We start from the raw sequence: 126,225 nt of genomic DNA, 5'->3' as shown, positions 1-126,225 counted from the left end.
AAATGTGCTCCAACATAAATTCTTCATAACTTCTAGCATGGTATCTAATAAAGAATAAAGTTCTTCTCTTTAAAAAATCTGCTCTAAGTAGATTTTTCCCCTGTTTTTTTAAATTAAGGATCCCAGCAGTGGTTTTCTGAAATATTCTCTTGAATTTGTGCAGTTAAATTTTATTGGAGTGGTATAGATGAATACCATTGTTGGTATCCTTTTAATTTTATTTCTGCTCACCAAGGTCAATCATGATTGTCTATATCTTTTTTATAGTAATCACTTTTGAATTGTGTTCAGATATGCAGTTTCAGGTGTAATCATCAGAGCTGGTTAGTCAGGCATTCCAGATAGTGGTTCTTTTCAGAACCTTTTTTAAAGGGTTGGTTAACTACCTCAGTAGCAGAGGATTGAACTATACCCTGTCTGTACTGTACATAGAAAATCTTTGTAGATAAAAGCAAGGCTTGTTAAATGATATGAGGGTAAGATTTTAATATACCAAATGTAACACTCTTAATTGCCTTTAGTTTCAGAGGCTTGTAAGACTTCCTCATGACCATCATAACAGGCCTTGCTTTTGTCGTATTTTGTGGCTGAAAAAGCAGCCTTGCTTCTTCAGATATTGTAGTTATTTGGATGTATAATAGTTTAGCAAGATGTTACTTTTGTAAGACATCAGATGTTCAAAAAAAGTGCATCCGATCTTGTACTAAATACTGCAGTGTCCCTTTATAAAATAAAGTCAGACTAAAACTGACAGTTGTACAGCAAAGCCTGACATTTGGATATTTTGAAGTTTTTTCATAAATCATAGATTAGTATATGGCTGTAGTTTAGCTTTTAGGTAAAGGTATGTTTCATTAGTGCATTTCTTATTGCTGATCACTGCAAAAATGTGAATCAGCTTTCCATTTCTTATGCAGGTCATGATAACTTGTAGAATAGAGTACAATCATTTGTGCTATGTTTTTAATTTTCTAAAGCACCTTGATGACAGTGAGTGTTCAATGGTGAAGCATCCTCTATTGAATCACCCTCAAATTTTTTTGCCAAGCCCCAAATTGATAGCTTAAAGTCAAAAGTGAAATTATAGTTTAATTAGGGCTTGGTATAAAGAAATCCCTTTTCCCCTTCCCCAAAGGGATACTGCAGTTATATCACATACCTAATAGGCACCACAATGAAGATCAGAGCTTACTATACTTAAGGTTTTATACACACCAGTTTCCCCAGTAAATGCAAATTTAACCAGAAAATTAGACATGTCATATGTTCAAAATGCTCATGGCAAACAATCATTTTGCATTCCTGCAAATAAAATTGTTTTATACTGTAAGCTGGAGGCGAGTGTAACTTATTTTTGTAATAAAGTTTTTATTTTTTTTATGTGTCATTAATATAAATGTGTGTTAGTATAGAAATATTCTGGTTTAAAAACTTAGAATTGCACACATTTCAGTATGTTTATTTGTACTTAACATCATTTAGAATAGTGGTTGCCAATAGCCTGTATGTTTCACATGAATTGGTTTTTATTTTATGTTATCTTAATAAACCATTTTAGTATGTTGTATGTCAGTTACTGGGATAGCTGGGACATAGAGTGTAATTTAAAATTTGTCAATAAGTATTCATTGGAATATATGTAAATGTGCCTTGCCGGTTATTGAAACTTACAAAATGAGTATGGGGTGACAAAAATTAGTTCCTGGTGCTTAATGAAACTTTCTGCCACTGATTTTATATATTACCCTGTGCTTTTTTAAAGTACATCTCTCTGAAATCTTAGTGTAAGTTTGAGGGCTACACAAAACATTTACATTTCATTTTGACATAATGAGTATAATAGGTTGTGGAAAGTGGGTAAACTAATGTAGCCTTCAGTAAAATTGAATCTCAGTGTAATCCTTGGTACTGGCATTTCCCAGTTCCAAGGAGTTAAAATGATTCCATCAAAGAGGTCATTGCCATGCCTATTGGCACTTTACTGTCATGCCCTTTTTAAGGGACACTGTCAAGGTGTTTAAGTTAATTCTCAGAATTATTAGTTGGGATTTTAGGATGGGTTTGTTTGGCTTAAGTAAGAACTGCATTGTCAAAATTAAAAGATGAACATTTTTGTGAGTTCACAAATGTGTTCTTAAAACATTAAAATAATGAAGCTCTGGGTTTCTAAGACTTATTTGGCATTCTTAGTTTGGGGATTTGGGAGGGAAAACTGATATAAAGAAATTGTGAAGAATTGATGGGTACAGTAAACGGTGGTGATGAGATAATATACACACTCAAGTGAAATTACTTGACAGTGTTCATTTGAATAACTGAATTCAAGCCATTATAATTTTAAAATTAAATATCATTTGCACTGTTCTGATAATGGGTGCAGTTTTTGAGCAATATAATCAGAGCTAAATATGCATGTAGTGATTAGTGATGTGAACAATTAAGTTCTGAGAAGAAATACTGGTTTTTCAAACTTAAATTTCTGTGGTAAAATCATTATCAAACTTACCAGAATCAAGGAAAACAGGCAATGCATATAAACATACTTTTGAATGTTGTGTGGCCTATAAAGCAATAATGCAATTATATGGAATGTCATGGGATATGAGAAATGGAAATGCAAAAATAACTAATCCTTTAGTAAAAATGTCAACATGTTAAAAGGGGAATGTTAACTAATGTAGGTTATTGCTATTTGTGATTTGTTTATGGGTTCTTGGCTTTGACAGCTTCAAAGAATGGACAGATAAGTTAAAGAAATTTTGTATATATTATCAAGGAATGGGTCTTAAATCCAAGAGTCAAGTCCCTTCCTTGGGGTGAAAAATGTATCCTTAAAGCATTCTGATTGTTAAAAAGGAAAACTTGAGTTACCTAACCAAAACAGACGCAAGATTTTGTTTCTGCAGACTACTTGGCAATCAAAAGTGATCAATTTAATCAGTTTTTAAAAAGTTGCTTTGTGAGAAAATTGTGTTGAATATATTCTTTTTATGGAAGATTTTCAGTCATGGCAACTGAATCATGTTAGAAATGAAGGAGGAATTGAGCACAAAAAGTGGTTGCACACTCATGAGGGCAATTGTATCATGAGAAATTACCAATTACTGCAAGTCTGATTTAACAAAATATAAATATTTTTCTCATGATATGAAGAAAGAAATGGATTGATGGGGTGATCTGGGGTATTCACTTGTATATAAGATATTTGAAAAGACTTATTTAATATCAGGATGAACATCATGCTAGGTTGGCAGAATTGTCACATTCAGGATAGCTTTTTTGACTCCCTAAGTCAAAAGTCACTGTTGATCAGAAACAGTAGAAGATCACCTTATTATTACAGAGTATGACATGTAGTCTCTATTTTAAGGGGAGAAATTAAAAAACAGAAGGACTTCATGCTAAGAGAGGGAGATAGAGTAAATGAGTGCTCTGGTTCCTAAAACTTCAGTAATACCCACCATGACCATTTTCTCCCCAATGATGTATATAAAATTCTTATCTGAGCATAGGAATTCAGTGGCGGGTATAAAATGAATGAACTTAACAATACATAAAATGAACACACTTGTGAGGATGATGTATAGTATTACTCAAAAATCAAACCACTCAATAGGGCATGCCACTACTTTTTTAAGATGCTAATTATAAACCAATATTCAAAAATATTTTTAACTGTGGGCAAATTAGTAGATGGACTTTTTGGTCTGTCACTTTTTAAAAAAGTACTTAAGATACAAGTTCTATTAGTACCACATTCTGCCTTCAGTAATATACCTAAAATATTTTTCAGGACCAGAAGTACTTAGTTTGGCAAAACAAATCTTTTTTACAAATGCAAAACAGTATTATAACTAATGCTCTGGTTCAAGATTAGGTTTTTAATGATATTAACAGTAGTCTGATAAACATTTAGAAGTCTGGCATTGAGAAACAAAAGCTTGTACTGACTAGTAATTTTATTTAAAAAGTAATAGTTCTTTTAGCTTATTTAAATTGTCTCACATTTATTTATCCATAGATTTTATATTTATTTCATTCCTTTCATGTCCCTGAAAACTGTTTGCAGGCTCTTTGATTTGGATTAGATGTGTGAAGTACTGTCTTTTGCCAAAAACCTCAAATTACTTGTTCTTTTCAACGTAGTGGGTTTGTGCTTGTTTGAAGATCAGTTCAAAAACTATCTGTACTATCTGTACTGCCTCTGATGTTAAGATTTTATGTATAGCATAAGGAAGCTAGCTCTGACTATATTTTCCTAAGAATAAAGACCTATTTTTGTAGCATGTCTTAGGATCTCCAGGAGTCCAAGAGTTATTGTGGGTGTTCTTTATCGTTCTTTATTTAACAGCTTTTAAATAGACATTTGGAATCTTTAGAGTTCTTTTTCCTTTTAATTACCCATACATTCAAGGTAACTAGCCAATGGTAAAAACAAATTCCCCAAGATATCTAGTTCAAGCACATGGTGGGGATATGTGTAGAATAAAATGTTGGTCTTCATTTAATTTGATGATGAAAATATTCTGTGGTCACACACATGCCAGTGGACTTAATTAAGTTAATGGTAATTTCTGTGCCCCACTATGCAGTGTTCCTCCTTTCTCTTCTGAAGGTTGGGAAATGAGATTGAGGTTGTAAGTAAGGACAGGGGAGTGAACAAACATTTACTTAAATAAAATGTTGCACATTTAGATGACTGCAAATGAGGTTAGGTAAACAGTTTAAATTGTGTTTCATAAAGCTAAGTTGGCAAATTATCGAAGAGTGGGGAACTTGTAAATACATTCTTGGGTTGGGGGTGGGGGTATTGGCTCAACCCTGGTACTTCAAAGAAGGGACAGTAAGGGTAGTATTGGCCATCTGAGAACAAAAAATATGTTTAGGTCACATAGTAGAGAGATTAATTTGTGGTTAGAATTATAAAAATTTACAGATTAATGAAAACAAACTTGAAATTTCAAAACTGTTGCAAGTTTTATACTGGGAATAATTCACTAGGATATTTTGTAAACTAGGTTGCCATTTTGGCTCTGTGCAGATGCCAAATCAGTAGTTTTTTTCTGGTTGAAATCAGACTGCTGAATAAGACTTGGGTGAGGGAGAAGTCCTAATAAACCACTATGGAAATTTATGGCTTCAGGTCACCCTAAAAATTCTGAGCACAAGCAGTAAACTTAAAGACAAAGATGAGGGTATTTTAGAATTTACAAGCCTCAGTGAATAACTGATTTTCAATTTGTCTATAAAATAGTTTTAAACAAGTTCTCATCTGAGAGGCTGTTATCTATAATGTTAATAAATTGTGATTTCCTGACTTTCTAGGCATTTAATTGTATCTGAGAAGATTCTCATGACACAAGATCTCAACTTGTTTTAGAGAGAATTTTAGGATGCCTAAGGGAATTGCGATATGTCACTTATGAATTACAGCCAGTTCTGCTTTTTCAAGGCAAAAGGACAGGTTTTGATGTGGACAGGTCATTAACACAGATTAACTAAAGACTTGACTAGCATTTGTAAAATCTGTAGAAAAGTTGTAGATCCTCAGATCTGGTTTTCTAAGTTATATCAAAAGAAGAATGTCACTTCTGGTGTGGCTCTTTTACTTACGTTAATTTTAAATTGAGATGAAGTTAATTTGAATAATGGCATATATGTAATAATTTTTTGTTTGAACTTCAGTGTCTTTCCTGTGAGAATTACAAAATGCTGGTGCTGCATCATTTGAACACACAATTGCTAAGACTAGGTGTGCCTATTATATGTCATGAGTAAAGAAACCTTTATGGCTTCATTTCTTAAAGAATAATATGTTTCTGTCCATGTTGCATAAGCTGGAAGCCTCAGGAATTAGGTCTCTGAAATTGCTTTAACTTATTTAACAAGCCATGAAAAACAAGAAAAGCATATGTACTAATTGTTTCTCAGTATATTTAATATTTGCAATGAGCTTGGAGTAAAATAACGAGCAGTAATGTCAAAGGTAATTTAAAATTGGCAGAATACATTTTAAATCTCTGTAGTCACACGCATATGGAATACAGTAGTTAGCAAAATTTTAATATCCCTTTTTTAGAAATAGTGAAATATTACATTAATAATAGGTGTAGTTACCTCTAGGCACTCCTAACTTCATATTCATTTAGAAATTGATTTAAAACATGACAAAAAAGATTTCTGTTCTAAGAAATTTTAGTTTATCCTCTTGCTTTCCTGAAGATCCACGTAGCATTTGACAGTATCAGCGAAGCTAAGGGGCCCGGCAGTAAATTCTGTAGTTCAATTTTTTTTTTTTTTTTTACTTTTGTTTGGCTTTTAGACTGATCTTTTAATCAGTCTATTTAAATTACTACCACTTTTCTTTGAGTTTGTATAATCCCCCATGCCACCCACCCCTTTTTTTTCTTTTAAGACTGGAAGCTTCTCAGGGCAGGGAGTAAGTCTAAATGGTGCTAGGCAGGCATTTAAAAATATTCTTACACATGTTTTTTATTTCGGTGGAAATTTATTTACTGCATTAGGTTTAATTGTGGCATGTAACTTGAAATGGGAATCAAAAATTTTGAACCACTGTAACAAGCTTAAAAATTAAAGAGTGTGAAATGGTCATGTTGTAAGTTAATTTGAAGCTCCACATTTAAATTGTCTAAAATTTAAAGACATCAAAATTTTCTTGAAGTTAAGGGGACAGTTGGTTTTTAGCTTTATGTTTATATCTACTAATTGTAATTATTAGAACAACCTAGCCCAACAATATTCCTTTATGTTGATGCTCAGCCTAATTTCAAGCTGCGGTACAGAACAGTATTGACCTACAAACGTTGAATCTACTCATGAGGAAGGGCTACTTCAAGATTGAATTCTTGTTTTGCTGATGAGTCTATTTGGTTTTTGAGTTCATAAAATTTGTGTAAGATTCTTTTGCAGAGGACTTTGGGGAAGATAAGTAGTGAAGACTAGATAATAGTCTTGACAATAGTTATTTCTAAGAGTCAAACATGATGGGGGAACCCAAAGCCCCTGAAATTATTAAAAAATTGTATATTTTTCAGTCACCTTCAAAGTACTCTCCATTTGATGCAATACACTTACTAATACGTTTTTTCCACTGCTCAAATAGTTTTTGAACTCAGACTTCGATGCCTTTTTAGTGCTGCTGTTTCACCTCTCACATTGGCAAAATGTTTCTCTTTGAGGACCTATCTTCATATGGAGACAAAAAAAAATGTCACTGGGGTGGGGATCAGGTAAATAGGGAGGGTGGGGCATGGGGTTGTGCTGTTTCTGGTTAAAAACTGCTGAACACTCAGCATGTGTGGACAGGTGTGCTTGTAAATCACCCATCATGAAATGGGCAAACATCGAAAGTCTTAAAAAATAATTCACTGAAACTAAATGCAACCTCTCACAACAATGCCAATGGGCACACTGATACAGATGGGTTCCTAGAACACTCACCTAGCGGAGGATGCCTGTACACTAGCCTCTGCCCACCAAAGAGAATTTCAGTTTTGGGGGGATTTCCCCCTCATATTTTAAAGTAGCTTAGAGCAATGGCTGCATCCATATGAACAGGTTTACATGTACCTTCCAGTCGATAGGTACTTGGGAGTTAAATCACTTGAAAAAAGTGAATTTAAAGCATTGTCTCAATATATATGCCTCTTAGTTTGAGTAGTGATGGAAAAAGGTGATGTCCATCCTTATATAAGCTTAGTTGATATTTTAACTTGATAACTTAAATTTTAAAAGACCTATACCTGGAAAACAGGACACAATACAGCATTTAAAGAGCACGGGATAGGAAAGTCTCACTCCTTACACCCTAGTCAATTCACAGGGATGTTGACTTAATTCTTAAAGTTTGTTATATCTCTTAATTACTAAATTTAAGCAGTATTTACCCCTTTTGAGGAATTAAACTAATCCTATTTGGCCAAACTTCAATTAATTACTCAAACTACATTTATTAAGCCTTATACAAATTTTAATACCTTTTGCGCCTCTATAAGATGAGGAAACAGCATAATCAGCACTTTGTTTTCTTCATTTCCCAGTTTGTGTTAGTGTTAGCTCCATCTTTTCTGCTCTGAGGTTTATGACAATTTATAACATTTTGTTTCTAGACTGAAGATAGCCAAAATGTAGCACTTAAAATGATGGCCCTGGCCGGTGTTGCTTGGTTGGAGCGTCTTCCCGTAACCAAAAGGCTGCGATTTTGATTCTTGGTCAGGACACATACCTAGGTTTCAGGTTCCATCCCGGGTCTGGCGCTTAAGGGAGACAACCAGTCGCTACCACTGATGCTTCTCTCATGCATTGATGTTTCTTTCCCTCTCTTTCTGAAAACATTGGAAAAATTTCTTTGGGTGAGAACAAAGAAAAACATAAAACGGGTGATATACTTAGATTCATAGATAATCCTGTTTTGACAAACTCCTTTGGAAGGCAAAATTCTAAGAGAGAAAATCAATTCTTTCTTAAAAATGTTTCTTCATCTCCTTAAGAGTCATGCTATTGCTAAAATATGAACCAGAACTTTTTTTTTCTTGAGTTTCTAATTTGCGTTTTACTGAGCTCTTCTGATTTTTTAATCATATATAATGCTCTGTGTACTCTTGTCGTTCTAGGATTCTTTTCCGTTTCATTGTTGTAGTCTACCATTTCTTAGGTTCCATAGCTTCCTCTTAGATTCTTTTTTATTCTTGCTGTAGTATATTCTCTGGTAATTTTTCAGAAAGGATACATAAACATTAAGCAGTCTGGCACAGGAGGAAAATGGTTTCACCCTCGCTCTCAATTGATGGTTTGAATATAGGATTCAAGCTGCAATGTCATTTTCCATCAACTCTGGAGTTTTTTCACATTGTTTTCTAGTGTCCAATGTTCCTTGTAACCATCTGATTTGAATGGTTTTTCATGAGTAAGTAATCTTTTTTTTCTTATGCATTCACTTTTTTTTTTTTTTTGAAGTTTCGTGAACTTTTGTGCATAGGCCTGTTAACTTGAAGTCTTAAGGGTTTCTTTATTGCTGAGAATTTTGCTTTTAACTTAAAAAAATTTTTTTTTTCAGTTTTTCTGTTTTAGAGCTTGGATTGGAAGTTGGACTAGATTGATTCTTTTATGTTTAAATTTTCCCTCCTATGCATCACTAGCATTTTATGCTTTCTAGAAAATGTCTTTTTTTTTTTTTTCTTCCAGGGCATATATTGACTTCAAGTTTCAGCAGTAGAGCAGTCTGTTCTGTGGACTGCTTTGCTCATTCTTGGATTCTGAAGATTTTGTTTTGAAGCTACCAGTTCTTATAGGATATATTTAAATATTAGTTCACTTAGGTTATTTGTGTGCTGCTGATTTTTCTTAAATGATGATTCTTCATTATTCATATTTACAAAAGAAGGATATTGATAAAAGTAGTCAAGTGTTAACTGGGTCTCTCTACTGAGACGGTTAAATTGTGTGTGTGAGAAAAACATGAGAGGACTAACAGGCTTCCCTAGGAGCAGACAGGCAAGTAGTACCCCCTCTGATGCCAGAAAGAAAAGGGCCCAATTGCAGGAGTATTGACCCCTCCCAGGCAGGTTATTTGATCTGGGGGGGGCAGGACCTGAAAACTTTTACAACCCTTAGTCTCTTAAATTTCTTCTCTCTTGCACACCAGAGGTCTTGCCTTTTGCTTTCTGCTTATCCCTCCCGTGAATGGTTCCTGTTCCTTATAGCTCTGTGAGTACAAAATTAATGAGCCTCAGTTTACCTTTTGTACCTAATTTGTGCAAATAGTATAAAAGTGCTAGTTTTGAAACAACTTGGTAGTAAAATACAACAACATGGTGTACATTATCTTTGATTTGTTAAACTACCTTGATCTGTATAATCACTTTTATGTCATGACTCATTTAAAATAAATCGTCTAGGAAAAGTTTGAATAAGTTACTTGAAAGAGAACAGCCCCTAGCAAGCTAATGGGTATAGAGATGACATTTTGTGACTAAGGATGCATATTTCATTTAGACATTTCATGCAGACATTCTTGACTGCAGAACAGATTACTTTAAAAGACCTTTTTGGGAATGGTACAATAATAGGTTTCATTTTAACTTAGCATTTATGAATATTAAAAATGAAGAAACCACTGAGCATTATTTTGTTTTGATTCATTTCCACTTAATATAGCTACCTTCATGTATACTATTTTACCAAGTAGTGAGACTGTATTCCCTCCTTTGGCAGGAATCTCTCAAATCTATCTTCTCCAGATTTTATGTTCTGGGATTTGAGGAGAATCCATGTTAATCTACTTGTGTAATACATTCTTTCATACTTTTGTCATATGCCCCTTCTTTGCTGATTAGAAAGTAAATCTTAAAAAAATTTTCCATATAAATATGAGAATTCAAACATCTCAGATCAGTTTGGTTATTAAGGACCTCTTCGGGTATCAAACGTAAGTTTTTGGTTAGGATTTGTGATAATGACTATTAGCTGACATAAGGGAGAAGCTGATTTCCACAGTTTCTGGTACCAAAAATCTTGGATAATTTTCTAATGATAATGGTTTCTGGACACAGGCAAAAAGAAACTGAAGAGGAAAATAAACCTTATTAACTAGTATACTGAGATCCATTCAGTTAAATTTGATGGACATATTAGACATTTTAATCTCGTATCCATAGGGCTTTCCTATTCTAATAAAGCTGATGTATGATACAGCCTATATATAAATATTTTTGTATTCATTCACTTTATAGAAAATATAGGTTACTACTGTATGTGCATTAAGACAGTCTCACAATTTCAATGACTTAGATCAGCGATTTTTAACCTTTTTCATCTCATGGCACATAAAAAACTAATTACTGAAATTCTGCGGCACACCAAAAATATCTTTTGTAAATCTGATAAAAAAAAAAAAGGTATAATTTTGGTTCATTCACACCAAACAGCTATTGTTCTGTTGGCTATTGTCATTTTTTTTCTTTTTTGACAATCTTAAGGGAAAAAGAGGTCACTGCTACTAAATAAGTAGTCAGGTACTGCATGTTTTAAAAATTCTTGGGGCACACTAGTGTGCCTCTTGCAGCACACCGGTTGAAAATTGCTGATTTAGATACTATACTTCCTTTTATTTCTCCACTAGTTCTAGGTGAAAAACAATATAAATATTTTTTCTTAATCATTGAGGCATTTAATGAAAGAAACTATACACAGACAAATATAAACCTCTTTGATCTTGAGTTTCCTTTCCTGTAAAAAGGGATAATTATTATTGGGTTGGCCAAAAAGTCCGTTTAGTTTTTTTTCCCCGTAAAATAAAAGACTTTATTTTTCAAATTATAAGATAAAGTTTAGAAAGTTAGAGGTAGTAGAAGTGAGTAAGCTCGACTCCTGAAACAAGTTACAGAAGCAAAAGAAGAGCCCTTGGAGCTTAGGAGAGAGAAAATAAGAAAAGATACTTTTTTATTTTCACCCATAACTATTGATTTGGATATCTTGAGTATGCCTGGCTATCTCCCACTGTTGGCTTCTAGTGGACAGAAGCCAGGGTGCTGAAAATTCTCCAGTGTGTAAAAGCCCCACAGCAAAGAACTATTTGGCCAAAATAATAGTACAAAGAAACTTTGCAAACCACTTTTGACACGTTCGATCACAGAACCTTCACCCTACAATGCAAAAAAAAAAAAATTTTTCTTTTTGCGTTTGAGGGCGTTGTTGCCTTTCTTGAAGTAAGCGTAATGTGGTGAGAATGTGATGTATTTTCTTCCATCTTCAATATTAAATGGCTGGACAAAAATTCACCAATTTTGGTAAGTTTTAAAAAATATGCACATTGACATCTTAACAAAATTGTTTTGAATGAAGTTAAAGACAACTAAACACTACTAGAGCAGTCGTATGGAAAATAAAACTTTTTGGACATCCCAATAAATTCCATCCCCCCCCCCCCCCCCCCCAGCTGTCAACATTCTGTGACCTACAGCTTGTGTTTTGGTAGAATTCTGCCTACAGGATTTCCTACTGCATTTCATTCATACTTTTATTGTGAAGGCTTAGTTTCACAAATATAGGAAAAGTTGCATTGAAAGACTTCATTCACCCTGTAATACCTTACATATATATGAACATTTTCTCATACATTATTTTGTTATACTTGGTTACTTTCTGAGGGAGAGGAAGACATTTTTCTTACAGTTAAGGAAACATTGGAGCTCGTATATTCTGAGAAAGAAAATAGTATCGAGCATTATCCAGGTTATTCCCAGATACCCTAAATTACCATGTTAATATTGTACCAGATGGGAATCATCCTGAATAACATGTAATTAGTACATGAGCAACATGGACTAGTTTTGTAGTATGTAGTGACTACGTTTTTTAATCTTTAGAATTAGTCTTCATTTATCTCGTCTCTTAGTTCCGAAATTCTAAGCAAAACTCTTGTTTGATATAATGGTAATAAACTAATTAATGTACCTGATCAGGAAATAGAAGCTAAGTTGCCAAACCAACATCCTAAATTTGCTTTATTAACAATTCAAATATGTTCTAAATATTATAGGGCTGGCGAATAGTCCCAAAGAGTATTGACTATTCTAAGCATCAGCAGTCTCTTCCCCCACTCCCCTCAGTAAAATGTCTTTAGGTTGAAACCCCACAAATTTCATTATCAGGATAAAGCATTTTATCAGCATTTTATTGCACCTTTTCCTAGGCAGTGTGGCGGTTGTGGAATGGTTCCCCTTTTAAGTTGATTACCCTCTCCTGTTTTCAAGAGCTGTTGAAGGATAACAGTCGCTTGATAAAATTACATTTTAAAAAAGCTTTAACTTCCCATCCTGGCTGGGGTGGCCCAGCTGGTTGTAGTGTCATCCCATATCCAAAAGGTTGTGAGTTTGATTTTCAGTCAGTACACTTGGCCTGGGTCGTGGGTTCAATCCCTGGTCCCAGCTTGTGCGACCTCCAGTCCAGTCAGGCCTGTACTAGAGGCAACCAATCGATGCTTCTCGCATCAATATTTCTCTCCTTTCCCCTATCTCTAAAAGCAATGAAAAAATGTTCTCAGGTGAGGATTATAAAAAAAAACAAAAAAAAAACCTAAATTATGCTGAATCCTTCTGCCTAAAAAGTTTTCTTGGCACACTACTGGTTCTCTAATATTTTCTGATTATCCTGCTCTTAATCTGTCGTCCCCCCCCGCCCCCCTGCCTTCCTCCACTTGTCTCCTTGATCTCATCTATATTCACAGCTTCACATCACATCTACATGGACTCCTGTTTAATGTTAGGGCTTGATTGATCCCTGTGTTATGTTCACGCCTGCATTTCAGCTGTTTGCTGTACATGTTAGAGTGCTCTGCTCTTCCAGCAATTATGTCCTGTTAATTCTCTTAAACATCCAGCTAGCTACATTTGATCATTTATTGTTACTAAATAGGTCTGGAATATCCTCTATCCAAGTCTTACCCTACCCTTTAGGAAGTTCAGTTCTGGATGAACTTCATATTTACAAATCTTTTAACTGGTTCCTGAAGACCAAATTTCTGAGTGGCACATTTAATTATAATCACTCTCCATATCTATGGTGTACAGCAGCAGTGTCCTATAGAAATAAAATGCAAACCACATATGTAATTAAAAATAATTTCGCTCCAGCTTGACCTTTTTGCCTTACCTTCCACTTAAACTTTCTATAAAGACACTGCCTGCCTTGTCTTTGGCTTACTTCATGCTTGGGTGAATTCTATCCCACCCCAAGCCAACAACTCAGAGATCTTCTGTAGCCAAAAGAGTTGAATTTCCTTGCTGTAGGTGCATTAAAACTGAACAAAGTGTCCCTGAGGAACGTGACTGTGGTGCTCTGGGGTTTAAATAAGACTGTTAGCTGATTGCTGATTTTCTTTCCTTTATTGCTTATGCTATAGGATTTTAACAGCTACTTGAGTGAAAACCGAAAATTTATCAGTCTGCTTAAGATAACTTCAGGAGCAAAACCATGGTTTTAAAGCATCTGGCAACACTTTAAAATCTGGTATTTCTGTGTTTTGTAACTGCAAGAATTATCAGAATCATTTGAACTATATATTCTTTATTATTGCTACCCTTCAGATTCTTTTTTTTGCCAACAGAATATGTGGTAATTACAATTTCCCATCCTCCTGTGATCAATTTCATATACTGCTTTACACAGTTGGAAAGAAAGTATGAAACTGGCAGAGGCTGAATATGTAAATAGGCTAGACCAATTTAAGAATAATACATAATGTGTTATCAACATTTGAAAACTCAGTACATGAAAAGAACTATTTACATAGCGATATTTGTTGTTAGTTTCTTAACTCTGAAGCCCTACAAAAATTGCTCCAATCCTGCCATCAGTGTTTCTGTGAGCATTCTTGTAGAAGCTTTCTTCTTAGCCTCAAAAAATTAAGAGCAGATAGTGAGCTAATCTTTTTAATTATGTGTTTTAAAAAAACCCTGAAAATAAGTGATAGAACTGCTGTCTGAAAATCTGGCATAGAAGGTTTTCTTTTTTTTTTTTTGTGGTGGTCTATTCGTTTTTTATGTTTTAGATTTTATTTATTTTTAGAGAGGGGAAGGAAGGGAGAAAGAGGGAGAGAAACATCGGTGTGTGAGAGAAACGATATCAGTCAGTTCCTCTCACATGCCCCCAACTGGGGACCAGTCTGTAACCGAGGCACGTGCCCTGACTGGAAATCGAACTGGCGACCTTTCGGTTCGTAGGTGGGTGCAATCCACTGAACCACACCAGCCAGGGCTGGCATAAAGTTCTTAATTATATTGAATAAATATATGTATTGAACTGTTCTAACAAAATTGAAGATTATAGGCTATATATGACTTTCTGCTAATGCTCAAAATCCAGATTTTTAAAATGTTATGTTCATTGAGCTAAAATCCCTAAATTTAGATCGTAACTTTTTCAATATATAGAAGAAATTTTCCAGTAAGTTTTTTTCAATAAAAATTTCCAAAATTTTCTCATTCAAGATTTCTACTTGGATATGCCATATTGAGTTTATTATAGCTGAAATCCACTTACCAAAATAGGAAAAGTCACTTTTTAGTGAAGATAAAAACTGATTTTATTTGGTAGCAGCCCTACTAGAATTGGAATTAAAGTACTAATATTAGTGATTTTCATAATTCTGAACCAAGCCTAAATTGCATGGTGGTTTATATGCACCATGTCAAAGTGCCCTTGTTTTTATATTTTAGAATATAGCCGCCTGTGAGGTAAGAGGAAGGATTGCAAAGTCTTTCCAAAATATTTTCCAAAGTTACTGAAGTCCGGTGAAAGGTATCTTTAAGCATCTGAATATAGTTAACATTTTTCTTTTTATGAAAGAAAGCCATTGTATAACAAGAAATAAAGTGGAATGTTTTACTTAAGGGGTAACTTTTAAAAGTAAGAAAAACTTTGGCCATCTTATACAAGATAATGATGATGTCAGATTATAAGTGCCTTTCCAGTCTTTAATATTTATCAACAGGCAGATAAGTATATTTTCAGTTTCTAATCAGTTACTAAATAATTTATATTTTCTTAAGTTATAATTACCTATTTCTATGAAAGTGAGATTCGAGAGGATGGTTATTCCTTCTTAGAAACAAAATGACAGACATTAAATGCTTAAGCTATTGGTGCTAAGAAGAGACTACCCAGAATTCCATAGTCAAAACAGCTTTTACCCAGGGAGTACCTATTTGAGCCACTGGTTGTATAAAATTCTAGTTCTTCAGATCTTCCCATTTGAGGTGTTACTTCATTGCCACAAAAGGGGGTGAGGCATTAAATATGAAAGTAATAGCTGCATTTTGAACATCTCAAACTCCTAGTCATAAAAATTCCTTAAAGCTCCTCCTTGAATAACATATTCTTTCCATTGTAATGAGTTCCTATTTAGAAAACGAAGAAAAGGAACATTTCTTGAAGTAAAGAACGCAGTTCAGTGGTTCCTAAGGAAAACAGGCACTATTTCCAGAGGTTGATACATAGTGATAGATTGTGGGAAAAGAGGGTGTTATTGAAATATAAAATTAAGACTACAAAATAAACACCACAAAAGGTAAAAATATGAACCTTGATGCTTTGAGACATAGGGGAGAAAAACATGTTTGGAAATGCCAATCCTGTGGTAGGCGAGTGTGCTGTAAAATTACAGGAGGCATTATGAGAAGGACTGAAATGGCTCCTAGGGGCGGTGTGTATGTATTCATTTATCATTTTCCTGACACTTTTAGGCCACACACATAATGGCCCTCAACAACCTGGTGTATATTAAGGGTCATCAGAGTTAAATACTCAGATATTCAACACCACCTTTTCATATTCTTGTACCAATATAAAAAGCAATTTGTATAATTTGCTGGTGGGGTGGGATTTAATTATGTAAAAGCATTTTATATAGTTAACATTGACTAGTGCTGCATAACTTATGAAAATTAAGTTAAAGCAGAGATAAATCCTAGTCTTTTATTGTCTTCTCAGAAGCCTTTCCAGATCCTCATTAGTTGAGTTTCCTTTTGCCATCACCTGTCATGAAAAAAAAAAAAAGCCTTTATTATATATATAAATAAGTCCTGTATTACATTTTCATGGGTGACATGTCTCCATTATATTGTAAACCTTTGGAGGTTTAAAAAAATGCATCTATATCATTGTGTCTGCCACATCTAGTACAGTGCCTTACACTTATTTGCTAATGCAATAAATATTCATTAAAATAATGAAGCTACTGTAGTTTGACATTTGTGAACCCTTAAGGTACATTATCAACTATATTTTTTTATAGTTTGAAAATGTACCCTTAGCACACATAATTGTGGCATTTATGAAAAATTGACATATTGTACTGACTCTCCATAGCTAACAATAGTTGAACAAGTACTGTCTAGTAGATATACAGTGCAAGCCACAGATGTAATTTAGAATTTTCTAGCCCTGACTGGTGTGGCTCGGTTGGATGTCATCCTGCAAAGCAAAGAGGCCCTGGTTTGATCCCCAGTCAGGGCATATGCCTAGGTTGCAGGTTCGGTCTCTGGCTGGGGTGTGTGCAAGAGGTAATGATCGATGTTTTGCACATAGATGTTTTCTCTCCCTCCTTTCCCCTCTTTCCAATAATAAAAAATTAAAATTTCCTAGTTGCCACATTATAGAGGAAATATACTTATTTTTTTATCATATTATTTCCAAAATATTTAACATGTAATCAAGTTTTAAAACAAGGTATGTGGCCCTGGAGGGTGGCTCGGTTAGACTGTCATCCCAATACACCAAGGTTGCAGGTTCAATCCCCAGTCAGAGCACGTACAAGAATACCTATGAATGCATAAATAAGTGGAACAATAAATTGATGTTTCTCCCCTCCTCTCTCTAAAATCAATTAAAAAAAATTTTTTAAGTCATTAAAAAATCTGGTGTGTATTTTACACTTATAGCACATGTCTCTTGAAACTAGCCATTATTTCAAACGCTCATTAGTCAGACAATGGCTATTAACTACTGCAGTGCTGGTCTAGAATTTAAGGGCAGTCAATAAAGCTCTTTGGGCCTCAGACTCCTCCTATAAGGTAAATTACAGTTTTGACTTCATGTCATTGTCATTTTAGATTATAATCCAAATAAAGCTAATTGGTTTGGCTGTTTTTTGTCATGTTCATAAATCCATAAAATAAAACTTTTTGTATTAAGTATTGTATAAAGACATTTAATAGGTACTTTCTATCCAATATCATCTCCCAAATTTATGAAGAAGATAATTTCTGTTTTAGAGTTGAGGATGCAGGAGTTGAGATAGATCAAGTTAACCTCGCTCAGTGAAACATTCTAGTAGAAAGTGGAGCTGCTTGTAGAAACAGGATTGTAGGATATCCCATATCCTCATTAGAAATTCAGAACTTTTAAAAAAAGATTGGAAAAAAAATTCAAGACTTGTGTGGGAGTGTTAAAGTGGATACCAGATTATAAAGTTGAATAGAGAACATTTAGAAACTAATTCTATTTAGAAACTAATACAAAGTAATATTCAATGTACACTGTAACTGAAAAAATTAGGCCCTGGCTGGTGTGGCTCAATGGATTAAGTGCTGGCCTGTGACCCAAAGTGTGGCCGGTTAAATTCCCAGTCAGGGCACCTACCTGGATTGTGGGCCAGATCCCCAGTTGGGGGTGCTCCAGAAGAGACCACACATTGATGTTTGTTTCCTTCTCTTCCTCCCTTTCCCTCTCTCTCAAAATGAATAAATAAAATCTTAAAAACAAGAAAAATTAAACAAAAATAACTGAATGAAATATTTCATTAAATGTTTGCATTGAGGAAATTTTATTTTCCTTGCTTTAGGTGTCGATTTCAAAGAATATTCTTATGGTAGAAATTATTTTCTGCTTTCCTGAACATAAGAGTAATATGAAAATTTAAATTGCCTATTGTTTAGGCAATTTATTAGCTTATTCTAAACGCCTCTGCTAAGAAAACCATATGAGAGAGAAGTCTTAGTTGATTCTTGTAAAGATGTCTAAGTTGAATAGAACAAAACATTGGATCTTTCAAGTGTTCAGGCTGTCAGTGAAAAGTTGAACAGTAATTTTAGAATACGCCCTGAAGGAAGCAAAATTTTTAAACAGAAAAAAGACTAGCAATGTAACTTCCTGGAAAAGTTTAATAAAGTAAATTAAAAAGTACTCAGGTCCACAGTAGGCACTTGATACATGTAGATTAATTCATTACCTTTTACTTGTACTTAAGTAAAACCCTAGAATGTTCATATAAACAAGGTTTTATAGGTAATTCAAAGACGCTAAAAAGGTTACAAAAGTGAAATTTATAAGTTTATCTCAAAACATTAAAAACAGCATTAAGCTTCCCAATGATGTTACAGTCTTATAGTTTAATCAGAAATTGTACAACATGAGTATATTTGTGATGTTAAGCAATACCTAATGATAAGGATCAATGAAATGGATACTTTTATGTACTACGGTGGACTTGGACCATTCTAGGAACATTTGACAGTATGTATCATGTTCTTACTCTTAGATCCAGCAGTTGTAAAGATGTTGATCCTAAGGAAATTATTAGACATGTGTATAGACTTGTGATCAAGGGTGGTAATTACAATATTAAAGAAATTAAATAGTATTAACAGAACAAAGGTACATTTTGACGGAAAGTGCATCGTTAAAGGTGACCCATGAATTCAGAATAACAGGTAAAATATTAATGAAATACTACATACAGCATGTTTTGTTTTGTTTTGTTTTTAAATCATTTCTGAGTGCGTCTGTCTCCGCGGCTTGAGAGGGTAAGGTCCTAGGGAGGAGAAATGACAGCCGCACGAGCACTCCAGCTCCGGGATTAGAAAGGCTTCAAATCCCGGTTTCGCTAACTGTATGATTTAGAACAAGTTCCTCTCCGTCTCAGTAATCTAGCCGCAAAATGGGAGAAACCAGCGTACATATTGTACATCCCGAGGTGAGTGTATGAAGGTTTAGCTTATCACGCCGCCCAAAATTTATTTATTACGATAAGGTCTTGTATCTCTCAGAGTAGCGATGAGTACACACACTAATTAAAATTTAGTAAAGCGAAAGCCGCCTCATGCAAACACGAGGCTGTGTCAGGAACAGCTCTATCTCGTCCACGAGCGAGCAAACAACGCTCTCTCGCAAGGGTTGCGGCCCAGTGGGTTTGACTTTTCCATAATCCAGGATCGTATTACTCACCCGCGGCCCCCGCAAAACTAGGACTCAAGAGTCGTCCCTCCCTTCTCCCCCTTAGGGGCGTGACCCCGCATTCCATCCCTCTGCGGATTCGCGTCACCAAGACTACACTCCCCAACAGCCTCTCGAGCTCGGGGTGTCCCGCCGGCAGGGCCCAGCAGCTACGGGAACGAGGGGCGTAGTTTCTCCAGTGCTCAGACATAAATCTCTCTCCTTCGCAATACAGGCGGATACTGGGTGCTGCAACTTTACCCTGATTTCCGTGAAAGGCGTCTCGCCAGCGGAGCAGTATTCTTCCTGGGAGGACGGCAAGCGGCTGTTGCCTCGAGGACTGAGCGGCCGGACCCAAGGGAGTCTCGCGTGGGGTGACGACTTCCCGCAGGTCTAGCAGCCATCTGTTTAGCCTTCGGCTGCGCACGCGCGGCAGGGTTTTGGGCGGGGCTTGGGGCGCCTGCAGCCGGCAATCCGTCCTTCGGCGGCTGTGTCAGTCGGCCGGGTAGGAGACGCTGGAGGTTAATGGAGATCGCTTACACCTCAGCTTCAGTCTGTAGCACTGCTTCACACCCACCCCAGAGATGGTCCGCTGGGTGCGGACGATGGGGGAGAAGCTGAAGCAGCGACTGCGGCTGGACGTGGGACGCGAGATCTGCCGCCAGTACCCACTCTTCTGCTTCCTGCTGCTCTGCCTCAGTGCCGCCTCACTGCTCCTCAACAGGTAACGCCGCAGTGCAGAGCCAGCCCGGCTGCTTCTCTCCGAAACCAGGGCCGCAGGACCGTGTGGCTTGTCTTTGTGGATGCCAACCCGGGCTGCGTAGCTGAGGGGACTTGGGGCCGGCCGCGAGGCCTCTGGGGAGAGCGGCCTCGGGGAGCCCGGCCGAGAGTCGAGGCTCCGGAAGTGCAGCCGGGGGTTGGGTTCAAGTGGCCCCTTTCCTCAGGCCTAGTCTCCTAAACCAGTTGGCCCCGATTCTTACCTTTTCACCCCTTAAAACCTGGTCCTCCATCAGCGATATTTTTCAGAGGGTTGAAATCTGTATGTCCGGCCCAATTTGAGACCACACCGGGGAGGTTCAGTCAGCTGACAGGGTAGGGTTCAAGGTTCTGTCGCAGCCGCAGTTTAGGCACACTCCCCTGGCTCTCACTTCGCGCACACGGGCACGTACAATCTTAACAGCTGACGCTATCGCATAGTGTTGTTGGTTAAACGGACGGCCACAAAGATTTGTTGAACTGAACTCAGTAAGCGAATTGGTACCTGCGTCAGCATGTCTAGACTACATATTCCTAAAGAGAAGACTGCGAGTTAAAATTGGTAAATTCAGTTGACATTTTGAAAGCGGAAGGTTCTGCCTCTGAAATAAACGTGGAGATTTCTGTCATTTTGCTATTTATAGAAAAGGTAGCGATGAAATAGGCAGTAGAGGAGAACTTTTCCCTTAAAATTATTCCCAGATTTTCTTTTTTTTTTTTTAAATGTTTTTTATTGATTATATTGTTACAACAGTTTCAATTTTCTCCCCCTTGTTCCCCTCCCCCCAGCACTCCCCTCCCCCAGCAATCCCCCCCAAGTCCATACCCCTGGTTCGTAAAAATTAACTATCCCCCCCCTCTCAAATATTAGGACCCTTTGTAATCTTGTAAAGGACAATGGGCGAAGGTCTCAAGCTCCTCTAGCTGCTTCAAGCTGGACATGGTCATCGTCCTACCTACCCTTGGGTCCAGAAAACCCTAATAAGAGTGGGGGTGTGGAGGGGAGGGTGGCCTTCCCACATGGGGAAGGATCGTGCAGACTCCAGGTCAGTTGGCTGCCTCCGGTCAACGGCGTGCTTGGTTCAACAGGCTGGTGTCCTTGTTGTGTTTCAGTCATTCCTCCCCGAGTTTGTTCCTCCTGGATTGTCTCCTTAACAGGAGCGAGCTGAGAACACTGTTCCTACTCCGCGGCCATCTTGGTCTCCCCCCCAGATTTTCTTTTGGTGGAAAGAAGTCTGAGATAGTTGTCAGCGACAGCATCTGTGTGATGCTTTCTCTGTTTTGAACATGCGATCAGCCTTAATCTTTTTTTTTATTGAATGTATTGGGGTGACATTGGTTAATTATATAGGTTTCAGCTGTACAGTTCTATAATATATCATCTGTATATTGTACCGTGTGTTTATCACCCCAAATCAAGTCTCCTTCCATGGATGTTTATTCTCCCTTCCCTACCCCACTTTTTCTCTGGTAATCACCATACTGTTGTCTGTGTCTATGAGTTTCTTTTTGGTCGATTTGTTTTTGCTTAATCCCTTCATCTTTTTCACCCAGTCCCCCAACCCTCCTCCCCTGTGACAGCTGTCATTCTGTTCTATCTATGAGTCTGTTTCTATATATTTTGTTAGTTTATTTTATTAATTAAAGTCCACATATGAGTGAAATCATATGATAGTTATCTTTCTCTGACTGGCTTATTTCACATAGCAATGCTCTTCAGTTCATCCATGCTGTCACAAAAGGTAAAATTTCTTTACCTTTTTTTTTTTTTAATGAGTAGTATTCCACTGTGTAAATATACCACAGCTTTTTTATTCACTCATGTATTGATGGATACTTGGGCTGCTTTCAGATCTTGGTAATTGTAAATAACACTGCATCGAACATAGGGATGCATATATTCTTTTGGGGGGGGTGAGTGGAGCGGAGCAGGCAACAGGTTTATTGAGGGAAAAAGGGGAAGAGGGTGGAGGGGAGAGGCAACTTCAGGACCAGCTCGAGGGCCCAAAGGAGCAAGGGGAATGGGGAGCAAGTGAATGGGCATTCCCGGTCCTCCTTGCGGACCAGTGGGAGTCCCCTATTCTTTTGAATTGGTGTTGTGGGTTTCTTTGGATATTCCCAGAAGTTTAATTGTTCGGTCATAAAGCAGTTCCATTTTTAATTTTTTTTAAGGCATCTCCATACTGTTTTCCATAGTGGCTGCACCAATCTGCATTCCCATCAACAGTGCAAAGGGCAGCCTTACTCTTTATCTTGAGGTAGTTGGTGCCCAAGGATAGGAACAGGAAAGCAATCACAAGGAATTTGGTAACTTAATTTTGCCCTTAATTTTTCTTGTGACTGTCGATGCTTTACTTTCTTGTTAGTTGATTCTGAATTTATATAATGTTAGGTTTAAATAGTGATTGATATTTTACTGGAAAATGTGCTTAGACTGTGATGGTAAGATGTCTGTAGGAGTATTAAAGAAGTAGAATCCTTAACAGAGTGCAAACTAGTTATTAAGTGCTTACTTGCTTTTTGTCATCTGAAGGTATTCCAAGCTAGACTAACAGGTTTAGTATGAAAGACATAAAACTTTATATGATTATTAAGTTTTGTCCAGGGATTCTTTTCTATATTCTTTGTGTGTCAGGTAATTTTTGGTCTTCAAGGTAGGACAACCACCTAGGAGCATGTTGAACTAAGTTTTTGAGGTTGCCTACTTAAACGTAGTGTTCGATGTTGTTAAGAAGTCCTAGGATACTATATGATTTGTGTACGATGTCATCTGTATGCTGTATCTATTTGCAAAGAAAGAAGAAAATAATACTTAAATTCAAGTGGTTGAGTTTATGACTGAAATTGCTTTGCATACATTTTTTGGTATTTTTTAATTCATTTTATCTTTTTTTAAAGTATATTGTATTGATTATGCTATTACAGTTGTCCTAATTTTTTTCCCTTTGTACACCTCTGCCCGGTACCTGCTTCCCTCCATCAATACCCTCCCCCCATTAGTTCGTGTCCATGGGTCCTGCATATAAGTTCTTTGGCTTCTCTGTATTCTTTTTTTAAAAAAATATGTTTTATTGGTTATGCTGTTACAGTTGTCCCAATTTCTTTTCCCTTTGTTCCCCTCCACCCAGTAACCCCCCTCCCTCCAGTGGCCCCCCCCCCAGTCCATCCCATTGGTTATGCATGTAGTGCTTCTCAACATCTTCCTATCTACTCCACTCCCTCCTACTATGCTTCTTAATTTCTGTACCATCTCCCTCCCTTTCCCCCCTTTCCCCTCCCTGCTGACCTCCCCCCAAAATGTTCCCCATACCTATAATTCTTTTTCCACTCTCATTGCCTACTTAGTTTGCCTTTATTTCGATTCCCTAGCTTCTGTTGTTGGTTGTTGTGATACAGTTTTTATTTTAATGTTCATAGTTTTGATCCTCTTGGATCTAATGAACTCCTTCAGTTTTACTTTGTCCTGGAAGCACTTTCTCTGCCCTTCTATTCTGAATGACAGCTTCGCTGGATAGAGTAATCGTGGTTGTAGGTTTTTGCTTTTCATTACTTTGAATATTTCTTGCCAGTCCCTTCTTGCCTGCAGAGTCTCCTTTGAGAAATCAGCTGATAGTCTTATTGGGACCCCTTTGTACGTAATTCTCTTCTCTTGCCACTTTTAAGATTCTCTCTTTATTCTTAATTTTTGACATTTTGATTATAATGTGTCTTGGTGTGGTTCTCCCTGGTCCAGTTTTTCTGGAACTCCTGTGCTTCCTGGACCTGTAAGTCTTTTTCCTTCCCCAAGTTAGGGTAGTTCTGCTTCATTATTTTTTCATATAATTTTTCAATTTCTAGTTCTTCTTCTTCACCTTCTGGCAACTCTCTGATTCGGATGTTGGCCTGCTTATAGCTGTCCCAGAGGTTTCTGAGCCTCTCCTCATTTTCCTCACTTTTCTTTTCCTCTTTCTGCACTGGTTGACTGTTCCTTCCCTATATTTTGATTTGTTCATTTGATCCCTGGTTTTCCTTCCCTCACCACTTGTTTCATGTGTTTTTGTTCATTTCAGCAGGACTAGCCTTCATTCCTTCCCCATCTTGTTTAAGATCCGCTGTTAGTTCTGTAAGCTGTCTTATAACTATACCTCTGAACTGAGACTCAGAAAGATTATCTGTCTGCTGGTCCGATAAATCATATATTTGCTGTCTGGTCAGCTGCGTGATTGGCATCTCTATCATGATCCCTGACATCCTGACAGTTTTTGTTCACGTTTCCTTCTTGGGTGGGGCTGTCATACCTGCTACACTATAGGGGGCGGAGCCCCGTGCACTCGTCACTACTGGGCAAGCCTTCTCACCTCACTGTGGCGCTTTGTGTGGGAGAGGGGGGTCCAAGATGGATTCCTGCTGTTCACTCTCCTCTGAGAGATCAGGAACCTCCTCCTCCATCCCCACACCCTCTGGGCCTCACAGTCTGATGCAATGGTCTGTCTTCCCTGGCATTGGAATTGCGAACTGAAGGGTTTGGTCTGCAGCCAGCGGTGCTCCCCAGGCACTTCTCACCTCCCCTTAAATACAGGTGTCTGCGCTTACTGCCGTCCCGCCACCCATTGCCACAGCTGCAGCTGCCAGCACAGCTTGACCTCTCTGCCCCAGCTTTGCCCCTCCTACCCGTCCAGATGAGCAACACTTGTTTATAATGTCATACATTGGACTTCCACGTAGCTTTATTTTCTGGAACTTCTGGTTATTTCTGGTTTTCTGGTAGTTATATTCCTTCTTAGTTGTGGAGGGAGATAAAGCGTGTCAGTCTAGGCCTCCATCTTGGCCGGAAGTCAGTGACTTCTCTATAACATCACCCTATTATGCTTCTTAATCCCTGCACCGTTTCCCCCATTTTTCTCGGTCCACCTCCCCACTAATAACCCTCCATATGATCTCCATGTCTATGTCTGTTCCTGTTCCAGTTGCTTGCTTAGTTTGTTTTTGTTTTTTAGATTCATTTGTTCATAGTTGTGAGTTTGTCATTTTACTGTTCATAGTTTGATCTTCTTTTTCTTAAATAAGTCACTTTAACATTTCATGTAATAATGGCATGGTGATGATGAACTCCTTTAGCTTTACCTTGTGTGGGAAGCACTTTATCTGCCTTTCCATTCTAAATAATAGCTTTGCTGGATAGATTAATCTTGATTGTAGGTCCTAGCTTTTCATCACTTTGAGTACTTCTTGCCAGTCCTACTTGCCTGCTAAGTTTCTTTTGAGAAATCAAAAGAACTCCTGTGTAGGTAACTAACTGCTTTTCTCTTGCTGCTTTTAAGATTCTCTCTTTATCTTTAACCTTTGGCATTTTAATTATGATATATCTTGTTGTGGTCCTCTTTGGGTCCAACTTGTTTGGAACTCTCTGTGTTTCCTGGACTTGTATGTCTATTTCCTTTGCCGAATTAGGTAGGTTTCATTATTTTTTCAAATAAGTTTTCAATTTTTTGTTCTTACTCTTCTCCTGGCACCCCTATAATTCTGAAGTTGGCACTTTGGGAGATGTCACAGAGTCTTCTTATTCTCTCCTCATTTTTTTGAATTCTTGTTTCTTCATTCTGCACTGGTCGAATATGCTCCAATCATTTATTTGAAACCTGGCTTCATTCCATTCACTATTGGTTCCTTGTGGATTTTTCTTTATTTCACTTAGTGCAGCCTTCATTTCTTCCCTTATGCATTTGCTGTGTTCAGTGAGTTCTCTGAGCATCCTTATCACCAGTATTTTGAATTCTGCTTCTGATAGGTTCACTATCTCTGTTTCACTTAGTTCTTTTTCTGGAATTTTGTTCTGTTCTTTCATTTAGGTCATATTTCTTTGTCTCATCAATTTGGCAGCCTCCCTGTATTTGTTTCTATGTATTAGGTAGAGCTGCTTTGACTCTCTGTTTTGGCGCACCTGTTAATGTTGTAAGGGGTGAATCCTTAGGTATTTCCTAGCGTGGGGTGACCCATTTCACCACTTCGTGGAACTATATGTGAGGAGGGGTTAGAGAAAGAACAATGCTGCTTGCTTGGCACTTGCCCCTTTTCTAGTCACTTCACCTACTTCCTGTGTGCAACTGGTGCTTCTCTAGCTGTTGCTCTGATGGGGGTTCCCAGAGTGGGTGGACTTGCAGGCATTGTAGGACTGTGGGGACCCTCTAAATGGACTCTCCTGAAAGACGGGAAGTTTCTTCTGTCACCCCAACCCCGACTGGTTTTCACAGGCAAAAACTACGTGGCTTTATTTTCCCAGCACAGGAACCCTGGCCTGTGCAGTCTGGCCTGGGGCTGGGATTGCTCCACAGGTGTCCCTCCTGGCTTTTATCTGCCACACATGAATATGGGATTACATGGTGCTGCTTTGCCTCCACCACACCGAATCCTCTCTGCCCTGTTTTCTCATCTCTGTCCCTCCTACCGTTCTGGATGAATATTTTTTCTTTAAATCCTTGGTTGTCGGACTTTCATACAGTTTGATTTTCTTGCATTTCTGGTTTTGTTGTTGTTCTTGTTGTTTTAAGGTTAGTTTGATCCTTCTTATGGTTGTGGGAAGAGGCAAAGCGTGTTTACTTATACCTCCAACTTGGCTATAAGTCCCGTTTTTTGGTATTTTTTATTTGTTTCTGTTGCAACCAGCAAAAGGAATATTAAACATTAGTCTTTTTTAAAAAGATTTTATTTATTTATTTTTAGAGTGAGTGGAATGGAGGGAAAAAGAGAGGTCATGAAACATCAATGTGTTAGAGATACACACCCAACCGTGGACTTGGCCTGCAACCCTGGCATGTGCCCTCAGAGCAAATCAAACCAGCAACCTTTTGGTTTGCAGGCTGGTGCTCAGTACACTGAGCCACACAGGCCAGGGCACATTAGTCTTGACTAGAAGAATGGGTAGGAGTCTTTCTTCCAGGTAAAATTTTTTGAAAGGTACAGAAAAATGTGTATAGTATACTTTTCAGTGTATTGTTTGATTTTCTTTAAAATACATGTCTATTAACATGTACATACAAACATATATATTTATATTATCTCTGAAAGATTGTTATACATGAAAACTGGCCCCTTCTGAGAAATTTAAAAATATATAAAATATATAAAAGACATTTGGGGCATAATGATGGAAATACAAAAAATGGGAAGATAATACATACTTTCCATAAGTGATTTTTTAAAATTCAAAGTTACTAAATGTTTATGGAAAGAAGGACTGACTTATAATCCTCATTTTTTTAAAAAAAAAAAAATTTTATTTATTCTTAGAGAGAGGGGAAGGGAGGGAGAGAGAGAAAGAGAGAAACATCAGTGTGTGAGAGAAACATCAATTGGGTTGCCTTTTGCATGGGTGGGTGCCCTGACCTGGGAGGCCTTCAACCTAAGCATGTGCTCTTCACTTTGTGGGATGATACCCAACCAACTGAGCTACACCAGTCAGGGCATACTCCTCTTTCTTGAGCCATGCACCAAAGAAGGCACATTTATTTTGAGACAATCTGTAGGCAAAAGATCATAAATGTCTAATAATATACATGGCAAATATAGCACTTAGGTACATGGTTCTGTTGCCTGTATTAATCCTTTCATTATAACTGTTTAATCATCAATAAGTGATTTCTACAGACATTTAACCACTTAGTTTTTAGAAATAACTTTAAAAGAAATTTTTAAATGGAATACTATGTAGCAGAAAGAAAGAAGGAACTCCTACCATTTGCAACAACATGGATGGAACTAGAGAGAATTATGCTTAGTGAAATAAGCCAGGCAAAGAAAGAAAAATACCATATGGTATCGCCTAATACAGGAAACTGAAGAACAACACAAACAGGGGAACTGAATGGAACAAAGAGCAGAGTGGCAGTCGATGGGGGGGAGGTGGGGGGAGAGGGGGGATAAGTAAGGGAAGGGTTTAATTAAAGAGCCTGTATGAAGGACTCATGGACGTGGACAAAGGGGAGGGATATGGTTGCGGGAGAGGGGGTGGGCTGGGTGGGGGAGAGAAATTGGGGGAAAAGGGGACAACTGTAATTGAAAAACCAAAATAAAAAAAAAAAAAAAATTTTTTAGTTTAAAATCTCCTGGTTAGTATTAAGTTTTGAAGCTTTCCCCTCTATATGGTTAAATTTAGCATTATACCCTTTTTTGAAATTTTTCTTCTTACAGTATTGAAACTAACTCTAAGATTTTTCAAGATGTTACTTAGCATATACATTTTTCTTTCAATATGATTAGGATTATGAATTTTATCTGTGGTAAGATAAATTGATATAACCTTCAGACTGTTTTAAGTGATTGTTGAAAGAGAGGAGTAACATATTTTATATTTTTCAAGTTATTTATGATCTCACCTTTACAGTATTATAAGGACAAATTAGGAACGTAGTTGTGATGATAGAGATTTGTTTATTTGCCACAGTGTTGCATAATTTGAATGTTAGGATAAGGAATATTTTAAGTTAATTCTAATAATGGTAGTAGTAATAATAGCTAACACTTTGTGAGTGCTTTGTTTGACCCAGGTGTTGTGTTGAGTTTTCATTTATTAATGAGGCAATTTATTGTTGTGGTTGAAAGTTGAATCTGAAACTTGACTGTAAGGATTTGATTCTGACTCCTCCATTTACCACTTATATGACTTTGGATAAGTAATCTAACTTTTTATTTGTCACAGTTTCCTCATCTCTTAACTGGGGATAATGCTTATTTTGATTAAGTGGGTTAGTACATGGAAAGTGCTTAGAATGGTGCTCAGTACATAGAACATGCTCTTATTAAATCTTAGCAGTTATTTTTGGCTTATGTATTCTCACAATACTGTAAAATACGTATACTATTATTAGCCTCAATTTTTTTTTGAGATATAACTTAAGAAAAATGCATAACATATAATTGATTAGTTCTGTGAATTTTTAAATATGAGTGTATGTAACCATCACACACATCAAGACAAAATTATTCCTAGCACCCTAGTTAGGCTCCCTTGTTAATAACCATCTTAAACATCATATATCACTTTTACTTGTTTTTGAATTTCATGTAAATGGAGTCATATGGTCTTATTGTATCTGGTTTTTTTTCTCAAAACTGCTTTAGCGTCAATAGTTACCGTATTTTTCGTTCCTTAAGATGCACCTGACCGTAAGATGCACCTAGGTTTAGAGGAGGAAAACAAGGAAAAAATATTCTGAACCAAATGGTGTACTAAAATATTTAATAAAATATAACAATAATATTTCAACCATGTAAAGTGAACAGCAGTCAACAGCGGTATTAAGAACCATCATCACTGTCATTAACAAATGAGGAGAGACTTTAAGTTTCAAATACTCTTTAGTTTTCTGGGAACCCCAAGAACTCACCATCGCTAGTGTCAGAATTTATGAAGTTCAGTTGCTCACAATCACTGATATCACTTTCTTCACTATCTTCATACTGACTAGATGCCCTGAGATTCAGCAGTAAAGTGGGACATTTAAGCGTCCCCAGGGGTTTTGCGTGGGCCCACCGCTTCCTCTTCTAACAGCTGTCACCACCGCTGACAGGTCAGTTAATACACATCATGGTCTGTGATGCAATGTGTGCTCCGTAAGATGCACAGACATTTCAACCCCACTTTTGGGGAGAAAAAAGTGTGTCTTATGGAGCGAAAAATACGGTAATTCCCTTTTCTTATTTTGTAATATTCCATTGGGAATATGCTATACTTTGTTTATCCATTTTACTGTTGAAGAGCAGTTGAATTTTTACAGTTTTTGGCTGTTATACATAATGCTACCATGAATATTCTTATTACATTTCTTTTGATATACATATGTACTTTTTTCTTTTGAGTATATGCCCATGAATAGAAATGCTTTGTCATAGCGAATGCGTTTGTTTAACTTGAGTAGAAACTGCAAGAGAGTTTTCCAGAGCCGTTACAATTTACACTCCTTCTAATAATGTTTGACAGTTCTGAATGATATTGTCTGTAGGTTTAATTTAGCCATTTTAGTGAGTGTATAGTGGTGGTTCATTGCCATAATACTTTTCAATTCTTTGATGGTTATTGGCTCCATTTCACAAGTGAGCAAACTGAAGCTTGTAGTTGTTAAATAACTTGCTCAGGCTCATAGATAGTAAGGAGCAGAATGGGATTCTAATGAAGGTCATTCTGATTCAGAAGTTCAACTTTTAAAAATTACGTTATGGAAACATTAAGAATAATATTGATTATTATTAACTTTCTAGGTAACATTATTCACATAAATTATTAAAAAGTCAGAAAATACAAATATAAAGATGTTAAAAATCACTCATAAATTTACCACTCAGAGATGACTGCTTTTGTTAACATTCTCATCACTTTTACCTGTAATTTATAATTTTATCATATAAATTGAGATTGTTTTATATATATACATATAGCCTTCTATATAAAGTCCTTGCTTTTTTAACACATTTATTATTTTCTCTATTACTTTTTAACTTGCCACAACTGACTTATAATACACTTAACTTAGTATGTAACAGGCTTTTAGCACTTTTATGAATTTATTTAGTCATCATAACAACTCTATGAATTAGGTATTATTATTTGTTTTTTTGGTGTGTATTTTTTGCCTTTATTTTTAATTCTTATTTTTTATTGTATTTCTTCCATTACCATTTAGTCCCCTTATACCCCTCTCCTCCCTTCAGTCACCATACTGTTGTTCATGTCTATGAGCCCTTTTTCCTTTTTGTTCAATCCCTCCACCCCCTAACCTCCCGCCACTAGTTGTCATCCTGCTCTCCAACTATGATATGAGTCTGACCCTATTTTTCGCTTGTTAGTTCAGTTAGTTCATTAGAGTCTGCATATGAGTGAAATCATGTGGTATTTGTCTTTCTCTGACTGGTTTATTTCACTTAGCATAATGTTTTTCAGGTCCATCCATACTGTTGAAAAGAGTATACTTTCTTCTTTTTTATGGTTGAGTAGTATTCATTGTGTAACTGTCCCATAGTTGTTTTATCCACTTGGGCTACTTCCATATCTTGGCGATTCTAAATAACACTGAAATGTACATAGGCGTGCTTATGTCCTTTTGAATTATTGTTTTGGTTTCCTTCGGATATAGCCCCAGAAATGGGATTGCTGGGTCAAGAGGCAGATCCAACTGCTTTCCACAGTGGCTACACACCAATCTGCATTCCCACCAACAGTGTGAAAGGGTTTTCCTGTCTTCACATCCTTGCCGGCACTTGTTGTTTGTTGATTTATAAATGATAGCCATTTTGACAGGTGTGAGATAATATCTCATTGTGCTTTTAATTTGCATCTCTCTGACGATTAGTGATGTATAGCATCTTTCATATGTCTATTGACCATCTGTATGTCCTCTTTGGAGAAGTGTCTATTCAGGTACTTTGCCCATTTTTTGATTGGGTTGTTTGTTTTTTTGGTGTTGAGTTTTGTAAGATCTTTATACATTTTGGATATTAACCCCTTATCAGATGTATTGGCAAATATGTTCTCCCATTCTGCGGGTTGTCTTTTTATTTATTTATTATTTTTAAAGATTTTATTTATTTATTTTTAGAGAGAGGAGAAGGGAGGGAGAAAGAGGGAAAGAAACATTGATCTGTGAGAAAAACATTGATCAGCTGCCTCTCGCATGCACCCAACTGGGGACTTGGCCCGTAACTCAGGCATGTGCCCTGACTGGGAATTGAACCCTTGACCTTTCAGTTCGCAGACCAGCGCTAAGTCCACTGAGCCACACCAGCAGGGCTGTCTTTTTATTTTGTTGATATTTTCCTTTCCTGTGGAAAAGCTTTTTAGTGTGATGTAGTCCGATTTGTTTATTTTTTCTTTTATTTCTCATGCCTGAAGAGATATATCTGTTAAAATACTGCTGTGAGCAATGTCTGAGATTTTGCAGCCTATGTTTTCTTCTATGATTTTTATGGCTCGGGTCTGATATTTAAGTCTTTTATTCACTTTGAATTTATTCTTGTGTGTAGTATGAAGGTGGTCTAGTTTCATTTTTCTGCATATATCTGTCCAATTTTCCCAACACCATTTATTAAATAGATTTTCTTTAGTCCATTGTATGTACTTGTTTCCTCTGTCAAATATTGACTATAAAGATATGGGTTTATTTCTGGGCTCTCTACTCTGTTCCATTGATCTATGTGTCTCTTTTTATGCCAGTACCATGCTGTTTTGATTACTATGGCCCTGTAGTATAGTTTGATATTAGATAGCATTCCTCCAACTTTGTTCTTCTATTTCAGGATCACAGTTGCTATGCGGGCCTTTTGTGGTTCCATATATTTTTGAAATATTTGCTCTAGTTCTGTGAAATATGTCATTGGAATCTTGATAGGAATTGTGTTTAATCTGTAGATTGCTTTGGGTAGTATGGATATTTTAATGATGTTAACTGTCCATGAGCATGGCATGTTCTGCAACTTATTTTTGTCTTCTTTAATTTCTTTTTTCAGTGTCTTATAAATTTCCAAGTACAGGTCTTTTACATCATTGATTAGGTTTATTCCTAGGTATTTTATTATTCTTTGTGATGCAATTATGAATGGAATTGTTTTCTTAAATTTTCTTTCTGTTAGTTCATTATTGGCATATAAAAATGCAACTGATTTCTGTATATTAATTTTGTATCCTGCTACTTTGCTGCAGTCATTATCAGTTCTAATAGTTTCTTGGTGGAATCTTTGGGATTCTCTATATACAGTATCATGTCATCTGCAAATAATGACAGTTTTACCTCCTCCTTTCCAATTTGGATGCCTTTTATTTCCTCTTCTTGTTTGATTACTGTGGCTAGGACTTCCAGTAGTATGTTGAATAAGAGGTGAAAACTGACGTCCCTGTCTCATTCTCGATTTTAAGGGGAACACTTGTTCTTTTTGCCTGTTGAGGATGATGCTAGTGGTGGGTTTGTCATATATGGCTTTTATTATGTTTAGGTGTGTTCTCCTTAATTTCAGTTTGCTGAGTTTTTATCATAAATGGGTGCTAGATTTTATCAAATGCTTTTTCCATATCTATTTATATGATCATGTGGTTTTTATCCTTCATTTTATGTGGTGAATCACATTTATTGATATGCAAATATACCAGTCTTGCATTCCCAGAATAAATCCCTCTTGATCATAGTGTATAATCTTTTTGATGCATTGCTATATTCAGTTTGCTAGTATTTTGTTGAGGATTTTTGCATCTGTGTTCATCAGGGATATTGATTGACCTATAATTTTCTTTTTTTTGTAGTGTGGTTATCTGGTTTTGGAATTAGGATAATGCTGGCCTCATAAATGAGTTTGGGAGCCTTCCTTCCTCTTGAATGTTTTGAAATAGTTTGAGAAGAAGAGGTGTTAGTACTCGTCCTGTTTGTAAAACTCACCTGTGAAGTCATCTTGTCCAGGGCTTTGTTTGTTGTGAGTTTTTTGTTTACTGCTTCAGTTTTACTAGGTGTAATCTGTCTATTCAGATTCTCTGATTCTTCCTGATTTAGTTTTGAAAGCTTGTGTGTTTCTAGGAGTTTATCCATTTTGTCCAGGTTGCCCACTTTGTTGGCATCTAGTTGTTCATAACATTTTCTCACAGTCCTTTGTATTTTGGTGTCAGTTGTTACTTCTCCTCTTTCACTTCTGATTTTATTTATTTGGGAATTAGGTATTATCATTACCCCATTTTACAGAGGATCAACCCAGAGTCAGAGAGGTTAAGTAATTTGCATTGTGTCATCGCCAGGATTTGAATCCAGACAAACAGACTCTGCAATGTCATATATTTTGTTCCCAAATGTCATGGGTCTTTTACTCTGTTTTATTTCTTTTGTTTATTTTTCTCTTCCTATGACAGCACCAGATTTTTTTAAGCAGTGGTATTATAGTTTTTGTAGTATGTTTTTATATCTGCTGGAACAAATTCTCCCTCTTGATCCTTCTTTTTCAAAGTTAGTACAGCCCTTTCTGAACCTTAATTTTCCCTATTCATTTTAGAATAACTATGTCAGATTTCTCAAAAGATTGAGCAAGACTTTTGATTGTAGTTTCTGTTTTTGTTTATATATTGTCATATAACAAACCATCCCCAAATTTAGTGGTTTAAGACAACATTGAATTTGTTCATAGAACTGTAATTTGGGCAGGAGTTGTAGGGTACAGCTGGTCTTCGCTGTGCATCAGTTGGGCACCAGGAAGACTAGGGCCTAGAATAATCTGTTGGTTTTGTTGATTAACAAGTGTGACAATTGATGCTGGTTGTTGGCTGTGATCTTAGCCTGGCTACAGGCCAGAACATTTACATAGAACCTTTACATGGGCTTTTTTCCCTACATGGAGCTGGGCTATAAATGTGAGCATCCCGAGAACGAGAGACTGGTGCAAGCTGTATTCTTTTTATGACCTAGCCTTGGAAGTTAGCTTCATTTCTGCTACATTCTATTGGTTAGAAGTGAGTTATTAAGGCTATCCCCCTATTGAAGGGGAAGGAAATTAGGTTCCTGCTTTTGATGGAAAGAGTGCAAAGAACTTGTTTATTTTGTAAATTAATTTGAGTAGGATTGATATCTTTACTATATTTAATGTTTTCATCCATGAACATAAATATCTCTCCATTCATATCTGCTCTTAAATCCTTTTAATATCCTTTTTCATTTAGAAAATTTTACTACCAAAACTTCAGAATATATATAAAATAAAGATATAGTAGTATAATGAAATCTGTAAGTACCTATTACCCAGCTTCAGAAATTATCAAGTCAAAAGTCAAATATCCCCACCTCCCAATAATTTTGAAGCAAATCCCACATGACATATATACCTATAAACAGTAAACATTTCAGGATATATCTCTAGTAGATATGAATTATTTTTTCTTTCAGAATCACAATACTGTTTCACAAAAATAAACAAAATTTTGTAACATCATACAATATTCATTCAGTGTTCATATTTCCCTGAATTGGTTAGAACTTTTCTCTCCAATATTTTGAACATACAGGAATGTTGAAATTTACAGTAGATGACTAATTATGTATTGCCTGGATTTTACCATTAACATTTTATTTACCACACATGCTTTATCATATGGCTGTTCATTATTCTAATGAATGTTACTTATAAACAGCTTTTAGGTTGACCAAATTAAGATCAAAATAAGATTTTTGCCTTGGCTGGTGTGGGTCAGTGGATTGAGTGCCGGCCTGTGAATCAAAGGGTCACTGGTTCGATTCCCAGTCAGGGCCCATGCCTGGGTTGTGGGCAGGGTCCCCAAATGGGGGCATGGGAGTGGCAACCATACATTGATGCGTCTCTCCCTTTCTCCCTCCCTTCCCTTCTCTCTAAAAATAAATAAATAAATATATGGCTTTTAATCTGCAAATTACCTCTCCTTCCACCCATCCCTTTTTGTTAAACCTTGCAATTTATTTGTTGAAGAAACAGCCATTTGTTCTGTGTAGTTTTCCACAGTCTGACTTTTACTGATTGCATCCCTGTAGTGTTTTTGAACATGTTCCTTCCCCTCTGGGTTCTCTGTAAGGTAGTATTAAGTTGGCCAAAAGGTCCACTTATTTTTTTCCTGTAAAATAAAAGACATTTTTCATTTTCACCAATAACTTTATTGATTTGGATATTTTGAGTATGTTAGCTACCTACTGCTATTGACTTCCAGTGGGTAGAGGCCAGGAGTGCTGCTAAACATCTTCCAATGCATAAGGCAACCCTACGGCAAAGAATTATTTGGCCAAATGTCAATAGTATCAAGAAACTTTGCAAACCACTTTTGACATGTTCGATCAGTAATAGTGCCTTTCCATACAGTGAACAAATTCTTTTTTGTTTCAGTTGTGTTTTTACCTTTCTTGAAATATTAAAGCATAATATGCTGAAAATGTTGCATATCTTCTTCTATCTTCAATATTAAAATGACTGCACAAAAGTTCACCAATTTTGATACATTTTAAAAAGATTTTATTTATTTATTTTTAGAGAGAGGAAGGGAGGGAGAAAGAGAAATAGAGAAACGTCAAAATGTGACAGACACATCGATCAGTTGCCTCTCGCACGCCCTCAACTGGGGACCTGGCTGCAACCCAGGCATGTGACCCTGACTGGGAATTGAACTGGTGACCTTTCGGTTGGCAGGCCAGCACTCAGTCCACTGAGCCACACCAGGCAGAGGAATAAACTTTTTAAAAAATGCATGCTGATAGGACAGCTGTCACAATGCAATCTAACAAAATTGTTTCGAATGAAGTTAAAGACAACTAAGTAGTAGTAGAGCCATCCTATCGAAAAAACTAAACGAATTTTTTGGCCAACCCAGTAGTTAGGTCAAGAGACTAAGATGTTGAGCTATTTTAAAAATACTCCTTTTTTATGATATATTTTTACTTATGATATACTGTTAGCTTTTCAGAGAAGGAAAACTCTGACTCCAAAAAACCTCCGCTGCCTTGCGGCATACCTCTTCAGGGGAAAGGCTAAGGGAGTAAACCCCGACAGAAAATCCGGAGCCGGAGTCCCTAAGGCGGTTTGACGTTGTAGTCAACACCGGCAACTCACACCGGCAACTCCTGCGGCGCACCTGAAGCCAAGCTGTATTGACTCCGTCTTTCCGTTGGACCCTTCAGCTGCGAAGAGAGGGGGGGGTCTGCTGCATGGGCAACAGCAGACCCTCCATATCACCCTGCCCAGGCTCTGTAGCTTCAGCTTCACTGGAGAGGACACTCCAGCGTCATCGCAAGATGTCGATTCAACATGGGAGGAGACAGATACCGTGTCACTTCCAAGTCGGACTGCACAGCCATTCTCGGCGGTGCAGATAGACTCTTAAGAAGCTACACCATCGTCTCTCGAGACGGACGGCTGCTGACGACGACTGTTAGCTTTAGTAAGTATATCTATTTTTATAAGTAAAATAGAACTAATGATTTTCTTTTATTATCTTTATCTGATTTGGGTATTAAAATTATATTAGTCCTTTTAAATTAGCAGTATTTTCTAACATTTTCCCTCCAAAGCAGTCTGTATAAGATAAGGATTATCTGTTTCATGAAAGTTTGGTAGAACCATTTGGACCAGGGGCCTTTTTTAATAGCCAGGCCTCTGATTACAGATTTAATTCCCTTAATGATAATTGGTTTCAAGTTACAGCATTTTTGTCTTTTTAAAAAAAATTATCATATAAGTTGATTTATGAACATAGTTGTCCATAGTCTTATTCTTTATTTCAGTAATAGCTATGATTACTTTTTTTAAAGTTTATTTTTATTGTTTACACTATTACAGATGTTCCCATTTTCCCCCCCTTTGCCCTTCTCCACCCAGCCCCTGTCCCCTCTTCCCTCTGGCCATCACCACACTGTTGTCTGTGTCTATGGGTTATGCATACTATATGTTCTTTGGTTAATCCCTCCACCTTCTTTTATCCAATCCCCCGCTCCTGCTCCTCCTGACAGTTGTCAGTCTGTTTCTGTTTTGTTCCTCAGTTTATTTTGTTCATTAGGTTCTGCATGATTATTTCTTTTTCATTCTATATTTTATATAGTCGTATCTTCTCTTTTTCTCTCTTGCTAAAACTCTTTTTTATTAACTTGAAAATTTCTGAGCATACATACATAAAAGAATACAAAGAACCTCCAAGCACCTATCACTCAGTTTCAACAACCATCAATATTTTGTATATTTTTAAAAATCTAACCTTCCTCTTTTATAAAAAGAAAATCTCTTCTACCCAAGACCATAACTTTACAAAATTAAAAATAATTGGTTAATATCATCTCATAACCAGTCCATAATCAAATTTTCCTAACACTAATTGTGTAAAAATTTGTAGTGCATTTATTCCAATCAGTATCTAAACTAGATTCACTCACTTGATGTGGTTGCCATATATCTTAAACTTTTGTAAATATTTTATAATCTAGAACAGGAGTTGGCAAACTTTCTGTAGTGTCATGTCAGATAATAAATATTTTATTCTTTGTGGCCTACATCAAGTCTGTTCTATTTTTTTTAAAGTACCCTTTAAAAATGTGAGAACCTTTCTTAGCTTGAGGGCTGTACCAGAGCTCATGGTATTTGGCCCACAAGCCATCATTAACCTGATCTGGAAAATTCTTCCTCACCTGTTCTTTTCCCATCCTGGCCATTGACTTCCTGAAGAAACTAGGTCATCTGTGCACACTCTGGGTTTTGCTGATGGTTTTCTCATGGTTTCTTGTTTTTTGGTTCTTGCCTTGATATTTTTTGTAGATAGGGAGTTAGATCTGTAGGCTTATTTAGATTTAGATCTTTTGGTGGAGTATAGGAATACTTTTGTAATGCTACATACATTCCGTTATATCACATCAGGGGATTACTCCATATAAGATGGAGGAGCCTCATGTTTTGTGGATTCAGGTAGCGATAGCTGATACTTTGCAAGGTAAGGTATCAAACAAACTTTCAAAAACCAAAACAAACTTTCTGTTTTGTTTTACCACTTATTCCTTGAATCAGTTACTTCATTATAGGTTACATCATGATAATTTTCTCATTCTTTCATTCCTTGTGTAGTTTTAAATTTGAATTTTTTCCTTTTTTTCAATAGGATTGCTTTACTCCATCAATAGGTCTGTTTAGTTACAACGAAGAGCAGCTGAAATTGGAAAAGTTGGATAAATGCTCATGGTTTTCTCTTAATTCGTTTTTAGAGAAATTGGTGACCTAGTAACTTGCAGTAGTATCCGGTTAGAGGTTTCCTTATTTTATTAATTTTTTTAAAGAACCGACTTATATTTTATTATCTGTGGTCTACTTTATTGGTTTGTTCTTTTCCTTACTATTTTCTTTGTTTTTGTGCCTTTGAATTTGCTGTTTTCTCCCCCAACTTTCTGAATGCTTAGCTTGTTGGTTTTTAGCATTTTTCTGATTAATGAAGGAGTTTTCAACCACTATTGATAGTTTGGGTCAGATACTTCTTTGTTGTGGGGGGCTGTCCTGTGCATTGTAGGATATTTAGCATCAGCTTTGGCCTCTTGCCACTTGATGTCAATAGTGTACTCCTCTCCCCACAGTTGTGACAATAAAAAATGTCTCCATTTGTTCCCTGGTGGGGAGAAAATCACTCTTGGTTGAGAACTACAGGGTTAATGCACTTAAAGCTATAGATTTCCTCTATAAATAATGTCTTAGTTATTGCTTGCCTTAGTTACAGCCCACACATATTGCATGTAATGTTATTGTCTTTCAGTCTAAATACAGGCTACAATTCCTAATCTGTAATTGAAATTTTAAAAAGCTCTGAAGAAGTAACTTTCCCCCTAAGTTTGGCACCTATTAATTACATTTAATTACAAAATTTGACCTGAACAGACATGAGGCTACCTACAGTATTTGTTTCTTACTTATTTCTTTTCTTTATATTTTATTGATTATGCTATTACAGTTATCCCTATTTCTTTTCCCTTTGCCTCCCTCTGCCCCAGTACTCCCCTTTCCTCCAGCAATACCACTCCCCTCTTAGTTCATGTCCATGGGTCATGCATATAAGTTCTTTGGCTTCAACCTTTCCTATATTATTCTTAACTTCCCCCTGTCTATTTTGTACCAACCAATTATGCTTCTTAATCCCTGCACTTTTTCCCCTGTTCCCCCTCTGAGCTGATAACCCTCCAAATGATCCCCATACCTATGATTCTGTTCCTGTTCTATTTGTTTGCTTAGTTTATTTTTGTTTTTTAGATTCAGTTGTTGATAGTTGTGAGTTTGTTATTATTTTACTGTTCATAGTTTTTGGTCCTCTTTTTCTTAAATAAGTTCTTTTAACATTTCATACAATAAGGACTTGGTGATGATGAACTCCTTTAGCTTTACCTTGCCTGGAAAGCACTTTATCTGCCCTTCCATTCTAAATTATAGCTTAGCTGGATAGAGTAATCTTGGTTGTAGGTCCTTGCTTTTCATCACTTTGAATACTTCTTGCCAGTCCCTTCTTGCCTGCAAAGTTTCTTTTGAGAAATCAGTTGATAATCTTATAGGAACCCCTTTGTAGGTAGCACTTTTCTTTTCTCTTTCTGCTTTTAAGATTCTTTCTTTATTTTGAAACTTCGGCATTTTGATTATGATGTGTCTTGGTGTGGTCCTCTTTGGGTCTAGTTTGTTTAGGACTCTCTGTGCTTCCTAGGTTTGTATGTCTGTTTCCTTTGCCAAATTTGGGACGTTTTCCTTCATTATTTTTTCACATAAGTTTTCAATTTCTTGCGCCTCCTCATCTTCTTCTGTCACCCCCATGATTTGGATGTTGGCACGTTTAAAGTTATCCCAGGGGGTCCTAAGCCTCTCCTCATTTTTTTCAATTCTAGTTTCTTCATTCTGTACTGGTTGACTGTTTATTTCTTCCTTATGTTCTTGTACATTGATTTGAATCCCAGTTTCCTTCCCTTTACCATTGGTTTTGTGTGGACTTTCCTTCATTTCACTTAGCATAGCCTTCACTTCTTCCCTTATGTGTTTGCCATACTCAAGCATGTCTGTGAAGTCTGTGAGCTTTGAAATCACCATTGTTTTGAACTCTGTGTTTGTTAGGTTGGCTATCTCCTTGCCGCTTAGTTGTCCCACAGGAACCCTGATGTACTCCCTCTTGGGCTATACTTCTCTGTTGTCCTCAACTTGACAGGGTGCTGTGTTTGCCTCTGTGTCTTAGGTAGAGCTATCACACCTGTTCATTTCTTACTTATTTCTTATTGTTCATGTTTTATTGCAGAAATGTTAATACCTGATTATGGAGTACTGAATCAGACCTCATTGGATGTCTTATATATGAAATATGTACTATAAGACTGTTCATGAGCCCTAAAACTTAAGAATTCTGAGTCACTGAGCATCGGCCTGCGAACCAAGTGTTGCTGGTTCGATTCCCAGGCAGGGCACATGACTAGGTTGCACGTCAGGTCCCCAGTTGGGAGCGTGAGTGAGAGGCAATCACACAGTGATGTTTCTCTCCCTGTCTTTCTCCTTTCTCCTCTCTCTAAAAATAAAATAAACAAACTAACAAATAAATTATTTTAAAAAAAAGAATTCTGAGTCATATCTGTTTGACAAAATGATTTTTGATAAGCAGCTATGGATGTGATTATCATTATTTTCTCTGTGAATACCTCTGTAACTTGAGTTAGTTTCCAGACATAAGTTTATTGAGACGACATATGACAAACAAAAACTCGTAAACACAGACAACAGTATGGTGGTTACTATAGGTTTTTTAAAAAAAGCTTGTGAAGTATGCAGTTGTGAGTAGAGTGAAGCTTTGTATAAAGGAATGAGAAGAAATAAGAATATAAAGGTGAGTTAGGACCAGATTGAAAGGGATTATAATGGTTTAAGTGGTTTGAATTTTATTCTGCAGGCAACATTAAGCTATGGCTGTTTTTTGAGTGGGTGGTAACTTTTATGTATGAAGTGCTGAGGGAGTTTAGTAATAGGTATTCAGTGGGTGTTCCTTCACCTCCGTTTTTCTTCTCTGTGTGGACTGGCTTCATTCTCTTCTTACTACATAGTGATTTGTGGACCGAAGAGCTACCACCAAGTTTATGCTTGATGCATTTACTCACAGTTAAATATAATATGGTAATTGGCATTTTAACTATATAGTCTGCGGGGGCTGACGTTTCATAAAATCATGGTAACTGAAATTTGTGCATATTAGAACTGTACAGTGTGAGGGCTGACTTACACTTCATTAAAATTTTTTTTTTCAGAGCTCTGTGCTCTACTGAGCATTACAAACTTATCCCAGGATTTATTTATTTAAAAAAATATTTTGTTTATTCATTTTCAGAGAGAGGATAAGGATGGAAGAGAGAAACATGGATTGGTTGTTTCTCTCATAGCTGGGGGCCTGGCCCACCCAGGCATGTGCTCTGACTGGGAATTGAACCGGCCACCATTTAGTTTGCAGGCTGGCACCCAATCCACTGAGCCACACCAGCTCATGTGGGCTGGCTGACACTTTAACATGATTTATGTTATAACACTGTGTTACCAGGCTTTTGCTTGTATTTTTATTTTTATTTTTTTTATATTAATCTCAAAGTTACTTCTTTCTTATAACTGTGCTCAGATCTTAGCCTGTGTAGTTCTCTTGTTTGAATTCCTCTACCTAGTCCCCAGTCCCTCTTCTTCTACACTTTTCTTTTATTCACTCTCAGCTTTTACGTAGACATTACTTTCTCTGAAAAAATTTTCTGTCTTTTCAAATTTGGGTTGTTTATTCTGCCTGAGGTCTATCTGTATCATGCATATTTTCTCTGTCATAACATAAAACATATGATCACACTGTATTGTACTCATTTACTTACCTGTTAGACCTACCAGTTTTTTTCCATGCAGATAAAGACCATGGCACTGCTGTTTCCTCTTATGTCCCCATAGCCCAATACTGTGTAGAATAAAACAAGCGCTCAGTAAATTTTTTTTTTTTTTTATTTAATGAAAAATAATCAGAATTTTGGTGGGGTGTGAATAGTACAATATAATTAAAAGGTATTTTGGAAGAATGAAGTATAGGCTAGTTAACATGACATACTGGGTACCAAATTATATTGAGAATTTATGTTCTTATACTTCTTTAAAGCTTTGCCCACTTTATTTATTTGTTTTTTAAATTCATTTTTTAATTACTGTTGAAAATACAATATATTTTTTCAGTTGTACAGCATAATGATTACATTTATATGCCTTATAAATATACGTCCTTATACTTTAAGTGAAATGTTTTTTTTTTGTATATTTTATTGATTATGCTGTTACAATAGTTCCTTTTTTTTTCCCCTTTGCTCTCTTTTGCCGAGTACCCCCCTTCCCCCAGCAATTCCACCCCCGTTAGTTCATGTCCATGGGTTGTGCATACAAGTTCTTTGGCTTCACCCTTTCCTATATTCTTCTTTTTTTTAAATTAATTAATTTTTTACAACAATAAAAAATAACAATTCCCCCCTCTCAGACTTAAGACCCTTTATAATCTTATAGAGGACAATGGTCGAAGGTCTTGTGCTCCTCTAGCTGCTTCAAGCTGGACATGGTCGTCTTTCTACCTACCCTTGGGTCCAGAAATCCCTAATAAGAGTTGGGGTGTGGAGGGGAGGGTGGCCTTCCCACATGGGGAAGGATCGTGCAGACTCCAGGTTAGTTGGCTGTCCCCATACCACGCATGCTTGATTTAACAGACTGGCATCCTTGTTGTATTCTGGGGGCAACAGATTTGGCAACAGGGTTAAAAGGCATCATTCAGTCCATAACCACTAGATGACAAAAGACAGGGATTAATTTTTCAATGTCCCATATTACGGGGAAAGAAAAAAAAAGGCTCATTGGAGGAAGGTGTGCAAGGCATGTCACACCTGTCCAAAAGCCTTTTGCCCACTATACTTAGTTTGGGCTGAGGGGAATATTTTAGGTTTCCCCCCTCTCAGATCTCTGGGCCCTTTCTGTCCAAGCCTTTAGGATAGAAAAGAGAAACCAGTTTTAAAGTGAAGCCCACAGACCACCCCATGCTTGACCAACCCAGCCACTTAGTTCAGCCAAACCATTGAGTCTCAGGAGGCAGCGATGCAGACAGGATTAAGTGAGGCCTATATGTACGGACAATCACTTAATTAATGAGATCATAGGCTTATGCCCTCTGAAAACAGAACACACATGTTAATTTGCACAACATAACCCAAAAACCAGTCTCTATACGTGCAAGACTCTCTTATTGGAAAGACATCCAGTTGCAAGGCATTTGACATTCTTCTTGCCTGTAAATTAAGCATCTTTGATGTTGTCAGAGACGTAGTTTAATTTTCAAATGGAAACAAACTTTAAATGAAAATAAACTTTAAAGACAGTTATCTGCACTACTTTATAGTCTACCACTGAGCATTGTGGTTTTCCCTGAATCGTGATTTTCCTCAAGATTACCCTCCTTGCCATTAAAGGGACTGCATTAGGTCCAGTTTTAATTTATCCTGTTTGTTTGCATAAACACAACAAGAGCAGCAAATAATCACATATGATCTTTTCGTCTGCTTTGCTGGAAGTTACACAAGGAACATTTAGGGTGACTTTCAGTCTGCCATTTATGGCACAGGAGCTGAGCCACATACCTGCCATTCAGCCTTGCTTGTAAACACCTGTCTTTTCCAAATCCTTTCGGTTTTCAGTTGTGCTTTAAGGTCCCTTCTAGCCATCTTTCAGGAAAGCAACCTTCATTCCTTCCCTGGAGAGATTGCCATGGACCGCACAACCAACCAAGGTACCAGGCCTTTTTTCTTGTGGGCTTCTATTACCTTTGAAAGTCAGTCCCAGTTCCTCAGGGCTTTTTGGTAACAACCAGGGCCCAAGCATGTCTCCTTTAGGTATGACATTCCAGTCAAAGTCATGGTCAACAAAACCTCTATTAACAACTGGTCTTATTAGTTCTATGCAAAGAACCTTATGTCATTGTTTACTTCTTCAGAATTCCAAATTCTAGAGGGATCAGCTAGGGAGAAAAATATACAGTGTGAAGGAAAATCATTGTCCTTCTAATATTCACTAAAATTGCATTTCCATACTTTACATTTTCTTTTGTTCACTGTCCTACATGTGAGGTTTTTTTAGTTTGTTTGTTTTTCTATTACAGTTGTCCCATTTTTTCCCTATTGCTTCCCCGCACCCTCTTCACCCCTTGTCCCACAGTCAGTCCCCACCCAGTTGTCCATGTCCATGGGTCATTTATACATGTTTTTTTACTAGACCCTTCCCCTTCTTACCCCCTTATCTCCCTCCCCCCTTCCCCCTTGTCACTGTTAGTCTACTTGTTTACATGCCTCTGGTTCAATTTTGCTCATTTGTTTGTGTTGTTCATTAGTCTCCTGTAATAGGTGATAGCATAAGGTATTTTTCTTTTGTTGCCTGACTTACTTCGTTAAGCATAATTCTCTCTAGTTTCATCCATGTTGCAAATGGTAGAAGTTCCTTCTTTCTTTCTGCCACATAGTACTCCATTGTGTAAATGTACCACAGTTTTTTGATCCACTCATCTACAGATGGGCACTTAGGTTGTATCCAGCACTTGGCTATTGTAAATAGTTCTGCTATGAAAATAGGGGTGCATAGGTTCTTTTGAATTGGGGTTTCAGCATTTTTTGGGTATAGTCCTAGCAGTGGTTCGAAATGCAGTTCCATTTTTAGTTTTTTGAGGTAATTCTATACTGTTTTCCATAGTGGCTGCACTAGTCTGCATTCTCACCACTAGTGCACCAGGGTTCCCTTCTCTCCGAATCCTCGCCAGCACATGCTTGTTGATTTGTTGATGATGGCCATTCTGACTGGTGTGAGGTGGTATATCATGGTGGTTTTTATTTGCATCTTTCTGATGGCTAGTGATGTTGAGCATTCTTTCATAGGCCTATGGACCCTCTGTAGTCCTCTTTGGAGAAGTGTTTGTTCAGATCCTTTGCCCATTTTTTAATTGGGTTGTCTGTCTTCTTGGTGTTCAGTCATATAACTTATTTATATGTTTTGCAGATCAACCCCCTGTCTGAGATGTCATTGGCAAATGTATTTTCCCACATGGTTGGTTCCCTTTTCATCTTGCTGATGTTTTCTTTTGCTGAGCAGAAACTCTTTAGTTTGATGTAGTCCCATTTGTTTATTGTTTCCTTTATTTCCCTTGCCTTAGGATATGTATCAACGAAAATGTTGCTATGGGGGATATCTGAAATTTCTTGCCTATGTTTTCCTCTAGGAATTTTATGGTGCCATGGCTTACATTTAAGTCTTTGATCCATCTTGAGTTTATTCTGGTGTGTGGTGTAAGTTGGTGATCTAGTTTCATTTTTTTTGCATGTCTCTGTTCCATTCTCCCAACACCATTTGTTGACGAGGCTCTTTTCATTCCATTTTATGTTCCTCCTCCTTTGTCAAATATTAGTTGACCATAGAGACCTGGGTTTATTTCTGAGCTCTCTATTCTGTTCCATTGATCTATATGTCTGTTCTTATACCAGTACCAGACTGTTTTGATTACCGTGGCCTTATAGTATAGTTTGATATCAGGTATTGTGATTCCTCTTACTGTGTTCCTCTTCCTCATGATTGCTGTGGCTATATGGGCTCTTTTTTGGTTCCATATAAAGTTTTGAAGTATTTGTTCTAGGTCTGTGAAATATGTCCCTGGTATTTTAATAGAGATTGCATTGAATCTATAAATTGCTTTGGGTAGTATGGACATTTTAATGATGTTGTTTCTTCCCATCCATGAACATGGTATATGCTTCCATTTATTTGTATCTTTCTTAATTTCTTTCTTCAGTGTTATGTAGTTTTCTGAGTACAGGTCTTTTACCTCCTTGGTTAAGTTTATTCCAGGTACTTTATTTTTCTTGTTGCTATGGTAAATGGGATTTTTTTTTCTAGTTTCTGTCTCTGATATTTCATTGTTGGTGTAAAGAAATGCCTTCGATTTCTGAATATTGACTTTGTACCCTGCTGTTTTGCCAAATTCACTTATTATGTCAAGTAGTTTTTTAGTGAAGTATATAGGGTTTTCCATGTACACTATCATGTCATCTGCAAATAATGACAGTTTTACGTCTTCTTTTCCAATTTGGATGGCTTTTATTTCTCTTTCTTGTCTGATTGCTGTGGCTAGAACTTCCAAGACTTTGTTGAATAGGAGTGGAGAGAGTGGACATCCTTGTCTTGTTCCTGACCTCAGGGGGAATGCTTTCAGTTTTTGCCCATTGAGTATGATGTTGGCTTCAAGTGTCTCATATATGGCCTTTATTATGTTGAGGTATGCTCTTCTATTCCCATTTTGCTGAGAGTTTTCATCATAAATGGATGTTGTACTTTATCAAATGCTTTTTCTGCATCTGTTGATAAGATCATGTCGTTTTTGTCTTTCATTTTGTTTATGTGGTGTATTGTTTATTGATTTATGAATATTAAATCATCCTTGCACCCCTGTGATGAATCCCACTTGATTGTGGTGTATGATCTTTCTAATGTGTTGCTGGATCCTGTTTGCCAATATTCTGTTGAGGATTTTAGCATCTGTGTTCATCAGCGATATTGGCTTGTAGTTTTCTTTCTTTGTTGTGGCTTGACCTGGTTTTGGAATTTGGGTAATAATGGCTTCATAGAAAGAGTTTGGGAGTCTTCCCTCTTCTTGGATTTTTCGGAATAGTTTGAGAAAGATAGGTGTTAGTTCTTTTCTAAATGTTTTGTAAAATTTACCTGTGAAGCCATCCGGTCCAGGGCTTTTGTGTGCTGGGAATTTTTTGATTATTGCTCCAATTTCACTAGTTATCAGTCTGTTCAGTCTTTCTGCTTCTTCTTGGTTCAGTTTTGAAAAATTATATATATAGTTTCTAGAAATTTGTCCGTTTTATCTAAGTTGTCAAGTTTCTTTCCATACAGGTATTTGTAGTAATTTCTTACAATCCTTTGTATTTCTGTGATATTGGATATGATTTCTCCTCTTTCATTTCTGATTCCGTTTTTTTGGGTCTCCTCTTTTTTTCTTGGTAAAGAAAACCTTGGCTACATGTTTGTCGATTTTTTTTTTAATCTTTTGAAAGAACCAGCTCCTAGTTTTGTTGATTTTTTGATTTGTTTGTTTAGTCTCTATGTCATTTAATTGTGCTCTGATCTTGATGATTTCCTTCCTTCTACTTGCTCTGCGCTTTCTTTGTTGTTGTTCCTCTAGTTCTTGTAGCTGTAGGGTTAGATTTTTTTATTAGAGATTCTGCTATCCTTTTTACGTAGGCCTGTATTGCTATGAACTTTCCTCCCAGGACTGCTTTTGCTGAATCCCATAGGTTTTGGGTTGTTGTGTGTTCATTATCATTTGTTTCCTGAAAATTTTTCATTTTTTCCTTGATGCCATTGTTAACCCATTCATTATTTAATAGCACGTTATTCATTCTCCATGAGTTTGAATGTTTTTGAGTTTTTCCCTTGAGGTTGATATCCAGTTTTAAGCCATTGTGATCTGAGAAGATGCTTGATATAATTTAAATTTTCTTAAATTTGCTGAGGCTTGTTTTGTGTCCTACCATGTGGTCTATCTTTGAAAATGTTCCATGTGCACTTGAAAAGAATGTATATTTTGCTTCTTTGGGGTTAAGAGTTCTATATATATCAACTAAGTCCGTTTGACCTGGAGTGTTGTTCAATGCAATATCTTTGGTGTTTCTTTGCTTTGAAGATCTGTCTATTGTTTACAATGGGGTGTTAAAGTCCCTTACTATGAGCGTGCTGCTGTCTGTATCCTTCCTGAAGTCTTCTGAAATTTTCCTTACATATTTGGGTGCTCCTATGTTGGGTGCATATATGTTTACCAGGATTATATCTTCTTGATGGTTTGTTTCCTTAAATATTATGAAATGTCCTTCTTTGTCTCTTTTTATGGCCTTTGCTGTGAAATCTGTTTTGTTTAATATAAGTATTGCTACCCCTGCTTTTTTTTCATGTCCATTTGCTTGAAACACTTTTTTCCACCCTTTCGCTTTCAGTCTGTTTAGATCGTTTGTTCTAAGGTGGGTCTCTTGTAGACAACATATATGTGGGTCATGCTTTCTAATCCATTCAGCTACCCTATGTCTTTGGATTGGTGCATTTAATCCATTTACATTTAAGGTTATTATCGATAGGTACTTATTGATTGTCATTTCCCCCCTTTGTACTTGTGCTTCTCTCTGTCTTTCTGTTTCTTCATCTTCTTAAAGCAGACCCTTTAGCATCTCTTGTAATGCTGTTTTGGTGGAGATGTATTCTTTTAGCCTTCTTTTGTCTTGGAAACTCCCTATTTTACCTTACATTTTGAATGAGAGTCTTGCTGGGTAGTGTATTCTTGGTTGTAGGCCTTTGTTTTTCATTGCTTGGAATATTTTTTGCCATTCCCTTCTGGTTTCTAGTGTTTCTGTTGAGAAATCTGATGATAGCCTCATTGGAGCTCCCTTGAATGTTATTAGCTGTTTCTCTCTTGCTGCTTTTAGGATTCTCTCTTTGTCTTTGAATGTTGCCATTTTAATTCTGATGTGTCTTGAAGTGGGCCTGTTGGGGTTCATCTTTATTGGAACCCTCTGTGCTTCCTGGACTAGAGTGACTCTTTCTCTCACCAAGTTAGGGAAGTTTTCTGTCATTAATTTTTCAAAGAGGTTTTCTATCCCTTGCTCTTCTTCTCCTGGAATTCCTATGACACGTATATTATTACGTTTCATGTTGTCCTGCAGCTGTCTTAGAGCCTCTTCAGTCTTGTTCAGTCTTTTTTCATTTTGTTGCACTGTCTGGGAATTTTTTTCTCCATTGTCCTCCAGCTCGCTGATTCGATCTTCTGCTTCCTCTAGCCTGCTTTTAATTTCTTCTATTGTGTTTTCAATTTAAATTGTATTCTGCATTTCCTTCTGTCTCTTATTGATAGCTTCTATGTCCTTTTTCATGCTGATTTAATTCTCAGTAAGTTCCTAGTAGTTTCCCTGGAGTTTCTTGTAGTTTCCCTGGAGTTCTTTGTAGTTTTCTTTCAGCTCACTGATCTCATTGAGCTTCCCTATAATCCAACTTTTGAATTCCATGTCTTATAATTTGCTTCCTTCTATTTTATTTACCACTCTTTCTGGGGATTCTTTCTTTCCTTTCGATGAGGGTTTGTTTTTTTGCCTCCCCTTTTTTGTGACTCTTCTTGTTTGTTGCTGCTTCTTAGATTGATCTGCACTTCCTTAATCTGCCCCTGGTGGCATCAGACCGTGTTCCAGTCTTGGCCTAGGCAGCCTATTGGAGACTACTACCAGGGATCTACTGCCTTTGTCTCTCTCCTTTAGTTGTTAATCTATTCAATCTCTGATCATCCATCAGTCTTAAGGACCAAGTGTGGGGCAGCTTAATTCCTATAGGTGGGGCTTTTGCTTCTCAGGCTGAGGCCACTCAGAGGGGGACAGCCTGCCTGCAGCACAGGGAATGAATCAGCACCGCGACCCGGTCAGCTGCTCCCCCACGTCTCCCCTCAAAGCCACCACCCCAAATTCTCCCCAAGTGTCTCTAGTCCTCTCTACCCTCCCTCTGCTCGAGCCCAGGGTAAGTGGGAGTCAAAATATTTTTGTATGTGATCTGTTTAAGAGCTCTTTTTCTCCAGCTGTTACTCTCAGGCCAGCAAGAAACCCTGTGGCTTTTTGCTTTTCACAGCTGGATACTATTTTACTTTCCACTCTGATGCTGTAGGCTGGGAAGCCCAGCTGGGCGTTTAGACCCTGCCCTTCTCAGGGGAACTCCCGGCTGCTGAGATGTTTCTCAGTCCCATCAGCTGCCACTTGTGAGAGCCTAGCCAGCCCTTTTGTGTCTCCGCACTTCCTACTGGTCACATTGGATGAAGTGGACTTTTCTGTCTCTCCGTGGTTATAGACTTCTCTCCAGCTAGTGTTCAGTTGGTTATTTCTCCACAATTAAGTTTTAAGTCCAGACTAGTCCTGGGTGGAGGTTAGTGTAGCTTCCACTTACTCCTCCGCCATCTTGGATCCAATCTCTGAAAATTTATTTTGATAGCATACATTCTGTGATTGTTATAACTAATAAATCCATAACAGAAAATCATGATTGGAGAAACTGCTTTAGTCTGCTATAGTAGGTGCTTAATAAATACTTGTTAGATCAACGAAGGAACAATTTAATATTATACTTATTTTGATTCTAATAATTATTTTTATTTATTTCTAAGGTATCTTCATGTTTTAATGATCTTCTGGTCATTTGTTGCTGGATTTGTCACATTCTACTGCTCATTAGGGCCTGATTCTCTCTTACCAAATATCTTCTTCACAATCAAATACAAACCCAAGGTAAAAGTTATGCGTTTTTATTTTTAAAAATCAGTATGTATGACCCTGTGCTGTGGACATTATTATTGAAAGCATGCTAAAGGAGTGATTATTTTTAGAAATACATCTAATGGAAGTGATCAGAACATTTTCAAAGTGAAATTTACGTATGTGTATATTTTTAAGGTCTACTGTTTTCCTAGGAAGAGCTATAAAAAGAAAATACGGAATTCCCACATTGGTACCCACAATTTTAGTGTCCTCTAACTGCATATTAACAATGAGGACCGTAAAGTAAAACAGAGGTTCCCATAGTTGGTTGTACAGTAGAATCACCTGGGGAATCTTTATTTTAAAAATAAAACCCTACAGGTTTTGATCGAATAGTTCTGTAGTAGACTTGTAATCGGTACTTTTTACAAAAGCTTTCCCGGTGATTTTGAATCACCGGCACAATTAGGAAACTGGATTAAGTTAATCCTATTAATTTTCTCAATGCCTATTTGCTTTGTTTCATAGAAACAAATAAATAGTCAATTTGCTTAACCAAAATAATTTGTATTGCTGAAATTTGATAAAGATGGTAGTATATTAAATGTACCTCTGGTAGGCAAAGTCCCTAGTGTGTAGATCAGGATTTAGTGGGAAATCTTGAAACCTTAATTGATAATTCCTCAAATTTGTATAGTCCATCATCTCAGGTTTGTTGGTATTTCTACTCAAGGAAACACACCTGAACGTGGTGCTCTGTAACCTTACTAGTTACTACATATCTTCTCCCTCATTGAATTCAAGGTTTTGGAGAAATAGAAAATAGTTTTTCCTTATACTTTTGCAGTAGAATATTATTTTCAAGTATAGATTGATTTTTCTTCTTAAATGAACATGACAATTGACTTGAATTGTAACCTTGGAAATTTGGCTTAGGTATTGTAAAGATTTCATTAGGTATTTTTTTGTTTTCTCTGTTTAGCATGTAGTGTTTGTTACAAAGAGTGGTTTTAGTGTTAAAGCAAACAATAATAAAAAAATGTCATGTCATACATTGATCAACAAACTTTGGAAAAATTGGTGTTCTTCAGTAAAGATGGTATGTAAAATAAAGGCAATTTTCTCTCCTCCCCTCCCCTAATTTCCCTCTTTTAGCAGTTAGGAATTCAAGAATTATTTCCGCAAGGTCATTGCTGTGCTGTTTGTGGTAAAGTGAAATGTAAACGACATAGGTATGTTAAACTTTTTTTTAATCTGTTGATCGTTCCAAATATATTTTGGATTTCGAGCAATTTAACTGTATGATTTCTTTTAGGCCTTCCTTGCTGCTTGAAAATTACCAGCCATGGTTAGACATGAAAATTTCTTCCAAGGTTGATGCATCTCTCTCAGAGGTAACTGATTTAATTAATATTGCCATATATATGCAAGCAAGAAATATTAAATACCTATGGAAAATTTAATTATGAAGCATCTTAATATATGCTACCAAATTTATTCTTGGCACAGTAGTAGACTATTATGACCTGTGCTACTTGAATGGTAAGCTAGAAATGTTTTTGGATCCCATATCTAATTAAATAGACATTTTAACCAAAGAAAGTGGTTTTACCTATTTATTGCTTAACTCCTACAAATAAAACAGTCATTTTTATGATAGGAAAGTAGAAATAATCAGTTGTAATTTCATACGAAAGGATCTGGGCTACAAGGAGCAAATGTATATTTTACTGAATTATGACCCCAGTTTGGACACTAACTGAAGGGTAGAGCAGAGAATAGGATTTCTTGTCACTGTTTCTGCATAATGTAGGAATAAAAAACATACTCTCTTACCTTTGTACCAGTCACATTTTATATGTACCTTTTTGGTACATATACAAATATACAAATATTGGGGACGTGGCCCGCAACCTAGGGAAGTGCCCTGATAGGAAATTGAACCAGCGACCTTTTGGTTTGCAGGATGATACTCTACCCATTGAACCACACCAGTCAGGTGATTTACTTCTTTAAAAAAAAGGAAAAGAAACTTAGTAAAACTCTTCACCTAGTGTCTGGCACTTATTGGTATTTGAAAGATATTAGCTTCAAATTTAAAAACATTTTTTGAGATCTTGCTATATATGCAAGAGCTGGACTAGACCCTAGGAATGAAAAGAGAAATAAGGTATGGTTCCTTTCTTCTAGAACTTCAGTCTGGAAGGGGAGTTAGATGTATAAACAGGTAATTACAATATAATATAATACAAGGAATAATGGAACATATATAAGGTATATTAGTAATTCAGAAGAAGAAGTGCATAAACTGTTGAGAGGGGCAGTCGGGAAGTAAGGTTAGAGTTTGCGAGATAGTTTGAGAAAGGGTATTTCAGGGTTTGGAAAGAGATTTTGAGAGGAAAGAGGCAAAATGTGGAGGATGTAGACAATGAAGAGACAATATTCTGGTAACTAATACTTATTGATCACTTACTGTATATTAGGCACTGTGCTAATCACTGTTCTTGTATTAGTTCATGTAATCGCATAGCCTCTGAAGTAGATGCTGTTATAGATAATTTAACCAAAATTGAGGTTTAGAGAGTTTAAATAATTTTCTGAAGTTTCATAGCTGGTTGGTAGCAGAACTCAGTCTAAAACTTAAGTCTGGCTTAGTTTTTAACCAGTTTTTTTATGGCCATTTAGACATCAGATCATCAGAAGACTTAAAGGGTCATGGTGAAGAAGTTTAATTGATCACAGAAACCAGTGACTTTCAGCTGTGTAACTAGAGTTTGCAGATGTGACTCATAGGATGCAGTGGGAGGTGAAAAGGAAATAAATGGTCACAATTGCTGTTATGAAGGCCCCCCCCACCACAACCGTCCCTTCAAAATCAGTGCAGCTCTGCTTTTCTTACTTTGATATATTGTGGTTTGATATATTGAGGGTTTCATGCAAGGGTGTGATGTGGTCAAAATATATGTTTAAGATCACTTTGGTGGCTCTATGGAGGACAGGGATGGGAGCTAGCTTGAAAGGAGGGTAACTCGTTTAGAGGCTATTGCTACACTATACGGGTGAGATGATGAAGACCTGAAAAGTGGGGCATTGGTCTTACTGGATATGGGAATGAAATAAGATCAGATGTTTAATGGTAAATTCTCTAATCTCTGATGTCCTATTCCTGTTTATATCCCAGCTGATAAAATTAACGTTTAGGTTGGTTTTTAAAAAAAATATTTTTAAATTTATTTTTTGGAGTGAGGGAGAGGGAGGGAGAAAGAGAGGGAGAGAGAAACATTGATGTGTGAGAGATACATCACATGCCCACAACTGGGGACCTGGCCCACAACCCCTGACTGGGAATCGAACGTGGAAGCTTTTGGTTCGCAGGCTGGTGCTCACTCCACTGAGCCACACCAGCCAGGGTAATATAACTAATGCTTAGTCTTTGTAATTAAAAAAAATCCAGATCTTGTGTGTTGCTTTTATATTTAGAGAAACCATAACCTTCATTACTGCTGTCAGAGAAGGTATATAGGTATAGTCAGATTAGATACATTGGTTTATTCCCTCCCTACTACTTTTTGAAGTTACTGCCCAATGCTGCAAGTCCTTTTAAAAATTAATGTACTGCTATACCCAGACTCAAAAAATGGAACATTTAATATCCAGGGTTTCTTTTGTTTTTTACTTTTTCACATATAACTTGAACAGCTAAAATCTTCACAAACTGAACATATCTATATAACCAGCACCTAGATCAAGAAACAAAACATTGTCAGCAACCCAGAAGTTCCCTTCTTGACCCTTCTACTTCCCTCCCTTCAAAGGAATCAGACATCTAATTTTGACCCCCTTAAAAGGAGTCAAACAAGTCTTAGCTATTTGTTTCTTCATTTTATTCTGGAAATACTGACTTACAGAGTGAGTTAAGAATACAGAAGACTAGCTTATTATTTTCCTTCTTTCCAAAGAACTTTCTTGGTTCAGTAAAGCTTCAGAGTTAGAAACAATTTAACATGGTATATATATTTTTAATGGGAATATTTAGAAATGTCTATGTTATTTTAATAGTGATTTTTTAAATGGAGTTTTATAGTTTTCAAAGTGTTTTCTCATGTGTTCTCTTTGGTCATCACAACCACCATGTAAGGTTGACATGCATTTTATCATGTATATGTTAGTAACTGGACTAATAAAATTGGTTCTCAATAATATTATATATTATTTAGTAGTAGTTTATTTTCTCAGCATTAATTAATTTTTCTTTAAAACAATTTTTATGCAGGTTCTTGAATTAGTGTTGGAAAACTTTGTTTATCCGTGGTACAGGTATGTTCTTTCTATAAAGCCTTTTTTCTTTGGTATAGTGAATACCATTAAGTGAACTGTGCTAATAGGTATTTTAGTGTAGGCCAGGATTTCTCAACTGTGGCACTGTTGACACTTTAGGCCAGGGTGTTCTTTGCTGTGGGGTGCTGTACTCTGCATTAAAGAATACTTAGCAGTATCCCTGGTTATTTCCCACTAGACACTAGTAATACCTCATCCTCCCCCTAGTTATGATCAACAAAAAATGTTTTTAGAGATTGCTAAATGTTGCCTGGAAGGTGTAATTGGCCCCAGTTAGTAACCACTGATGTAGGCAATCAATGAATGGTTTAGTGAGTGATAGCAAAGAGGAAAGAAACCTAGGCCACTTTTTGAAAGAAAGTAACTTGTAGAGTTTTTCATCACTCCTAAATATAATGAATGATTTAAATTTTTTGTATGGACTTTTTACATTTGAAATATAAGTGTATATTTAGAAGAAAAATTTATATTCAGATGTTTCATTAAATTGAAAAATAATTTTAAGAGAATTTTCCTGGAATATTAAAATTTTGTTTTTAAAGTAACTTGTTTTTTGTATCTGCTCTGGATATACAAGTGTTCTACACCTTGCAGAATATAGAAAATACTCTAAATCTCAAGATATATAGTTTGAGAATTATAAATCCAAGTTACCTTATTTAATAAATACAAATTTTCTTATATAAGCTTAAAATATTTCGTCATAGTTGAACAATTATAACTTATACATGCAATATTTAATGATATGTACCCTAATTTTATATTGATTTAGTATATTTTGAATTTTCTAATTAAAAATGCCAGAAGTCAAATTGATCTGTAGTGTATTAAAACATATTTAATATCCAGTTTATGTGCCATATTTTCCTGAAAAGCTATGTAAATTAAATTTTTATGTTGGATTCTGTCTTATATATGGGGCATTTGCCATTTAAGTAAAGCTAATGCTTGTGTAGAATTCCTCCTTCCCACCCCCCACATTATGGCTCTTCAGACAAAAAAATCTACATATCTAAATATTCAAACATGTATTTTTTTCTTAGTATTACCTATGATGTAACATCCCCTTACCTGGGGTTAATAGTGGGAAGGATGGTTGGTAAAATTATCTTCCATATTCTACCAAGGAAACTAACAGCACCATCATCAAGTTCACCATTATACATATTTTTCTTTCTTTTCTTTTCTTTTTTATAAGATTTTATTTATTGTAGAGAGAGGGGAAAGGAGGGTGAAAGAGAGGGAGAGAAACATGATGTGTGAGAGAAACAGCAGTAGGTAGCATCTCTGACTCCCCCAACTGGGGACTTGGCCCGTAACCCTGGCATGTGCCCTGACTGGGAATCAAACCCGGGCCTTTTGGTCTGCAGGCCAGCACTCAATCCACTGAGCCCCACCAGCCAGGGCTCTTTCTTACTTTGATTGTGTCCTAATTGTTTTAGGGATCTCAAGACCTCAGGAAAATGCAAAGTAGCTCCTTAGAAGACGGTTGACAAAATTTCTTTTTCTCTTTTACTTTTTTCTTTTCAATCTTTATTTCTTTTTGTTTGTTTTTTTGTTGTTCTATTACAGTCATCCCATTTTTACCCCATTGCTCTCCTGCCCCGCCCACCTTCCCCCTTTCCCACAGACAGTGCCCACCCTGTTGTCCATGTCTATGGGAAAATTTCTTTTTAAAAAGTTTTAATTTAAGTTTCTTCTTTTTCAAGTAAAACACTTTTTTCCCTCCATTTGGAATTAGTTTATATTATTAGCCTATAAATATTTCAAACTAATTAAAAATTATATAGTAATTTAATTCTATTGCTTCTCCAAAATTATTGCTTGTTTTGTTTCTTAGAAATTACTTTGATGTTGCTTAGAAAATGATCTTGGTGTTGTAAACATATGACTACATATTGATGTCTACATGTAAATGTACAAGGTCTGTCCAGAAAGTACCCAACCATGTAATGTGAAAAATAGAGCCATTTATTGAATGAGATACAAAACACAAGAAACGTACATAGGACAATGACGCCTCAGTCCCCTTCAAAGTAGGCACCTGAGACCTCACACATTTCTCCCAATCTCCATCAGCTGCCCCAGTGTATTTTCCTGAATCTCATTGACAGTCTGGAATCTCTTTCCTTTCAAAGGTGATTTTAGTTTTGGGAAAAGCCAGAAGTCACATGGTGCCAAATCTGGGATGTAGGGGGACTGAGTCACCTGGGTGATTTGATGTTTTGCCAAAAAACTGCACAAGACATGATACATAAGTGGGTGTGTTGTTGTGGCATGTTGCTGTGCATTATCTGAATAGTTTCCACAGAGGAGGAATATTCAAGCTTGATGCAAAATTTGATGCAGATTCATAGCCCTGCTCGCTCAGTCATTTTGAATGCAATGACCACACAGTACACACACTCACTTAACAGTGTCTATTGTTATCACTGACATTTATAGCGAAGTCATCATTGTTCACATATGCACATTATAGTCACTTTCCTTGGCTGCCAGGTTACATCTATGTCATGCCAAACCATTCTCGTTATATTAACAATGGCTGGACTTCTTCCAGACAGACCGTATACTACAATTTAGTTAATAGTGATTGTCTTGGTACTAGAATTATGGGAGATGTTTATTTTCTTCTGTATATATATTTTTTATTTTGTAATGTAATACATTATTTGTTAAACAAAAGAAAAATAGCATAAAGAAATGGAAAAACAGGAAGCTCTAGACTTTCCTTGGTTTCTGTTTTTTTATTTTTATTTTTAAGTTTTAAAATTGAGCTCTGGTTGGTGTTGCTCAGTGGATTGAGCTTCTGCCTGTGAACTGAAAGGTTGCTGGTTTGATTCCTGGTCAGGGCACATGCCTGGCTTATAGGCCAGGTCCCAGGTGAGGGTAACTGTAAGTGTTTCTCTCGCACATCGATATCTCTCTCCCTTTCTCCTTCCCTTTCCCTCTCTCTAAAAATAAATATAATGTTTTAAAAAATTGATTTTAGGTAGAGTAGAAGTGGGGAAGAGAAAGATAGAAAGATAGATGAGAGAGAGAGAAATTTGTTGTTCCACTTGTTTGTGTGTTCATTGATTGATTCTTGTAAGTGCCCTGACTGGGGATTGAACCCACAACCTTGGCGTATTGGGACAGTGCTCTAACCACCGCCAGGGTTTCTTTTGTTTCTAGAAAATGAAGCTCTGTGTTTCTCTGAACTTCTAAATGCTTGTTTTTCTCCTCAATTGAAGGGATGTAACAGATGATGAGTCCTTTGTTGATGAACTGAGGATTACACTACGATTTTTTGCATCTGTCTTAATTCGAAGGATTCACAAGGTATATGTTTATGATAAATTTGGGAATTTTATAATTACTAAAGAGAGTTTTAAAAATCTTTTTTACTTTATCCTATACTGTATGTATTTTTTTCACTTTTCATTTTTTTAATTATAATATGAATGGATCACTTTTGATTAATTGATCAGTTTACTTCAATGCTTGGATATCTTGGTTTGTGGCAATTAGAAAATAAAAGAACAACTATAGGAAAAACAGTCATGTTCTATTTTGATGAATTTACTGTATAAATGGTAATGATTATGACTTAGTTTTTTAAAAGTTTGAGCTGTATTTTGTGTATGTTTGGATCTTTGCCTACAGATATCTTATAGTGTGTGGGCTGTAGGTATACACACTTGTCTATTGTCATGTCAATTCAATAGAATTGAACATATTCACAGTAAATTGGTATATAATATCTCTGCCATTAGTAAATATATAAAGATAAATCTTGTTAAATGTTTCTATACCTACTTTAGAAATGAACAATATAGTCAACCACTGAAGAAATGATAATGCAAAATTATGAATAAGCAGTTCACAGAAGAAAAATATAAAGTACCAATGAATACTTGGAACTATGTTGTCTCATCAAATAAATAAGTTTTTTGATAAGATACCATCTTTTGTCTTAATAGATTGGGAAAGATAAAAAAGAGTTATTGTGGGGAAATAGCCAAAGCAAGTAGGAATCCAAATTGGTATTAACACTTATGCTGGAAGCCATTTTGGTAATCTTTATTAAAAGATTTAAAATGTTTATACTCCCAAATTTAACTCTATTTTTAATAATATATTTAAAATAAATAACCAGAGTTTATATAAAAATGTATTTCAAGAATTCATTTCAGTATAATGAAAAACTTTATTTAATGATAGGGTTGTTGGTTATTTAGTATAATACATGCCAACTATAAAATCCTATCCAGGCATGAAAAACCATTCTGTAGAACAGTACTTATTTCCATTGAAGGGGCTAGAAAATAAGATATGTGGCATTTTTCCATTTTGAAAACAAAGCTCACATATTAAAGGTTGTTAATATGTATATCAAGGCCATATATATCTTTATTATTGTTAACTCAAAAAAAAATTTTTTTAAAGAATTTGTTTATTTACTTTTAGAGAAAAGGGAAGGGAATGAGAAAGAGAGGGAGAGAAACATTGGTGTGTGAGAGATACATCAGTTGCCTTTCGCACGCCCCCAACTGGGTACCTGGCCTGCAACCCAGGCATGTGCTCTGACTGGAAATCGAACCAGCGAACCTTTGGTTCTCAGGCTGGCACTAAACCCACTGAGCCACATCAGCCAGGGGTAAATTTTAGAACATTTATATCATCCCAAAAGAAACCTCATACCCTTTAGTCATAAACACATTTTCCCAGTTTCCTTTAGCCTTAGCCAACCACCAGTCTGTTTTCTGTTGCTATAGATTTGTCTATTCTGGACATTTCATAGAAATGGCCACATATCATCTGTGGCCTTTTGTGACTGGTTACTTTTACTTAGCGTAATGTTTTTAAGGTTAATTAATTTTGTCTGTCATGTTGTAGCATGTATCAGTACTTCATTTTTAATGTCCGAATAATATTTCATTGTATGAATATGCCACATTTTGTTTATCCATCCACCAATTGATGGACCTTTAGATTTCACTTTCGGCTGTTATGAATAATGGTGCCATAGCATTTGTGCACACATTTTTCTTGGATGGAGGGAGATATATTTTTTTATTTGTCTTAGCTATATATCTAGGATTGTAATTGCTGGGTCAAATGGTAACTCTGTATTTAACTTTTTGAGGAACTGCTAGACTGCTTTCCAAAGTGGCGCCACCATTTTACAATCCCAACAGCAGTGTTTGAGGGTTCTGATTTCTCCACATCCTTTCCAGAATTAGTTGTTATCTCACTTTTTGATTCTAACCATGGTAATGGGTTGTGAAGCAGTATCTCATTGTGGTTTTAATTTGCACATCCCTGCTGACTAATGATGTTGAGCATCTTTTCATTTGCTTATTTGCCATTTGTGTATCTTTTTTTTAGAAATGTCTATTCAAATCCTTTGCCCATTTTTAACTGAGTTATTTGTCTTTTTATTATTGAATTGTAAGTGTTCATTATATATTCATTTATCAGGTATGTGATTTGCAAATACTTTTTGAGTTGCTAAATATTCTTTCTTTTATTTTATTTGTATCACTATCCCGGGAAAGATAAATGGGTCATTATCATACCAATTTTTATAAAAAGTAACTTTGTCAAAGTGTCAAAGGTAGTTAATGGGCAGAGGTTTAGGCCAGGACTATCATATTCCTAGTACAATGTTCTATCCTCATACCATTACCTAAATAATGTAAGTTGGCAGTTTGGGGATAATGAAAACAAGTAATCACTTAAGGTGCACTGTTTTTGTGTTTCATGGTTTTTTTTTGTTTTTTTTTTTTTTTTAATAAAAGTTGAGTGACAAACTCATTATTTTACTGTTTTGATTCTGAGGTCTTTAAAATGTAACTTACATATGAAAATTTTTATGTGTATTCTTAGAAGACAATTAAAATGTTGTTTATTTGATAAATATGAGAATATTTCATAACCATTGAATACCAGGAGGCTGGGGAAAAATGAAGACCAATGTTATTTTGCAAAAAGGCATACTACTAGTAAAAATACCCCACTTATTGAAAGTGACCTTATATAGTCAAAAGATATATGTAAACTACTCTGCGTTTTATTAGTAAATCACTAAAAATTGGGAGTTTATGATCTATCATGCTTATTAAATTAACCAACTTGTGATTTTTTTTCCTTTTCTTTAATATGGAATTTAAAAATCATTGAAAAGTTAACACAAAACTTAACACTATTGTGATGACATTTTCTTATCATGCTTTTGATAAAGGGAAAATATATTGATTTTGATAATGGAAGATAAGCCTGTCAAATGTCAAAGTCCAGTAAACATGGCTTTTGGTGATTTATTTGCAATTCATTTTTAGTTACTTTTTTTTATTTGTTTCTTTTATGTTTGTTCATATAAGTCCTCAATTCTTTCTCACTAATCTACCATAGTCACTACAGTTTCCAGCGTTTATGTTGAAAAATGTCTGTGGGGAATGATGAAAACTAGTATTATTGTAAAATAGAAGGCTTTCATATACCTTAAAATCAGGATTTAGATTGTCAACTGAATGAAAAACTTCATTTATAGGTAACCTTAGTAACATAGTTTATTGCCTCAAAGGAATGATAAGTTATTTGAGATTTTTCCTTGTGTGCATTTAAAACACATTGAAGAAATGTCATGAATAAAGATATTTTTTGAGAAAAATTTAGTATATACGGTATGCATATTAAGATATTTTCATTACTGTGGTAGGAAAATTCTCTGAAGTTACAGTTAGTGTGATCTAAGAATATAAAGTACTTTTTAAATTAAGTTTTTAAAAGATTTAAATAATATCTGTAAGTTTTAAGACCATATGTTCCAATATCTTAAATATGTATAGTGTTCCTGCCATTGTAACTAAGTGATAATTACTTTAAAGGTTTTAATGTTGAATTTTTCTAGGTGGATATTCCATCTATTATAACCAAGAAACTACTAAAAGCAGCAATGAAGCATATAGAGGTGATAGTTAAAGCCAGTCGGAAAGGTAATACAGTTTTCTGCTATAAAGTTGGAGTAGTTTTGTTTTATACACCAACTTTCATCTTAAATATCTAAGTATGAGTATTTGTACGTTAATTAATATGTTCACAAATGCTGTGAGAGTGTTTTTTTAAACAAATTGGTTTTTAGTAGTTTGTTATATAAGTGATTGTGAAAACTCAAGAATCTATGAAAATTAAAATAGTTTACTTTTAGATTTATTTTGATTACTTATGTTTTTTTGAATGATAGTCTGTTGCCTTCATTACTTCTGATTTTTATCCCACATCTCTTCCCCTGATTTCACAGTTTTGACCTATCCTATGTACTACCCATCCTCTGTACTAATACTACATTAGTTTCACAGTTCTTAAAATATATTTTATTTACTTATTTTTAGAGAGAGAGGGGGAAGGGGAGAGAAAGAGAGGGAGAGAAACATCAATGTGTGGCTGCCTCTCGCACTCCCCCAACTGGGGACCTGGCCCACAACCCAGGCATGTGCCCTGACTGGGAATCGAACCAGCGACATTTGGTTCGCAGGCCGGAGCTCAATCCACTGAGCCACACCAGCCAGGGCAGTTTCACAATTCTTATACGTTACCTCCCTCCTAAACAAAAATTAATGATTGCTGTAGAGTCTAAACTGTATATTTAAACCCTTTTTTATCTGGTCAAATATTTTGATCTACTCTTGTTTCACTGTGTATTATGCTTTAGCTGGGATGACCTATTTGCAGTTTCTCTTGTGTGTCTTGGCCTTTATACTGTCATGATTTGCCCATAGCATATGTTCAGTAATTTTTTTTCTAATTGAATGAATGAAATCTCATTTAGGACTTTTCTTGCTCTTAGATCAAGCTGAAATGCCAAACTGAGTTTCTTTCTGTCTGCATTTGGTATTCTTTGTCAATGTTTTCCAGTATTTTCTGCAGAATACTATTCTATATAAGATGACCATGTAGAAGAGGTTTCATAGTCATGTTTTCTGTAAATTACTACATATTATATTTCCCTGCTAGAAATTCCCAGTAAGTACTAGCATACCAAAATCTCTTGAGTAGTCCTGCAGCAGAGAAATAGCTTTAACTATAATTCAGTACATCCCAGGCTCATGTGAGCATGAAACCAATTTTTCCTCCTTTGTAATATCAATTAATATAATCAGAGTACCTTTGGGAAAATTATGTCCAAGGCAGAGTTGAAATTAAATAATTAGTTTATTTATTCTTTGGTATGAATCATTCGTTAAGTATGAGAAATATTTTAAATTATATATTTAAACATTTTTTCTGGGTTCATCTTATAATGTTATAACAAGTGCAAATAGTTTTACTTCAACATAGTTAAAAAGTGAATAGTTTGAATATGTATAATTGTTAAATTTAAAAATAAACTTTTAAAATCATTGCCTTATTACTAGCACAAACACACTAGAAGATAGTAACTTTGTTGTAGCTGTTTTGTTAAGATTACTATTAAAGAATATAGGAAAAGTATTTTTTTATTAGTCAATTTTATTTTTTAGTGAAGTGTTTTTAAATCATCACTTAAGGATATGTTTATTGATTTGAGAGAGAGAGGGAGAGAGAGAATCAATCTTGTTGCCTCCCATACACACCCTGACCTAGGATAGAACCCACAACCTAGGTATGTGCCCTAGTGTATGGGATGATGCTCCAATCAACTGAGCCACCCGACCAGGCTAGTGAAGTTTTAGTTTAGAGAAAAACTGAGCAGAACGTATCAAGAGTTCCCATATATTCTCTCCACTTCCCTATTATTAGTATCTTGTATTAGTTGGTACATTTATTACAACTCATATACTAATGATACATTATTATTAACTGAAGTCTATAATTTTCATTAGGGTTTGCTCTTTTTATTGTATATTCTGTGGTTTTGACATATGCATGGTGTCATCTCTCCACCATTACAATATCATACTGAGTAGTTGCAGTCGCAGTCGGCAGCCGTCCGTCTCGAGAGACGATGGTGTAGCTTCTTAAGAGTCTATCTGCACCGCCGAGAATGGTTGTGCAGTCCGACTCGGGAGTGACACGGTATCTGTCTCCTCCCGTGTTGAATCGACATCTTGCGATGACGCTGGAGTGTCCTCTCCAGTGAAGCTGAAGCTACAGAGCCTGGGCAGGGTGATATGGAGGGTCTGCTGTTGCCCATGCAGCAGACCCCCCCTCTCTTCGCAGCTGAAGGGTCCAAGGGAAAGACGGAGTCAATACAGCTTGGCTTCAGGTGCGCCGCAGGAGTTGCCGGTGTTGACTACAACGTCAAACTGCCTTAGGGACTCCGGCTCCGGATTTTCTGTCGGGGTTTACTCCCTTAGCTTTTCCCCTGAAGAGGTATGCCGCAAGGCAGCGGAGGTTTTTTGGAGTCAGAGTTTTCCTTCTCTGATGTGCCCTGACTGGAAGATCGAACCAGCAACACTTAGCTCGCAGGCCGACGCTCAATCCACTGAGCCAAACCAGCCAGGGTACTGAGTAGTTGACTGTCCTAAAAATTCCTTATGTTTCACCTATTCATTCCTCATGAACCCTTGGCAACCACCGATCTTTTTAGTGTCTCTAGTTTTGCCTTTTCCAGAATGTCATATAGTTGGAATTATGTGGTAGCTATTTCAGACTTGCTTCTTTCATTTAGAAGTATGCCTTAACGTTCCTTCATGTCTTTTCATGCTTTGATAGCTCTTTTCTCTTTATTGGCCATATTCTATTGTATAGCTGTACCACATTTTGTTTATTCATTCATTTGTTGAAGTACATCTTGGTTGCTTCCAAATTTTGGCAATTATGAATAAAGCTATAAACATTTGTGTTTAAGTTTTTGTATGGAAAATTTTTTTAAATATAGTTTTAATTTTTTTTAAAGATATAGACTATGAGTAAATGGAATCATCTTTTTATATTTAGCTGAATTGGTAAGTTTAATAAAATCCTCAAATTATTTTGTCTCTATGGGAGTGATGTTTTCTGTTTATAGATAGACCAGTTTGATTGAAATTTATTGTTGAGTCTTTTACAAGATACGTATTGCTAATTTGCTGCTATTCATGTAGAAAATGGTCTTCAATTAAAAAAAAATCACCATTAAATTTATACTGGATTCATTAATAACATTGTAATTACTGAAATTTATAAGGACTGTTATTTTATCTAAAGGTCCCGGTGTTCTAAATATGACACTAAATTAGGTAAAATTGCAAAAATAGTTTTCAGATTTTTGATTTTTCATTTCTTTAATGCATGAATTTGTTCTCTAAATTCATGGCCCCACAATTGTGCATAACTTAGGAAGTAATTTAAGGTTCATCTCTTCATTTATATTCATCCTCTCTAGGTGTTCTCTCCTTAATCCACGTATTGAGAGTAGGAATTACACAGGGTAGGACAAAAGTATTGGGTTGGTCAAAAAGTCTGTTACGTTTTTTTCTGTAAAATAAGACACATTTTTCATTTTCAGCAATAATTTTATTGATTTGGATTTTTTTGAGTATATTAGCTATCTCCTACTACTGGCTTCTAGTGGGTAGAGGCCAGGGATGCTGCTAATCATCTTCCAATGCTTAAGACAGCCCCACAGCCTAAGATTATTTGGCCAAAATGTCAATAGTATGAAGAAACTTCACAAACACATTCTATTAGTTGCAGCACTTTCTCAGTACACTGCACAATTTTTTTAATGTGTTTCAATTATGGTTTTTGAAATAATAATGAATAAGATGCCTAAAATTTTGTGTTTTCTTCCATTTCCAAAAATTAAAATGGCTGCACAAAAATTCACCAATTTTGATGTTTTTTAAAAACGTATGCTGATATGACAACTGTCACAATACAGTCTAACAAAATGGTTTCAAATTTAGTTAAATAAAACTATGTGCTACTAGAGCCATAGTATGGAAAACACATAACGGACTTTTGGCCAACTCAATAGGTTTACAGTTGTTCTTATGGAAAATAATACAATAGGTAATAATACAAGAATAGAGTCTGTGTTTTGCAGACTCACAACTGTAAATCTACTCTTCCCCATCCTGTATATTGATGTTTTCTATGTATGTACTTCATTGGCCCTTAGAAATGTTGAATGTATATGTGGGTGTGTGTATATATTTAGCATTGACTTAATTTAAATTCAATAAGAATTATACAGGACGGTCCAGTCTTTCATCCTGAAACTATTTCTTTGTCATAGATCAGTGGTTCTTAACCTTCCTAATGCTGCGACCCTTTAATACAGTTCCTAATGTTGTGGTGACCCCCAACCATAAAATTATTTTCGTTGCTACTTCATAACTGTAATTTTGCTACTGTTATGAATTGTAATGTAAATATCTGATATGCAGGATGTATTTTCATTGTTACAAATTGAACATAATTAAAGCATAGTGATTAATCACAAAAACAATATGGAATTATATATGTTTTGCGATGGTCTTAGGCGACTCCTGTGAAAGGGTCGTTCGACCCCCTAAGGGGTCGCGACCCCACAGGTTGAGAACCACTGTCATAGATCCTAGGGGCTTTTCCTTTTGTGGTCTGACAACTGCAAACTGGTTAGGCAGTAAATATACCAGAGAATAGTGGAGATTAATCTGTGCCCTGTTTTTTAGTATCTAATTTTTATTATATTCTCAGTTAAGATTTCTTTTCCCCTCTAATCTTTTTATCTTTTGCCTTATTTCTTTATGTTCTCATTACCTAGGACTGCATAAACTTATGTATGACAGATGTTGAATAAATTCCAGTCTAGTGACTTAATTTATATATTGTGAATGCTTAATCACATCAGATATAATTATTCATTTTGAATGACAACTTTTCAGTGTTTCTAACTATTTAATAACTATTTACTGATGTGGAAACTGAGGTTCAAAGGGATTATATCATTTGTTCAAGATCATATCAGTAAAGAAGTTGAGCTGAGATTTAGTATGGCTTAGTCTTATTTTAAAATTATTTTTTCCTTTTAAATATTTTATTGTTTATGGTATTACAATTGTACCAGTTTTTCCCTCTTGGTCCCCCCTGCACCCATCCCGTCCCCCCCATGGCGATGGTCTTGCATATATGGTCTTTGACTATTCTCTTCACCTTCTTTCAGCCTTCCTCCTCCCCTGTTATAGCTGTCAGTCTGTTCCGTGTTTCTAAAGCATAGCTTAGTCTTCTTATTTTAATTCCCTGCTCATAACATAAATTTTAAAAAGACCAGCACCCCAAATTCTTGGGGGAAAATGCTTGCAAATATTTGCATAATTATAAAGTAAAATATATGTCTTATAAAAACTGTGTCCTTTGCCAGTCCGGCTGTTGTACCTCTGGTGTGGCTAGCCTTCATTTATATTCTTAGTACTCACATTATTAGAATGTATATGTTGGCTTTTTTAAGAAAACGCACTTGCATTCTCTTCCATTAAAAATAGAAGAAGATAGTCAAAAATAAATGCCTTTGAATTAGGGTTAAGATTCCCTTCACAGACTCCATGATTTTAAAACTTGGCATGAAATGCAAGTAGGGGAAAGCATGACTGGTTTTTCTCTTAGGCTTTTGAGGGCTGTAAAAAGGAGTAGCAATACTATTACTTTTAAGTCTTAAAATATTAGTTTAGTGCTTGACCCTTTAAGAAAACTTTCTGTTAATATAACTTTTACCATAAGTTACTATCAATATTTGTTAAATTATCTGTTTATGGAGTTCCATCTTACACAGTTCTCTGTACCTCTTCTGTCCTTATATTCTGGGCATAAGATACAGAATTTAACCAAGGAAGCCATTTTCTTTACTGTAGTTGCTTAAAAGAGGTACCTGAATGATTTTGGTGTGAAAGCAGAGGCAATAAGAATTTTAAGAAGGATTTTTTTTTTTAATTTGCCAAGGATATACATTTGATAACAAAAGCTTTGTGTATGTGAGAAGATGTTTTCTTTAGTTTTTTTCCACTTAAAAAAAAATTTGCTTTTGTTTAATATAATTTGTAAAGTAGTGACATATAATTTGTAAAGTAGTTCAAATTATTATCTGTCAAGGGGAAAGGGTTTTTTATTGCAAAATGTAAAAACTTACAGGCAAGGGGAAAACTACTTTTTTATATTCTGTTTGTGGAAGATTTCCCAGTAGAATACATAATGGAAAGAAAAGAGGTCTAGGAAAAGAATGACTACGTTAAATGATTTTCTCTTTGTCAGTGGAAATGGCTAAAGTTATTTAATGTTGTTTAACTTTTTTTCAATATTTATTTTTATCTGTACTTATAGTGGAAAATACAGAGTTTTTACAGCAAGCTGCTTTAGAAGAATATGGTCCAGAGCTTCATGTGGCCTTAAGGAGTCGAAGAGATGAATTACACTATTTAAGGAAACTTACTGAACTACTTTTTCCTTATGTTTTGCCTCCTAAAGCAACAGACTGCAGGTATAAATAGCCTGGAAAATGTCAGAGCAATATTTGCATACCATGCCATATGAATATTGCTATTCTTGATCATAGTAGGAGTACACTAAAACTTGAGGTTAGCCTGTGATGTGAATATTTTATTTTAAATATATAGTTTATCAGGTCTTAAAATTCCATTTTAGGTGCTTAGTATTCATGATGTGTTATGTTGCCTAGAGTTTTTTTTTTTTTGGAAATTGATCCTGGGAAATCAGAGATAAATAGGAATAAAGTTAATTTTCTCTAAAAAATTAATTGATTTTAGAGAGAGAAGAAGGGGATGAGAGAGAGAGAGAGAGAAAGAGAGAAGGAAACATCAATTTGTTGTTCTACCTACTTATGTATTTATTGGTTGACTCTTGTATGTGCCCTGACTGAGGATCATACCTACAACCTTGGCATATCGGAACTGAGCTACATGGCCAAGCTAAAATTACTTTTCTTATTTGAGATCATTATACTTTGTTACTTTCTTGGTGTTCCATTTTATTTTTTACTTTTTAATTTTTCTTTCTATTGAATTTATTGAGGTGACATTGGTTAATAAAATTTTATAGGTTTTAGGTGTACAATTCTATAATACATCATCTATATATTGTATTGTGTGTTTGCCACCCCAGGGCAAGTCACCTTGTATCACTATTTATTCCCCCTATACTCTCTTCTAACTCCTCCTACTCTATTTCCTCTTTGGTAATGACCATATTTTTGTCTATGAATTCTTTCTTTATCTTTTTAATTTACTTTTTAGCTTAATCCCTTCACCTATTTCACCCAGCCCCACAACACTCCTCCTCTCTGACAGCTGTCAGTGTGTTCTCTCTGAATTTGTTCCTATTTTGTTGGTTAGTTAATTTTATTCATTAGATTCCACATATGAGTGAAATCATATGGTACTTGTCTTTCTCTGACTGGCTTATTTCACTTAGTATAATGCTCTCCAGATGCATTCATGCTGTTGCAAAGGGTAAGGTTTCCTTTTTTATGGCTAAGTTTATTCCATTGTGTAAATGTATGACAGATTTTTTGTCCACTCATCTACTGAAGGACAGGCACTTGAGCTGTTTCCAGATCTTGGCTACTGTAAATAATGCTGCAGTGAACATAAGTGTGCATATATTCTTTTGAATTAGTGTTTTGGGTTTCTTCAGATATATTCCCAGAAGTGGAATTGCTGAGTTATAAAGCAGTTCCATTTTTAATTTTTTGAGGTAATGCTATACTGTTTTCCATAGTGTCTGCAACAGCCTGCATTCCCAACAGCAGTGGATGAGGTTTCCCTTTTCTCCACGTCCTCACCAACACTTGTTGATAGCCATTGTGACTGGTGTGAGGTGATATCTCATTGTGGTTTTAATTTGCATTTCTCTGATCATTGGTGCCATTGAGCATCTTATGTATCCTCTTTGGAGAATGTTTATTTAGGTCCTTTGCCCATTTTTTAGTTGGAGTACTTTCTTTTTTCTTTTTTCTTTTAGTGTTGAGTTTTCTTTATTAATTTTGGATGTTAACCCTTTATCAGATATATTGCAAATATATTCTCCATTCAGTAGGTCATCTTTTCATTTTGTTGGTTTCCTTTGCTATGCAAAAACTTTTTAGTTGATATCGTCCCATTTGTTTATTTTTTCTTTTATTTCCCTTGTCTGAAGCAATATATCAGAAAAAATATTCCTACAAGAAATGTCTGAGATTGGTGTTCCTTTTTAAATACATGTACATTATGACTCACTGGCAGAGACTATTTGAGTAAACGATACAGAGAATAGTTAGATGTCACTTGGTTGTTCCTCCCTTGTTTTGGCAGAATCGTGTTTAGATTATTCCATAAAGTTATCTTATTGCTCTTACCCTAATAATCCTTAGAGGAGAAATCATGGCTTATTTTTCCTGGTGCACTTTAAACATTTAATTTGTTATTTAAAATTTTTATTTTAAAAAATTCCAATATTTTAATTAAAACATTTTTCATTTAAACTAATGTATAATGTTAATCTAAATATTATAATTACAAAATGATTATACTTTTAAAGATGTTAGTTTTAAACATTACTTTAAAAATGTATATTTAATGCTACAGGTGCAGGTTATATGCAGTTGTTGAGAGCCCTTTCCAATAAAGTGGGTTAATGAGTGTTTAAAAAAAAATGTATTAAACAGTTTAACTATTCCAAGGTGGGAAGTGTTTTCTAATGCTCACTTAAGTCCTTTCAGCTAAGGAAATCTTTTTTTTCTCTTAAATTATATTCTCTTTTAGCCAATTAAATACTCCAAATGTGGTCTGTGAACCAGTATCATGAGCATTACTTGGGAGCCTGTAAGAAATGCAGAGTCTTGGGACATACCCCAGACCTGCGGTATCGTAGTGTGCATTTTAATAAGATTCCCAGGTAAAAACTAATGTAAATCAATAAATATATACACCATTGTTTCTTTTTCAGATCCCTGACCTTACTTTTAAGAGAGATCCTTTCTGGTTCGGTGTTCCTTCCTTCTTTGGATTTTCTAGCTGATCCAGTAAGACTTACATTTTTTTCTTTAATTGTGATTAAAATTTATCATCTTAAATGTTTTCATATATACACTAGTGGTATTAAGTAATTCATAAAGTTGAGCAACTGTCACTACTGTTCCTCTCCACAGCTCTTTCATCTTACAAAACTGAAACTCTGTACCCATTAAACAGTAATTTTTCATCTCTCCCTGCCCCTAGCCCTTGGCAACCCCCATGCTACTTCCTGTCTCTATGAAGGTGACTACTCCATATACCTATTAAAAGTGGAATCATGCAGTGTTTGTCTTTTTGTGATTGGCTTACTGCACTTAGCATAGTGTTCTTGAAGTTCATCCATGCTGTAGCATGTATCAAAAGTTCCTTTTCAGGGCAGAATAATATTTTATTATAATATATGAAACATTTACTTATTCATCCATTTCTCGTTAGACACTTGAGTTGCTTTTGCTTTTGATCCAGTACGGTTTTGAAGAAAAAGGAATATTTTATAAACATTTTTAAAATTAATTAATTAATTTCTAGAAAGAGGGGAAGGGAGGAAGATAGAGAGAAACATCAATGTGCGAGAGATCAGTTGCCTCTTGCATCGCAACCCAGGCATGTGCCCTGACTGGGAATCGAACCATTGACCTTTCAGTTCAGAGGCGAGTGCTCAATCCACTGAGCCACACCAGCCAGGGCTGTAAACATTTTAAATGTCAAAATCAGGTTAACTTTTCATTGTCCATTTTCATAAAAGGTGAAATTATGCATTATAGATTTTTATAAAGTCTCTGCATATTAAATAATAAGTGCACATGCTTTGCCATTGCTTTCTTTCTTAATTTTCTAGAAACTTTCATAATATGATAAAAACTATGAGAAATCTGGTGGACAGAATACAGTAATGGAATTATTCTGACCTGTGTTTATGATTTTTTATTAGGATACTGTGAATCATTTGATTATCATCTTCATAGTTGACAGTCCAGTGAGTATTTAGCATATTAGAAAACACTTCACATGGCATTGAAATTTGATTCTTATCTGTCAAATCAATGACAATTTTAATGAATTAATTAATTCTCTTTCTTTAAAGCCTGAGAAAGCAACTGAGCCACCTTCCCCTTTGGTTCCATTCTTGCAAAAATTTGCAGAACCTAGAAATAAAAAGCCATCTGTAAGTATTTTCAACAGTACTTTATATTACTTTTTATATAAAGAATTTTATCATGTGTTTATATAGCCTTAACTGACTCTTCCTGCCATACTGTATCTAGGTACTGAAGTTAGAATTGAAGCAAATCAGAGAGCAGCAAGATCTCTTATTTCGCTTTATGAACTTTCTGAAACAAGAAGGAGCAGTGCATGTGTTGCAGATTTGTCTGACTGTGGGTGAGGCTTACCTATGTACTTTATAAAAGTCATTTAAAAATTTTTAAATATATTTGAATATTTAGATCAGTTCTGATGCTTGTAGTTGTCATCTATCATTGTACTAAATTTATTTACTGGATAGTCTTAAGAGCACCTATGAGTTGTTGTTCAAGTGTCTACTTTTTCTAGATTGGGACATAATCTATAACAGATTTCAACCAGATTCTGTTAGCAGAAAAAAACTACTAAAGGTTAAGTATAATGAAAATATTATACTCAGTCATTAGCCCATATGAACAGTGCTTTGTAATAGTTTCCATTAAGGATTATTTTGATAAAATAATCAAATATAAAAGTGTTTCATTTTAATTTTAAGCTCTGTAACATCTTACATTATTAGATTTATGAGACACTTTATTAATGTACTTAATTTCTTTTTAAAATGTCATTTAAAAAATTTAAGTATAAATTACAGATGAAATTTGTTGCACTTAAGTGAACATTTGATCAGTTTTGATGAATCTGTACATCTGAATAATCTACATCTTTATCAAGATATAGATCATTTTTATCCCCCTGCAAAGTTCCTTTTGAGCCCTTCTTAAGTGATCCACCCCTTTTCTGACTCCTTCCAAAGCAATGTCTGGTCTCGTTTCTCTCGTCACAGATTAGTTTTGTCTGTACCATTCGTTTATATAAATGGAATCACATAGTATGCACATGTTTGTGCCTAGCTTTATTGATTCAGTGTAATGCATTTTTTAAGTATATTTTATTGATTATGTTGTTACAGTAGTCCCAATTTTAACCCCTTTGCTCCCCTCTGCTCAGTACTCCCCTTCTCCCAGCAATCCCACCCCCCTTAGTTCATGTCCATGGGTTGTGCATATAAATTCTTTGACTTTACCCTTTCCTATATTATTCTTAACATTCCCCCTGTCTATTTTCTACCAACCAATTATACTTCTTAATCCCTGCACCATTTCCCCATTTCTCCCTTTTCCCCCTCCCAGCTGATAACCCTCCAAATGATCCCCATATGTATGATTCTGTTCCTATTCTGGTTTGCTTAGTTGGATTTTGTTTTTACTTTTTACATTCAGTTGTTGATAGTTGTAAGTTTGTTGTCATTTTAGTGTTCATAGTTTTGATCTTTTTTTAAAATAAGTCCCTTTAATATTTTATACAGTGATGGCTTGGTAATAATGAATTCTTTTAGCTTTACCTTGTCTGGGAAGCACTTCATCTGCCCTTGCATTCTAAATGATAGCTTTGCTGGATAGAGTAATCTTGGTTGTAGGTCCTTGCTTTTCATCACATTAAATACTTCTTGCCAGTCCCTTCTTGCCTGCAAAGTTTCTTTTGAGAAATCAGCTGACAGTCTTATAGGCACCCCTTTGTAGGTAATTCTCTGCTTTTCTCTTGTTGCTTTTAAGATTCTTTCTTTTATCTTTCACCTTTGGCATTTTAATTATGATATGTCTTGGTGTGTTCCTCTTTGGGTCTAGCTTGTTTGGTACTCTGTGCTTCCTGGACCTGTATGTCTATTTCCTTCGCCAAATTTGGGAAGTTTTTCTTCATTATTTTTTCACATAAGCTTTCAATTTCTTGCTCTTCCTCTTCTCCTTCTGGCACCCCTATGATTCGGATGTTGGCACGTTTAAAGTTGTCCCAGAGATTCCTAAGCCTCTCCTCGTTTTTTTCAATTCTTGTTTTCTCATTCTGTACTGGTTGACTTTTTTTCTTCCTTCTGTTCCAAATCATTGATTTGAACCCCAGTTTCCTTCCTTTCACCATTGATTTTGTGTGGATTTTCATTCGTTTCACTTAGCATAGCCTTCACTTCTTCCCTTATACATTTGCTGTACTCAAGCTTATCTCTCAAGCCTGTGAGCATCTTTATCACCAGTGTTTTGAATTCTGCGTCTGTTAGGTTGGCTATCTCCTCTCACTCAGTTCTCCCACTGGAACCTTGATCCATTCCCCCTTTTGGGCTGTACTTCTCTGTTGCCTCATCTTGACAGGCTCCTGTGTTTGTATGCCTCTGTGTCTTACGTAGAGCTGTCGTTCTTATGACATTGTAAGGGGCAGAGCCTTAGGTATTCGCCAGTATAGAGTGAACTGTTTCACCTCGTTGTGATGCTGTATGTGGGGGAGGGGTTAGAGAAGGAACAATGCTGCTTGCCCAGCACTTGCCCCTTTTCCAGGCCCTTCTCCCGCTTCCATGTGGGACTGGCGCCCCTCTAGCTGTTGCCCTGGCCATCGTTCCCAGAGTGGGTGGGTCTGCGGAGGTTCTAGGACCGTGGGTACCCTTTAAACAAGTGGACTCTGCTGAGAGACCTGCAGTTTTTTTCTCCGCCCCAATCCCCACTGGTTTGCACAGTGAGAAGCAATGAGGCTTGATTTTCCCTGGCGCTGTGACTGTGAGCTGTGTGGTCTGGTGAGGAGCTGGGAACGCTCCCCAGGTGTCCCTCCTGACTTTTTAAAATGTGTGACTCTGCTTTCTGCCGGCCTGCCGCTGCTGCTGCCGCTGCCGCTGCCGCTGCCACCACTGCCACTGCCACTGCATTGCATCCTCTTTGCCCTGGCTCCACCCCTCCTGCCTGTCTGGATGAGTATTTCTTTTTTATATCTTTGTTTGCTGGACTTCCATGCAGTTTGATTTTCTGGAACTTCTGGTTGTTTCTCTGGTTTTCAGGTAGTTGTATTCCTTTTTAGTTGTGGAGGGAGACCCAGCGTGTCTGTCTAGGCCTCCATCTTGGCAGGAAGTCCTCGGGGTAATCCTTTTTAAGATTGATCCATGTTGCTATATAGATGAGTACTTTGCTCTATTTTATTGCAAAGTAATATCCTTTTGCATGAGTGTGCCACAGTTTCTTTATTCATTCTTCTTGTAGATGGATATCCTGACTGTTCCCACTAATGGGCTACTATGAATAAAGTTTCTAACATTCCTGTACAAGGCTTTCTGTTGGGCACATATTTAATAACTGGAAGTAGAATTGACGGGTCACAGGATAAATATATATTTAATTCAAAAGACACTTCCATATTGTTTTTTGAAGTGGTACTATTTTATTCCCCCTAGCAATGTGTGAAAGTTCTGGTTGCTCTACATCTTTACCAAAATTTGATGGTGTTTATGTTTTTAATATTAGCCAGTTAGGTGGGTATGTGGTGGTATCTTGTTGTCCTTTTAATTAGCATTTCTCTAATGACTACTAGTGTTGAACACTTGCTAATATGCTTATTGACCATACAAATATTTTTCTGTGAAAGTGTTTAAGTCTTTTGCATGTCTTTTATTGTTTTTTTTGTTTTGTTTTGTTTTTGTTTTTGGTTATTAAATTATAGGCATTCTTTACATATTATAGATACAAGTCTTTTGTCAGATATAAGGATTATGAATATTTTCTTACAGACTATGGCTTGTCTTCATTTTCTTAATAGTGTATTTTGATGAATAGAACTTTTTAATTTTGATAAATTTATTGTATCTATTTCAAATTTTATGCTTAGTGCTTTCTGAGACTTTCATAAGAAATCTTTGCCTACCTTAAGTCAGGATATTTGCCTGTTTTTCTCTAGGTGCATTATAGTTTTATTTTTTACATGTGGGTTTGTGATCTATCTTGAAATAATTTTTGTGTTGGTATTAGGTAGGTTCACATTTTTTACCTTGCTATAGATATCTATTTTTTCCAATACCCGTTTTTAATTTTATTTATTTATTTTCTGGGAGTTTTTACTTTTAAAATTTTTAAAGTATATTTTATTGATTATGCTATTGCAGTTGTCCCAATTTTTTTTCCCTTTGCCACCCTTCGCCTGGTAACCCCCTTCTCTCCAGCAATTTCCCCCTTAGCTCATGTCCATGGGTTGTGCATATAAGTTCTTTGGCTTCTTTATTTCTTTTACTATTCTTTACATCCCCCTGTCTGTTTTGTACCTACCAAATATGCTTCCTAATCCCTGTACCTTTCCTCCATTCTTCCCCTTCCCCCTCCCCGCTGATAACCCTCCTTAATGATCCCCATATCTTTGGTTATGTTCCTCTTCTAGTTGTTTGCTTAGTTTGTTTTTGTTTTTAGATTCAGTTGTTGATAGTTGTGAGTTTGTTGTCATTTTACTGTTCATTGTTTTGATCTTTTTTTTCTTAAATAAGTCCCTTTAATATTTCACATAATAAGGGCTGGGTGATGATGAACTCCTTTAGTTTTACCTTGTCTAGAAAGCACTTTATCTGCCCTTTCATTTCTAAATGGTAGCTTTGCTGGATAGAGAAATCTTGGTTGTAGGTCCTTGCTTTTCATCACTTTGAATACTTCTTGCCTGCAAGGTTCTTTTGAGAAATCAACTGATAGTCTTCAAAGGGAACTCCTTTGAAGGTAACTCTTTTCTCTTGCTGCTTTTAAGATTCTCTCTTTATCTTTTACCTTTGGCATTTTAATTGTGTTGTGTATGGGTGTGTTCCTCTTTGGGTCCAGCTTGTTTGAGAATCTCTGTGCTTCTTGGACTTGTATGTCTATTTCCTTCATGAAATTAGGAAAGTTTTCTTTCATTATTGTTTCAAATGAGTTTTCAATTTCTTATCTTTTTCTTCTCCTTCTGGCATTTGTATGATTTGGAGGTTGGCACTTTGGTAAATGTCCCAGAGTCTTTTTCTCTCCTCGCCTTTTTGAATTCTTGTTTTTTCATTCTGTACTGGTTGACTGTTTATTTCTTCCTTATGTTCCACATTGTTGATTTGAACCCTGTCTTCCTTCTCTTCACTGTTGGGTCCCTGTGGATTTTTCTTTATTTCACTTAGTGTAGCCATCATTCCCTGTGTGTTTACCATACTCAGTGAGTTCTCTGAGCATCCTTATCACCAGTGTTTTGAAGTCTGCATCTGATGGTTGGCTATCTCTTTTGCTTAGTTCTTTTTGTGGAGTTTAGTTCTGTTGTTTCATTTAGGCCATATTTCTTTGTCTCATCAGTTTGGCAGCCTCCCTGTGTTTGTTTCTATGTATTTGGTAAAGCTGCTTTAACTCCTTGTCTTGGCATCTGTTACGTTATAAGGATAGAGCCTTAGGTATTCGCCAAGGCCGGTGACCTGTTTCACCACTTTGTGGTGCTATATGTTGGGGAGGGGTCAGAGAGGGAACAATGCTACTTGCTTGGCACTCTTCCCGTTTCCACTCACTTCACACACTTCCTATATGCAACTGGCGTGGGTTTGCATGCGTTCTAGGACAATGGGGAGCCCTCTAAATGGACTCTCTTGAGAGACAGGCAGTTTCTTCTGACACCCCAACCCCCACTTGTTTTCACAGCCAGAAGCTATGAGGCTTTATTTTCCTGGCGCAGGAGCCCTGGCTTCGCGGTCTGGCATGGGGCTAGGATTGCTCCCCAGGTGTCCCTCCTGGCTTTTATTCACCACACATGTATATGGGACTCCCCGTTCCACCAGACGCTGCTGCTGCCTTGCCACCGCCTCACTGCCAGCACACTGCATCCTCTCCAACCCAGCTCCCCAGCTCCACCCCTCCTACCGTCTGGATGAATATTTCTTTTTTAAGTCCTTGGTTGTTGGACTTTCATACAGTTCGATTTTCTGGCAATTCTAGTTGGGTTTTTTTTTAGGTTAGTTGTGATCTTATGGTTATGCAAGGAGGCAAAGCATGTCTACCTATGCTTCCATCTTGGATGGAAGTCCCAATACCAGAGCCTTGATTAGACTATATACTAAGTCTTAAAATCAGGTAGTCTGAGACCTCATACTTCATTCTTTTTTAAGATTGTTTTGGCTATTTTAGGTTCTTGGCATTTCTGTATGAATTTTAGAATCAGATTGCCAATTTACACACACACACACACACACACACACACACTCACACACGCACACACACAGAGCCTACTTGGATTTTTTTATTGGATTGCATTGAATCTGTAGATCAACATGGAGAGTAAGGACATCTCAACAGTATTTAGATTTCCAGTGCATGAACATGTTATATTTTTTCATTCATTCCAGTCTTATTAAATTTCTCTTTATAATGTTTTATAGTTTTCACTTAGGTCTTTATATTTTTGGTTGTATTTGCATATAGTATTTAAAATACATTTTCAAATGGTTGCTAATATATAGAAATATTATTGCATATTAACTTTGTATCTTGTGACATAGATGTAGTCATTTATTTGTTCTAGTCGCTTTTTTTTGGAGATCTCCTTGGGATTTTCTATACACAATCATGTCATCTGTGAATACACAGTTTTACTTTTTTCTTTATAATGTTTATGTCTTTTATTTTTCATTCCTATTTGAATGGCTGGGACCATCACTATAATGTTTAATTGAAGTGGTGAAAGCTGACATCCTTGCTTTGTTTCTTAACCTGGGGTGAAATCATTTAGTGTTGTACCATTAAGTATGATATTAGTCTGGGTCTTGTATAGATTATCCTTCATCAGATTGAGAAAGGTTCCTTCTGTTCCTGACTTGAAGAGAATCTTTATCCTGAATAGATAATGAATTTTTTGAATGCTTTTAAGTGCATCTCAGTAATGTATGTTATTGTCATCAAGCTATTCCCAGTTTTTTCTTATTATGTAGCTGTAGTGATGTCCCCTCTTCATTGGTAATTTGTACTTTTCTTAATCTTTATTGCTAGGGATTTATTTGAATTTATAAGTATTTTTGATTTGCCGATATTATGCTTTTATTTTTATTATTTCTTTTAGTAACTGAGTTTAGTTTGCACTTCTTTTTCTGGTTTAAGATAAAACACTGATGATTAATTGTACTGCCCTCTGTCTTCCTTAAAATATGCATTTAAAATTATAAATTTCTCATGCACATTTCATTGACCTGCTTTCTCGTATGTGTGAGCAGTGTTATTTCTTACGTGCTATACAAATAGTTGAAGGTTAATTAGCAATATAACTAGATAGTAATTCTGCCAGTCTCCTTCTGACAAATAATTTTTAAAAAATTATAAATTTCTCTCTAAGAATTATAGCTGAATTCCAAAATTTTTGATATGTTGTATTTTTTATTGTCATTTAGTTAGAAATACTTTCGGATTTTTCTGTGGTGTGTTCTTTGACCCTTGGGTTATTTTGAAGCATATTGTTAAATTTACAAAGATTTGTCTATTTTTAGGTATCTTATTTTGATTAATTTCTAATTTAATACTGTTCTGGTCAAACAACATATTCTCTGTGGCTCTAGTCATTTGAAATTTATTGAAACTTGTTTTATGGGCCATCCATATAGTCTGTCTTAAGGAATGTTCCATGTGCATGTGAAAAGAACATTTATTTTGTTGTGTTGGTAACATTCTATAAATGTCAGGTTAAATTGATGCATTGTGTTAAAATATTCTATATTTTTTCTGATTTTTTAATTCCTTTGCTACTTCTCCCTTTTACTTTATTTTTTTAATGTATTTTGAACTTTAAGATTGTTATGTCTCCTTGATGAATTTATCCCTTTATGATTATAAAAGGCTCTTTATCTCTGTTAATTCTGTTTTGAAGTCTACTTTGATATTAATATAGCTACACCATCTTTCTTTACATCTGAGTTTGCATTGTATATATTTTTCTATATGATTAAAGTATTTAGTGTATTTCCTGTAAACAGCATATAATTGAATCTTGCTTTGAAAAAATCTGATTAGATAATCTTTGCTTTTTCATTGTAGTATATATGTACATTTACACTTAATATAATTATTGTATGTTTATTGTTAGATCTTCTGTTGTGGTGTTTTGTATTTGTTTCATATATTCTTCGTTTCTTCTTATCTTTGAGTTACTTGAATATTTTTTAGTATTCCATTTTTGTCACCTCTGTTGACTTTTTTTGTCTCTTCTGTTTCCTTCTTTTTCTTTTAGTGATTTCTCAGAAATTACACTGCGTATATTTCGTTTAGGCCGTCATTTAAAAATATTTTATTGCTATAAAAATAAATATTTTACTGCTTCAGCAACAATATAAGAATCTCAGTATACCTCACATTATCCCCTTCCTGCCTGTTGTGCTTGTTATTGTTCTAGGTGGGGATTACATTCTTCCACATGGTCACAAGGAAAGTATTCCAAGGACCCATGCATGGAAGATTGTTGGGAGGCAAGATGTTTTATTGATGTGGAGATAGAAGCTGCCTGCTAGGTTTCCAATGTCCCATCTCCTTCTGTCCTACCACAGATAAATTCCTACAATGTCTTCCACAGGCCAAGATAAAAGCCAATGTCCAGAGTTTCTTATTCATATTTAAGTACAGTCCTTTGGAGCCCACAAGTGGCTGCCAAGCAGTCTCAGTCCCCATTGTTCCCAGCTGCAGTCTATTTCAGGCTCCCTCCTGGAGCCATGTAGAACCCATATAGGCATGGGCCATGCGGCTGCTAGAGCCATATGGTTGCATGCTTCCAGGTGAGAGAGTGCAAGAACGAACGGCGAGAGCATCACTGGGTGGACAATAGAGAGAGAGTGAGTCCCTTTGTTCCCTTGGGGTTTTATTAGCTTGGGTTTGGGACAGACCACATGCCATTTCAAAAGAACCAATCAACTTCACAGGCTTTCACAGGCTTTGGATGGGTCACCTCCCAACTAATTCCTTCTTTCCCCAGGCTAGACTGACAGGCCTCTTTGGTCAGGCACCTTCCTTACACCATTTTGACTCTGTTGCACGTTTGCCTGTCTTCCTCTGCTCCAAACTGGCAATCTGGTACTGGAGCAGGGTGGGGAAGCGAGAAGTATTAATCCTCTTGGTTGGAGCACAGTGCTGTAATCCCCTGGGGTGTGAAGCTATAGCTTCCTGACTAGCAAGCAGGCTTCTGCTTCCTAGTTTATCAAGATCAATGTCTTATTCCCTTTAATCTTTTTTCTTTTATCATTATCTAGCTAAATGCCAGCGATGACATTATCATATATTTTAATTATGTGTAGCCAATAAACCCCATAGTATATTGTTATCTCTTCCTTAAGTAATCAACGTTCACATACAGATTTTTGTCATAATAGTTACAGGCATATTTACATTTCTGGTGCTATTTATTTTCTGTAGCACCAGGTTTTTGTTATTTCCCTTCTGCTAAAAAATTTTTTTCACATTTCCTGTACTATCTACTGGAGGTATATTTTCTTAGCTTTTGTCTCTCTGAAGAGATGTTTATTTTGTCTTCATTTTTGAAGGATATTTTCACTAAATGTAGAATTTTTTGGTTGACAGTATTTTCTTTCAGTATTTTGCTGTCATTCTTTTATTGTCCTTTGGACAATGTCATTGTTTCCAAGTAGAAATTAGCTTCCATTCTTATGTTTGTTTCCATTTATATAATATATCCCTTTTCTCCCTGACAGATTTTACAATTTTCTGTTTGTTTTTGAGTAATTTGACTATAATGTGTAGTTTTCTTTTTATTTTTTCTGTTTGGATATTACTGAATCTTGGATATGTGGGTTGGGTGTCTTTCATCATTTTTGAAAACTCTTGGCTGTTATCTTTTCAAATATTCTGACTTAGTTTTTTTTTTTTCGTTGCTTTTGAGACTCCAATTAAATGAATTTTTTATCATCCCAAAGATCTTATAGATTTTGTTGCTGTTTTTAAAAACTCTTCTTTCTCTCTGTGTTTCACTTTGGATAACTAAGAATTGAGGTAAAGGCCGTACCAATATCTCTTGTAAGAAAAAAAAGTCAATATTTTGGCTGTCCAACTACTATTATCTATCATTTGGGGGAAAAAATAAAAAAAGATCATTTGCTCAAACTCTCAGCTCTATCACTAGTCTGTAACCTTCATGGTGGAAGGAATATTGTTTAAAAATTTCACTGGAACTAAAAAAAATCACTTATTTTAGTGAATTGGATTTTAAAATGTTACAGACACTTGGTATAAGAAATTACTACAGTATGTTCTTTAAAGAAAATTGTAGATAAAAATTAAAATATGGAAATTTTAGAAATGTATTTACTATTCTAAATTCTAGAAAAGTTGTATGCAAGTATTTATATATTTTATATTAGTCTATAAAACATTTGAGGTTTTCTTTCATCTGAGTAGTGATTTTACTTCCAATTAAGTCTTTTAAATTATATTTTATTGATCATGTTATTACAGCTGTCCCATCCAATTAAGTCTTAAAAAGCTTAAAATGATGAACTGTTTGTTTGAAAGATATTATTTATTCATTTTTAGAGAGAGGGGCAAGGAGAGAGAAAGAGGAGAGAAACATCAATGTGTGCTTGCCTCTTGCGGGCCCCCTACTGGGGACCTGGCTCACAACCCAGGCATGTGCCCTAATTGGGAGCCAAACTGGTGACTCTTTGGTTCCCAGGGGGGTGTTTAGTCCACTGAGTCACACCAGCCAGGGCAAACTGTTTATAATTGCTGCTTTTAATATTGATTACAATTATACTGGGAGCATGAAGTTTTCATGAATAGTTGTATATTAAAATAATTCATTTTTTCTTCCTCTTTTCTAATTTGTTAGAGGAATTCAATGATAGAATTTTGCGACCAGAGTTATCAAATGATGAAATGCTGTCTCTTCATGAGGAGTTGCAGAAGATTTATAAGACATATTGTTTGGATGAAAGTATTGACAAAATTCGATTTGATCCCTTCATTGTAGAAGAGATTCAAAAAAGTAAGTAAAAGATGATTATGAGAATTCTACAGCTTTTCACAGTTTTCAGAGTTTTCTCTTGTATCGTATTTACTATTGCAACAGTTGTATGAGATACACAGGTATCCATAATCCTACTTTACTAACTAGCTGAAGTTTAAAAAAAAAATTTTTTTTAAATTTATTTTTAGAGGGGGAGGGAGGGAGAGAAGGAGAGAAATATCAATGTGTGGTTGCCTCTCGTGCACACCCAGATGGGGACCAGGTCTGCAACCCAGGCATGTGCCCAGACTGGGATACAAGCTGGCGATCGTTTGGTTTTTAGGCCAGTGCTCAATCCACTGAGCCATACCAGCCAGGGCTAGATGAAGCTTTGATGAAGAAACTTATTCGTAGTCCACATAACTAATACTTGCCAGAGCTAGAGCTTGATTGTTCTAACTTCTTGTTCTAGTGTGATTTCTGTACCTTACAGTGGATTTTCTACAAAACATGTTTATATGCTATTTCATTGTCATGAATTTTAAACTAATATATAATGTATTTATGGTATTCATAAACTATTTCTACAATGTAATGTTTTAAAAATAGTTGCTGAAGGCCCATATATAGATGTTGTGAAACTTCAAACTATGAGATGTCTTTTTGAAGCTTATGAACATGTACTTTCTCTGTTGGAGAATGTGTTTACTCCTATGTTCTGCCACAGTGATGAGGTAAGTTAAGATATTAATCTTGTTTGAGGATTTTTCTGTAAAACTTAATAGTGGCTTTGATAGCATTAGATGAGTAATTCAAGTAACAGAAAAATAAAGCATGATTAATTAGGAAGCTGAATACTCTTTTTTTTTTTTACTATATAACTTAATGAAGAGTAGAAGTTAATTGGTAAAAACAATTCCCAATACCAAAACTGTGTGTGTGTGTGTGTGTGTGTGTGTGTGTCTAGATAGACTGTGACCAAATTGGTCTACTGTACTTCATTTGCCTAATGCGTGAGTGGCCTAGTGGTACTTTGTTGAAATAGAAACCCCATTTTTGTATATACACTATTTATAGACTGGTGGAAATCAAGTGCAATATTTTAATCCTTACTCTATTTGACTGTGGTTGTATTCACTTGATTTAAATAACATTTTCTGTAAACTGGAAAGTAGTGTGTTAAAGTAGCATGTTTCAGTATTAACTGTTAGTTTAATAAATCACTATTAATTTTGAAGTATTTCAGACAACTTTTAAGAGGTGCAGAATCACCAACGCGCAATTCAAAATTCAACAGGTAGGTATATTTAATCATATGTATTTTTGTTTTTGTATTTGTTGATGCTAATCCTTCTGTGATAGCATCATTATCTTTATTAACTCTTTTGCTGTATGTGATTCTATTACTGCATTTTAGTAAGGAACTGTAGAGCTATACTACATACAGTAACAATGCCTGTAATTCTTTTACAAAACTTTTAACAAGATACATATCATTGCCTTATTAATCTCACAGTTAACATATATTAGTGTTTGATTACCTGCTTTACTGGAGACTATGGACTGCACACGTAAATGAAATCCACAGATAACTCAATTTTAGACAGTTCCTTCCCACACTCCAGGAAGTACTTATCAGTGTACTTACTGGTTATAGAAGTAGAGGGATTTTTTCTGCCTTTCCCTTCTGGTTCTCTAGAAATGTCAGTGTGTAGTTAAATGACCTAAAGAAAGGTAACAGAAGAGAGGAACTTTATCCATTTATAAACTAAATAATATCTTGATTTGTACTTATTTTGTAATGTGTACAAAATTGACACTGATATCAGATCCATAAATCTATATTATATTCACATTGCTCAACACCTTCCAGTCTGAGCAAGGATCTAATAAATACATAAATAAGTTGGAAATGAGGTACAAAGAGAAAGTTGATAGAAAATGGAGTAGTTTTATAGATAGATAGTACAACGAAAAATGTGCAAATCTTAGCCAGGTGGAGAATATATGCGTTGCGTTTTTTGACATAACCAAGGGTTGTAGAAATAGTGAATTTTTTGAATGTAGACTATTTATTCTTAAAATATGCCTTAGTATAAGTAGTATACATGTAATAACTTTTCTAAAAGATGAAAAATATTTTTTTGATTCTTTGTAAAAATATCACTTTTTCCCTAAAATTTATATATTACAGTCATGAAACACTGACTTAATTTAACAGAAATCCCATCCATGCTATTTAAAATAGCATTCTTTACCCAATCCATGTGTCTGTTCTTTCATTTGAATACTTTCTCAAACCTTTTCTTAGCATCACTTGAGAAGGAGGTGAAATTTCTACCTTTTTATAGACTCAGGGTGTTTGGAGTCTATACTAGAATATTAAGCTTAATGAAACTCCAATATAGGACCATTTAAGGTGAAGTGATTCTTTGATCTTACAAACCCACAGAGTAAGTCTAAGTCAGGGTCCTAATAACTTTATAGATGGAAAGTTTTCTTTGCCACTTTGTTCTCAAACACCTAGTTGTCTCCAACATATTAATGCACTATTTTGCTGGCTTGAAAATAGAAAATAAACAGGAAAAAAAAAGTGTTCTTTTCATTCTGAGTACTGATTATGTTCTTTTATATTAAAGTAAGTTTTTCTTGTTATTGACCTAATATTAACAACCAGTCTTATCAGGACTCTGCTTAATGACTCATTCAAGACTATATAGAATAAGTAAAAGACTTGGTTTATATTCTTCCATTGAAAATTTAGTGTAACATTGTTAATTTGCTGTTAAATGACTTAAAATATGTAAAATATTTATTCATATATTTTATCAAAACTAATTATATCTTAAAAGTAAAATTGTAATGCATATTGTTTCGTTCCATACTCAAAGCACAACTTAAAAAAATATTTAGAGATCTTTTGTTAACTTTGCTTCTTAGCTTAAAACATACTTTTTAAATTATGCAAGCTAAGAATGTATGAAGCATGCATAATTTTACCTAATACAGACATAAATTCCATGCTGGAAAATACAGATTTGCTTTCTGTGCTAAGTTTTTGGTAGCTTAGTTTCTGCATACTTTCCACTTTGTTGAACAGGTGGTACGCCTAAATGATGGCAAAAAATACACAATTATTTTCTGACACACTGTGTTTTTAAGAGCTTCTTTTTAATGATCTAGAATTCATACCCCAAAACTTACCCCAAACAGCCCTTGTACTTTGTTTTTGTTTCCTTTATAATGTTATTCATAAGAATTCCTTCCCTTTGCAAAGATGAATGTTGTCCATCTATAGCTTTTAAGCTTTTAAATTTTGTTTTGTGTTCTAAAGTGAAACTTGTTTAATATCTGGGCTTTCTCTCTCTCTTTTCCTTATATAATTTCACATATCTGTTATTGCAGAGGTAGCCTAAGTTTGGATGATTTTCGGTAAGTTTTGAGACAGCATGTAATTCTTTTTTGTGTAAGTTATTGCTTAAGTCCAGAAGGTACACCCAACTACCTAAGTACAACTAAAAAGGAAAATAATGAAACACTGTGCTGTTACTGCCTTTATACCAGTTAATTGGGGTATCTTTTTTACATTAACCTCTACTTTGATTAAAGATATCCCATGTTTGAAATAGCAGTATATCCTTGTCATCATAAAATAAAAATGTCGGTATAAAAAAATAAAATGATGAAACCAGTACCTAGCTTTTCAAGGTTACTGACTCATTTTGGGGGGGGGCGGGGGTTATTAATTTTGCTAAGTTAATTTTAGAATTATTTGCATTTAAAGAATTTTTTAAAAGCAAGAAGTACAATATTTTTGTATTTCTGGGCATAATCACAAGTGAGATAATTTAGAAATAAGTCACATTTCAACAAGTCCAATTATTTTATAATCTGTCTAGGTTCTAGAGACTAGAATAATTATCTAAATTCTAGATGTTTAGATTTAAATAATTTGTCAACATTTTTGTATTTGTTTTTGGAAACATTTCTATCAGAGAGAATTGTGTTTACAGTTCTGGATTTTGAAAAGCACTAATTGCATGCTTGTTTAAATGAAATAACCTTTTAGTTTAAGTTCCCTTTTTACTACGTACCACTTTATTATTAAGAGTATTTAAGTTTTAAAATCAGTTTGATTTTCTCTTTGGACATATATAACATGTGCATGTTATTATATACCTGGTATAGTTGAAGCTTTATCAGTTTACTTCTATTTCTTTAATTGTTGCATTATATTAGTAAATTTTGTCTGTAGAAATAGTTGCTATTCATTAAGCATTTAAAACAAACTTTCTTGAATTTTAAAATAGTCATTTTTATTTGGGTATCTGTTGTAAGGGCAGTACATAGTGAGCATGAGTTTTAAATTGGATAAAAGTTATGTTTTTATTGTTGAAACATGGAGCAGTACGCTACAATGGAGGAAATTTGGCTTTTTTAAATAGTTGCTTTCTAGCTATTTGTGCTTTAGAAATTTACTTTTGAAAAATATTACAAAACCAATCTATATTGGTTCATTATGATTAATAGTAATACATGGCAGAGCAGCCTGCTTTCTTAGGCTACATTTACTTTTATTCTTATACTCAGTACTAACCCTTCCCTTTGGAAATTTTTCTTTTTATTACCTTGAAGTTAAATAAGATGCATTTTATATTCCACTTTTCTTTTGATTATACAGTTGTATTTTGCTTAAAAACTTTCAGTCATAGAGGACAGAATGTTTTTGTTAAGTTCTGTCTAAAAATGAGTACTGAGAGCAATGGGGGGGAAATGGGACAACTGTAATAGAACAACAATAAATTAATTAAAAAGTTTTTTAGAAGAATGAAAATAATGAGTACTGAAAAGGTTATAATTTTTTTTTACACTATTTTATTTTAGCAGTACTCTACTTTGAACTTTGTCTTAGCACATTAAAAATAAATATTTCAAAATATTTATGGCAATAAGAACTAGATGCCACTAGGGGGCTCTCATTTTAAAAACATTTTAGTTCAGTTAATGTTTTAAAGTAAAATAGGTAAATTTCAAATGTTTGTTAATAAATATTGTCCCATTTATGTATTGCCTCCATTTTAAAACTTTAAATAATTTGCTTTGAGATGTTTAGCCAGCCCGTGACTGAGAAATCCAAAAGGTTATGTTAGCTATAACTTCACAACTATTTTTTTTATTATTATTTACAGTAAACTAGATTGTTGAGATAATTTGCTTGTGATTGATAAATTTTTATTCAATATCTAGGAGCACACAGAAAAGAGGAGAATCATTTGGAATCAGCAGAATAGGTAGCAAAATTAAAGGAGTATTCAAAAGCACCACCATGGAGGGAGCAATGTTGCCTAATTATGGTTTAGCTGAAGGTGAAGATGACTTCGTAAGTAAATATTTTTCAACTTGATGCATGTATAACTTCACACTTACACTGGTATAAAATAATTGGATGTGCTCACTTGTTATTTTTCCTTTTCTTTATCTTCTTATTTGAGGCTTCCTTTATATTCCCCATTCTTCTGTATCCTGATCTTATCCATTTCCAACCATATACTCCAGACATACAGAGTTGTTCATAGATTTCCTGAACTCTTGCTACTCAAGCTGTGATGTATGGGTCAACTGCATCAGCATTACCTGGGAGCTTGTTATAAATACAGATACTCAGGCTTTATCCTCGACCTACTGAATCATAATTTGCATTTTAATAGGATCCCCAGTTAATTTATATGCAAATTCCACTCAATGTGCTCTTTTATATCTCTACATTTTGGTACATGCTGTTCTTCTTGAAATGCTCCCCACCTCACCATGAACCCTTTCCGAGTCCCCAAGAAGAATGTGAAATTTCTTCCTTTGTACTCCTATTAACTCGTATGTTAAAGCATATCCCATATTGTATTTGAAATTATGTGGTTATGATTGTCTTCCCTACCAATTAGTGATTTCAATAAAGGGAACTACTGTCTTATTTGTACTTCTCATTTGTTTAACCAATCTTTATTGATCCCAAATTCTCATTTTGCTTTTTAATGACTTTGAGCACTGGAGATAAAATAACTAACACATAGACTTTGTAGGGGAGTCACAAGATGGCGGCAGAGTAGAAGGATATATTGTGCACCTCTTCCCAGAACCAAACTGGAAATAAAACTAGAGGGGAACAGTCACTCAAGATAAACTGAAGACTATCTGGAAAAGACTTTTAACAAAGGACCGGCAAAAATGCCATGAGACTGGTAGAAAGGGTGAGGTTGTTAAATGGACTGGCCCCATTTACAGGGGCAGTGGACTGAGGCAGTAGCATGGCTGTGGGAGCATCCCCTTGACAGGAGAGAAGCCAGGACCACAAACCAGGCTCCCAAGCACAGAGCGCCAGTGCTGGGATCAGACAACCATGTAGCATCCAGCAGTGAAAATCTGTGGGTTTTTTCTCTGCTGGGAAGAAACAATAGCCACTGGAGACAGAGCGACAATTTTTTCTAATTCTTAAAGGGGACAAAACACAGGTTTTGTGTTCGCAACCACTCACCTTGGGTCCCAGCAAAGGAAGGACCATGCAGATTGGAGTCACTCAAGGAGAGTCTGAAGTAGAAGGCACTGGGGAGAGAAGTGGGAGCAGCCATGGGGTTTTCTGTGCCAAGATATACCTGGATTCCACAGCAGCCATCTTACTTGAGAAAAGAAGCCTCTCTCAGGGGAAAAGCAATTACCTTACCCTGTGGGATATCACTCACGCCACCCTCCCTCTTCAGTCTTGCTCCCTACACCCTGCATCTGTTTTTTTCCTTTTATGTGGTTTGTTCGTTTTTTTGTTTTGTTTAGGGTGGGTTATTTTTTTTTTTCTTTTCTTTTTTCTTTTCTCCCATCCTGCATCTTACATCTGTTGAGGATACAGGAACATATACAGACTCAGGGGGTGTCAGATACAGGCTGTAGGGCGTAGTCATTCCATATACTTTCCCTAGAAACAGAGAGGCACTTCCCCTTCACTGGAGAGCCATAAAAATAGAAACACCCTCTCAGTTTCTGGCAAACCCAACATCTTGGCTATGGAGGCCCCACTCATTTGCCTACTAGGAGCCCTGGCCTGCTAAGTCCAGGGAAATAATGCTGGACAGACTCAGACTAGTGGCTTGGGGCAGGGGCACATACCTACCATCTTTCCTGAAGTCTAAAAGGCAACTACCACTGGAGTCCCAGGAGTCCCATCCCCCTGAGTCCACCAGAAGTCCTCTCAGAAACAGTTGGGTCTGTGACTAATTTAAGACTGAAAGCAGGCCGGCAGGCAGAGACAGATCCTGTGGTGACTTGGAATGTTTGCTGACAGCCTAGACCCAGTGCTGATAAAACCGAGCTTTGCAGAGCAGGTTGGCCCATCCTGGGCACAGATGAGCCTGGAGGAATGAGCCACAAACTGGATTGCTTGTAGCTTTGAACAGGCTGCTGAGGGCTAGATATGGATATCACCTGACATTGATTTAAACTAGCCTCTGACAACATCAGAGCTGTATCCAAAGGGAGAACCCAGCAGGCAAGCATTAAACTCTGCTACAACAAATGCCACTTTGTTCTTATTATTTTTTCTTTTTCATAGCCTTTTAAAATTTTTCTTTTTTTCCTTTTATTTTTGTTACTCTATTTTTTCTTTCATATCTTATTTTAGTCTTATGTTTGATTGCCCCTTTTTTCTTTTTTTTCCTTTTCTTATTTTTGTTATTTTTTTCTTTTTCTTTGTCCCTTTTTCCTGTTTTCCTTTTTCATATTATTCATATTAGTTCTCTTCCCTTTTCCCCTCCCATAATAACTTTTTGGTCCTTTGGTCTTATTCTTTTCCCCCTTTTTCCCTTTCCCTAACAGTCCATTTCTCTTTCCATTTTTATTATTTAATCTTTTGTTGTTGACATTGCTAGTGTTGTAGGGGGAAAGTTGCTTGTTTTGGTTTCTTTTTGTTGTGTTGTTTTGCATTGTTCTGTCAGCACCTTTAAAACAGCATCCAAGACGTGGTAGGGGTTGAGCCCCTCAGCTGGAAGGGAGATTCCACCAGTGAACAGGCCAGCAACATTCAGGACCCAAATACAACAGCAGAGTCTACATGACCCACTAAGAGGTCATTCCTAGAGCATCCAGATCAGGAGATTGAGGAGTCTGTACCACTGGGTCCCACAGGACTCCTACCATATAAGCCAACCCCATAAGACAAGGAGTCAAAGCAGATCTATCCAATACATAGAAACAAACAAAAAGAGACAGCTAAAATGAGACTAAACCAAACCAAACCAAAACAAAAACCTCCAAGCAAAAGAAAAGAAGGAATCCCCAGAAAAAGTTAAATGAAATTGAGGCAAGCAAATTATCAGACATAGAATTCAAAGTAATGGTTATAAGGATGCTCAAAACTTGAGAACTTCATCAGCATGAAAAACGACCTAGAAACTATGACTAAGAACCAGTCGGAAATGAAGAATGCAATATCTGAAATGAAGAATACATTAGAAGGAATTAAAAGTAGGCTAGACAAAGCAGAGGATCAAATCAGCAATTTGGAAGACAAGGTAGAAAAAAATACCCAATCAGAGCAATAAAATGAAGAGATGTGGAAATAACAAGGATAGTCTAATAGAGCTTTGGGACAACATGAAATGTACAATATTCGCATTATAGGGATAACAGAAGGAGAAGATAGGGAGTGAAGGATAGAAAACCTGGTTGAAGAAATAATGATAGAAAACTTCCCCAACTTGGTGAGAGAGAAAGTCACACAGATTCAGGAAGCACAGAGAATCCCAATCAGATTTAATCCAAAGGGGCCCTCACTGAGACACATCACAATTAAAATGGCAAAGTTTAAAGACAGAATCTTAAAGGCAGCAAGAGAGAATCATTAGTTAACTACTATGGAGCTTGATAAGGCTGTCAGCTGATTTCTCAATAGAAACACTTTAGGCCAGAAAGGATTGGCATGAAGTATTCAAAATGAAGAAAAGCAAGGACCTGCAACCAAAACTACTGTATCCAACAAGGCTATCACTTAAAATTGAAGGTGAAATAAAGAGCTTCCAAGACAAGAAAGGCTGGAGGAATACATTTCCACCAAATGAGGAATGTGAGAGATGCTAAAGGGATTGCTTTAACAAGAAGATGAAATAGGAACACATGTACAAAGGGAAAATATAGCAATGAATAAGTATCTACCAATAATAACCTTTAATGTAAATGGATTAAATGCTCCAATCAAAACACTGGGTGGATAAGAAACACAACTTGCATATATGCTATTTATAAGAGACCCACTTCAGAACTTAAGATTTACACAGGTTGAAAGTGAAGGGATGGAAAATTTATTGCATGCAAATGGAGGCAAAAGGAAAACAGGATAGCAATATTTCTATCTCACAAAATAGACTTGAAAATAAAGACCATAACAGAAAAAGGGAGCTGTCCAAGAAAAGGATATAACCCTTGTAAACATATATGGACTCAATATAGGAATACCTAAATATTTAAAAGAATCTTGGAGGACTCTAAGAAAGAGATTGACAGCACTACTGTGATTATAGGTGATTATAACACCCCACTGTCAACAATGGACAGATCTTCCAGACAAAAAATCAACAAGAATATACCAGCATTAAATAACATACAGGATCAAGTGGATTTAATTAGTATATACAGAACATTTCATTCCTAGGAAGCAGAATACACATTTTTCTGAAATGCACATGGAACGTTCTCAAAGATAGATCACGAAGTAGGACACAAAGTAAGCCTTAACAAATTCAAGAAAAATTGAAGTCATATCAAGCATTTTCTCAGAAAACAATGGCTTGAAACTAGAAATCAACCTTGAGAAAAAAAACTCAGAAACATTCAAATACATGGAGGCTAAATAACACATTATTAAATAATGAATGGATTAACAATGAGATAAAGGAAGAAGGACCCAGAAACAAATGAAAGTGAATACACAGCAACCCAAAACTTACGGGGCACAGTGAAGGCAGTTGTGAGAGGGAAATTCATAACATTACATGGCTACCTAAAGAAGATAGATAAATCTGAAATAAACAACCTAACCATATACCTACAAGAACTAGAAAAACAACAACAAAGCCCAGAGTGAGTAGAAGGAAGGAAATAATCAAGGTCAGAGCAGAAATAAATGGCATAGAGACTAAAAAAAATGCAAAAATCAGTGAAACCAGGAACCAGTTCTTCGAAAAGATAAAATTGACAAACCTTTAACCAGACTCATCAAAAAGAGAGAGTATACAAATAGATAAAATCAGAAATGAAAGAGAAGAAGTAACAACCGACACCACAGAAATACAAAGGATTGTAAGAAAGTACTATTAATAGCAATTTGCCAAGAAATTGGACAACCTGGGCAAAATGAATAAATTTCTAGAAACAAACAGTCTTCCAAAACTGAATCTGGAAGAAGCAGAGAACCTGAATAGACTATAACAACTAGTGAAATGGAAGCAGTAATCACAAAACTGCCCGCGCACAAAAATCCTAGACCAGATGGCTCTACAGGCAAATTTTACCAATCATTCAAAGCAGAACTAATAACTGTCCTGCTCAAACTATTCCAAAAAAATCAAAAGGAGGGAAGACTTCCAAGCTCTTTTTATGAGGCTGGCATTATCTCATTCTAAAACCAGGTAAAAACACAACAAAGAAAGAAAATTACAGATCAATACTCTGATGAAGGTAGATGCTAAAATCCTCAACAAAATATTACCAAACTGGACTCAGCAATCATTAGAAAGATTATACACCATGACCAAGTGGGGTTTATTCCGGGGATGCCAGGATGGTACAAATGTGATATATCACATAAACAAAATGAAAGAAAAAAAAATCACATGATCATACCAATATGTGCAGAAAACGCATTTGATAAAATCCAGCACCCATTTATGATAAAAAACACTCACCAAAGTGGAAATAGAGGGAGCAAACCTCAACATAATAAGGCCGTATACGAAAAACCTACAGCCAACATCATACTCAGTGGGCAAAAACTAAAAGCATTTTTCTTCCAATCAGGAACAAGACAAAGATGTCTGCTTTCACCACTCTTATTCAACATAGTACTGGAAGTCCTCTCCTCAGTGATCAGACAAGAAGAAGAAATAGAAGGCGTCCAAATTGGAAAAGAGAAAGTAAAACTGTCATTATTCTCAGACAACATGATATTGTACATAGAAAATCCTGTAGGCTTCACCAAAAAACTACTCAACCTAATAAATGAATTTGTCAAAGTAGCAGGATACAAAGTCAATTTATACACCAATAATTAGCTTTAAGAAAGAGAAACTAAGAAAACAATCCCACTTACTATTGCAACAACAACAACAACAAAATAAAGTACCGATGAATAAATTTAACCAAAGAGGTAAAAGACTTTATACTTAGAGAATTATAGGAAACTAAAGAAAGAAATTGAGAAAGATACAAGTGGAAGCATACACCATGTTCATAGATTGGAAGAATAAATATCATTAAAATGTCCATACTACCCAAAGAAATTTATAGATTCAATGCAATTCCTATTAAGATACCAATGGCATATTTCTCAGATCTAGAACAAATATTTCAAAAATTTATATGGATTTATATGCTGAATAGCCTCAGCAATCTTGAGAAAGAAAAACAAAGTTGGAGGGACCACAATACCTGATATCAAACTATACTACAAGGCCATTGTAATCAAAACAGTCTGGTACTGGCATAAGAACAGATGCATAGATCAATGGAACAGAATAGAGAGCACAGAAATAAATCCATGTCTCTACAGTCAGGTCAATTAATTTGACAAAGGAGGCAAGAGCATACAATGGATTAAAGACAGTCTCTTCAATAAATGCTGTTAGGAGATCTGGACAGGTACAGTAGTCTCTCTATATCACGGTTCACTTATTGCGGCCTCACTGTATCACAGGATTTTAAAAAATATTACATTTAATTATTTATCATGGATTTTTCACTATATCGTGGGATTTTGCAGTACTGTATACGTATGTTCTTAAAGTTACGTAGGTTTAAGAGTGTAGAATATGTTTAAGAACATAAGTAGTGTTTATAAAAGTGCAGAAAAGGTTAATAAGGGAGTGGGAAAGGTTAATAAGGGACTGAGAAGGTTTATAAGTGTGTGGGAAGGGTTTATAAAGGCTTAAAATATATATAAATACTAAAAGAAATGTAAGGTTCCTACTTCGCAGATTTTCACCTATTGGGGGGGTGTCTAGAACATAATACCCGCATTAAGTGAGGGAATACTGTACATGCAAATAAATGAAACCAGACCACCATCTTACACCATGCTCCAGAATAAACTCAAATGATAAAAGACAAATATAAGTCATGATGCCATATAATCCTAGAGGAAAACAGAGGCATTAAAATTTCAGAGGTTTCATGTAACAATATTTTTGCTGATACATACCATAGGGCAAGGGAAGTAAAGGAAAAAAAAAAACATATAGGACTACAACAAATTAGAAAAGCTTCTGCACAGCTAAAGAAACTATCAAAATGCAAAGGGAACTGACTATGGAAAAAATACTTGCCAATGATACATCGGACAAGGGTTTAATCTCTAAAATAAGTAAAGACTCAACATCAGGAAGACAAACAATTCAATTAAACAATGGGCAAAGGGCCTGAATAGACACTTTTCCAAGGAGGACATACAAATGGCCCATAGAGATATGAAAAAATCTTCAACATTACTAGCCATCAGAGAGGTGCAAATTAAAACCAAAATGAGATCCCACCTCACACCTCCCAAAATGACTGTCATCAATAAATCAACAAACAACAAGTGCTGGTGAGGATGAGGAGAAAAGGAAACCCTAATGTACTGTTGGTTGGAATGCAGACTCGTGCGCAGCCACTATAGTAAACAGTATGGAATTTTCTGAAAAAACTAAAAATGGAATTTCCTTTGACCAGTAATTCAACTGCTGGGAATGTACCCTAAGAATCCTGAAACACCAATTCAGAAGAAGTTATGCACCCCCATATGCATAGCAGCACGATTTACAATAGCCAAGGTTTGGAAACAGCCTAAGTGCCCATGAGTGGATCAAAAAACTGTGGTACATTTACATAGTGGAATACTATGCAGCAGAAAAAAAGAAGGAATTCCTACTTTTTGCTACAGCATGATTGGAACTGGAGACTATTATGCTAAGTGTGAAGTAAGGTAGTCAGTGAAAGACAAATACCATGATCTCATTTATAAGAGGAATCTAATGAAGAGAATAAACTCATGAGCAAAATAGAAGCAGAGGCATAGAAACGTTGAACAGACTGACAGATGTAAGAGGGGATGGGGGCTGTGGGAACTGAATGAAAGAAAGTGAAGGGATTCATGAAGGAACATATATGAAGGACCCATGGACATGTACAGCAGTGTGGGGACAATGGAAGTGGTGGTCAGACTGGGTGGAGGGGTTCGAGGGGGGGGATAAATGGGGCAACTGTTACAGCATAAACAATAAAATATTTTTTAAAACGACAAAGTTTGCCCGTAAGAATTCCACTAACCTGGATGTAAAAGGGAGGAATCGTAGTGAATGAATTGTTAGTAACTAAGTAACAGAGGGGGAACAGAAGAATAAATAAACCCATTTGTGTTCCTTACACCTTCCTTTTGACATCTTTATCATTGCATTGATGAATCGTTAAGGAGAAGCACTGCTTCTTTATAATTTAAATGGAAGAAAATCTTATTTAATTCTTTTTTTCCTTTTAGATAATTCAGATATAGCATATTTTTTCTCTTTAAGCTCTGTTTCTCCTTAAATAGAATAAAGACAGTAGCCCAGAGAAAGGAGTCTTTTTTTCAAAATATTGTTTGATTTTTGAATTTTAAGCATATTATGAGGTCTGTCCAGAAGGTATCCAACCACATAATATGAAAAATAGAGACTTTTATTGAAGAAGATACAAGATACAAGAAACATTGTACACTGCATAATGATGCCTCAGTCCCCTTCAAAGTAGGCACCTTGGAACTTCACACAGTTCTCCCAGTTGCCATCAGCTGCCCTGTCTTACTTTCCTGAATCTCATCAATGCTCTGAAATCTCTTTCCTTTCAAAGGTGATTTTAATTTTGGGAAAAGCCAGAAGTCTCAAGGCGCCAAATCTGGGCTGTAGGGGGCTGAGTCACCTGGTTGATTTGGTGTTTTGCCAAAAATTTCTGCATGAGACGTGATACATGAGCAGGCATGTTGTTATGAAGCTGTCAATCACCAGTTGCCCATGGCTGCAAACTGCTGAATCATCCAAATAGTTTCCATGGAGGAATGTTCAAGCTTAACACTATATTTGATGCAGATTCATTACTTTACTTGCTCAGCCATTTTGAATGTGACGGCCACACAGTACATAGGTTCACTTAACATGTCTAGCATCTCCACCGAATAATACAGTAAAATCATCATTGTTTACGTATGCACATTTCATTCCACTCTCCTTGGCTACCAGGTTACATCTACTTTGCACAAACAGTTCTCTTTATATTAACAGTGACTGGACGTTTTCTGGACAGACTTGTCATGTAATCTCAATTTTAAAAAATAATATAGAAAAGTAGAAAAAAATTAAAATAACCACCCATAAGCCTACCACCCAATAACCATTTCTATTAACATTTTGGTGATTTTATTTAAAAAAAAAAGACAATTCTCCCTTCTTACCTCCATCGATGAGTCTATATTGTATATAAAATTTGCTGTCCTGCTCTCTCCCCACTTAAAATTATAACAAAAGTATTTACCCATGTTACTGTGAACTTCTCAAAGCATAAGCTATATTTGCTTCAGAAATAGAAGGGTATCTTTAAAAAACAGAGTTCTTACCCTGGCTGGTGTGGCTCAGTGGATTGAGCATCAACCTGCAAACCGAAAGGTCGGGATTTGGTTCCCAGTCGGGGCACATGCCTGGGTTGTGGGCCGGGTCACCAGTTGGGGACGTGCAAGAGGCAACAAGTCAATGTTTCTCTGATATTGATGTTTCTGTCCCTCTTTCTTCCTCTCTTCTCTCTAAAAATAAATAAAATAAAATAAAAACAAAACGTAGACTTCTCTTTGATAGTGGCACAAGGAAGAAGGAAATTCTTGATTGGAACCAAAGAGTAATAATTGAAAGTAGGAGAAGAAGGCAAAGTAATCTCTAATACTCGGAGAAGAAAAGGAAGTGGTTGATGTGGTGTTGGCCCTTACAGAGATTGTGTCACTTAGAATTTAGAGGGCACTGTGCTAATTCTTAGTTGTGGGACCTCATGGAATCTTTTTTGTCTTGCTTAGGAATTTTAGGGGAAAGGAAAATTGTCACTTATGATTTTATTATAGGGAGAGCCATTTTAGGACTAGAACAGGAAAAGGGATAATTGCTAAGGGACTGTGTATGGGGAAGAAAAAAATTCACTTAGAAGGTAGGGTGCTAGAATTCTGGAAAGAAATTTTCCTCCACTACTTGTTTGCTCTTAAGCACTACAGCCTTTGAATCATTGCCTGAAAAAGTGTGATAATCTATAATATTTTGCCCCCTTTAACATGAGTCAGAGATATCTAGGTGACCAGGTATAGTTATAATGTGCCAATTCAGAAGTTCTCTTTCAATTTAATGAGATAGAGACAATTTTTTTCCTTCTTATCTGTGTATATTTCTAGAACATGTTTATTTTTTGAAATAATAATTGTTCTTCAAGTAATCGTTTTTTAAAAAATTATTTTAACATTATTAACATTTTAGAAGCTAGGACATTAAAAAAGTCTTAATTATATGGAGGTGTGTCCCTTTCAGACTCTTCTAAATTTTATATTATTTAATTCTGCAGTGAATACTTGTGCCTTTTTCCCAGTTTAAGATTTTTATTTGGAATAAACACTTTTATTAGAATAAATTCCCAGAAATGGAATTATTTGGTTGAAACTATTTCATGGGTTTTTATAAATACACAATGTCAAAAACGTTTTCTAGAAGGTTGTGCCAGTATGTCTAGTAATCTGCAATACAGGGTGGGGAAAGTAGATACAGTTGTGAGTCCATGAAACAGAGTTTATTCTAATGTTCTTATTTATTAATTATTATATTACTTATTTGTATTATAACTGTATATTTATGTAATATATGTATATTTGGGTGGGGCAAAAGAAGGTTTACAGTTGTGAGTATGCAAAACAGTTTACTGTATTATTTTTTAATTTATTATTTTCCATTCCAGCAGCTGTTTTGCTTATCCTTTCATATCACAGATCCAGTTTATCTGTGCAATCTTCATCAATGGCTGTTAACATTTATAAAATTCTATATCCCTAAATGAAAAATATCAGTACATTAATTTTTACTTTTTATTACCAAAGTAAAATATTTTTCTATGTGTTTTAAAGATTATCTTTTCCAGTAATCTGAAGTGTCTATTTCCTATTTTCTATTGAATTTTCATATATACATGATGTAACAAAACCTGGAGTTGATGCTGGCAACTTGTTATTTTTATTTTTTATCTTTATAGTTTCAGTAGAAAATTTGATATTACCTAATTTCGTAAGTATTTAAGAATTACAGAATTTATATGGACTCACTGCTTTATAGTTCTGTGTCAGGCCTGAAGGTCCTAGAAATATTACATTTTTTCTGGCAATTGTTTTTCCAGATTGAAGAAGGTATTGTTGTAATGGAAGATGATTCTCCAGTGGAAGCTGTGAGCACACCTAATACTCCCCGAAACCTTGCTGCATGGAAAATTAGCATTCCATATGTAGACTTTTTTGAAGATCCCTCCTCTGAAAGGAAGGAGAAAAAGGAAAGAATACCTGTGTTTTGTATTGATGTTGAAAGGAATGATAGAAGAGCAGGTAAGGAAGCTTTATGAGTATGTACCTTTCTTAAAAGATTCTGGGTAGTCTGTATTTATCAGGAATGATAAACTTTTTTCATTTATAACTATTGGGTGTGATTGTATATACAAAAGATAATTGTGTAGAACAAAAAATTAAATGAAAGCTTAGGATTTTCTAGGTTATCTCTATTCCTAGTTAATCAATTATTTTGTTCAACCAATACTTATTGAGTAGATGTCTGCAACTGCAAGGTACCTAACAATCCAACACGGCATTTTATATAATTTTCTTTTAATGGTTTTGCTTCCATTATCATTAGCCATTATACTTAATTGACTTATTTATGCGTATACCACTGTATGAGATCTTATACCAATTTTATTAAGACAGCATTTCTTCTCTGTTGTCAGCAGTTTAGAATTGATAAAAATATGCTCAAACACAACTTTAGAAGTTTTCTTCATGTTTTTTTTCTTTCTTTTGATTGTTTTAGGTGTGTATTATAATAATGATGGGGGTATACAGCATCCATAGCGAGTTAAATAGTCACCACGCTTGCTAGGCTTTGTCATGTGTCTAGTATTTAAAATCTGCCTCTTGTCTCTCAGGAAATTATTTAAAACTTCCTATTCAGCTATAATTCCTTATCAGTATAACTATATGAGCAGGTAGTAACTTTTATCTCCTTTTGAAAGATTTATGTGTGACATACTTTTAAAGGTTTGGGAATATACTTTTGTTTTTGCCTTTTTCGACAGCTATTTTTCAGTTTTGTTCTTTATTTTAAAAACTGTAACTTAATAATGAACCATAAAATCAGTACAAAAAAAATCTTAAAACTTTCATTCTAAGGATAATTTTTGTCAGCAGTGTGGTAGATTTTTACAGTCTATGTAATATGTGCTCTTTGGCAGCCATGGCCTCTGGGGGAGAAAAAGTGTATCATTTAAACACTACGTTGATTTTACGAGTGTAGCAAAATAGGAATTTCAGGATTTTTAAAACCAAAACTAAATATCATACAGATCTTTTAAGACCAGTGAAGAAGAAAAATAGAATTTTTCTTATGGTTTGTGACCATTGCAGATTGGTTTTCTTCTGAATACAGGTGTTTTTTTGGGGGGTTGTGGTTTTGGCTGACTTGATCCACTACATTTCCAAATCAATGCTAGAATGACATGAGATACTAATAATAGCAGTTAACATTTTTGAGGCACTTACTCTGGGCTTTGCACTGTGCCTTAGGGGATTATTTTATGTAATAGGTACAATTATTTTTATTCTAAGCAAACGAAGGCACAGTGAGGTTAGGTTATTTGTTCAAGTTTACATACAGGGTGTGGCAAAAGGTTTACAGTTGTGAGTATGTGAAACAGTTTATTCTTGTATTATTATTTATTAACTATTGTATTTTCTATATGAACAACTGTAAACCTACTTTTGCCCCATCCTGTAGTTAGTAAATGGGGTAACTGGAATTGGAATAGGCAGGCTGACCAAACTTATTCTTTAAACCATTAGTTATTTTTATTATTATTATTATTGCATTTTTTTTGGTGATGCTGGTTAACAAAATTATACTGCTTTTAGGTATAAACCATTAGTTTTGCTATTCAGTTTGGTAACCACTGTCCACATGGGGAAATTAAAATTAGGTTATATTAAAATTTTAGTTCTTTACTTATATAAGCCATATTTGAAGTGATCAATAGCCAATAGCTATGTTAGTGCAGATAATAAAAAAATCTATAGAATTTTCTGCAAATTCTATTGGACAGTGCTTTTCTATACTATATGAGATCAGAACAATTAATAGTTGAGAGATCCAAATTTGACTATAAATATTATATGAAATACATCATTATTGTGAAATTTAAAAATTATAATTACATAATTTTTTGAAATTTGCTGTCAGCTGTATGAATCTGTTGTAGAAAAAAATATATATTATTGATATAGCTTCATAAATAGATGAAATTTACCAATGTCTTCTAAATAATTAAAATTAAAATATGGCATAAAGTATAAATAACGTGATGCCAAGAAATAATAAATTATGAAGACTGGAATAATTTTTAGCTCTGTATACTCAGTATTTTAAGTACTGCATCCTTTTAAAATTATTTTGTAATTTTGTAAAATTATTTATTAGTGTGTATTCATTCAATTTACAGTTGGGCATGAGCCTGAACATTGGTCTGTCTATAGAAGATATCTTGAATTCTATGTACTTGAATCAAAACTAACAGAATTTCATGGTATGTTGTCCTTTTTGTATAAAACATTACATTTTAGCCTGAGCTTTCTTGAAAGCTGTTGAACCAGATTAATTTTTTGATTTTAAGTAATAGTAACAAGGAAATGTTATAGTGACACTTGTGTACACTGCTATTGATAATAGAAATAAACTTTTTATCTTATTTCTGTTTATATTTTAAAAGTTTTTACAATGCCTATTTATTGCTTTTTGAATAATATTAAAATGTGAAAGATAGCCTGGTAGCTCAGTTACTTAGAGAATTGTCCCGATATGCCACATTTGTGGGTTCAATCAACAGTCAGGATACATACAAGAATCACCCAATGAATGCATAAGTGGAACAATTGATGTTTCTCTCTCTAAAATCAATTGAAAAAAAATAAAAGATAGCTATTTTTTAACTGTATTTTAGAAAAGGTTCTTTCCAATTTAATTTTTATCTTGATATGGTATATAATTTAAATCACAGATTTCAGAATTGCTCTGTTCTTTTACCATTATCTTTCTTGGTAGACTTGTTTACTATGCATCATGTCAAATGTTTTAATTTAGCTCTTAGATTTAGATATGGAAACAAAACATGTAGATGTTTCTTTCAAAGACAGATTAATCAGAAAAGGAGAGCACTTTTCCTTTTTAGTTCTTCCTCTCACCTCTCAGTCTCTCTTATCTGTCCACTTACATTAGTTATTATCAGGGATATAGTTAGGAAGTGAGCCCTGGCTGGTTTGGCTCAGTGGATTGAGCGTCGGCCTGCGAGCTAAGTGTCGCTGGTTCGATCTTCCAGTCAGGGCACATCAGAGAAGGAAAACTCTGACTCCAAAAAACCTCCGCTGCCTTGCGGCATACCTCTTCAGGGGAAAGGCTAAGGGAGTAAACCCCGACAGAAAATCCGGAGCCGGAGTCCCTAAGGCGGGTTGACGTTGTAGTCAACACCGGCAACTCCTGCGGCGCACCTGAAACCAAGCTGTATTGACTCCGTCTTTCCCTTGGACCCTTCAGCTGCGAAGAGAGGGGGTTCTGCTGCATGGGCAACAGCAGACCCTCCATATCACCCTGCCCAGGCTCTGTAGCTTCAGCTTCACTGGAGAGGACACCCCAGCGTCATCGCAAGATGTCGATTCAACACGGGAGGAGACAGATACCGTGTCACTCCCGAGTCAGACTGCACAGCCATTCTCGGCGGTGCAGATAGACTCTTAAGAAGCTACACCATCGTCTCTCGAGACGGACGGCTGCCGACGAGTTAGGAAGTATTTTTAGTCCCTTTACATGTAGATTGATGGTTTTAATTTATATATTCTGAATTCTTTCATTTTAGTAAAGCTCTGTGGAATGTCTTGATCCAAATTCAGATTGGTTCAACTTTACTCTGAGTAAATCCCATGATAAGGAGATTATAGGAAGATACAACAAGGCCCCACTCCATACTTTTTGCCTAGATTTTGATTTTGTACTTGTCTGCAAATGGTTTTCTTTTTGTCTTTGCCAGTCTCAATGGATACTTGTCTTGTTCTTTCTCTGAGAACTTTTCTTTTTGATGTAGAGTTGAGAGAAGATCATTTATCTCCATATTTTAAAATCCCAGATTAACCAAAGTTGGTTGGATTCCTAACAATATTTTTCTATTTTTGGTACTAAAATTTCCAAAGTCAACCCTATCTGAGAAAGCATATGCATGGTTTTAAAATTTGTGTTTAAGCTTATATAGCATTGGCAATATAATTTTTTCCCCTAAGAAAGTAGGTATTTCTTTAGTAAAATTTTGTCTAATATATATCCCACTGATTTCAAAATAATTTCATGATCATTTTTTGAAGTTTTTTTTACTAGTATAGAGGGTTAAATATATATGTGTCAGTGAGGAGTAATGATATTTTGGGTATCAGTTGGTTCAATTTCTTTGAACTGTCTGTGCTCTGGATTTGTCAAGATTTTTTAAAGGATACATCTCTACAAGGCAGCATTGTGCATATGAATTTGTTATAGTAAATTCGGTTTTTAAAGTAGTAGCAGAACATAGTAAAAACTTTCGTTTATATTAATTTCAGGCACATTTCCTGATGCCCAGCTTCCTTCCAAAAGGATCATTGGCCCCAAAAATTATGAATTCTTAAAGTCAAAGAGAGAAGAGTTTCAGGAATATCTACAGGTATACCACCAACTTAATTTAAAACATTGCAAATTATAGCATTCTGTAATTCTCTTTTTCTCTCAAATGTACATGCTTTGCTTTATAAATACCTGTCAATGTAGATTTCTAAAATTCTTTTATTTAAATTTTTTAAAGTGAAGATGAATTATTGTCAAAAGTATACTTCTTAAAAAATTGATAAACTAATGAAATACCAGATATATTCTTTTTAAAAATATTATATTTTATTGATAATGCTATAACAGTTGTCCCAGTTTTTCCCCCATTGGCCCCCTCCACTCAGCACCCGCCACTCCCTCAGGCCATCCCCACACCACTGTTCATGTCCATGGGTCACTCATATAAGTTCTTTGGTTACTCCATTTTCTACACTGTGCTTTATATCCCCATGGCTATTCTGTAACTACCTATTTGTGTTTCTTAATACCCTCACCTCTTCACCCATTTCCCCACACCACACTCACATCTGGCAACCATCAAAATGCTCTCCATATCCATGATTCTGTCTCTTTTCTTTTTGTTTGCTTAGTTTGTTTTTTAGATTCAGTTGTTCATAAATATGTATTTAAGGCCATTTTATTGTTTATAGTTTTGATCTTCTTTTTCTTAAATAAGTCCCTTTAAGTTTTCATATCATAATGGTTTGGTGATGATGAACACCTTTAGTTTTTTCTTGTCTGGGAAGCTCTTTATCTGCCCTTCGATCTAAATTATATCTTTGCTGGTAAGTGCGATCTGCTGGATGCAGATCCCTGCTTTTTGTGACTTTGAATAGTTTTTGCCAATCTCTTCTAGCCTGCAAAGTTTCTTTTGAGAAATCAGCTGACAGTCTTATGGGAACTCCCCTCTAGGTAACTAACTGCTTTCCTCTTGCTGCTTTTAAGAGTATCTTTAACCTTTGGTATTTCAATTATGATATGTGTTGGAGTGGGCCTCTTTGCATCCATTTTCTTTGGTATTCTCTGTGCTTCCTGGACTTGCATGTCTATTTCCTTCACCAAATTAGGGAAGTTTTCTTTCATTTTTTTTTTTCAAATAGATTTCCAGTTTCTTGCTCTTCCTCTTCTCCTTCTGGCACTCCTGTGATGAGAAAGTTGGAGTGCTTGAAGTTGTCCCAGAGGCTGCTTACACTATTCTCATATTTTGGATTCTTTTTTTTTTTTTTTCTTGTTGTTCTGATTGGATTTTTTTTACTTCCTTATGTTCTGTATCTTTGATTTGATTCTCATCTTCATCCACTCTACTGTTGTTTTCCTGTAAATTGTTTTTTATTTCAATTAGTATATCCTTCATTTCTGACTGGATCTTCTTTATGCTGTTGATGTCCTCACTAATTTTCTTGAGCATCCTTATAACTAGTGTTTTGAACTCTTCATCTGATAGATTGGTTAACTCCATTTTATATAGTTCTTTTTCTGGAGTTTTGATATGTTCTTTCATTTGGGCCATGTTTCTTTGTCTCCTTGTTTTGGCAGCCTTCCTGTGTTTGTTTCTATGTATGAGATACAGCTGTTTATACTCCATGTCTTGTCAGTGTGGCCTAATGTAGTAGGTGTTCTGTAGGGCCCAGTGGCACAGCCTCCCCTTTCACCCAAGCTGGGTACTCAAGGTGTGTCCTTAATGTGGGCTGAGTATACCCTCCTCTTATAGTTGAGCCTTGGTTGCTGTTGGCAAATCAGTTGGAGGTATTTACCCAGGCCAGTCATTGCCTTAAGAATTAGCTGTGACCACTGACCGCCAACCTCTGCCCTTTGTGGAGGATCAGCTGTGCTTCCACATGGTCTATAGCTGTCTACTGGGTTGCAGGGCCTGGGGCTTCCTGGGTGTTGAAGGCCAACGTCAACCCCAACCTGTGTTGTGCCTGGGGCCGCCCTGCCTGAACCATAAAGCAATCTGAGATGGCTACTCCTTGTGCTGGGCTTAGAGATTCCCAAGCGAAGCTAGGCTGTGAACCTAGGCTGGCTGCTGCTAGTGCCCAGCCTGGGACCATGTAACAAGAGGTATAAGGGCTGGGGCTACCTAAGGCCTGCTGTTGCTTGTTTGAAAGGATTTAGGAAATTGTGAAGCATGAGCCAAGACCAGCCTTTCATATGGAAAAGCCACTGTTAACAGTTGTAAATTGGGTTGGATGGAGCCTCAGGGCATCTCTGGGGGGAGCAGTGCAAACAGTGTTAGCCAGGTTGATGGAGTCTCAGATATGGCACCTGCCTGCAGGCTATGCTGTGGGAGGGTTCTGAAAAGGGACAGTGGCCTCTGTCTGCCTTTTGGTCTGGGAGAAAGTTGTCTCCCAGCTCTCCCCTTGAGGCCTGACACTTTACTTCCTTCCTGTATGCCACTGCATTTCAAGCTGCTACCTTAGTGCTATAACTCAGAGGGAGTGAGTCTGAGTAAGTCTGTGTGTGGATTCTTTAAGGGGAACAGCTTGGGACTCTAGAATTTTCTTCCACTGACTCAATCCCTGCTGGTTTTTGTAGCCAAAAGTTGTAGGGACTTATCTTCCTGGCACTAGACCCCTGAGCTGGGGGCCTGGTGTGGGGCTGCGACTCCTTGCTCCTGAGATCCCTCCTGTATTTTTATCCACCACACGAGGATATGGAACCAGCCTGTTTCACGTCTCTTCCCCTCCTACCAATCTGGATGGATGTGATTTCTTTAATTCTGTAGTTGCAAGACTTTCATTCCACTTGATTTCTGACAGTTCTGAATGATGGTTGTTCTATAATTTAACTGTAATTCAGATCTGGTTGTGTGAGTAGGCAATCTGTGTTTACCTATGCCGCCATCTTGACCAGAAGCAAAATACCAGATGTCTTCTTAGAGGAAAAAATTTCTCATGTTGGACTTAGCTTTTGTGTGGGTAGTTAAAGAAAGGACCAAAAAGTTTGGTGTAAAAGATTAAATACATTCTGAGAATACTGGGTAATTTTTGTTACTTTTGTCTTATTCTTTGTTTGATTTTGTGTTTTGTGCTTTCTGATCTCTAGAACTTCCCTCCTGTTTTATTCCTCAATTCCTTTCCTTTTTCAATTTTAAGATGTTTTTCCAATTTCTTGGGGGATCTCCTGACTCTACCATTTACCAGTTGGCACTGAATTCTGTTTTTCTCAGAGTGTGGGCATTGTGTTATGTAAAAGATGTAACTCCCCCCCCTCCCATTGTTGGTACTGTCAGCTTAAAAGTTACTTATCTGAGACTTCTCTAAAATTAATGACCAACTTTCTTTAATCAAGTGCATAAGACCAATGTGGATACTTTTATTTTACTTCTTAAAACATCTTTTTTATTTGACATGCAGTTTTGTAGTTTTTATATAATGTTAACTCAGTTAAATTTGGTTACCCTATAGCCAAAAACAAGTACTTTAGAATTAAAATATTCAACACTATAAAGGGATATTTACATTTTACTTTCTGTATTTGAACTGTTGAATACTTGAACTCAGAAAGTAGTCTTTATATTTTTGTGTGTGTGTGTTGTGAAAATTGAAATATGAATTAACTGTTAACTACTACAAGGACATTTGAACACAACACATAGTGTTAACCTGTGTTATCGTTGATATCATTAACCCATTATTTGAACTAACTAATTCTAAAAACTAGAGTACCTCCTTCTAGAACTTTTTTCTAGTAATATGAAGTTAAAGGTTACAATACTATTTTGTATTTTTATATAAGGTGGGGCAAAAGTAGGTTTACAGTTGTTCTATGGATGATAATATAATAATTAATAAGTAATAATATAAGAATAAACTGTTTCATGTACTCACAACTGTAAACCTACTTTTGTCCCACCCTGTAGATTTCTTGCTCATAAAGTTTTGTAACTGTCTTATAGTTACAAAACTGAATATTAGGTAAGACTGGATTAATCTTGGCATGAAGAGGTCAGTTTGTCACATAAGAAAATAGTGTTGTAGAGAGAACAGACAAGAGATTTTCCAAGTTATATTTTCACATTTAGTTTTTGCTAAATCCTTTTAATTTTTGCCAACTTCTTTTAATTATCAAGATAGATGTGTGATATTGTAATACTTGTTTTATAGTTGAGAAACTGAGAAATAATACTAGCTCAGGTTTAATCTTCCTTCCTGTGTATCAGGTAGGTGCTAAATACTTTATAGAACAACATTATAAAGTAGGTAGTGTTATTTTCATTTTATGCATGAGGAAATTTACTCTTAGGCAGTTTAGAAACTTTTCTAGGAACACCAAACTAACAGTTAGAAGAGCCAGAATTCTAACCCAGTAAGTGACTGTAGAGTCTGAAGGCCTGTCTACTCTATGATACTATTCTTTCTATAAATGCAGTTTTATTATTCTGAATATGAATTAGCTTTTGAGGATTTAAAAATTGTTTTCTTGGTTTAAAAAATTATTTTAAAATAGTTTAATCACCCTTCTAGATTTTTAAACTTTTTTTTTTCCTTCTTTTATTAAAGAAACTTCTGCAGCATCCAGAACTGAGTAATAGTCAACTTCTGGCAGATTTTCTCTCCCCCAATGGTGGAGAAACACAATTTCTTGATAAGATACTACCAGATGTCAATCTTGGTAAGTCAAATTAGAGAATCAAATATAAGAGGATAAACTGAAAAGAATTAGCATTTTCAGATTAATTTCGAAAAATAATTTATATAGTGAAGCTGTATTTGTATAAGAAGCCAAAGGGCTTCTTGCACAGTATTGGTAGGAATATAAATTGGAAAACCACTTGAAAAAACAGTTTAGTATAAAACTAAATGACCCAGCAGTTTCTCTCTGAAATATATATTCTAGAGAAGCTTATATTCATATTTAAGAATGTTCAGAGCAGCATTGTTTATAATGGCCAAAACTGGAAATAATTCAAATGTTCACCAGCAATAGAATGGACGGATAAATTGTGGTAGAGTCATTAAATGAATACCTATAGCAATGAATACCTATAGCATATAGCTTCTTGCAACAGTATTGATAATCTTAACATGTTGAATTAAAGAAGCAGGACACAAAAGAATATATGCAGCATGATTTCTTTTATATAAAGTTAAATGCAGACCAGAATAATATAATCCTGAAAAGTTTGAATAAAGTTGGTAAAGATAATAATGGAAGGAAATCAATCTTTCTAAATATATTTATATAATGTAATCTTAAGTCTATATTGACCTAAACAAATGGCTTAAATATTACAAGTAGGCATTTGGCTTTCATCTGTGTCTTTTCAAATTAATATATTAGTTGAGCCAAAATGTTTGGTATGTGTGTGTGGAGGGGTCTTCTTATCAGGGGAAAATGTGAGCATATTTTATATTTGCTTATATAACATAGAATTGGTTAGACCTAGTTACTGCCTAGGTTTGATTGAAGGAGAAGAAATGTTCAAAGTGACCAAGGTTTCTATTTAATCAACTGGGTGAATGTTGTTACTTGCTGAGACAAGGAATAAATTAAGAGCAGTTCTGAACTTGTTTAGTTTATAGAATTTAGTTGCAGAAATTTTATAAAGAAAGAGAGGCCAGGAGATAGGCAAGGAGTAGAGATTTGAGTGTTACTTGAAACTAGATTGAGCAAATCATTTGGCTCAGAAGAGCGTATACTAGAGAGAAAAGCATAGAATGGAAACCTGTAATTTGAGGACCTTTGGAAATTCTAATGAGGGAGAAGTGGTATATGGGGGTACTAAAATGAAAGAGCCAGGTGGGATGGTTGGGTGGTTTGCATGTCATAAAAGAATCTTTATTTTTGATTTCTATTATTATATCTTGCTATTGTCATAAGTCTGCTTTTTCTAAATTGAACTGAAGGAAATTTAAGTAGTATTTATCAATTTTGCCTAATTTTTGCAGTCATTTCTAAATGCTTGAGAAAAATCTTTTGTTTTTTAAGGATTTTTAATTGTATTTTTCTCCATTACCATTTAGTTCTTTATACCCCCCTCCCCTCCTGCAGTCACCATACTGTTGTCCATGAGTCATTTTTCCTTTTTGCTCAATCCCTCCACCCCTTAACCTCTGCCCCACCCCTTAGACTGCCATCCTGCTCTCTAGCTATCAGTGTGTCTCTATTTTGTTTATTAGTTCAGTTTGTTTATTAGATTCCACATATGAGTGAAATCATATGGTATTTGTCTTTCTCTGACTGGCTTATTTCACTTAGCATAATGTACTCCAGGTCCATCCATACTGTCACAAAGGGTAAAGTTTTCTTCTTTTTTATAGCCAAGTAGTATTCCACTGTGTAAATGTCCCATAGTTGTTTTATCCACTCATCTACTGATGGACACTTAGGCTGCTTCCATATCTTGGTGATTATAAATAATGCTGCAGTGAACATAGGGGTGCTTATGTTCTTTCGAATTAGTGTTTTGGGTTTCTTCGGATATATTCCCAGAAGTGGAATCGTTGGGTCAAAAGGCAGATCCATTTATAATTTTTTGATTTATCTCCAACTGCTTTCCACAGAGGCTGCACCAGTCGCCATTCCCACCAACACTGCTAGAGGGTTCCCCTTTCTCCACATCTTCTCCAACACGTGTTGTTTGTTGATTTATTGAAGATAGCCAGTCTGATGATATGTCATTGTGGTTTTAATTTGCATTTCTCTAATGATTAATGACTTTGAGAATCTTTTCATATATCTAATGGCCATCTGTGTGTTCTTTTTAGATAAGTGTCTATTCAGGTGCTTTGCCCATTTTTTGACTGGGTTGTTTGTTTTTTTGGTGTTGAGTTTTATAAGTTCTCTATAAATTTTGTGTATTAACCCCTTATCAGATATATCAGCAAATATGTTCTTCCATTCTGTGGCTCATCTTTTTTATCTTGTTGATTTTTTCCTTTGCTGTGCAAAAACTTTTTGGTTTGATGTAGTCCCATTTGTTCGTTTATTATTTTGAAGGGAGGCAATCTTAAGATGTTGGTATTTTGTTACAAGAGAATGTGGAGATAAAGTAAAGAAGAAATTTGGTAAACAGGATTAGAATGTATATTCTTAATCTAGAATACAGAATATAAACTACTCAAATAGCAATTCAAATGTAGCAATTTTAAAACTTTTTTTCTTTTGACTCACTTTTGTATACCTTTAAATATCTTTATATATTCACCATTATTTAAAATCTTCATGGAAAATTTCGAATATACACAAAAGTAGAGAAATTTGTATAATGAACTCCTTCCTCTATTTCCATAGTTATCAATGCTTGGCTTGTTCTATCCCTTCCCCCACCTGCCACCCAACTGGATTATTTTAAAGTAAATCCCAAATGTTGTATCTATAAATAGTTAAGTATACCATAGTTACTGTAAATTTCTGTTGTGTGAAGTGGGCAATAATAAATATTTCTTATCATTTTACTTTTTACTTGGCTGTTTAGTATTTAAAATTACTTAGTAAAGTATTCAAATAAGCAATTATGATATATATTATGCCTTCATAAAATTAATAATATACTTCTGATTGCAGGGAAAATTATAAAGTCTGTTCCTGGAAAACTAATGAAAGAGGTAAATAATTTAAGTATATTCTATTGTATAATATGATAGTTAAAAGCATATTTAAATATTAATAGATTTTAATGGGTTATGTGAGACTGAAAATCATAATCTTAATTTTCTATTTGTATACTATGATCTCTGTATTACCACAGAAAGGTCAGCATTTGGAACCTTTCATCATGAATTTCATTAATTCTTGCGAATCTCCAAAGCCTAAACCAAGTAAACCAGAATTGACCATTCTCAGCCCTACTTCAGAAAACAACAAGAAGGTACTGAACATTGCCATAAGAGCCATTAAGTCTGAAGTTGTCCTACTTGAGATGACTTTTCCATTATAAGGAGAATCCTGTGTTAATGAAGTGGATGGGACTTTTAATTTTCTTTATATGGAAATCAGTTGTACAGTATAAGGAGGGTATTGCAAATAGTTGCTTGGTTCTTTGCTTTAACAGTTTAAATGTTTCTTTAGATAATGTATTTGCAAACTTCTATTTCTGTATTTGGGGTATTTTTTTAAAAGCGATTTTCTGAGGTTATAAATCACCAAATTCCAATAGTCAAGGAATTACTTGCTATAATGTATTTATATTTATTTGATGGTATTACTAATTGTAATGGTTTATAAAGTATTTTATCTATTCATTAAACAAGTATTTTATTGTGTGCCTACTATTGAGTGTTAGGCACTAGGAATATATATTCTCTGTCTGCAAGAAGCTCAGCTTAGGGTAATAGTAGTTTCCAGCCTGGGGAGCTATGTGAGCTCAAAAGACAGTCTAGACTTACATTAATTTTAGTAATATATTTATTAATATTTTTAGATTTAAAAACTTACCTGCAAATGATGGCATGCTTTGTTTCATTTATGGCTAGGACCTGCTATACAAAGGGAATGATTTCAGTGTTTCACCATTAAATAGTACAGTGTAGCTTTTTTTATAGATATCCTTCAGGGGATTAAGGAAGTTTATATCTGTGTTTACAGGTGGACTGACTTTCTTATTTTGTCCTTATCAGGTTTTGGTATTGATGTTATAGTAACCTTTTTCTAATTTGCTGGTAGAGTTACTGAAATTATTAGTTTTTAAAATAATTGATAGAACTTGTTGGTAAAGTCATCTGGGCCTTGAGTTTTGTTTGTAGGAAGATTTTTTTTAACCAAATTTAATATCTTTAGTGATTATAATATTCTAGGTTTATTATTTTATGAATCAGTTTTTGATAGGTCATATTTTTCAACAAATTTTCCATTTTATCTAAATTTGAAAACCTTTTAACCTAAAATTGTCAATAATATTCTCTTTATTTTCTCTGACATCAGTAATTATGTTCCCCTTTATTTGTGTCCTCTTTTTCTTTTCTTTTTTGATCAGTCTTGCCAAAGGTTTTGCGCATTTATTTTTTGGCTTTGTTGATTTTTTTCTATCAAAGTTTCTTCTACTTCCATAATTTCTGCTGTTTGATTATTATTGAGAATAGATGCTTTTTGTAAAGTTTGGGGTTAAGTAGGACTTAGTTGCATTTAGAGATTTAGGTGCATTTCATCATTCATAATTCTTCATGTCTTGTTTTTTTGTTTTTTTTTTTTTTCACATTAATCAAAGTCCTTTCTGGGCTTTGACTATCATTGTCTAGATAAACTTTGCTTAAAATTTAATGTTCATCTCTAAACAACCTTTAATTAAATAGCGATTTATAATTTTTAAATCATGTTAGTTTTAAAATTAGCTCTCATTAATACCTTTATACATTTTTATGCATTCATTTGCTCCTTTTGGTGTAAAGAAACATAGTCTGTATAGATAATGAAATACCTGTTGTGTCTGAAATGAATGTAGGCTTTTTTTAAATGTTTTGGGAGGAACATTTTTTAAATTCAATATTAGGTATAAGTGTGGAATTTTAGACAGATCCTAACTTGATGTTCTGTTTTGATTGGAAAATTTAAATGTCTTTGCTCTGTGTCACTTTAGCCTTAGTGATTATTATCAGTAGGTGTAATAAACTACACATCTCTTTATTGTTTCAACTTTTACTTCAGCTTTTCAATGACCTGTTTAAGAATAATGCAAACCGTGCTGAGAATACAGAAAGAAAGCAAAACCAAAATTATTTTATGGAGATGATGACAGTAGAAGGAGTTTATGATTACCTGATGTACGTAGGTAAGATCAATGTGGTTACTGTTAAAATGTTTTTTACTCAGGTATCATATTTCTACTGTGATACAAAATAATGCTCGAGTATTTTCCCATTGTAAGTTTTTTAAAAATTGTAGGTACTTTTATAAGAATTCAGTACAATTGCCTTGAACATAATAAAATTACTAGTGTTAACAAGTAAAATGTTGAGCAATTGTGTTTTTTATATTGGTAAATGTTAAAATATTTATCTTAACAACAAAGTATTTTATGTGATGCTTTTAGGACGAGTTTTTCAAGTTCCTGACTGGCTTCATCATCTCTTAATGGGAACTCGAATCCTCTTTAAAAACACCCTGGAAATGTATACTGACTACTATCTTCACTGTAAACTAGAACAGTTATTTCAGGAGCACCGTTTGGTCTCACTTATAACTCTTCTTAGAGGTTTGTATTTTCTCATGTGTTTGTTTCATGTTTTGTGTACTCTTAATGATTTTATTAGGATCTAAAAGTCTTGTTTTCATTTGTTTTATTAGTATTTCCACTATGAGGAAATACATACTTTGTGTATAATAGGTGAAAATTCCAGAATTTTTTTTTTTTTCTAGATGCTGTATTCTGTGAAAACACTGAACCTCGCTCTCTCCAAGATAAGCAACAACGAGCAAAACAGACTTTTGAAAAAATGATGAATTACATTCCAGGTGTAATATTTAAGTAGTCTACTATAGATTAAAACTCCTTTGAGGTCACAATGTATAGTAATTATTGAAGCTAATTTTTACTGTGAGTTTTCATTTTAGAAATAGTTATACGGGCTAATTAAAATTAACTCATTTGTTAAAATTTGTTTTTTATGATGATAGCACTGAGAATTTTAAGGCAAGGCTGTTTCTACACGCACAAATAAATAGATCTTTTAACATAATAATCAGAGTAGTCCAAGTGACATATTTGTGGGACAGTTGGAATCCTTTTGCCTACCATGAGCACCTTCTGTGTGCCAGGCACTATGCAGAGTGCAAGGGATTTAAAAAAGTGTATTTGTATAGCTCATGTCTAGCAGGAAGACAGACATGCAGTCAAAACATACATGCAATAATAAAGTCATGTTCAATCACAGAGTTTCTCAAAGGAGGAGAATGACCACCTCTCCCGTAAAGGAGGTAGGCTCGGGCCACTAAGTAAATGTATGGCACTAACCTCTTACTGAGATAGGAAATACAAGGAAAAAATGTCAGGGGATCAAAGCAGAGGATACTATTTAGTTTAGGACATTATTCAGGGGGAAATGTCGAGTGAGCATTTAGCTGTCCATGTTTGGAAATTGGAGGAATGACGGTACAGGATAGAGATGAAAGTCACATGTGAGCGGATAATAATGACCATGGGGAATAGAGTAAGAATTGAAGAAGGCTGAGGACTGTACCTTAACAGAATCCTCATCATTGAAAAATTACCCTCAGAATGGTTCTGCTGCTCTGTGTGATGACAAGTTAAATTCCTGCTATTTTTGAATAAGTCTTCTGTAGGTAAATGATGAAATAATTTCTTACCTGTTTTATAACATGATGTAGCATTCACGGTTTTAACAGTGTTAGTTTTGATATTCAGGAACAACATGGAAAGCCAGTGAATGTAATAATTTGTTATTTTGCTGAAGCACAAATTTGAATCACATCTAGTTTGAGACTTTCATTTGGGGAAGGAGTAATTTAGCTAGCGAGTAAGCTTAGCATGCCATTCTGTTGTCCTTTACTCTTCATTTCTTAGTGACTCCTGAGGGATCTGAAAGGATCACTTATTTTTGTCCATATGCTCCAAGCATATTAATTGAGAAATTCTATGTAGTATTAGTGAATTAGAGGATTCAGAAAGATCCATATTGGGTTACATAGCTTGAAAATACTAAGGATCTACTATGCCTATTGTGAATTGAATTTGGTCTTTGTCTTTTAGGGTTAGGTGAGCGAATGTAAAGTGAGAATCTTCTATGACCAGCGTTAAGAGTTTCATGATGATTGCGGGGAAGGGACAAATATTTGAGTGCCTTGTTTACTTACAAATGATTTTCTTGTTTGGGGGAAAACATTCAGAGATTTTAGTAAGAACTATTTCTTTTTGGTAACAGAAGTGATGCATTACACTTTTTCGACTCTAAATTAGTGTTTAAACATTTCCTAAAAGGATTGTTTTGTAAGATGGTTAATAGTATTTATGCAAATAGAACAGAAACAAAGTGGTCATATTCAATGAAGAATGTCTATGTTAAAAATTAAATTAAACCTTTTTTCCTGATATTAAGATAGTCAAACATGAAAATACATAGAGTAAAAAGTAGGAACTATCCTCTTCCCACTGTGCAAAAATAGCCACGAGCTCCAGTTGGTGTTAATCCTCAACAGACGTTTTTCTATGCATTTCTATACATGTTTGTACAAATGTACAGACATAATTTTAGGGTTTTATTTTATTTTTCCTGAACGGAATAATACAATGTGTATTATTTTCCAACTATCTTTTATCCCTTAACAGTATAGGCAGATTTCTTTCCTGCGACGTTCTGTATGCCTGCAGTTTTATTTGTGCACATGAATCTCCTAAAAGAGGATACCTGGTACTGCATTTCTCAACTTGACCATAGAACCCTTGCAGAAACCTGGTTTAGAACATTTTGATTTATAATTTTTGCATAATATCTTGGAAACAGGATATTTTCTTTTATGATTCAGTTAATGATGAACCACTTTATGATATAAAATTGTTTCACATTTGACTTTCTTGTTTAGATCTGATTGTCAAGTGCATTGGTGAAGAAGCTAAGTATAAAAGCATCAGGCTTCTGTTTGATGGTTTACAGCAACCAGTTCTCAACAAACAGGTAAAATTCATTAACGCAGGTTGACTAGAGTTGGCTAGGTTTGGTGAATGATGCAATAGGGGTCTGGTATATTACTTTTTAAAAAAGATTTTATTTACTTTTTAGAGAGAGGGGAAGGGAGGGAGAAAGGGAGAGGAACATGGATGTGCAAGAGAAACGTGGATCAGTTGCCTCTTGCATGTCCCCAACCCGGGACTTGTCCCACAATCCAGGCGTGGGCCCTGTCTGGGTATCGAACCAACAACCTTTTGGTTCCCAGGCTGGCTCTCAACCTACTGAGACACACCAACCAGGGAGGGTCTGGTATATTATTAACTGTGAAGTGACACTATTAAATCAAGACAATATAATTCAGACATTCAAATTGAAACAACTGTGTTTTATTTGTGTTACTCCTTTTAGAAGTAACTACCTTTTTTTCTTTATAACATGAATTGTTTTGATTTAAAATAAACATTTATTGTAGAAAATTTGGAATATACAGAAAATTCATGAAATGAAGTAAAAATTTAAAAATTGAGAATTTCATCATTCAGATAACATAGAATAACCACAGTTAACATTTTTATGTTTAGATTCTATACATATCTGTTGAGATCTTAATATAGTTACAATTTTGTATCCTCCTCGTTTCTTTAAATTTTTTGTTACATATAAAATATATAACATAAATGAATTCAGAGGCATGATAATAAAATGTCCACATGTGAACACAGAAGTATCTAACACTCATCTTAAGAATAGAGCATTATTGATACTATCGAAGCTATTTTTGTGCTGTTTTGATACTGAAAATTCTATTCCCTGCCTTCCCATTTAGAAGTAACTACAGTCCTGAATTATGTGTTTATCATTTTAATGGTTTTCTTTGTCTAATGCCTTAAAATTCTTTTTTTTATGCTTTAGCTCACTTATGTTTTATTGGACATTGTAATACAAGAACTGTTTCCAGAGCTCAATAAGGTAACTGAAAAGCGGCAATTTTATTATTTATGTTTTTAATCATATGCTGACATTTATTTATTTATTTATTTATTTTTTAATTTTTTTATTTTGGTTTTTCAATTACAGTTGTCCCCTTTTCCCCCAATTTCTCTCCCCCACCCAACCCACCCCCTCTCCCACAATCATATCCCTCCCCGTTGTCCATGTCCATGAGTCTTTCATACAGGCTCTTTAATTAATCCCTTCCCTTACTTATCCCCCTTCTCTCCCTCTTCCCTCCCCCCTATTGACTGCTATTCTGCTCTTTGTTCTATTTAGTTCCTTTGTTTGTGTTGTTCTTTAGTTTCCTGTATTAGGTGATATCATATGGTATTTTTCTTTCTTTGCCTGGCTTATTTCACTAAGCATAATTCTCTCTAGTTCCATCCATGTTGTTGCCTGACATTTATTTTAATAGGGACGTAAAAATTAGGGAAATCCTTGTGACTATGATCCTTTTAAAAAGGAACAACCTTAACAAACGGCTCTTGATATTTTCTTTATTCAACATGCTCAAACATAGAATGGATTTTGATGTCAGGAACTGAATAGCCTCTGCCTTGACTTCAGCCTTTCCTAATTAAAAGCAGAAAGGGACATTATACCCTATAGAGTCTTTCCAGAGGAAGCTGTGAGGTTAAGTCCTAGCACTAGAATGGACTAAGTTCTTCAGGCTTTCATCTGTAACACTGAATGGAGTATTTTGTAAGTCGGACTTGAATATTTTGGAAGCAGCTGAACTTATATTAACCTGAGAGCACAAAATGAATTTTAAAAAAGGATGGTAATATTATATTGACCTCTGAGGATTTTGAGGTTTGAGCAATGTTTACGTTATTAGTTTTTATTGATTTTATTTTTTGACTAATCCCTTTGGTCAGATGAATTAACTGCTCTTCAAGGCTGTGGTATAGCAATGAAATGCCAGTTTCACAGAGTAGAAGAATTCAGATTTGGACTGTTTACCTATTAATTATAAGCTTTTATTATATTAGTGTTATATGTATATTAAAACAGGGTGGCAGTTATGGACATTTTATGTTCAATTACAGTGAATCAGTACAGGTAATCTTCAGCTCTCTGAGATTTTATAAGGTCTCTGCCTATACTTTGCCATTTTTCTCATCTCTAAAACAACTATACTTGAGGCATATGCTAGCTGATTACTTTTGGTTTAATTTATATATCTATATATAATTTATATATGTCTTAGGTAGAATTTTAATACAGTGGAACTGCTAGGCAATTCACAAATGAACCCTATTTTATTGTCTTATATTAAATAGATTTGTTTTTACTTCAGGTACAAAAGGAAGTTACCTCTGTGACGTCCTGGATGTAAACATTTGGATTTGGGATCAAATAACCAGTTAAAATTTCTGCTGTGCTAGCATAGTAGATATGTACTGTTTGTTTTTTTTTTCTTTTACTTTTTGTATATTCTTGTACATATCATGTGATTCTGTGTCTGAAATTTTGATTTTTTTTTTTGTTTTAATAAAGACTAACAAACTTAATTATGATTAAAAGTGATTGTTTCATGACCTTTCATTTTATACCTGTTATCTAAATTTTATGAGAACATACATCACTTGTTATTGCCATTTTTAAAAGAGATCATTCATAATTCCCTTAGGCCAAACTGACAAGGCAAACAACCTTTGTATTGTATCACTTTGAAAATAATTATATTTAGTGTGGAGAAATAGAAGTAAAATCTTATTTGTTTTCTTATTTAGAGTTGATACACTTTAGGAGATTTATTTTCCCTTTTTCTTCATTTTCTACATAGTTAACCATGTGTCTGTAAAGAAGACATCCTTAGTGAGTTTTTCAGAACAGACAAAGGACTTCTTGCTTTTGTTGGGTGATTGACAGGTTATAGCCCTTTAAGGAATGAAAACTGAGTGCTTACAAATATTTGTGATTGTGTGGTTGCAACTACATTTCACTGAATGTACATAATTATACTCCAAAAGCTTAAAGGTATAAGCAATTTAGTCAAGTAGATTTTTGGTTTATGTTGTCAGTTGTCTCTATAAAAGAAACATGTGGAATTCATTATAATCCTTCAGGAAAGTTAATTTAAATGATTATTTTTAAAGATTCAATATTTAGAATACTACTTACAATTCCTTCCCATTCTTCGCTTTTCTCCTTGAAACAAATTTGTCTCTCAAGATTGAGCATTTTGTGTTTTGTTATTAGGTTTACTGTTCATTCCAAATATATTTATTGAGTTTCAGCTCAATATTAGGCACTAAGCTGGGTTTTGTGGGAACTCTAAAATATTATTTGGAAAAATTGCCCATTCAATCATATTATTCACATGTTTTTTTAAGGTTTCAAAAAAATGGTCATTAGGTGTTGCTTTTTAAAAAAGATTTTATGTATTTATTTTTAGAGAGAGAAAGGAAGGGAAAAAAAGAGGGAGAGAAACATCGATGGGCAAGAGATAGACCAATCAGTTGCCTCTCAAACTCCCTCAAACAGGTCCTGGCCTGCAACCCAGGCATGTGCCCTGACTGGGAATCGAACCAGCGATCTTTCAGTTCACAGGCATTCAATCCACTGAGCCACACCAGCCAGACCATGGTGTTGTAAATTTTTGAAAAGCTTTTGTCTGTAGTTGTTATATTTTTAATTGCTTGAAAATTGTAGAATATGTGCATTTCCAAGAATCGGTGCTTTAATATTAAGCCTTAAACATTTGGTGATTTCTCAGGGACAGGTAAAAAATTAATCAGGCTAGCTCTTTACATTTAAATGTATAGCATTTTGAACATTATTATTTAAAATGTCACTGTGAACTAAAAAAATAAAATATTTTACAGCCCTTTTTATGACATCTTCATCTACTTGCCTCTAAATTGTGATATTGTTTATGTAGATGAGAAAAAAATTGTGAGTGTGTAAGTCTTCTTGGACTGTCATTAAAAAATACCATAGACTCTGGGTAGCTTAAATAATAGTAACTTATTTTTACAATTCTGGAGATTGGGAAGTCCAAGATTAGGGTGCCACACTGTAGGTTTGCGTACATGACTTCTGTGTATCAGCAAATGGAAAGAGAAAGAAAAAACTTTCTTTTCCTCCTCCTCCTTCCTCTCCGCCTTCCCATTATTATTACTTTTTTCTCCTTCTCCTCCCCCTTCTTCTTATTTCTCCTCCTATTCTTCTTCTTCCTCTTTTTTTCTTCCTCCTCCTTGCCCCTTCCTCCTGCTTCTTCTTTTCCCCTCCTCCTCCTCCTTTTATTATTTCTTCTTCTTATCATCATCATCATCATCATCATCATCATCATTCTCCTTCCCTTCCCCCTTCTTCTTCTTCCCCTTTCCTCCCCTTCTTCCCTTTCTTTCTCCCCTCTTCTTCTTTCTCTCCTTCTTCCTCCCCTTTCTCCTCTTCTCCTTCCCCTACTCCTCCCTTTTTCTTCCTGGTACTACTCTTCCTTCACCTTCCACCAGTTATACTGGCTTATGGCTCCACCCCTATGGCCTCATTTAACTTTAATTACTTCCTAATGGCCTCATCTTCAGATATAGTCACATCAGGTTTAGTGTTTCAACATAGGAATTTTAGGAGGACACAGTTCAAGTCAGCAATTGGTGACCTCTTTAAAGAAAATGTGATATATAAAAATCTACATCTAAAATTAATCATTCACATTATAAAAGGGCAAGAACTAGATGCAATATCTATGGGCCAGGCATTTTGTATACTTTGTCACATTTTATCATCCATCATAGTAACTCTCAGATGGTATTATTCCTATTTATGGGAGAGGATATTGAAGCCAGAGAGAGTGGTGAAGTGAGAATTGAAACTTAGATCTGTCTCTTTAGTCTTCACGTTCTTGTCAGTGTTTCCCCATGAAAGGAGCTTTCATTTCCAAAAGTAGTCACTTTCTGGATCCCTTTAAAAAGTGTGTTCCCTTTGTATATTCCTTTCTATTCGTGTGTGTGCGTGTGTGTGTGTGTGTGTGCACAGTGTCTACTGCATGTGCTTTCACATTTTGAAATGTGTTTATAGAAACTATCAGTGGTTCTGGTTGGGGAGATAAAATGAAATTAAATATATGGAAGACACTTTGAAATTTATGAAGGACATAAGCTTGTATTATAAATATAATCATTTATAGATATAAGAAGATTCTGAGAAATGGTTGAAAGCAAGCACTTAAATTATCATTTATTGACTTAACTAAAAACCATTAGATTTTACAATAGAATATAAACAGAAGTCTATTTTGCCACTCTTCTTCTTAGCAGACTATATAATGCTATATGTGCAAGTTGTAATTTCAGATATAGGTAACATTAGAATACAGATGACTAAATGAATGCTAGTTTCCCATACTGGACTCCCTTTCAGTGTGTGTTCTCTTTTATGTACCCAAGAGTATCTTGAACAGTGCTAGTAGATACACAGAGGAGAAATCTTTAACCTGAGGCCTACAGGCCCCTAGAAGATTGTTAAATCCAATGAAAAATAGTTTATATTTCTCTATTTTTTGTTCATTTGATACTTAAAATTTTTTTCCTATAATATTATATTAAAGTATTACTTCACTCCAGGTAATAGATTTATCTGTATTCCAACAAAACTTTATTTACATAAAGCAGTGGCAGGCAGGATTTGGCCCTCAGGCTGTGTAGTTTGCTAATCCCTGGTAGAACAGAAATGGGAAGGGAAAGGGGATACTGTTAGAGAAATTGTAACACCTTCATACTAGGGAGTAGGGGAAGGAAGCTACACAATTTAATCTTTGGAGAAAGGCAGCCACCCTTCTTGGAGAAGAGTTGATTGATCTTTTGGTTTTAGAAGGATTAGAATAAAGAAGAGTCAAACTGCTCTGCACAATGGAAAGGGCATTTTTTAGGTGGAGAAATTATTTAATGGGGGAGTGATGTAGAAAAGGACACTGGCTTGTCATCTGGGTGAGGACAGGGGCAGAGAGGTACTAGTGAGGGAGTCATACACAATTCACTCAATAAATATGTATTGAGCACTCACCAAGTGCCAGTTTTTGATGGTAAGGATATATTTGTGCATTTATAAGCCTACATTCAAATGGAGGCAGACGCATTAAACAAAAGTGAATAAATAGTATAGTATGTTAGAAAGTAATAAATGTTCAGAGAAAAAGAAACTGGGAAAGGAAATAAGAGTGGTATGGGTAGAGGGTTGCAATTTTCAAACATTGTAGTATGGGACATTGAAGAAAAGACTTGAAGAAGATGAGAAATCAGGTCATGCAGATATATTTAGGGGCGCCTGTTCCAAGTAAAGAGCAAGTCCAAAAGTTTGAATCGGAATGTGCCTGTTTTGTAGGAAGAATAGCAAGGAGACCAGTGTGGCTACACATGGTGAGTGAGGGGAGGTAGTATAGGAGGAGTAATGGGAAACCAGATCACAGAGGGCTATTGTGAAACTCACTTTTACTAGAGTGCAATGGAAAGATTTTGAGCAGGTAAGCAACAAGATCGTGCATTGCTGTAGAATCACAGTGGTTGTTATATTCAGAATGTTGAAAATAGACCAATGCCTATCCTTGGGCCACTAACTCAGACCAAGACAATCAGACACTGTAATTGTGAGGCCTAGGTTGTACACTTTCACCTAGGGCTAGGAGATTGGTTCTGTAATTAACTTTCACCACAACTACCTGCAATAGGAGAGGTGTAGTGTGTCACCAAAAGTGGGGGCTCTTCCCAGGCATGGGAAAAAATGCTGGATAGACATACAAGCATGCATTTCTGTTTTTAGATGTTAATTATCTGTGTCTTCCACTCAGGTTGGACAGTCATAACTGCAGGGGTGTGTCCTCCTCATCCCTGAATCACCTGTGTAATAGCCCAGCACCTTCTGGCACTAAGAAGGTGAACAATGCAAAGAGACTCATTTGTGAGAGGTGGTGAAGTGAATTGAGGTGGAATGTACATGAAGGGTGTTAAGAGATAGGGATGTGGCCTGTGTTCAAGGTCCCTTACCTTCTGTATGATTGTTGCCAGAGGAAAGAAGTATTGAAGACAGTAGGCACATGCCCCTATCCATGATCCTGAACCAGTGGTGCAGGTAAGGTGATCATGTCATCTAACCTTAGGATGCTTGGGCTTTCTGCATCAGATGAATAAGTGTTTCAGAAGGAGGATGCAGAGAGGGAAGTTGGAGAGAAAGGAATGGGCTATTGTAGAGGTATGACTAATGAAGCACAGAGACTTTTTTTTCCGAATAACCACAAAATCAAGAAAAGTTACATGGAATGTGGCCAAAATATTAAACAATTAAAGAATTGCATAAGAGATGCACTTAATAGGGTGGCAGGGGAGCTGAGCGCCAGAGGGATAGAGAATGGCATTACTAAAGTATTACAGACTATTAGGGCTCAAATTTTTACAATTCACTAATGTATCTAACAGTTATGTGTTTTTCTTCCTGTTCGGGACCTCTGGCATTAAGCTTATGGCTGGTATCTAGTGGAGATTAGCAGTTGTCTCAGCTGTGGAATCAAGAGCACTGGTGTCTCTTGAATTGTTTTGAAAGGGATGAATAGTAATTTAGTACAATAAATAAAAAATTAAGTACCTCAATAAAGGATGCAAATCTGCTAAACGGGACTGCTCTGTGGAGTAACTCATTCTCTCACTGCTTCACTAATAAACTCATTTTTACTTTAAACTGTATGCTGGCTTGCATTTGAATTCTTTCCTGTGTGAAGCAAAGAACCCACAGTGGGCTGCGGACTCTTGGGCCCCTGGATTCCCTAGAATTCCTGCATCACTGTGGCAGGACTTCAGTCCTAAACCTCAATACCTGTGAATGTGGACCTACTTGGAAATAGTTCTTTTGTAGATGATTCAAGTAAAGTCACTACTGAATGGGCCTAATCCAATATGGCTGTGTTCTTATAGAAAGAGGAAATTTAGACACAGCATCAGACATGTACAGAGAGAAAAGGAAATGTAAAAACATGGAGAAAATACTGTCTATAAGGCAAGGAATTCCTGGGGCTAGTAGAAATAGGAGAGGTCTGCCACAGATTACCAAGCCCTTAAAAGGAACCAACCATCTGAACTTGATCTCAGACTTCAAGCCTCCTAACTGTGAGATGGTAAATTCTGTTGTTTAAGCCGCCCAGTTGGCACTTTGTGACAGTAGCCCCATGAAATGAGTCAGAGACCTCTCCTAATTTTGGCAAGCCTAGCCATATACCCATGGGACTACATACTCCCTGAGGGAGCAACTTTTTCTAATGGACAGCTAGCTATGAGCAGCATAAGCTTTCTTCTAAGAAACCCGGCTTATTGTTAAAAACTGAAAATGGCTCTGCCACCAAGTTGGTTTAATGTGTCTGATTGATCAAAGCGTATTGTGTCATCTGTATGCTTGAAGATTCTTAGATGTACAACACTTAGATAAATTAATTAAAATCCCCAACACTAACTTGGACAGTTTTTATTTTTAGGAAACCACTACGGGCCTCAAAAGAGTTTCTACATTTGATTCTATATATGAAAAGTCAGAAAATTTAGTAGTCTTACTTAAAATATTCTGTGTTTACTCTTCTCTCCTACCTAAAAATGACATGCGTTTTTCTTTCCATTTTTGGGATGAGAAGGGGAATAGGGAAGGTAATCAGACAGGAAGCAGCCTATGATCGAAGGAAATGATATTAGTGATAAACTCAGTCTCCTTCAGTCATATTGTCTTGGGTTATAGGTGTTCACTTGAGAGAAGGAATACCAAAGACAAAGAACATAACTTCAACTTCATTGTTTGGAATCTACAATTGGAAAGTGTTTTGAGGTCATTTCTTAAACCACTGCACAATACATGCACACGCATATTTAGAAAACTTAGAAAAATGTTCTTTAAAGTTTGTGAAGCATAAGAAATAGTCCCCAAATGCACCTCTATTTTTCTT

At 35.5% G+C, this 126,225-nt stretch overlaps 2 protein-coding genes and 1 non-coding gene across 6 annotated transcripts; 2 read left to right on the top strand and 1 right to left on the bottom strand.

Annotated features, from left to right (window-relative positions):
- Positions 1-16,480: 16,480 nt before the first annotated feature.
- LOC150007417 (uncharacterized) lies at positions 16,481-20,704 on the bottom strand. The gene is made up of 3 exons (XM_090279641.1): positions 19,993-20,704; positions 18,160-18,271; positions 16,481-16,554 (listed from the first exon to the last, which is right to left on the bottom strand). The coding sequence occupies exons 1-3, from the start codon at positions 20,133-20,135 to the stop codon at positions 16,495-16,497; spliced, it is 315 nt and encodes a 104-aa protein (XP_090135767.1). The 5' UTR covers positions 20,136-20,704; the 3' UTR covers positions 16,481-16,494.
- Positions 20,164-119,804, top strand: SNX14 (sorting nexin 14). 4 transcript variants are annotated; one of them, XM_090279637.1, is made up of 29 exons: positions 20,164-20,455; positions 51,209-51,329; positions 52,455-52,531; positions 52,615-52,693; positions 55,573-55,616; positions 58,871-58,958; positions 62,533-62,617; positions 68,883-69,039; positions 71,502-71,577; positions 72,501-72,545; positions 72,654-72,734; positions 72,835-72,949; positions 83,417-83,572; positions 84,143-84,267; positions 84,772-84,830; positions 86,939-86,965; positions 88,781-88,913; positions 100,208-100,409; positions 102,569-102,652; positions 104,706-104,806; positions 109,251-109,362; positions 112,258-112,298; positions 112,442-112,561; positions 114,334-114,457; positions 114,719-114,880; positions 115,045-115,140; positions 117,226-117,317; positions 118,224-118,280; positions 119,605-119,804. In XM_090279637.1, the coding sequence occupies exons 1-29, from the start codon at positions 20,316-20,318 to the stop codon at positions 119,641-119,643; spliced, it is 2,838 nt and encodes a 945-aa protein (XP_090135763.1). In that variant the 5' UTR covers positions 20,164-20,315; the 3' UTR covers positions 119,644-119,804. The 4 variants fall into 4 exon arrangements, with proteins under 4 accessions (XP_090135763.1, XP_090135764.1, XP_090135765.1 ...); XM_090279639.1 differs by having other exon boundaries at positions 20,246-20,455; positions 52,458-52,531; XM_090279638.1 differs by lacking the exon at positions 86,939-86,965 and having other exon boundaries at positions 20,165-20,455.
- Positions 79,768-79,895, top strand: LOC150007416 (small nucleolar RNA SNORA19). Its single transcript, XR_016512155.1, has one exon. It is a non-coding gene; the product is annotated as a small nucleolar RNA SNORA19 (small nucleolar RNA).
- Positions 119,805-126,225: the final 6,421 nt, after the last annotated feature.

The sequence above is a fragment of the Furipterus horrens genome, unplaced genomic scaffold, assembly GCF_987537825.1.
Source record: "Furipterus horrens unplaced genomic scaffold, mFurHor1.1.pri manual_scaffold_6, whole genome shotgun sequence".
Lineage (NCBI taxonomy): Eukaryota > Metazoa > Chordata > Mammalia > Chiroptera > Furipteridae > Furipterus > Furipterus horrens.
The sequence above is the reverse complement of the archived record's forward strand: the minus strand, read 5'-3'. Positions and strand labels throughout refer to the sequence as shown.

What these genes read in the sequence shown, in the direction of transcription:
- LOC150007417 (XM_090279641.1), bottom strand. Translation starts at nt 20,135, where the DNA reads ATGGCTGCTAGACCTGCGGGAAGTCGTCACCCCACGCGAGACTCCCTT. An exon ending in CGCCTTTCACGGAAATCAGG is followed by an intron (nt 18,272 to 19,992) that starts GTAAAGTTGCAG and finishes CTTGTTTTTAAG; the next exon opens with ATTTTATTTATTCATTTTGA. An exon ending in GGATCTGGCCCACAATCCAG is followed by an intron (nt 16,555 to 18,159) that starts GTAGGTGCCCTG and finishes TTTTCATGACAG; the next exon opens with GTGATGGCAAAAGGAAACTC.
- SNX14 (XM_090279637.1), top strand. Translation starts at nt 20,316, where the DNA reads ATGGTCCGCTGGGTGCGGACGATGGGGGAGAAGCTGAAGCAGCGACTG. An exon ending in TAATTCGAAGGATTCACAAG is followed by an intron (nt 58,959 to 62,532) that starts GTATATGTTTAT and finishes GAATTTTTCTAG; the next exon opens with GTGGATATTCCATCTATTAT. An exon ending in CTGAAGGTGAAGATGACTTC is followed by an intron (nt 88,914 to 100,207) that starts GTAAGTAAATAT and finishes TTGTTTTTCCAG; the next exon opens with ATTGAAGAAGGTATTGTTGT.